This window comes from Malaclemys terrapin, chromosome 21 (assembly GCF_027887155.1).
Source record: "Malaclemys terrapin pileata isolate rMalTer1 chromosome 21, rMalTer1.hap1, whole genome shotgun sequence".
Classification (NCBI taxonomy): domain Eukaryota; kingdom Metazoa; phylum Chordata; order Testudines; family Emydidae; genus Malaclemys; species Malaclemys terrapin.
Genome location: NC_071525.1, coordinates 2792416 through 2932493, shown reverse-complemented (window position 1 = coordinate 2932493; position 140078 = coordinate 2792416). Strand labels below are relative to the sequence as shown.

The 140078-nt window shown below is 50.5% G+C and overlaps 6 protein-coding genes across 7 annotated transcripts; 1 reads left to right on the top strand and 5 right to left on the bottom strand.

Annotated features, from left to right (window-relative positions):
• Positions 1 to 184: 184 nt before the first annotated feature.
• NHLH1 (nescient helix-loop-helix 1) lies at positions 185 to 1298 on the bottom strand. Its single transcript, XM_054010750.1, has one exon. It carries the CDS (start codon positions 1178 to 1180, stop codon positions 770 to 772), a length of 411 nt encoding a protein of 136 aa, XP_053866725.1. The 5' UTR covers positions 1181 to 1298; the 3' UTR covers positions 185 to 769.
• Positions 1299 to 21635: 20337 nt separating this feature from the next.
• NCSTN (nicastrin) lies at positions 21636 to 46813 on the bottom strand. 2 transcript variants are annotated; one of them, XM_054010726.1, is made up of 17 exons: positions 46691 to 46813; positions 44473 to 44577; positions 42544 to 42667; positions 41507 to 41625; positions 40212 to 40357; positions 38967 to 39117; positions 37926 to 38035; positions 36233 to 36385; positions 34074 to 34178; positions 33745 to 33822; positions 32623 to 32792; positions 30458 to 30560; positions 30110 to 30205; positions 28956 to 29043; positions 28665 to 28819; positions 27583 to 27795; positions 21636 to 25119 (listed from the first exon to the last, which is right to left on the bottom strand). In XM_054010726.1, the coding sequence occupies exons 1-17, from the start codon at positions 46788 to 46790 to the stop codon at positions 24997 to 24999; spliced, it is 2139 nt and encodes a 712-aa protein (XP_053866701.1). In that variant the 5' UTR covers positions 46791 to 46813; the 3' UTR covers positions 21636 to 24996. The 2 variants fall into 2 exon arrangements, with proteins under 2 accessions (XP_053866701.1, XP_053866702.1); XM_054010727.1 differs by having other exon boundaries at positions 37926 to 38032.
• Positions 46814 to 46959: 146 nt separating this feature from the next.
• On the top strand, positions 46960 to 81534 carry COPA (COPI coat complex subunit alpha). The gene is made up of 33 exons (XM_054010722.1): positions 46960 to 47053; positions 48734 to 48847; positions 49478 to 49551; positions 49929 to 50009; positions 50812 to 50888; positions 52418 to 52527; positions 57340 to 57449; positions 58302 to 58401; positions 59065 to 59200; positions 61170 to 61252; positions 62752 to 62902; positions 63443 to 63509; positions 63933 to 64008; positions 66277 to 66359; positions 67461 to 67600; positions 68853 to 68938; positions 69217 to 69355; positions 70124 to 70286; positions 70386 to 70532; positions 71408 to 71597; positions 71867 to 71962; positions 72845 to 72933; positions 73172 to 73295; positions 75089 to 75178; positions 75275 to 75384; positions 76057 to 76134; positions 76378 to 76446; positions 76954 to 77090; positions 77821 to 78007; positions 78100 to 78210; positions 78605 to 78766; positions 79109 to 79303; positions 80782 to 81534. The coding sequence occupies exons 1-33, from the start codon at positions 47014 to 47016 to the stop codon at positions 80839 to 80841; spliced, it is 3675 nt and encodes a 1224-aa protein (XP_053866697.1). The 5' UTR covers positions 46960 to 47013; the 3' UTR covers positions 80842 to 81534.
• A 3007-nt stretch (positions 81535 to 84541) lies between these two features.
• S100A11 (S100 calcium binding protein A11) lies at positions 84542 to 88543 on the bottom strand. The gene is made up of 3 exons (XM_054010751.1): positions 88429 to 88543; positions 85397 to 85552; positions 84542 to 84860 (listed from the first exon to the last, which is right to left on the bottom strand). Exons 1-3 carry the CDS (start codon positions 88429 to 88431, stop codon positions 84687 to 84689), a joined length of 333 nt encoding a protein of 110 aa, XP_053866726.1. The 5' UTR covers positions 88432 to 88543; the 3' UTR covers positions 84542 to 84686.
• A 5647-nt stretch (positions 88544 to 94190) lies between these two features.
• On the bottom strand, positions 94191 to 112606 carry LOC128827303 (trichohyalin-like). Its single transcript, XM_054011163.1, has 7 exons — positions 112524 to 112606; positions 108379 to 108538; positions 101302 to 106416; positions 100728 to 100850; positions 99603 to 99719; positions 98658 to 98780; positions 94191 to 98547 (listed from the first exon to the last, which is right to left on the bottom strand). The coding sequence occupies exons 2-7, from the start codon at positions 108514 to 108516 to the stop codon at positions 95008 to 95010; spliced, it is 9156 nt and encodes a 3051-aa protein (XP_053867138.1). The 5' UTR covers positions 108517 to 108538; positions 112524 to 112606; the 3' UTR covers positions 94191 to 95007.
• An 8214-nt stretch (positions 112607 to 120820) lies between these two features.
• LOC128827039 (uncharacterized) lies at positions 120821 to 125177 on the bottom strand. Its single transcript, XM_054010732.1, has 3 exons — positions 125038 to 125177; positions 123950 to 124109; positions 120821 to 122607 (listed from the first exon to the last, which is right to left on the bottom strand). The coding sequence occupies exons 2-3, from the start codon at positions 124085 to 124087 to the stop codon at positions 121501 to 121503; spliced, it is 1245 nt and encodes a 414-aa protein (XP_053866707.1). The 5' UTR covers positions 124088 to 124109; positions 125038 to 125177; the 3' UTR covers positions 120821 to 121500.
• Positions 125178 to 140078: the final 14901 nt, after the last annotated feature.

Here is a 140078-nt window from a genome sequence, read left to right as displayed (position 1 = left end):
GTGGCTCAGACTCCAGCAAGTTGTCAGGTAGGATATATGATAAACGCATGGACAAACAGACAGACAGAGATGGGCTTGGTGGCTCACATGTCTGGCAGGATCTGTAGAGAAATACGGACAGACAGATGGACAATCGTTGGCTCAGACATCCAGATAGGAGATGCAGCAGACAGATGGACAGACGGACGTGTGCTCGGTGGCTCAGACGTCCAGCATGTGGTTCAGGTCAGAGATGTAGCAGACAGATGGACAGACGGACATGGGCTCGATGGCTCAAAAGTCCAGCACGTGGTTCAGGTAGGAGATGTAGCAGTCAGATGGACAGACGGACGTGGGCTCGGTGGCTCAGATGTCCAGCACGTGGTTCAGGTAGGAGATGTAGCAGACAGATGGACAGACGGCCGTGGGCTCGGTGGTTCAGACATCCAGCATGTGGTTCAGGGAGGAGATGTAGCAGACAGAAGGACAGACGGCCGTGGGCTTGGTGGCTCAGATATCCAGCACGTGGTTCAGGTAGGAGATGTAGCAGATAGACGGACAGACGAACGCGGGCTCGGTGGCTCAGATGTCCAGCACATGGTTCAGGTAGGAGATATAGCAGACAGATGGACAGATGGGTGTGGGCTCGGTGGCTCGGACATCCAGCACGTGGTTCAGGTAGGAGATGTAGCAGACAGACGGACAGACGGACATGGGCTCGGTGGCTCAGACGTCCAGCACGTGGTTCAGGTAGGAGATGTAGCAGACAGACGGACGTGGGCTCGGTGGCTCAGACGTCCAGCACGTGGTTCAGGTAGGAGATGTAGCAGATGGCCAGCCTGAGGATCTCGATCTTGGAGAGCTTCTTGTCAGGGGGAAGGGTGGGCAGCAGCTTGCGCAGCTCGGCGAAGGCCATGTTGAAAGCCTCGACGCGGATGCGCTCCCGCGTGGCGTGGGCTGTCCGGTACTTAGCCGTGGCACGCCGCCGCCGCCGCCGCTCCTCTCGGCTCAGGTGCTGCAGGTCCTTTTTCAGAGCCTCGCCCGGCTCCGCTAGCCGGGACTGGGCACACAAGCTGATGCCGCCGGCCTCCTCCACTCCAGCCCCACGGCCACCGCCCCCACCACAGTCGCTAAAAACTGACTCTGTCTCTGAGTGAGACGGGGGCACGTCGATTTCCGTCTGGTCTGAATTGAGCATCATCTTTTCAAAGGATGGATGGATAGATAGACTGATGGGTGTGTATCGGGATAGATAGATAGATAAATAGATAGATAGATAGATAGAATGAATTCCAAAATAAAATTACACTGCTTCTAATATTTTGTTCTCTGGTTCACATCATCATCATTAAAAAAAAAAAAAAATCCTTCCAAGGAAATTTCAAAGCTGATTACTCTCTCCAGGGAATGAGTCACACAATCAACAATCTTCCAAATAAATCATTTAAATAAATTTCCAATAAATATATAAATTAAATAAATAAATCTCTCCTCTCTGTGCGCGTGTAGATTGCTGGGTCTGCCTTCGGCACGCTTTGCGACGTGGTTTGCCTTCTTCAGATGTCAGTCTCTGCAATTGCCTCCAAAGTGCTCTAGAAAACAGAAACAAAGGAGTTCTCACTAACTTTCTGCTCCCACTTAACAAACAGACAGAAAGACAGAAAGAAAGAGAGTTTATTTCATCTGTCCCTTTAGGACAAGCAAACAGTTCCAGTTACAAGCCAGCAAACCACCCTGTCCCCGTGCAGAGAACGGACGCAGCTCGACCCATGCATGGCTGCCAGCAATGTGGGCAGTGGGCAGGGACTCAGGGGTTGCAGCAGTCCGTGGCTGCAGGGAAAGGCCCAGAGGGGAGAGCCTGTGGAGAGGCTGTGGGACTAGATGGAAGCCGTTTCTCCTGGCTCTCTGGAGAGATGACAGGTGGTGGATTGGAGTGAGGGGGGGAAAAGACAGACTGCGGGGTTGGGGGGGCTTATTGTATATTAAATGAGCCCGTATGTCATGGATTCTGGCACCCCAGACATATGGAACCCAACACAGCTGCTTTGCTTGACGTGTCCAAATGGAAGTTGGCTCCCTGCTCCCCCCGGGACTCCACATGCAGGCCAGGAACACTGGCTCTCCATCTCCCCTCCCTCCGCTGCCTTCACAGCCCCGCTCTGCAGAGCCCATGTCACACAGAGATGCTTCCAAAGCAGGGACTGTGGGTCTGGGGAAAGGGCAGGCCGGGCCTGAGCTACCCCTCCCAACCAGGCTGGGACAGAACCAGGCAAGGGGCAGAGCCAAATGGGAAAGGGAAACAAAGTTTGGAGTGAGTGGAATGAAGAGGGGTTAGAAAGAAAGATCTCAGTGCTAGAGAGAGCTGTTACTGCTAGCAGACTGTAAACTGGATAGATAGACAGATAGCTAGCTACAGGGGGTGGTTGGAGATAGATAGATAGATAGATAGATAGATAGATAGATAGATAGATAGATAGATAGATAGATAATGTGTATAAAATATTATTCTTGTATAACATCTTTTGCACATGGCGAGATGCTTTTGAATTCTAACAAGCCATATGATTATAAGAAACTGAAACAGAATGGCGGAATGAACAGAATGGATAAACAGAGGCAATGAAATGAAAGAAATATTCTGAGTCGGACTTTAAAAGACTGACATGTACAAACACAGTCTCATGAATGTGTAGAAACGCACCCAGAGAAGGACATATGCAAACTCAGAGAGGGAAACTCACAGGCATATACACTCAAATTTGTACACACAAAAATAGCCTCCGAAATTCACACACAGATAAATTAACGCACACAAAACCCACACACATATGTACACAGTAATTCACCCACACGCTCACATACACACACAGAGTCACACACATGAAAAACAGACACAGAATGCGAACACACACACAAATTCATACACACAAAACCACACACATATACACACACAATAATTCGTCCACACACATGCACACACACACACAGAAATAAATATACACAGCCAAACTCACACAAATGTACACAGAGACGTACACAGAGACACAAACACACACTTACATTGCAATATGGGGAAACACCTGTCAAATATGTTCCCTAGAAATCTTGTACCAAATAAAATAAAAATCCAGAAAGCCAATTATTTCACTCACATGGCACATTTTAATTAAAAACAAATTAAAAGTTATTCTAGCGAAGGTCGAGGGTTCGGGGAGCAAAGATGGAGCTGTTTTTGGGTGGAACTGCTTTTCGGGCACTGCTTGTAGCTGGATCCAATGCCCCCTTGTCCCTCAAAGATCTGAGCTTTGCACCCTGAAGTGGTGTGTGTGAGGGGGGGGAGGAATTGGGGGACCTTGGTCTGGGGGGAAGGAGCACACAGAACCCCTGCAATGGCGGGGGATTGGGGAGAGTTGCTGGGACTCCCTAGAATAGAGAGGGACGGGAGGGGGACACCCAGAGAGTTTGTGGGGTCGGGTGGAGGGAACCAGTGAGCCCCGGGGCTGTGCAATGAGCTACAAAGTGTGCGACCCACTAGTAACTTACCCTCCTTGTGGCAAGGTCCAGAGACACCAGTTCAGGTGTCAATCAAGAAGGCCCCGATCCAGCCGAGCGCTTAGGCATGTGTTTAAATTCTCTAAGTGTGTCTGTCTCCCGTCACCAGTGTGCGCTGTGTCTGTCTAATGTAATGTTTTCTCTTCCATTTCCCTACCCCGCCTCGTCTCTCTCTCTCTCCATTGCTCTCTCATTCCTGTTTTCTCAAGGATGTTCCCCGATCTCCCACTTCTAAGCCCGAGAGGGGAGACCAGGCCCCCTCTCTCCCCACTTGGTCTTGGGAGCAGCGTGCTGGGAGAGCGAACAATAGTGAGGGAAAGTCTGCGTGCCGCGGGGGCAGCCGGGAGCTGCTTTTCTTTCCCGAGCGCTTGGGCACACATGGAGCGAGACATGGTCCCTGCCCCAAAGAGTTCACAATCCTGGCTCACAATTACTGTCCATGGAGAGCTGCAGCATCACCAAGCCATGGGAACAGGTAGTGCTTACATCCCTGGACCGCGCTTAGAAGGAGGTGGCTCTTCACGCTTCTGCCTCAGGCAAGGGCTGCGTTCCTTGCAGCCAGGTCTCTGCAGCCCCTGAGAGCTGCTGCCTGGCTTTGGTGGACTCACACTGGATTTGCACCCATAACACTTGTCTGTCAAACCTACGGCTCTTTCTAACCATGCCCCACACTCCCCGGGACCGTAGACTTTGATGCCCTGGGACTGCCCCACTGCTCGCTTAGCCCAGTTTGACACCAGCATCACTGTGCTGAAGACAACGGGCGGGATTCTCTGTCGCCCTGTGCCTTGCACCCCGTGCAAAGCGGGGGGCCCCAGCGCTCGCTCAGTGCTGGTGCGAGCGACTGCGCAAGGTGCACGGTGGTGCTGAAGTGACACCGGTGTCAAACTGGAGTGAGGCTGCAACCAAGTCTGGCTCTGTTGCTCCTGCCCAGGGGTGGACGGGTGAGGTCACAAATATGGACCAGGCAGTTCATTTGCTCTGGGGCAAGTGGGGCTTCCCCCCCGCCAGACTTTCCGTAGGTCTAGATGCTGTACTGTTTCTCCCTCCCCCCCGACTTTGCAGGATATAATATAATCACATACAACGTTCCACACGCTGACACAACTCCCTCCCCTTCCAAAATTTAATTTTTGTGACGATGTCCCTGACGCAGGCACAATCGCTTTAAACACCCAGCCCCAACCCCCTGGGAGGTGATTAATGAAAAAGGAGTGGCCAATAGGATCTGGGGTGGGGGCAGGGTACGCCACCTCCACCTCCCTGCCCCCACCCCAGAACAATCGCCAGCGACATTTCCAGGAGAACTGGCCATGCCCTCACTTGCTAGCCGTTTGCATTGAAGACGCTAGATGGAATCAAGTTGACCGGGCCAGGTTCTGAGCGGGTGTAAATTGCCCTGGGGCAGTGGAATTATGCCCAATTACACCAGCCAAAGGTCTGGCCCTTTGTTATTACAGTGAGACGACTAGCAAGACAGGCCTCTGGGTGTGAACGCCAGGCAGGGACGATGATTGATACCCCTGGGGCTCAACGCAGGAGCCTTAATCAAGTCCTGACTCACGGGACTCCCAGGCTCACTCGCATCAGTACAGGTTGCAGAATTGGGTCTAAACAGCTTCCTTTCCCAGCTGCCTGCTTGTCTGAGCTACTCCATCCTGCAAGCCCCTGATGCTTGACACCCATGACTTTCCCTCTGGGGAGATTTTCACTTCTGCCCCCCTGCAATAAATGCGAACTGAGTGTTCCGTCAATTTGGCTGGTGCAGAAGCGTGGGTTGAGAACCCCTCGCCCTGGGCAGGTGGACAGGAGCCAGCGGTCACATTCAATGGCCACTAAAATCTAAAACATAATTCTGAGCCAAAGGCCCTTTTCCCCCTTTCCTGAATTTCCCTGCGTAGCCCTTTCCCTGCCTCCAAGTGCGGTGTCCCCAAACGCAGCACATGACTGCTGGTGAGAGGCACCACGACCCTGGGCAGCCGCAGCTGTGTATCTGGACTCAGGACACCCCTCCACCCCCAGCCCAGGAGTATGGGGTGTTTGGGTCTGAGGTTTCTTTTTCAGAGCCATCACAACACCCAAAAAAACCCCTCTCAATTTGACTTCTCCAAAGTTAAGTGAGTGTGCGTATACCAAAGGTTATATCAAAAGGCTAACAGAGGGTGGGGGAAATTCTCTGTCTTGAATATTGTAATACTTCTAAATTTATATGGAATGATCTAATCTAATCTATCTATCTATATATCTATCTATCTATCCCCATACACCCCATATATCTATCTATCTATCTATCTATCTATCCCCATATACCCCATCTATCTATCTATCCCCATACACCCCCTCTATCTATCCCCATATACCCCATCTATCTATCCACATATACCCCCTCTATTTATCTATCTATCCCCATCCACCCCCTCTATCTATCTATCTATCTATCTATCTATCTATCCCCATATACCCCATCTATCTATCTATCTATCCACATCCACCCCATCTATCTATCTATCTATCTATCTATCTATCTATCTATCTATCTATCTATCTATCCCCCTCCACCCCCTCTATCTATCTATCTATCTATCTATCTATCTATCTATCTATCCCCATCCACCCCCTCTATCTATCTATCCATCTATCTATCTATCTATCTATCTATCTATCTATCTATCTATCTATCTATCACCGTAGTATGTCACCGCCTGGTACCGCAGCAATGGGTCTGATTGCAATCTATCAGTGTATCTATAATGCCCACCTCACCCCATCCCAAGCAATTGCCTTACCCCTAACCGGATGACATCCTCAATCTCTGAAGTTCCTCTGGCTTTTCTCTGCTTGCAGGACGAAGCCCGAATAATCCCAGCCCTGAGGATCCGGTTGGCTCGTTCGTTCATTGACGGGGAAGAAAGTTTCCCCCTGTGCGCTCAGAGTCCTGCACTGATGGACAGGCCCGGGGAGGGGAGGGATCCTGTCATTGGGGCCCAGACATGCGGAGGTGCAAACGGGCTGCTACACATTTATATGGACACACCTTGAACCATGCGGCCCATACACTATATATACACGCACCCAAGCTAGCATGCTGCCTCCCACTCCAGGCTTCCTATTGGCCACACCAGTGCTCCCCCTCATAAATATTAAAAGCAGCAGAGGGGATCCCATTGGCTGGGAGGGAAGTTAAAGCCCCCCTGGGAGGGGAGGGGAGGTGGGGTTGGATGTGGTCCGGCAGGGGGGAAGGAGGTAGTGGGATGGGAGGGAGAAGGAGACATCTGTTCACCATGCATATTTCATAAAGGAGAAATAGAGAGACTGGGGGGCGGGGGGGGAGTGTGACAAGGGGAGAGAGAGAGAGAAACAAACAGAGACCTCTCCTCTGCGTGGGGGTGGGACAGAGGGGACAGTGCTTGGAACAGAAACTGAATGGATAATGCTGCGTTCACAGAGACTGGCCACCCCGCAGAACCTGGGCTGACCGTTGGTGCGAAGCACAGAGCGGGCCTTTGTGCATATGTGTGCGTGTGTGTTTGTGCATATGCTTGTGTGTGTGTGCCTGAGTTTGTGTGTGTGCACGTGAGTTTGTACGTGGTTGTGTTTTTTGTGTGTCTGTGTGTGAGAGGCAGGCACGTATGTTGTGTGTGTGAGAGGCAGGTACGTATGTTGATGCCTCACACACAACTCAAAGGACCTAGCATCAGTGGAACCTTCCTTTCTACGGATTGATTTGAAAGCACCTGTATAGATTTTAAAAGTTTGATGGGATAAGAAAGCCAGCCAGCCAGCCATCCCTAACATCCAAATATCCATACGACGTGTTCACAAGCACTTTAACAACACACTAGAATATTTTTGGTGGTTAGATTAAGCCGCGTCCTCCCTGCCAGGCGGCCCGTCCCCTCCTCTTTCAGATCCCTCCTTTAAAATCTCATTTTAAATCCTTCCGACTTTGCTCTCAATACCAATAATCTCTCCACAAACTCCCTTCCCTGGACCATCTACCTAGCTAGTCCCATATCATCCATCTAATCTAATATCTATCTAGCTATCCTCATATACCCCATCTATCTATCTACATATACCCCCTCTATCTATCTATCCCCATACACCCCCTCTATCTATCTATCGATCTATCGATCTATCGATCCCCATACACCCCCTCTATCTATCTATCTATCTATCCGCATCCACCCCCTCTATCTATCTATCTATCTATCTATCCCCATACACCCCCTCTATCTATCTATCCCCATCCACCCCATCTATCTATCTATCTATCTATCTATCCGAATCCACCCCCTCTATCTATCTATCTATCCGCATCCACCCCCTCTATCTATCTATCTATCCCCATACACCCCCTCTATCTATCTATCCCCATCCACCCCATCTATCTATCTATCTATCTATCCGAATCCACCCCCTCTATCTATCTATCTATCTATCTATCTATCTATCTATCTATCCCCATACACCCCCTCTATCTATCTAACGGCTCCCCAGTTTGCTGACTGGGAAGATCCCTCTTTTCCCCATCCCATCTCTTATTTCCCCTTTTCCCCCATTAGTGTCTGGGGTTTCCTTTCTATCCCGTCCCCCTTTCCAGTCCCCACTCAGTGCACCCAGGAACTGGTTTCTCCTTGCTGCAGCGGCAGGAGGTGCCCAGGTGATGGGCACACACACCTGGGCAAGCTCCAGCCCGGGGCCCCATCTTAGCAGATGGTCTCGGAGTTTGCAGGGAGAGGAGGGGAGGGCGGGGGAGGGATCAGGTGGCGGCGAGGAGCTTGCATCACCATTGCTATGGCACTGATTAAAAAACAATATCTGCCTAATGAGCTCGTGGCAATAGCAGCATCCACCCTGAAATTAACCCACACGTAGATACATGTGTGCACATCACACACACACACACACACACACACACACCCTGTGCCCAGCTCTCTCTCTCACATACACATGCACTCACACAAACGCATCACCCCCTGTAACCATCACACACACACAAACATCACACCCATAAACATCACAGACACACGTAAGCACCACAGACGCTCAACACCACCGCACGCTACATCCATGACACACCCAGTGCTTAAGTTGGGCCAGGGCTCGCCAGGACTGAGCCCCGGCACCTCTGGGCCTGGCAGTTCAGAGCCCGGCACCGCTGGGTTTGCTGCATCTGTTATGAATGTAAAAAAATTGCTTGAACCGCAGCACCTCTTTTATTACAAATTAAGCACTGCCATCACCCCCGCAGGTCCATCACACACACACACTTCTCATGACCCACACCCACACCACATGCCCATCACACCCACCCGCACTCTCTGCCTGCTGCTGCCCGCACTCCCCTCTCCCCATGGGGTGACTGATGGGCCACATACATATTTATTTATTTCTCTCTCTGCACACTCCCTGCCCCTCCTGTTTGTGTCTCTCTTCCACCCCCAGGGGCCAGCGCCTCTCCCCCTGCCAGGATACCAGCCGGGCCCTACCTAGCTCTGCAGCTGATGGTGGGATGGTCTCTGGGCATCTTGCCCGGGCCCTGGGAGGAGGGGATGCAGGCAGCTAGTCCGGGATCTCATGCCTGCTCTGTTCTCGGCTTCCTGATAGCCCCAGCTCAGTATCTGGGTCTCTCTGCTTTGTGTTCTCTTCGGTGACTGCTTCCTCCAGGCCTTAGTCAAACGTCCTGTGTAGCCGAGACCCAGTGCCCCCCGAAATCTCACCCCCCAGAGCAGGCTGCCCAGAGGATTCAGGGGACCTGGGGCAAAGCAATTTTGGGAGCTCCTTCCATAAAAAAAAGTTGCAATACTATAGAATACTATATTCTCATGGGGGCCCCTGCAGGGCCCTGGGCCCGGGGCCTGGGGCAAATTGCCCCACTTGCGCCCCCCCGGGCGGCCCTGCCCCAGAGCAAGGCCCCTGGGCTACCTAGTCACACTGCACTGCGTTGTCAGCCACGCAGCCCTTCGCTTCTCTCCGAACTTCCAGCCAGGGCTGGAAATCCCCGGGGAGGGTGTCAGATAATGGGGGTGGGGGGAGTGTCAGCCGATAATTATTTAATGACAGCGGCTGCTGAGATCTAAGAAGTTAAAGCTCTCTAGAACCGTTAAAAGACAAATTGTCAACATCACATCTCAAAAGATACAAAGGCAGCCGCCTCAGAGGAGACCCTCCTAAGTTCTCAGGCAGTGTTTTTCTTACTTTGCCTCGCTGTAAATCTCAACCAGTATCGAGGGAAATATTTTCCCGTCGGTTCGGGCGTGCAGTGAAATCAACGTTCACTGACATTCTCCGGTCAAAATCGGAGCCTTCCACGCCTGCTCATGCGCCACTCTGCCCCAGGGCAGTGCCAGATCACCGCTCCCATGGGCTGCCGGCTCGTTCAGTGCCAGTGAGCTGGGTGAGTTTGGTGCTGGGGTTTGTCACAGGGCAGCGGGCCCCTGGGAGTAGAACTGGGCCCATCCCGTCTGGAGCCGAACTGGTGAATCCAAGGCAGCCAGTCAAAGGGGCTGGCTACACTTTGGCCTGTAGGCTGCTAGTGGCCAGGGAGGGGGAATTGATTGGGACAGGCTGTTCCTGGGGGGTGTGGGGTGGGAAGCCCCAGTGGTGGGTCCTCCTGGAGCAAACGGCCAGGTGCCCAGGGGCCTAGCCCAGAGAGCTGGTCAGAACTGGGAAGCGGCCAGATGCCCTTCAGAGGCCTGGAGCTGAAACCAGAAAGTTAGGATTGGGTTAAAAGACGGTGTTGCTGTTGGTTGACTTGCTTCTTTAAGAAAATAAAGCTCCTTGCAAGAGATGGGGTGTGGCCACATGTATTTTGGAGCTGGGGAGAAGCTCCATACGGGGTTTAAGCAGTGGCCTGGGACTCCGGAGATCTGTGTTCAGTCCTTAGCTCTGCCCCAGACTGACTCCCTGTGTGAGGCTGAGCAAGCCACATCCTCATTCCGTGCCTCAGTTTCCCCATCGGTAGAATGGGGATAAGAACCCTTCCTATGTTTGCCTTGCCTATAGATTGTAAGCGCTTCAGGGTACAGACTGTTTCACCAGCTGCGCCGCGCCTGCCACAATGGGGGTAGGGCCGGTAAGCGCTACTATAATACAACGAGCAATTGTTTTCCAAACTTAAGATACCCTCTAGATAAAGTCCTTGGTTCAAGAGGAACTCGGCTTAGAGTGTCAGGGCTGAGTGCTACAAACCCACCAGCCTGTGAGGCAGGGGCTTCCCCAGGATCAGGCCCTAGCTGTGACAGGGGAATGAGACGGGGTCGCTAAGGGGGCACAGGGAAGGTGTTAAGTGTCTGAAGTAGAAGGCTGGGGCTTGTTTCTAGGCTGGGTAAGGACTGGAGTCAGCTCCCAAGGGAGGCTGTGGGGTCCCCGGCCCCAGAGGTTTTTAAGAACAGGTAGGACAGACTCTGGTCTAGGGCCTGCCTCTCGAGGTCCCTTCCTGCCCGACGTTGCTGGGATTGTACGGAACAGCTGCGCCGGGCCCAGCTCATGCGGAACGGTTTAGGCTCCCCCGTGCGCGGGTGCTCACGCCGGATTCAAAATGAAGAACAACCGGGAAGGGAAAGAGAAGGCGCCCAACCTTCTATCAAAACTCAGACGAGGCCAGGCTTGGGCCCCGGGCAGCTGAAGATCTACAGAGCTCCCTGCTCCTAACGCTGAGTTTGCTTCACTGGCAACGTTTCCAAGAGGGTGAAACCCTCCGAGACCCTCGGAGATCTGCCCACCTCGACTGGCGGACACGGAGACGGGGATCAGCTGCAAAGAAGGAGCCGCTGAGGTCGACTGTGGTACCACAAGCTAAGCGTGCTACCCTGGACACCCCTGGGGCTGTGTGGGAGGGGGGCACAGGGAGGCAGGAAAGAGACTAGAAGAGGCAGCATTTGGCAGGAGATGAGGCGACATATTGTACAAACCCACTGGGGACCCAAACTGGCTCGTGCTTGTCAGGGAGAGCAGACGGCTTTAACCCTTCAGGTGCTGGAGCGGATGCAAGCCTGACTTTCGAAGCTTTTTACGCTGAGACGCTGGAAGCCTAAATCGTTGCCTGGAGGCCTCAACAGAGATCAGGGCCCCCGTTGGGCCGGGCGCCGCCTAGAGACAGAGTAAGAGACAGTCCCTGCCACAAAGGGCTCACCCGCTATACAAGCAAGAAAGACAGACAGATGGTGGGGGATAGGCAGGATTATTATCCCCGTTTTACACAAGGGGAAACTGAGGCACAGAGCGATGCAGACACTTGCCCAAGGTCCCCCAGTGGCAGAGCTCCCAAGTCCTGCTCCGGTGCTTTAAACACTAGCCCATCCTTCCTCTCTGGAGGCCCTCGCTTTTGTTTGCGGGTGTTTATGGTGCCGGCAAGTTAGCTCCTGCCCATGTAGGGGTTAGGGCCCCTTTAAGGCCCCTTGTCTTGTAGCACCATGGGCACTGGATGACAAGGGGGCGATGGTACTTGGTTAGCCCAGTGAGGACCACACGGCAGGGATGCGGTGCTTGGTTCTCACATTTCCTTACGCCAGGCGAATCCTCTCCTGTCTGGTGTCTCTGACACACACCCCTTGTCAGGCACCGGTGCATTGCAGTCTTCCTGGAGCAACTATCCCATAGTTGCTTAGTGCAACTGGCACAGCTGCTGTGGCTGGTGCAAGGGGCTGTACAGACCTTGCTAGCAATGCTGCGGTGATCTGCCTGCGCTTTGGAGCACGAGGGCTGCTAGCCCCAACCTTAGCTCCTAGGGGGAGAGAGAATCGAGCCCTGAAGCAACCAATCACCCAGGCTGCAGGCAGTGGAAAAGCAACAGGCCTGCCTGTGAATTCACAGCCTTGGGGCTGGATTCACATCCATGACACTGCTCCGAGATCCATGCAGTTACAGCTGGGGTGGGTTTGCTCTGCCCCTTCCCAGCTCCTCTCCCCCATCACCTTCTTCATCCTACCAGCTGCCTCTCCCTGATTCTGCTCTCGGAGTGACCTGACCTCAGCGGGCTTACACCGGCACCGCTGATCAGAATCCAGCCCGACCTCTCGTTCATAGTGCCCGGAGTCTAATTGCTGCTTTCTCCTTCTCCCTTTCACCCTCAAATCTAGTCTGCGGGGTGTGACTGGGTGGTAAAAGCCCAAGGGCCTAGGGTGAGAACCTCTTTCTCTTTGTCTGGCCCTAGATCCTGCAGAGGTGCATGTGTGTTAACCTCTTTGTGTGCTTATGAGAGTTTGTGTGTTAGTGTCTCCAGGTGTGTCGGTCTGTGTGTGTTTGCAGATGCATGTGTTTGTGCACCAGTGGTTTTGGGGGGTTGTGCAATTGCGTGTGTGTGTGTGTGTGTGTATGTACGTGTATGACACACAAATATTTGTGTGGGACAGTTGTGTAGAGGTCTGTGCACACACAGATTTAGGGTGTATGTGCGCGCAGGTTCAGGGGTGTTTACACAGGTGTGTGCCCAGCTCCTGACAGAAGGTCTCTGCTGTGCACGGCTCTCTCCATGCCCTGGGCACACTCGCCTGGCTGGTGACAGAAGGTCTCGGCTCCCGTCACCCCTCTCCCCTCCTTGCCTTTGTCTCCCTGGCTTTTATGGAGTGCAGGTTTTGTGAGCGGCCGGTGACAGACGGCCCCGGTACTCGATAACCAGACAATCTGTCACTGCCGCCGCTGACAGCTTTCCCAAGGAGAAGTCTCCTTTCATCCACCCCGGCTCCCCTTGTCCCCACTTGTCCCCTTCCCCACGTGCTCCCTGGCTTTGTTCCCCCCCCCCAAAAAACCAAATAGCGACAGAAGCTCCTGATCATAATATCGCTCTAATCGAGTCTGTCATAATCGGATCCAATCTAATTACGTTTAGATCCCTCTCTTCTCCTGACTCTCGCTATTGCCCGTCCATCTGTCCCTCTCTCCCGTTCCAGTCTTTGTGTCCACGCATCTGTTATCTGCAGGCCTCTCTCCCTCCCCACCGTGTCCTCGCGCCCCAGCCCCCGTCGCAGCGTGGCTGCCCCGGCCCCTTCCTCCAGCGGGTCCCTCTCCAATCCATCTCTCTTAGAGGCCTCTCCATCAATCCATTTAGCTGCAGCTCCCCGCTTCGCTTTGCCCATCTGCTTCTCCCTTTCTGACGGCTCTGGAGGTGGCACTGCCGTGTTGTTTGCAAGTCTATCTTGATTAGCCCCAGCCACCTCGCTGTTTAAAGCTGCGCTGGCAGGGACGGGGAGAGATCACCTGCATGGCACAGAGCCGTGTGCCCTACGCAACATCCTTCCTCGGGGCTGCACAGCCTAGGCCCCTCTGCTGCCCTGCACCTCACCTCCTCATTAACACCAGTGCGCAGTGGGTGTGAAATGCCACCGTTGGGATCGGGCAGTGCCTTGCACCCACTTTGTGCGGGTGTGAATGACGGCATGAGGCAGAGGGCAATGGAGAATCGGGCTGCAGGGGGTACGCCCATGGAGGTGGGGTAGGATGGATCCAATTTGAAACAGTACATGTCAGGAAGTATCAATGTCTCCCTTCTTCCTAAACCCGGATGGGGAAAATATTCCATCGTTAATAGAGTCCTGATACTATTTTTAGATAGATAGAAGAGTATTAGAATAGACAGAAAGGAGTGTATGGGGATAGACTGGTGTGTATGGAGATAAATAGACAGAAAGGGGTGTAGGGTGATAGATAAAAGGGGGTGTATGAGGACAGATAGACAGCTGTGTATGGGGATAGAGAGAGAGTGCAAAATGACACACACCACCATGATCTGGATTTTGTCACATTTTGCACCCACTTTGCATAGCTGTGGCCGCTGACACAAGGTGTGGGGGCGCTGGAAAACTGGGCCCTTCGTTTTCAGACACTCCAAGGTTTGGGGGGAAAGGGGGGGAGAGGCAGGTCAGAGCTAGGGTTTGGTTTGGATGTTGGGGCCAGTTGTGGGGTTCTGACACCTTCCTGCGAAGCAGCTAGCGCTGGCCAGTGTCAGAGACGGGCTCTGCTGGGCTAGACGGAGCAGGGACCTGATCCAGTCTGGCAGTGCCTAGGTTCCTATTTGTAACGTTCAGAGCCGGATTTCCAACACATGGTGGGAGTTAGATGCAGGCTGGGTGCCAGCCAATGTACTTTGAATCCTGCGATATTCACCCTTTAGCTCCACTGCATCACCTCGCTCCATTCGATCTCACTAGCTCCTTGATGGCTAACACAGAGGATCAGAGCATGGGAGCAGGCCCAGATTTCTAAAGGTATTTAGGGGACGCTGTGCTCAGCGTCGCAACGCCTAACTGATTTAGGAGCCTAAATTTCATTTTTCAAGAGGGATTTAGGCACTTCACCGTTCAAATCCTATTGACAGCTGATGGGATTAGACTCCCAAATGGCTAGATCTGTTTTGAAAATGAGATCATGTTGTTATGATGTTATGACACTGAGCGCAGCGACGGAAATACCTTTAAAATCTGGCCCGAGTGCGCCAGGAATGAATGGGGTCTAGTGGTTAGAACAGAGGACCTGGGAGTCAGGACTCCTGGGTTCTGTGTCCAGCTCTCCCAGGGACTCATTGCAGGACTTGGACTGGCCAGTTAGTCTCTCTGTGCCTCAGTTTCCCTCAGCTGTAAAAAGGGGATGACAACGCGTACCTACCTCTATCAGTCTAGTTTCCTTGTCCCCATAGTACCCGAGCATCGCGGGGGGGGGGGTGGGGCAGGGCAGGTGGCTGTGAAATGCAGTCGGTCCATGTCTGTGAAGCGCTTTGAGCGCCTCGCCCGAAAGGCACATGGGATGTGCAAACTTCTGATCAATACAGTAAAAGATAAGAGCAAACCGGGTCAGGTTTGTATTTTTTCTAGCTGTTTCTTTTCTCTTGATTTCTGCGCATCGCCCGGGTCCAGGTTTATTTCCTGTATCTGAGCAGGTCTCAACCCGTCACTAGCACTTATTATCCAGAACACAGCTGCAGCTATGGGCCCCCTTGCGCAGGGTCCTGCACGTACACAATCCCTGCCCCACAGACCTTACCACCTACAGAGACAAAGGCAGAATTATTATCCCCTTGAACAGAGAAGGAATCAAGACTTAGGAAGACTAAGGCCCAGATTCTCAAAGGTATTTAGGTGCCTAAGTGACTTGCCCAGGGTCACACAGGAAATCAGTAGCAGAGCTCGGAATTGAACGCCGATCCCCAGGCCAGTGCTTTAGCTACCAGACCAGCCTTCCTCATCAGAAGGACGCCTGGGGACGCGTGACAGTCCCAAGTCCATCTGTGGGGGATCTAACGCAGGCTACCTGCAAACGCTGTTTGCCAAATGGCAGACGTTAGATTCCAGCATTAGAACTACAAGGCAGCAGCGTCCCTGCAGATCCATACGCCAGGGAGGGAGTTTGGGCGCAATGCATGCTGTGGGCAGGGTGCATGTGGGACGCTGAGCAGAAGAAATGGGAACACCTGGGGGGGGAACATTGCCAAGTCCTGTCATGAGGCAATGGTCTAACATGCACCAGGCTCCAGCCCTGGCTTGAATAATACCCTGGTAGCTGGTAAAGTATGTCACCCGTTTCTCAAGCTAGCAGATTTTCCAGTCCTCTGTCAAAGGGCTGTGAGAATAATTAGGGGGACGGCCAGACACTGAAGTCATTTCATGCCTGTGAAGTGTTTGTAAATGCGCGATGCTCTTGTCATCACTTGCTAAGCTCATGGCCTGGGCTGGGGGAATCAAATAAGTTGCACTGACTCCAGTACACACAGGCAGCATGGGCTGTGTTCAGCCCTGCTGCTAGGGTACAATCGCTCCATAATAAAGCCATTGCGCTGAACGGCTGCAGTGTTCCACCCCAGAGGAGGCTGCATTAACCAGGGACGATGCTCTGAACAAAGCTGGGGCCTTGGAAAGATTTCTGCTGGTTTTAGGTCTCTGTTTTTACAAAAATCAGAGGACACAGATCCTCAGCTGGTTTCAATGAAGCTTACACCAACTGTGTCTCTCCCAAAGATGGAGAAAGACCTAGGGGCCTTCAGAGGTGGCCGTGGGTTAGTTCTTGTCTGGTCCAGGAAGGATGGCTTGGCAGTTAGAGCGCCTGCCTGGGAGCTGGGTTTAATTCCCTGCTCTGCAACAGACTTCCTGTGGGACTCTGGGCAAATCACATACACCCCCCTCCTGAAAGGTGGGTAACTAGTTTCTGCGCCTCAGTTTCCCCCCCTGTAAAGCAGGGCTGGTAGCAGTGCCCTGCCTCGCTGGGATGCTAACTCCATTAAAGCTTGGGGTGCTCTGGGTAACAGGGGACAGGGAGGTTCCTTAGACAGATGCTGGCAAGAGCCTTGCACTGATATATCCTCAAGCGTTTCACCGAACATATGAGTAGCTCTAAACCACCTCCCCAGCCCCCTGGCATTGCTCATCTTTGCTGCCCATTCTCTCCCCGCCTCGCCCTCCCCAGAGCAGGGCGCCTTGGAAATCCAGCTCCAAATTCCACAGCTTGGTCTCGTCTTCATTTTAGCGGCTTTTAAAATTTAATAAGCTAATAACGTAGAGGCACCAGTTTTGATCCCCCACCCCCATCTGCCTAAAGTGCTTCCTCATCCCAGCAGCCAAAACAGGCCTGGCTTTGTTCTGGGCATTCATTAACTTCCCCGCCTCTTCATATTCTCGGAGCCAGAAGTTCCAGGGTCTGGGAGGCCCGGGCAGCTAGGAAGATGCACATTTCCTATTGGATTCCTCTCGCCTCTTGATTGTCTCTCCCTCCCGCCTCCGGGCACCAGGGCAGCTGCAAACCCCCCTCTCCAAACTCAGCCCCACCCCTCTGCCTCCAGGGATGTAGCGGAGGTCAGAGGTCGAGACAGTCAGTGGTATCTTTTTGTGCCGAAGCCCCTCGCAGAGTCAGAAGGGAAAAGGAAATGAACGAGTGGGGGGGCCTGGCAGAGCCGGGGGTCCTCCCGGGGCGTCACACATGGCTAGAGCCAACAATGCTCCATGGTAGGGCCTGCAACCGCCAGCTGTCCCCTTAGCTGTCTTTCTCCCAGGCCCCCCAGCCCAATGATCGCAACCCGGGACTGCTTGTCGGACCCCGAAACGGTGGCTCTGGTGCGGGGGAGGAGTGGCCTCTGGAGCGCCACCCGCTCTTTGCAGCAGGCAGCTAGGGTCGCCCAAGCAGAGGGCCCCCTCGAAGGAGGGCATGCAGGGGAGTGAGGTGAGGTGGGGCTCCTGTGGGTGGGGAGTCTGTCAAGTTGTCCCTTTAACCCAGCTCTTGCCAGAGGCGATGCAACCTGAACTCCCTCTTGCTCCAGTGGAGGACGCGTGAGGAGAAGGTGGGGCAGACGGGCACACTAGGAGTGGGGAGAACTTGCCCTGGGGCAGCAGAGCAGGAGGACGAGTGGGCAAGTAGCTAAAGCACAGAGGGTGGGGATTGGGGATTCAGGACACCTGGGTTCTAGCCCCAGCACGGCCAGTGGTGAACTTGGCCAAGGGAGGGAGATGGGCTTGGCCAGGGGATGGTGCTTTATAGCCGGTGAGAGGGATGTACGGTAGCTGGAAGGGGCAGCTACTGAATTACTGCCCACAGTCTCTGCTATGCTTGTCCCAGAGGGGACAGTGGTTCTCAAACCTTTGTACTGGTGACCCCTTTCACAGCGCAAGCCTTTGAGTGCAACCCCCCTTGTAAATCCAAAACACTTTTAAATATATTTAACACCATTATAAATGCAGGAGGCAAAGTGGGATTTGGGGAGAAGGCTGACAGCTCATGACCCTCCATGCAATAACCTCGCGACCCCCTGAGGGGTTCGAACCCCTGCCACTTGGGGTATCATCAACCACAACCCATACTCAATGGGGAGCCCCATCCTGAAATCAGCCCCTCTTCTGGCCTTCAAACCCCCCAACCTCGCCAAGCTCCTCATCAGAAGCAAGCAACCCACAGACCAGGACACACCAACCCAAAGCCCCTGCTAGAACAACAGATGCAAAACCTGCAGGCATATCGCCACTGCTGCAATGATCCACACACCTTTCAAGATCCCCTGTCTGACACTTGCCTATCAGAACCTGTGGGGTACCTCAGCCAGTGCACTAAATGCCCCACCTACCCCTATGGCGCTGACACCAGACAATCACCCCGCTCTCCAATGAACTCACAGGAAAATGATAAAAGAGAAACACACGCTTCGCAAGCGATCACTCTGAGTCTGACCTCTCAGTCCTCATCCTCAGAGGAAACCTGGACAAGCCTGGGAGCTTAAATTCATAACTCTGGTAGACACCAAAATTCATGGACTGAACAGAGACCCTGGATTTATGGCTTATTACAACCATCTGTTACCCACTAACCCCTCTTCTTGTCCAATGATTGCAGGGGTGTTAACGGGCCACTCTACGCTGACAGTCCCCTACAATATGTGCTAACTATTTATGCTAAACACCTTGCATTTAGTGGTGACGCTGGGAGTACCTTTTTCAGAGTAGCAGCCGTGTTAGTTTGTATCCGCAAAAAGAACAGGAGTACTTGTGGCACCTTAGAGACTAACAAATTTATTAGCGCATAAGCTTTCGTGGGCTACAGCATCCGAAGAAGTGGGCTGTAGCCCACGAAAGCTTATGCTCTAATAAATTTGTTAGTCTCTAAGGTGCCACAAGTACTCCTGTTCTTTTTGGGAGTACCTTTGCCAGCCCTGCAGAAGAGCAGCGTGTGGCTCAAAAGCTGGTCTCTCTCCCCACCAGAAGTTGGTCCAATAAAAGATGTGACCTCCCCAACCTCCTCTCTCTAATATCCTGGGACTGACTCGGCTACAACTACACTCTCGGGTCAGCAGTGAGACCCACCCACTCATCATAGGGTGGGGGTAATGGACACGTGGGGGGCCACGCATGGAAGGAACAATCAAGCTACTAGTAGAGGGCAGGGAGGGGAACGCATCTCATACCCGACACCTTCAACCAAGTTCTCAGCAGAGACAATGCAGCTTGGACTGCCCTCCCTTTCCCCAGAGGCAGGGCAGAGGCTGGGAGCCTGCCCTCCTCCAGCTCTGCCTACCCCTCTCCCGGGTCCTCGGGCCAGTAACTAAAGAACTGGGCATGAAGCAGTAGGCCCTCCCCAGAAGAGGCACATTGCAAACAGCAGCACTGTGCACAGACAACCTCCCACCCCAGGGAGCAGCTGCCCCAACGCCCTCAGGCGCCACTAGCCTGTTTATTTTAAACAGCATCTCAGCAACACTTGCCGTAAGTTGCATCATTTCTATTGCCCCCGGCAAAGGGCGGTAAGGGTGGTTCGAAACCAAACCCAGAGCCTGGCATTCCCCCGCTCCCTTCTTTTTGCCACCTTTGCATATCATATAGGCATATTTGCACTGGAGTGTGATGTAAAAACCTTTGGATTTTACGATACCCACTCTGAAAGCTGTACGTTTTAAAATGATCAAAGGAAATACTTTTGCACCCAGCGGAAAGTTAGCCTGTGGCACTCCGTGACACACGACACCGAGAGCTTAGGTAGACTTCAAAAGAGGACTGGACCTTAGTATTGATTGCAAGAACACGCAGAGTTAAACCAGGCTTTGTTTTGCTAAGAGTTGTGAGAAGGAGAGAAATCTTCTGGGCATAAACCAACCTCTAACTAATGGGCAGTAATGGGGTCAGGATGGATCATTGCCTGAGGGCAAGTTATCTCATCACTGTGGGGTTCTTGCACCTTCTTCTGAAGCAGCTGGCGCTGGCCACTATCAGAAACAGGGTCCTGGACTAAGTGGACCCACTGGTCTGAACCAGTCTGGCACTTTCTCTGCTCCTGTTCTTTAGAGGAAGCATCAGCCAGTGGTTAGGGTGAAAGCTTGGGGTTCAGGAGACCTCAGTTCAATTCCCTCTGCCACAGACTCCGTGCGACCTTGGGCAAGTCACTTGATCTCTCTCTCTCTCTGTGCCTCAATTTCTGCAGCTGTACAATAGGGATAAAAGCCCTGCCCTGCCTCCCAGGAGGTTGTGAGGATAAATACATTAAAGATTGTGAAATGCACAGACACTCCAGTGATGGGATCTGTGTAAGCACCAAATCGGGAGATGTTCTTAGGGACAGCTGAGCATTCCTGGCCCAAACCTAGATGGACTGAGCCCCCCACGCAGATAACATAGTCAAAGCTCCACTTTGTGCCTCGCTCAGCTAGGCAGTCACAGCTGGGGAACTAAACTGTGACCAGACAGAACACTCAGCCACTTCAGATCAGGCGAGGCATTGCCACAGAGCCCGCTGCAGAGAAGTTATTTACTTTCCATGTGCTTTGCATAATTTCCCTTGCCACCTTTCCTAATTATCAAAGCAAACTGGCTCGGAACAAGGGAATTCTCCAGCACGCCTCATCTTCCTGCAGAGAAGGCAAGGCTGGATGCGTGGTGCCAGCTAATGTGAACGCAGCCGGCTGTAGCATAAGATCAAGCAGAAATAGAAACTAGATCATGTCCTGAAAAGATCGACACAAAACAGGGGCAGGGAACAGTAGGAAGGGGTGTGGTCCCACGGTTAAAGCAGAGGACTGGGATTCAGGACTCCTGAGTTCTAGCCCCAGCTCTGCCACTGGTGGACCCAGGCAAGTCTTTTCACCACTCCGTGCCTCAGTTTCCCCATCTGGAAATTTGGGAGTGTGCTGCACCCACCTGATGCATTTTGATCATAAACTCTTTGGGGAGGGACTGCCTTTGCGTTGTGTGCATACATCCGGCACAAGGACTGTGCTACCACACTACCCATATTAAACAATCCAGTCATTCATATTTCTAGCTACTCATATGGCCCTCATTATTGTAGACTCCGATAATCTCATTCATTAATGGACTTTATCCTGCCAACACCTTTCCCCAGGGTCAGGCACAAAGTGAGTAGCAGAGCCGACAACTGAAACTAGGTCTCCTGCGTCCCTACCCACTAAACCCTCCTTTGCACCCCTGATGCGCATCTCCTTTGTAAAGAGCTTTGAAGTCGACTGCTGATAAGAAATAGGTATTATTATCTAGGCACTGGGACATCCCTAAATGAAAGAATCTATAGAAGTGCATGAAAAACAGAAGTGCTGACTAGTTTGTCTTCTGGATTTCTGCATTATTTTCTCCAGCATGAGGCACAAGAAGATTTTTACCTTTTACTCCAAACAAATCACCTCTAACTTCAATGCTTTTATGTTTATTGCAAAGGCTAAGAGGAAATCAAAGTCAATGGCAAAAAAAAAAATCAAATTATTTTCTACATCCATGTACAGAATAAGCCTGGCGGTCAGGTACCGGGAAGGCATTTATTCACCACTGCTTATTAGCATTAGGAACGCTCTAATTAATGTGTATAATCGCCGGAATGATGGAGAAGTGTATCAGGGGAGTTATAAACTTTTCCATCCCTGCAGCTGAGGACTGCTGCAGCTAAAGCAGGATGGGCAGTGGACGCTGGCGACAGAAGCCAGAGCCCCGACCAAGATGCAGCCCTGACAACAGAGCAGCCACTGTGATTTATAAAAGCAGCTAGCAGACCAGCCAGGGGAACGAAAGGGGACTGAGCTGGGTAGTTTCAAAGTGAGGACTCGGCCTCCTCTGGAGACATCTGAAGTCTAAATGAATGCAGGGAGGGGACGGCTTGGGAATAGGAGAATGAGCTTTTCCAGTGCTAGGTCACGGCTATGAATCCACATGGAGCACGTAACAGCTGAAAGCCATTGGGTAGCTGCAGGACAGCAGTTCCGTCTGCTCCCAGTAAGATGAGTCTTTGTGCCAAAACCCACAACTGGCATGGAGCCCAGGGTTTACATGTCAGGGGTGAGGCCAAAGGACTTTCACCCCCCTTCCACTCCATGACTATGAGTGACGAGGGTTTGCCCCGTGTTGGTCATGGGTAAAGATAGGATTGCATTGGTCACGGCTGGCAAGCCAGCACCTTTCCCCAGTGCTAGCTCCATTTTAATCACAAATCCTTTGCCTTCTTTAGTACAGTTCCTGCCAGGATCTCAAAGCAGTTTATAAATGGAAATGAATCAAGTCTCACCACACTCCTATGCAACAGGACAACATCCCTTCCTGCTTGCAGATGGGGAAACTGAGGCACGGGGGAAGTGACTCACTCAGGGAACAGAAACCTGGGGCTACTGCCGCCTCATGTCCTATCACCTGTTAGATCTCACTGCCCTCCCAGAAGTCCCGACTCCTCAATCCTGTTTCGCTTAAAAAGAAGAGAGGCACAAGAGCGAACTGAGTCATTCGCTGACTACAGCAGGACAGGGAAACGTTCCGAGGGCTAGTTCCTTGCTTTCACCCTTTTGATTAGGCGAGGCTGCTGGCAACCAGGGTTATTGAGAGACTAAAAAATCCCAAACCCAGAGCAAATTTTGGGCTGTCAGTCAAGTGACTTTTGGTGTGTTCCAGCATTGGCAGCAGCGTGGAAAATTTGTCTTTGCTGCTCCGCTTTCTAGCCTGGCCCCTTGCTTCTCCTTTCCCTTTGTCAGCCCGTGATAGGAGGGTTGCTTATTGCACTGTCCACAGGGAGACCTATTGGCCATCTATGGAGTGGCGTAGGCACAGACAACAGAGGCAGCTGTTTGTTAGCCTCGCCAGCGATCAGCTTCAGAACAAAAAGCTTGGAGTGGAGAACAGGGAGAAGGTTTATTTCTCTCTTCATAGAGGAATAAATACCGAGGGGGGAGGGAGAGAAAAATCAGTCAAGCAGCCTTCTGAAAACAGCATGAGCATTAAATCTGCATGTGGAAGGGACAAAACAACAACTTTAAAATACGGCTGAAGCTCTGACGATAGCAACGTGATTTTTGATTAAGTGTAACAATAATTCCATCCTGGCCTTAAGTAGAACCATTCATCCATAAATCTTACAGCATTTTGTAGAGGAGAGCAAGTATCATATATTGAATGCAACCCCCTCTTTTAGGAAATTGTGAGCTCATATCTTTGAGTTCCCCTTCACCTAAACAGCTTCATTTGCAGAAATATTCTATCGAGGGCAATTCCAGGCAGATTGGTTTAGTTCTGACAGAGTTGGGGTGGGTTAGAAGTTAGGTAGATGAAGGGTGTCAAAATCGGTTACCATGCAAAGGTAGTTTTTCAGCCTAAACTGGGACATGAAGCTTTTCTCCATCATTACTAGGAGCAACGAGAAGAACATGAGCAAAGGAACAGTCCGTCTTGGAGTCTCAGGAACGGTGTCCTGACAGCAAGACGTATTAGTGAGTGGAGCAGTTTCCCTAAGGGAAGCAGTGGAAATCCATAGCACGCATCACTTCAAGACTCAACTGGAGAACAGACGGAGTAACTAACCCTTCAGGAGGCTGACTAGGATGTTTGGGTTGGAACTGACCAGCTCCACTTTCTTTGATTTGTTCCTTTACACAAATCTCAGCTGTTCACTTGGGATATCAACATCACTTTCTTGTCCTTAAATCACGGATACTGAAGGACGGGAGGAATTTTTGATACAAAAAGTTAATCCAGAGCCATTGGTCCCTTCTGACCTTAGAGTCTATGAGTTGCTATCACTAAATGCTCAATCCTGCAAGGTGCTGAGGTCAGTGCTCATTATTAATCAGGTTTATTTTGTGATCGTGCCTAGGGGCTAATCAAGATTGGGGGCCCATTGTGTTAGGCGCCGTATAAACAGAGTAGCAGACGATCCCAGCCCCTGAAAGGCTGACATTCTAAAAAGACAAGGGAAATGACTCCCAGCCCAATCTCCGGACATAGCTCTCTCCTCCTTCGGCCTATTATAAAAGGAGAGAAAAGCTTTGTTGTGAGGAAAGTAAATATCTGACAAGTTCCATTTCTCCCAAGAGCAACAGACATGGCAACATCCAGTGGACTACATTCCCCAGAGTTCCTTGGTCCTATAAGCAGCAGCAGTGGAGAAAGGCAGTGGGAGCAGATTAGTTTGTAAGTAGTGATTTTTTTTTTTTTAATTAAGCCAAGCTATTTATATATGTACAACCCGGCTGCCTCCCAAGTATTGCACTATTAAAAAAAGGAGATCATCTGACATCTAATTATTTGTTCAACACACCTTCCCTTGTCCGCACTGTAATTTACATAGATTCACAGCAGCTGTCAGACAATTCTTCAGCTAATCCAGATAAAAGAGGTACAACCAGGGCTCAGAGAGCAAAGAAATCTGCCATCCATGTATGTCCCAGAGAGGCCCTTCCTTCATGTGCTTCACACCCACCCCCATTCTGGAAACATATCCATGGTAGTTGGGAGGTGGTAGCATCCAGTATTGACCCTCTTCAGAGTTGCCCAAAAGGGAGGACAAAGATTCAAGGCCTTGGAAATTTTAAAGCAACATGATCTCTTTAGAATTTAGTCAACACAGTTTTTGGGGGGGGAGTTTCTTCTGTTTCTGGGTTCAGTTTCTTGGGCTCACCCTTGGATAGCGATCCACCCGTGTCCCTATCAAAGCAGAGACATTCCAGTGTCAGCCAAGCAGTTTTAGTCAGAACAGTTGTAATCCAAGTGCTGGGGTTCCTGAACCCATGGGAAGCACTCAATAAGCCACGGCCCCACCGTCCCCAGGGCTGCTGAAAAGCACGTGCGCTTTGGCGTTGATGAAGTAGGTTGCGAGGAGAGAGAGGATCAGAATGGCGATGCCCACGACCAGTGTGATTATCTAGGTGGGGACAAGAAAGGAAACATGTAATGGTGTGGTTACAAAGACAGAATGACGGACTCACTTTGTAAAGGTTCCTGGATGCTGAAGCATCTCAGCAGAGACTCAGTATTGTATTGTGGTGACTCCTAGGGGCCTCAATCAAGGATCCGGACTCCATTGTGCTAGGTGGTAAAGAGTGGGTCTCCATCCAAGGAGCTTAGAGTCTAAAACCAGAGTAACAAAGGAATTGCCAGACTGGACCAGATCCATGTTCCATCCAGCTTTTTGTACTCCCAGCATTATGCTTCAGAGAAAGGGAGAACAGACCTTGCATTAGGTAGATGTAGGATTAAACTGCTCCCCACATTAGTTTTTCTTCTAATTCCTAATAGTTAGAGATTGGTTTAAGCTCCAAGCATGAGGTTTTAATAGCTCTTCCAAAATGTATATTTGCATTAACTATTTTATCCTCAGACACGTCCAATCCCCCTTTGAATCTTGGCCTCAACTACATCCAGTGGCAGAGAGTTCCACGGGCTAAGTGTTGTGTGGGTGGAAAAAATTCATTTCTTGATTCTGAATCTGATGTATTTTCATTTCATTGAATGTCCCTTTATTCTTGAACCATCAGACAGGAAAAGCAGAAGCTCCCTGTCCACCTTATCTTTACAATTTGTTATTTATACACTTTGATCATCTCCTTTCTTATTTGATGCCTTTTTAAGAAAGCAGAGAAATTAACTGGTCAGTTTATTAGTTCTTTATTTCAACGGATAAATACACACGACTGAGCATCAATCCTTTGCCCTTGCAGATCTTATTATCCATGCCTAAGGTCCCATAATGGGCTGCTCTTCCTAGACAAACACCTACCAGTGGCAAAGCCAGAGTGACTGCACCTGATTCTCCTTTAAACCAAGGCCCCTTTATACTGTCACAGGGTCATAAAGGAGCCTTCGTGTAACTGAGAAGCCAGCTTGTTAGCGACTCACGAGCTCTGCATGTCTTGTGCTGGATATTTAAGGGCTGAGACATGGCAGGCAGGGAGTTACACTTGCCTGGGGTGGCGTTAAGAGGCACAACACAGACCGAGTAACCACCCGCTGAGTGAGTAACAACCCAAGCAGCCCAGCAACTGCCCCAACATGCATGCCCAGCCCCTGGGTGACTTATTGCTGTAACACACATGACGATGAGAGTCAGATCTGTACATTCACAGGGTTCAGAGACAGGGGTATGACATCACTAACAGCCAGCCAGAGAGCTCCAAAGTAGGCCCACAGTTCAAAAGCCATCTCAAAATTAACCCTTATTTGGCTGGCAGCTAAACATCAATGCAGCCATTGGAAGGGTGCTGAAAGAATTTTGTTGACCTTACTAAAAACCTGGATCAATCCTGTAAAAGAAACTGAGACAAGCTGTGATTCTCTGCTTTTAAATAAAAGATCTGATAATGTATTGATTTGTATTTGATCCCTGGATTTTCTTATAAAGGCACCTGAGCCATGGCTGGCTATCGTACTGCGCAAAATCAAAATAAATTCCATTTCAGAAATACACCAAACACATTAAGGTTGCAAAATCAAGCACTCGAAAGACAGGTTGAATTCTGGCTTTTCCTTTTTTTTTGCTCACGCATGATACCACCTTTACTTATATGATCACATGTAATTAAGGTGGAGTTAATGGTGACATTTAAATTGTCACTATTAGGATTCAAAGTTAACATCCCACTAGGATGTCTCAGCTCCCCCCGGCCAGCCCCCCAAGGCTATCTACAGATCCAAGCAACGGCACTTCATTCACACTTGGTTCATGTTTGGAAGGCTTTCCTTCACCAGAAGGGCTAGAACTTTTGTTTCTAAAAGGAAGAAGAGCTCATGCAGCACAATTCCAAAAGGGCAAAACTTCTGAGCAATCAGAGCCCTGATTATACACGTTTTGGCAAGACAAATGGTTAATGTACAGAATATTCTTAAATTTATACAGGGCCCTGTCATCCCAGAGGATCCCAAAGCATTTTACATGCATAATCCAACACACAATATACAGGACGCACCTTCAGTTTAAGTTGGGAGGGAGCTCAGAGCAGTTTAAGAGCATGAATCATCATTATGCAGCTGTTTAGGGGAAAAACTGAAGACTAACACGGTGTCTAGCTAAACTACAAAGGGGAACTGAATGGAATTATCCTTGCTGGAATTTTGCTAGAAGACTACAGTTAAAGCCTTCAGTCTTGCAAAGTGTCCCAAGTTCTTTAGTCACCAAAAATGGTCAAAACCCCTCACTCCATATTAGGCTATTGGTTCAGAAATGACTTGGGGGGGAGGGGGGGAAGCATCTATTGCATCACTGATGCCACTTTCTGTGACACCCTGGATTTCTGTAGAGGGTCGCCTAAGAGTTGACCAAGCCCAACCCTGATTAGCTGGTGAGATCTGATAGGAGAATAGCACAAGGTGTCATAAAACACCAACTCACCTCTAGCTCCTTGCTGGCTACGAGAAATATGCGGGCGCGGATATCCTTCCAGCGGCTCTCTGTCCACGTGGAGTATTCTGTGGAGCCCCACTGCTTCAGCTCGAAGGCAGGGGAGGCGGCCTTGGTTAGATGGACAGTTGACTGGACACAGAAGGGAACTCGCGACGTTGAGTTTGGGTCCCTGGAACCCTGCACCCATGTATAAACGTACATCTGCAAAGAGAATGCCGGGGAGTGAGACCCAACAGGGCACTGGCAAAGAACCATCAGAACCTTTTTTCTGGAACCCCACTTGCTCTCCGGGATCATAATAGGATTGTACTGACTGTATGAGGTTCACTTCACCCATTGCTGAAAAGCGTCTCTCTCTGAGGTGGAGCGTGGGTTGTTTAACTACACATAACAGTGTACAACAGCTGAGGACTGGGAATGAGTCCTGTGTCCAGCTGAAACTGCAGGGGAATTTATGTTGGCAGAACGTAATTCACAAGTTGGAGTTTATCCAGGATCTCAGGGCTAATGCCCCATCTCTTGTCGAAGGCATCATGGGATCTTTGATACCCAGGAGTGGCCAAGGTCTCAGTTTTACGAGTCTCTGTAGAAGCTTGAGAGATTGACTGGCCAAAGAATGAAAGACCCTGACACCAGGACTGGGTAGAGGCCCATGGGTGGTGGATGTTTGCACTGCCAATGCCTGTGCTGTACGTGCTGCAGGTGGTGAGATCAGACTCAATTACAGGGTATGTCAGAATGGCATCATTCACGGGCAGTCTACTGGACACTCAAAGCGCCATCAGACTGATGCATCTGTGATCCAAGTTGCCATCCCAGCTGTACTCACTTTAAAGGAGCACTCCCTTCTGAAGCGTCTCCCGCCTCAGGCACTAGGATGCCTCTATGAGGGAGGAGGACTTTCCTCATCTCTCCCATGTCTCGTTCAGGACAGAAGGAAATTTTTCCATCCAGCTTTCTTCAGAGAGGCGAAAGTGAGACCAATTCATCGCAGGGACGTCAGTGGAGTTCACTAGCCCAGCATTTCTGTTCCTATCCCCCACCCTCGTTGTACTCAGATGGCAACTTACTTCCTTCTCGGGGTTGGGTGTTTTTTCAGGGTTCTGGCACTCCTCCTTGGTGAAATTGACAACCGTGCCTGTGAGATTGGCCAGAACGTACTGCACTAGCTGGGTGGTGTTCACCAGTGTGGTAACCGCAATGTAGTGCTGGGGAAGTTCATCGCCTGGGAGAGTCAGAGAAAACAAGATTGGCAGGGAGAAAGCCAGATGCCAAAGAGGCTACCACAGAACTTTAGAAAGTTCCCAGGTGACATATTAAGGTCTAAGCTAGCTCTGAATTCTTCCCCAGACCATGCTTACCCAAGAGTCCTTTCAGGTCCTGTTTAATGATGGACTGGAACCAGGAGTTGTTAGTTTTAATCAGAAACCCATAGAGCATTCTGGAGACCTGAAAGTGAGATGGAAATGGGTTCATCCACATTCAACTTTACAAGACGAATCAGGAAGTACATCAGCATAAGGCTTCAGCTGGAGTACCGTGTCCCGTTCTGGGCACCACACTTTGGAAAAGATGTGGACAAATTAGAGAAAGGCCAGAGGAAAACAACAAAAATGATAAAAGGTCTAGAAAACATCACCTATGAGGGAAGGGTGAAAACACTGGGTTTGTTTAGTTTGGAGAAGAGAAGACTGAGGGGGATTGGTCCTGCTTTGAGCAGGGGGTTGGACGAGATGACTCCTGAGGTCCCTTCCAACCTGGATATTCTATGATAACCGTGTTCAAGTACATAAAAGGTGGTTATAAAAAGGAAAGCAATAAATTGTTCTCCTTAACCACTGAGGACAGGACAAGAAGCAGTGGGCTTAAATTGCAGCAAGGTAGATTTAGCTTTGACATTAAGAAAACTTCTTAACTGTCAGGGTAGTTAAGACTGGAACAAATTACCTAGGGAGGTTGTGGAATCTCTGTCACTGGGGGGGAGGGGAAGAGTTGTTTAAGAACAGGTTAGACAAACACTTGTCAGGGACGGTCTAGATAATACTCAGGTGTGGAAACGTGATATAATGGCTGAAGCACAAGGCTGGGAGCCAGGCTACCTGGGTTCCATTTGCAGTTCTGGGAGGGTGGATGATCTAGTACCTAAAGTGAAGGGCTGGGAGTTGAGAGTCCTGGGTTCCGTCCCCAGCTTTGCCACCAACTGCTTGCATGACCCATCTGTGCATCAGTTCCCCCCATTCCACCCACCCCCAACTCTACAAAACAAGGATAAATATTGCTCGGTTTTGCTGAGGGCTTGTGTAGCTCAATGTCTAAGACACTGGGATCTGATGGGAGGCACGAGAGAAGGGTAAAGTGTTAGTCATTCAGCTATGGTGGAGAAAGGGAGAGGGAGGCAGGCACCCAGGGAGACAGACAGGCCAGCATGCTGTGTAAACACACATAAACAGAGACAGAAGGGAAATACGTGAGAGCTCAGCATGGATGCCAGGGACTGGATCCCATCTGCTCGTACCATTCTTGGATCCGCCTGAATAGCAGAGGTGTTGCCGGTTCCCCCCGCAAGCTGGTAGAGAGCACGGGCGACCACTGTGGCTACTTCTGCCAGGGACTGCAAGGAAAGAGGGCTCTGTGTTAATCAAGACAGGCAGGCCCAGAACAACAGGGAAGGAGAGCCAGCCAGTCCCCACACATCCATCAAAGCATTTATAGCACATTCATATCTAAGCGCCTAATGCCACCAGCCCAGTCGAAAGCACCCCAGCAATGGGAAGAGAACTCAGCACCCAGATCCCCGCCACCCCCCCCCCCCCCGTCTCCACCCCCCTGTGAGCAATGGACAGAAACAATGTTTTGCAGAAACCTTAGCTGTGTCAGTGACATAGTCCAGGGTCTCCTCGGGGCTAAGCCCCTTAGGGTATTTCATCAGGATGTTCTCTGCTGTGTCATACATGCTCTGGTAATATCTGAAAGAGGAAGGGAAACAGGATTGGGGAAGGGGGCGGAAAGAGATCACAGGGCATGGAATTCAATTCAGTCCATGCCTGAAGCAGACATTGGGAGTGGTCCCCAGGGAGTGAAGTCGCAGCTTTGCCAGAGCGCTGGCCTCCCACGCACTCCTTAAACCATTTAATGAGGCTTTATAATTATCTTTGGGCCTTGCACCACTTCTCCCATCTGAGGATCTCAACGCAACTGACGAGCAGTGATTAAACCTCAGTTGGGTAGGCGTTACCCCATCCGTTACGCGGATGGAGAAACTGAGGCACAGAGCAGGGAAACGATACACGAGGCCACAAGCCAGCGGTGAAGGTGGGAACAGAATCTAGAAGTGCCGATTCCTAGTTCCTGTCTCCAACCGGACCTATTGACTCTCCTGCACTGACAGGTCCGAGAGATTCCAAGTTAACTTTGTGACAGCCTTGCATCAAGACATCTGCAGCAGCAGCGGCACACAGCTGAATCGAGGACTGGGCGAAAAGCCCAGCACAATGGTCTGTGCTTCCAGGTTGGATGGGAACACTGAAAGCAATTTCCCAAGAGCGAAGAAGAGTTGGAAGGACGAGATGCACTACCCTCGTCTCCAAAATTCTCCAGCGCGCCCAGAGCTGTGCTGCTCGGGAGTTTGGAAGGTGGCTGCTTCCCCTGGCTGTCTGCAGAGACAGCGTGACGGATCAGAGAAGGGAGTGGGGATGAGGGGAGAGAGGCAATCTGGAATGACGGGATGGGTAAGAGCGACAAGCAATTCCCTTCCCACTCCCAACCCCTTCACTTTCCAACGCCCCCCGGGAGAGGATGCTCATGGAACGTGCCACGAGGGGGTCAGGTGGGGTAAATGGAAGAGCCTCTTCCATTGCCTGGGGCCCCTGCCACCGCAAATAGAAAGATATATTAAAAAAACAGCAGCTTCTGGAAGAGCAGATGAGGCTCAGGCACGCTCAGCTGCCATTTGCTCACCTCTGGCTCCCAGCCAGCTGCGGGGAACGTTTTCTGTACAAAACTGGATTTTTTTCGCTTGTCAGGATAATTATGTTGCGCCTGTTCAATTACATGTCACATGGTTGCTCCCCCCACTCCCCTCTGTCCTCCATCCACCTCACTGCTTGTATGGGAGGCAGCGCACCCCCAAGCTGGGATGTTCTGGGAGGCTGAGCTGCCCTCTGCTGGCTACCACTGGAAATGGAGTCTATGTCCCCTTGCGAGCTGGGCACCTCCCGGAAACAGTTTTGCATGGTGTTTGCTAAGCTTTGATAGTGCCCCCAACCCCAAACGCTGGAGACAGAGGCTCCTGCCACATGGGGGCAGATGCTGGCTGTGGTGAGAGTGCACACACCTGGGTTTCTTTACCACGGACTGCAGAGGGAGTCAGGGGTGTATTTGGGTTTCTATTAGAAAATGCAATGCACCCCGGGAATCCTTACATTACAAAGGAGGGTGCCAGGCTGCATCCACTGGACTGGGGCTAGGAATCCTGCCTCTACCATTCTGGGTAAGTCACTTTGGCTACCATCATGAGACCTGGTGCCCAAGGGTGCTGAAAGTCAAACCACGTTGTCTACAATTCGCTGGTTTCTAGACACTGGAGAATTTCTGCCCTAATCTGTGTCTCAAACTGCCCCTCCTCTAGCTCATCATGTCAAATTCAGCACTGTCTTGGGATCCAAAGTCCCAGCTGTTTGGGGCTACTTTGACATGAGGGAGGGAGAGGAAGAGACCAAGTCCAATTCCTAGCAAACAGGTGTCCTCATGACAACGACCCCCTTTCTTGTCAGTTTCAGCACAGAGGCTAAAGAGCAAACCGGCCTGAAGTTCCCCCTTGTACCTGGTCCAGGTTTTGGCACATGGGTGCTGTGATGTGGGGGTAGCTGCTGGGGCTAGCAGCCTTCAGGGTTGTTAAGCAACACAGAGATTTTATTTTGCTACTAGAGTTTAAACACCAGACAGGAAGACAGTCCCATTCCAGGTGAAACCACCTGCTCTCCACACCCCCCCTCATAGACACAACGGCGATAGCATTGCTCCCCATACCTGTTCTGGAAGGAAGTGCGATGATCAGCCAGGACCACCCCAGGGATCTGCTTGGCCCTCAGAAAGCGCTGGAAGGAAGAAGGCGGGAGAGGCTGAGACTGACTAACTTCCTGTAGAGTCACATTCGCACCCATGCTGCTGTTGATCAGAGCTTCCACCAGTGTTTTAACCTGAAAAGGGAGAGAGAGAGGAGTCAGGAATGCTCTACTGCTTCCATCACGCTCAGTGTTTGGTCACGGCTACCACGAATGGCCTGGAGCTGAACCGCTTTGGCTGGGATCATGTCAGTTCTCATGCTAAGCAGGGTCAGGACAGGGTAGTACTTGGAGGGGAGACCGTCACAAACCCAAGTGCTGCAGAAGCAGCAATAATTCAGCAGAGGGTTCTTCTTGCTGGGTCAGTGATGCTGGGGAGCGCAGTGGTACACGAGGATGAGTCTAAGTAGAGAGATGGAGCAAGGTCCTGACCTCTCGTGATTGTTAAAGATCTCATGGCACTTTCTGCTAGTCAAGGCAGTGGTCCTATAATTTGACTACACTGTGAAATTTCATTCTGTTTCCTTAAATTCCCTCATGGTATCAGCTGGACACCGAATTTTTCACTATGCCATGAGCTACTGTGTAGCTTTGTTGTGCTGCTCATTCCACCCCAGAGCTGGTTGCATATCTGGGTCAGAAAAGTTAGCAAGGCCCAGCGGGTTCCTCTGGGATGAAAGCTGCTGTTAAAGAGGCTATGGAGAGTGACTCAGAACTAGGAGACCCCCTGCCCCCCCCGCACCCCTCCACCTCTGATACTAGCAACAGGTCATCAGGTGGTCAGCAAAATCAATGGAAGGAGTCAGACATGCTTATGCCAGTGCCATGCCCTCCTCAAACCACAGTGGGGTGAGGATCTGGCCCTTTGCCCAGCAATGGGACCTGCTGTCAGCGGAGAAATGCAGCTGCCGAGAAGCCTCTCTGTTCTGCTAGAGCTGTGCTCTGGGATTTTCCCCTGCAGGGTGTAAGCGGCTTTCCCTTTCCCTGGCTTGTACACCACATCTAGGCATCTCCATGCAGCTGGAAACACAGAGAGCAGGCACAGGGACTCAGATTGTCCTCTGTGCAGAAGGGAGAGTTTCATTACCTGTGGCTGAATAGATTCATTCCTCTGAGAGACAGGGTCTGTGTGCACCCAAAGAACAGAGGAGTTCCGTAAAGCCACCTGCAAGAGAACGAGCCACTTGTCAACACATGCTGCTGACCCATCTGGATTTTACAATGCTTGCCTTATTTAGAGCTTGGTGCAGAGGGAAATCGCTGAAAACTCCCCCCAGAGAGACAAGATATACCGTGGGAGCTACAGTGACCACCCCATGGGTGGTCATAAACTGATCAAAGGGGAGGAACGAGGGCTGGCTGGGGAAAACCCAACTGAATGGTCACCAAGAGATCGGCAGAAAACTTGTCCCGCACCTGACTCAGCTCCAGGAAGGAATGAATGTTGTCCAGGCGGATGGGAAACTTGTCCATTTGCATGTCATATACCATTCGCGAGCTGCCAATGTAATCAAAGGTCTCCTGTGACGGAACAAGTTCATGCATGAACCATAGGCATTTGGATAGTTAATGAGCTCAATCCTAAGCAGTGTTTGAGAGGGGGATGTGGAGAAGGAGAATCTGGAATTAACTCCTCCCCTCATGTCTTTCTAAAAATTCTGCCGTCTGGTGGCATTCCAAACCCCCCTCCTCCAAATAAAAATGCTCTTGTTGTCTCTTCGTGAGTCAGGGATACAGGCCCTGATGGCAGGGATGGGCCTACAGCAATATCTAGAGATTGGCTAATGAATTCCACCAAACCCGAGGAAATCTCCATCCCCATCCCTGTTTCTAGGTGAGGACTGCAGGACACTGTGATCCAGCAGCGGCAGAAAGCAGCACAAACTCCACCTCTCTGTAACGTGTGTGAACAGGCTCTATGGGCCCAGACTGACAAGGGTATTTAGGCACCTCAAGCTGCATATAGGCGTCTTGAGCCCACAGAGAGCCATGGGAGGTGGCTGCCTAACCGGCTTAGCTACTTATGCAAATCCCACCAGTCTCCTTTCTGCACCTTTTGGTGCCTAAAAGCCTTTGAAAAGGCTTCTCTACCCATGGAGTTACTGCTGATGAACTAGCCCAGATTCATTCCCCATGCGGGCGCTCTTATTCCAAAATCAGGGGTAACTCCATGTGTCAAGAAGCCCTAACTCTGGCTCCATATGCCTCATGCTCCATTACAGTTAATGGGAGATACATGGGCGCAAAGCCTGGACAGTCTCTGCACATCACTGTAGTATCTGAATGCCACCTCCCGCCTGGATCCGACAGGCCTGCAATGGCTAGGGACAAACCAACGAGTTAGATGTCCTTATTTTCCACTGTTTTGCTCCTCTGAATCACAACGTTTACACTAGTTATTAACCTCAGCTACTATCATCATACCATCTCCCGTGAGACTCTGAATACAAGAGCGTGGGCAGAAATCAGGTTAGGGGATTTCGACTTCTTTCCACCCTCTGGGATGGGGAGGGGGCTGCAACAGGAAATCAAGGGATCCTGCCATCTCATAAGGGGAATGTGCAAGACAGAGATGAGCACCCACTGTAAGAGGCAGAAGGTGTTCTGGGGGTGTCTATAGGTAAAGGCATTCCTACTATGTCTCCAGGGAATGGCAGGAAAAGTCAGGCTGCCACTAGACAACCCTTCCCCAAAGCTCCTGTACAGTGGAACCTGACAACTCTCCCCACCTCCTCTACATGGTACACACAGACTGCCCAATCCACCACTCCAAGTGCAACTCTTAGGGAAGAACTGACTACAGATGCCCAAGCTGGGGGTGTCACATGGCCACTCCACGGGACCGTGGGTGCTAGCTTTGCAGAGTTACACAAGGGAGGCCATCCATCGCCGCAGATGCCTGGAGGGGAACATCAGCTGCTAACCATCACTCTCCTTCCCTCCCCCAAGAGCTTACCCTGGCTTAACATAGCTGCCAGTGCCAACTCTTGGAAATCAGCTGCACTGCAGACAGCACATATATTTTTAATCTTGTCTCACCTGGTTTCATTGGAAGATTTACACTGGCAAAGCTGTGACTTATCCTGATGGCAGGGTACAGGTCTAAAGAAGCCTGGAAGGTCCGGGTGAGAAATTAGGGATGCAAGAGACCCGTTCATTCATTGGATCCATCACCATGTCAGGATAAGCTACAAGTGCATCGGCTTAAGGGAACATGAAGAACCACGGCACCCAGGCTCTAGGTTTGCAAAGAAACTATTTTGCACCAGGATGAAGAGAGAGAGGCTCTTTTGCTCCCTCAACTAATTGCAACAGTTTAGAGGTGATGCCCCTAGAAAGTGCAGGCCCCACTTGTTAGTGGCTTTTGTGCAGTTCCCTCAACAGGAACTCCATAGTCTCTGTGCTCTTTGTGGGATAGGGCTTGGTGTTGGAGGAGGGATCTCGTGGCTCGGCACAAGGCAGGTGTAGATGCATAGAGGTCTACCAGCATCTGTGGAAGCTGCTGTCGAAAGGGCAGAGTGGATGAGGAGCTGATTACTAGCCCAAGACAAGCTAGGAGGGGATGAAGATCTTACCCCTTGGAAGAAGGTGAACATGATGTTCCTTGGTAGTTTCTGAACATCTGGCACTTTATGGAGGGCTTCAGCAGCCGCCAAGTGGGTCACGAAGGAGGCGACGGCGCTCTCTGCCCCTGGGGCTACGTTCCAGAAGAATGAATGGCTGTCAATCTGTGAGCACAAGTGGGAGAAGTGAACAACTCATGCACACATGGAGAGACACTAATACAGGGTCACTGGTGGACTGAAGAACGGGCAAACCCGACTGGATAAGACACAGCCAGAATCTTCACCCCCAAACTGAATCCACCCTTGAAACACAAAAGCAACTTGCTCTGCCAGTGAATCTTAACATACTGCTCCCATAGCTATACCAGTCCCGGAGCCTCACGCGCAGCTGTGCCAATGCATCCCAGTCCTAGCCTGCAGCACATACTTGTATTCCAGGCCTGGATCTCTTGTAAGCAGTACACGCCAACTGTGAGGTGCTATTAATGGTTCAACTGATGTTCACTATAGGCTAGACTGTGGCCATTAAACCTGATGACCCAGCGAGTTCTGCTCTCTCATCTGCAGGGGTGGAAAAACAGGGTATGCACCAGCTGTATGGCGGTCCAGCGGCTAAGGCATCAGATTGGGAGCAAGGAGATCTAGGTTCTACTCCCAGCTCTGTCACTGACTCACTGCAAAACCCTGGACACATCACCTATATGACTCGGCCACCCTCCGTCCATCATCTGTCAGAATGGGCTAATCATATTCATCGCATCTTAGTAAAGTGCTTTGAGGTCAATGGATGAAAACCATCATAGGAGTGCCAGGTATTCACTAATCTGGGCTCCCCCATCATTCAGTTATGAAGATCCATATAACAATATCCACTCTTTTAAGAACAGAGAGTTGATTGGTTTTTTGGACATCACTGTATAACTTGATGGTGATTAGATTTGAGTGTATCCTTCATGGGGAGAAAATCCTGGGTACTAAAGGGCTCTTTAATTTAGCAGCAAAAGGCAGAACAAGATCCAACAGCTGGATGCTAAAGCCAGACAAATTACAATTAGAAATAAGGCTCAGATTTAACAGCAAGGGTGATTAACCACTGGAACAAACGACCAAGGAAGTGGTGGGTTCTTCATCTTCAAATCCAGACTGGATGCCTTTCTGGAAGATATTCTTTAGCTAAGCAAGTTATTGGCCTCAAGCCAGGGGAAATGGGTGAAATTTAATGGCCTGTCTTATACAGGAGACCAGAGTAGATGATCTGGTGGTACCTTCTGGCCTTAGACTCTATGAATCGATGAGTCAGAAGGCCTGGAATACACTAGACCCTTGAATCTCAAAGCATTTTGGAAACAATTCAGCCTTCACAAGAGGTGGGTACATTTATCATCATTTTATGAGAGGAAAACAGAGTGAGTAGCTTGCCCAGAATCATGCAGCAAGTCAGAGGCAGATCCAGAAATAAAACCCAGGAGTCCCAATGTTCTCAGCCCCTACATTAACCAGGAGATACCGCTGGCACCTGAATAATGGCTCCTACCTGCAGAATGATATCAACCATGTCTAGTCAGCAAGATTTAAGGCAGGAGATCTTGATTACAAGCAGGAGAACTTGATGCATATACGATGGGCAGTCCATAAAGGCACAACTCCCCTAGAAAACCTTCCCTTGCACCCCAGCCCAGAAAAATTAGGTACGACCACCTACTCGAGTAGCAACAATGATGACTTCATCCATAGGGTCTATTTTGCTGGAGGTATTGATGGGTTTCAGCGTGCTCCACACATTATAATCGGACAGAGCGTCGCAGACTTCTTCTAGGAAGCAGAAATAATATGGTTCAAGAGCAGGAACTCTGACAGTAATAAAGAACAAGGAGCTGAAGCTATTCTTTGGCCAGTTTGGGAGGTTCAGAGCTCACCAACTGATCCAACAGCACCAGGGCCCCTTCTAGTGATCAGAGGTGAAATCCTGATCCTACTGAAATCAATGACAAAATTCCCATGGATTTCATTTTGACCCCAATGTCACCCTGTGCATTCACTGCTCCTCTACCATTTCGTCTATTCACCCCACCATCCCCAAAATAAGTCAATCCAAGTAATATACTTAGCAGGCGTTAGGTCCCATCTCACCCCTTATCTCCCTTTCTCAGGGATGTCCTGTGCTGTAGACTACTGACCTCTGGACTCCAGGGTGTCTCACTGCTTTAACTGTAAACTATTTACATTACAGCGAGGAAACTGGTATCACAAAAGCATTTGATTAAGGAAATTAACTGTACGTTGTTCTTGTGTTTTGCATATTTAAGTCTCAATAGTCTGGCAGGTTCTTGGGTTGTGCACTGGGATGGAGGCCAGTGCCATCACTCCAAACCCATAGCCAAGAAGGAATTTGAGAGACCTTAGTTCAACAGAACCACTTTCCTCAACCAAGGGCCAAACGGGTTATTTGCTAGGACTACATGTCCTGTAAATAAAGACTCAGACTACAGCAACAGTCACCTTTAGCACAGAGGCGTGGTCTGTGGTGACTGCAGGTCCCAGCAGGCATTACTTTGGCTTGAATGCTGCCTTCATTACAGAACCTGTGTGAACACAGACCACTCCACCATGTTCAAGGTCAGAGTGGTGCCGGGCTGTATTGTATAAAGCTATGGGTTGTGTTTCCTCTTTCTAATGCACACACCATGTCCCACTTGAATTCCCATCACCAGTCCCCACCCCACCCTGCTAGGAGTGCACTCACCTGGGTTGAGGCTGAAGGCGGTCTGGAGGGAGCTCCGTCTCATGCAGGTAACCGTGTTGGTGACAGCATGCATGTGGGCGAAAAGCTGCATGGCACACAAAGGATACTCTGGGACGGAGCCATTCTGCGGGAGGTTATGGTCTTGGTAGCACTGAGACAGAAATATAAATAAATACTTATACAGCAGAATGGTCTAGCAGATAGGACATAGAATTGGGACTCAGGAGACCTGGGTTTTAGTCCCAGTTCTGTAACTGACTAGCTGTGAGATCTTGGGCAAGTCATTTCACTTCCCCTATCTGTGCCTGCTTCCCCCTCCCACCCTTTGTCTATCTTGTCTATTTAGACTGTAAGCTCCTTGGGGCAGGGACTGCCTTTTGCTGTATGTACAGTGCCTAGCACAATGGGGCCCTGGTCTCAGGGAGGGCGCACAGGTGGGTAAGTAGCAGACCCCTACTCTGCCCTTTACAGATGGGTACACAAGCACAGAATAGATATTAAACCAAGATTCCCCTATCAGATGAAGACTCTTAACTGGTTCCAAATTTTAACCTTACATACAAACAGCCTGTTTCCCCCAACCCACCTGCAAAATTTTACTAATTTAGGAAGCTGGCAACTCAGATGAGCATAAGTTAGTGTGGAAGAAAGTATTTCCCTACCAAAGTGGCACAGCTAGACTCCCCTCTGCAGGTGTTAAGGCAGGGGTGGGCAAACTACGGCCCAGGGGCCACATCCGGCCCTTCAGACATTTTAATCCGGCACTTGAGCTCCCATCGAGAAGCAGGGTCCAGGGCTTGCCCCACTCTGCGCGGCTCCCCAAAGCAGCCGCGTGTCCCCCCTCCGGCTCCTATGCAGCCCCTGCCCCAAGCACCGCCCCCGCAGCCCAGCCAATGGGAGCTGCAGGGGTGGTGCCTGCGGACAGGACAGCACGCAGAGCTGCCTGGCTGCAAAGGAGCAGGGAGATGCCATTGCTTCCAGGAGCTGCTTGAGATAATCACCACCCGGAGTCTGCACTGCTGATCCCCTCCCCTAGCCCTGATCCCCCTCCTGCCCTCGGTACCAGCCCAGAGTACCCTCCTGCACCTCCAACCCCTCATCCCCAGCCCCACCCAAGAGCCTTCACCCCCTCCCGCACCCCAATACCCAATTTGGTGAGCATTCATGGCCCGCCATACAATTTCCATACCCAGATGTGGCCCTCGGGCCAAAAAGTTTGCCCACCCCTGTGTTAAGGTATAGTACCTGCTTAATAACTTGAGTCTCGTTGGCATCTTCAAGTAGAAAGATGGGGAAATTGAAATCCTCGTAAGCAAGGCCATTCCCGAGAGGATTCCACACAGTCCAGTTGCAGTGAGCATACTGAGGGCCATAATTATTGGAATAGACACCTGCGGGCATGGAGAAACAGGCAGGTCAAATCATTGAGGGAACAGCGCAGACTGTTGGAAAGGCAGGACCCGCTGAGCAAACTGCAGCAGGAACAGAGAGACCACCACCACAGGCTAAGAAACCAACCACGAAATGAACAGAGAGATGGATTCAGTTGCCACATGTGGGGAAAACAGAAGAGACAGAGCACTGCCAGGTGAAGAGAATGAGAGAGAGGCACATGCAAAGCCATCATGTGCCAAGAGGTTGGCAGAAGCACATAACAAGCATTTATCACATGCTGAGAGAGTGGAAGATGCATACAGAGAAACATTGTACTTTGAAAGAGAGAGAGACACACCATTTTCTGAGATCCATCATGTGCTGGAAGCACCTCGAAGCATTTACAAAGCGCCCGTCACTGTAACACCTACATGCTGTGTGAACAGCATGAAGGTGATGATATGACAAATGCCAACATACCAAACTCACCTTCTGTGTTTCTACAGCACCTTTCATTGCAAAGCATCCCAAAATGCTGTACAATCTATACATAATATAGCAATCACTTCACCCACCACCAATCTGCAGCCACCTCTGAGGTGGAACACAGCACTGGGTTAGCAGCACGCAGCAGTGGGTTAGGGAAGACAGTGAATAATCATTGAAGTGAATACCCAAATGAGCCTGCAGGGGGAACACAGGGAGGTAGAATGAAGTTCAGAGGGCTGGAATTTGGCCAGGACACTGGGATAAAAAGTGCAATACTATAAAGAGAGCCACAAGACCTTTTAATGACCATAGGTCGTCAGAATGAGTTTCATCCCTCATCTGAAAGAGGAACTGCAGAGAGACCAGGTCAGTCTGCGTGACACAAGGAAGAAACCCCTTAGTGAATCACTAGCATAACTTTCTAGAGCATCTCAGCTGTTCCTTTGAAGGTTTCCCATTTACATACTGACCCCATCCCAACCCTTGTGAAATCTGACAAGATTCCAGCACAAACTGGTTAAACCCACAGAATGTTAATGAGCCTAAATGATAAAGCAATAATTCACACAGAATCCCACAGCAAGTGTAAAGCCACAGGTTGTCAGTTTTTTGCAAAACACTTCCTACTCTGATCACACCCCGTCCTGAGCCAAACTAAGAGTTTAATATTTCCTTACCAAACCCATCATTTGGGCATTTTAAGCCAGGGGAGAATCCTTGTGCGGGGCTGGGTTTGGAGATGGCCACAGCCAGCCCAGAAATTCGTGAGGATCCCTTCAGCTGCAGCATCAGCTTCCTGGAACAAAGAGAATGTGGATGAAACGGCCCCCCCAAATTCCCTGGCAATCTTACCACAAGGAAAGATTTAGGCCAGGGGGTCTCAAACTTTATTGCACCGTGACCCCCTTCTGACAAAAAAAAAATTACTACATGACCCCAGGAGGGGGACCGAAGCCTGAGCCTGCCCGAGCCCCCCACCCCAAGGGCTTCAGCCCCAGGTGGGGGGCCTGTAGCCTGAGTCCCAGCACCCAGCGCTGACACCCTCAGACTTCGGCCCCGGGCAGTGGGACTCGGGTTCTGGCTTCGACCCCAGGTCCCAGCAAGTCTAATGCCAGCCCTGGTGCCCCCGTTAAAATAGGGTCATGACCCACTTTGGGGTCCCAACCCACAGCTGGAGAACCACTGATTTAGGCCAAGCAGCAGTAAAAGTATCACAAACCAAAAACCATTCCATAAGCTGTACCACACCCTTGTGAGAGAGTTATTTGCTGGGGAACCAGACAGTCATTAGCAGAGCCAGGAGAGAACCCAGGAATCCTGCTCCAACTGCTAAGCCATCTATTGAGACGCTGGCCGGGGCAGGTACCAGTGTGCAGGAAGAACACTCATTCTAGTTTTCCAATTTACTTTTCTAAAAGTAGGCACCAGGGTCTGGTTTTCAGTGGTGTTCAGCACCCACAGCCTACGAAGGGTGCTTCAGAGGCACAGCACTGCCAAAAACCAGGGCTTTGAGGACCAATTCCCAGGGACCCATCTCCAGCGAATTCAGAATTCCAGATTTGGCTGCTCAAACGCACACAGGTGCTTGTCCCGAGGGCCCAAATGGCAAATGTGGCCACTGGATTTAGGGCCTCTGTGTTTGCAATTTCGGCTCACGCTGCTTTGGCAGAGAAGAGGCGATTAAGAATGGTTAAAATTCACCATAGCTCCTTACCTGGTGAAAAGCTCCCCCTCTAGCAGTACCATGTAGGGGGGATGAGGTCCATCAGTAAGCACCCATTTCAGGTCCTGCTCCTTCTCCACCACATGGATTACCCCTGTGTCTCCACTCATGGAGGCTGCAGAGAGAAAGACAGAATTCTCCATGGTTCACCAAAATCCATTTCCCTCAAAGCTGTCCACTTCACTTTGCACTTCAGTGAAAGAAAGATCAACATATGGGATTAGAGGGAAGAAGCAACTGACTTGCACAGTTCAGCTAAGAGATGACCAACGACCAAAAAAACCGCAGACATCTTTTAGATGAATGAGGCTGAAAGAGGAGTTTAAGAGATAATCATACTAATCATCTGCCCTTTTAAAGCAGATTTTATCTAAAGATTTTGAAGTACTTTAGGTACATCAATGAATTAAACATCACCTGCCTCTTGGGGGAAGAGGGAGGATGTTGAGTATGAACCTTCCTGTATACAGGGGAAATGAGGCACAGAGATGAAAAGTACGAGGGGGAACAGGAGAAGTCAGCCACCAGCAAGCGGGGAATGTCCAGAAGAGAAGGAAAGAAGGGAACATATCAGCTGAGAGTACATCTGGGGAAGCACGTGCAGTGAGACAGGAGGGGTCCTACCAGCAGAAAAGCCATGTGCAGGACAGATCGGGGCAGGAATCAAACCACAATCAAAAGAAAACAAGGTGCTTAACATTTTCCAAAAGCACGTATTGGAAAAGCACAGGAGCCCTAAATCCATTAGAGACAGCTAAAGATACACAGATGTGATCACATTTCCTGGTCAGTAATTGCTGTAGTTGTCACCGGAGTATTATGGGATTGGGAAAGGAGGTGCCCGTAAAACAATCTGTATTAAGAGGTGGCTCACACCACTATATGAGAAAGTTGGAGCACCAGCTAGGGGAGATGGCCACGTACAGTTAGTTGTTCTGCCCTTTAACTGCTGCTGACCTGGTCCACATGGGAGCGTGGTTCACGCTGAGGACACATGATGAGACTCAACCACAAATGAACAAAATGCTGACTCACAAGAAACCCTTTCTGCACAGCACCAATAGCAGCAGAGGAACTCTATTAGATCAGTGCTCCTTCTCAGTCATCCCAGCAACCCACAAACCTCGGTAGTACAACAAACCCACAAAACTAAAACCACAGCCCATGGAGAGTTTGAAAAGAATACTCTAGACAGAGGAAAGCACGTGAAGGGGAGGATGCCCAACTGATTACACACACCCTGGAACCAATTCGATAGGAACAAAAGACATGTGACTGACCAGTGGCATGTTAGGCATGTCGCCTTACCGAAGCAACTACACATGCTGTGGTTTATCAGTAACTATGCAAAAAACAAGAAAACTGACACAAAACTACATTACAGAAAACAATACAAAGAAATTTCACAATGAGAGGCCTGTGTTATAGAGGGACAGGTCAGTGCACAAGGCTCCTTGGTTTTGGGAGGATACTAAGGAAACTTTTGAGCCCTGGTGAAATCTAACTATTTAAATAAGAGGAAATCTCCTACTATCATCTCATGGATATTAAGCTAATTACATATGAATGTGATAGGACTTGGCACCAAGAGAGATCAAAGCAATTTTGGGCAGTGTTGCCAACTCTCACCATTTTATTGCAAGCCTTGATTTCATGATTTTAAGCCAATCTCAGGATTTCTGAAGTGCCTTGTGTTGGGAATACCAGGAAGCAGTGAAGTGATAGCACCTCTCATATGGCCCTAGTGCAATCACACCTGGAGCATACAGCTTTCATTTTTTGGCACTACATTACTAGAAAGACATTGACAAACTAAAAATAGTTCAGGAAGAAGCCACAAAAATGAGTGTTCTCTCAGTAGGTGAAAGAGAGGTGATTGCCTCTTCCACTTAAAGTAAAATAACCATTTACAATACTTACACTGACAGCCTATTTGATGAGTGGCATTCAAAAGACGAACACACGGGGCAGTCTTGTTTAAGGGGATATAGATTTTCCTCTCTACAGAATTGCCCCAACAGAAACCTGAAGAGAAAGAAACAAAATTCAGGATAAATAAGAGGTCACACCCACTTGGTTCTGTAACAAGAACAAATTCAATTTCAGCTAGGTCTTGTTGCCTTCTGAATGAAAAATAAAGGTACCCAACTCAGGTAATTCCTAGACTCTCTGCTAAATGCCAACTGAATAATTCACTTCCCAGTAAATTCCCTTGCAGTTTTAACTGAAGTATTCTTCATTTCCTTTCACTCCCACTGCTGTATAGTGTTGATACGTGCTGTTTAAAAGCTATCACGTACCTAACCTGCAGAGGCCGCTTTTCAGCCGTGGGTGGAGCTCTGTGAAGTTTGGATGAAAGATGCTATATGCAACATGAACCAATTTAGAAACACAGCAGAATAAAGAAGCCAGTTCTCAGTTCTGTTGTCCAACAATCATTACAAAGGCACACCAGAATACCCATATCTCTGAACCAACAGTTATAATGAGGGTGAATTGATCTTAGCGGTCCATACACTGGATCTGGAGCCAGGAACGTGAGGGTTCTAATCCCAGCTCAGACACACACTCAGTAAGAGACCTCGTGCAAGGCCACATCACTTCTGTGTGCCTCGGTCTCCCTATCTGAAAAACATGTGTAATAGTAACCTTTCTGACAGGGGTGCTGTGAGGATCAATGTTTGCATAACATTTTCGAAGATACTAAGTGCTAAGTAAGGACTGTGATTTTTATTAGAGCAACAACAATCCTTAGCTCTTATGTAGCACTTTCCAAAGGTCAGTATCATTATCCCCATTTCCTGATGGGGAAACTGAGGTGAGAGGGGCTAAGTGACCTGCTCCAGGCCACCCACAGGCAAGGGCAGACCTGGAAATAGAATCCGGTCTCCTGAGTCCCAGTCTAGTAAGCTCACAAAGCATCTCAACACATCTATGTGGCTTTGTTATTTACTCAAACTTTTACCTGGGTATTCCTAATTCTGGGTAAGTGACAGAACTGATGATCAGCTTCACTTTGGATACATAAATGGTGTATTGTCTTGACAAATTGCACAAACGTTATAGATTTGGTAATAATGCCACACATAAGCATAAGATACCCTATTTCATTATGTTCTACTTACTGCCGTATTTCAGAATGAAATTTCATATGAAATGTGCTATTAAAAAAACCCAATGTATCCCCAATTAAACGATATGCAAATTAGGATTATTTCCACAACTCTGGAAGCTATCCTCTCCAAATAAAATCAATTGACTTTAACGTGCACACTAAGCGAATGCAGCGAGGTAGAAGACAGCGTGTGGAACGAACGAGGATATCTGATGGAAGCTCCCACAGTCGCGGTTCGTTTTACCCAAACGAAAAGCCAGCCACAAAACACTAGTGTGGGTTCAGCCTCGTCGTCCCAGCACACCGCTCAGCAATGCCCATCACCACACACTGGGTGCCCACCCCCCACCGTTTAACACCGTGCCTTGGGGAGCTCTCAGCGGGTGGGAAGAAATCCCAGCACAACTAAGCTGAGCAGCAACAAATTCCCAGCCTGCCAGGACCCCAGGACAGGGGCATCACCAGCCTGCTGCTGACTTGACCTTCTCCTATCAAGAGAGAAACTTGTTTATCTGGAGTCCTTCCTTCTACAGACGCTGTCTGCCCCCCGCCAAACCCCCCACCCCTGCTCAGACCCTGCTCCAGGCTTGAGCGTCTCAAGCCTCAACAGAGACGCCACCAACCCCTAAGGGCTGTATCAACCCTCCACTCCTCTGCCCCCCCCCCCCACAGCTCCCGGGGGAGGGACCCGCCTGCGCCCCCCCGCATAGCCCCAGGGGGAGGGACCCCCACCGCCGCCCCCCCATAGCCCCAGGGGGAGGGACCCCCACCGCCGCCCCCCCCCATAGCCCCAGGGGGAGGGACCCGCCTGCGCCACCCCCCATAGCCCCCCCATAGCCCCAGGGGGAGAGACCCCCACCGCCCCAGGGGGAGGGGCCCCCACCGCCGCCCCCCCATAGCCCCAGGGGGAGGGGCCCCCACCGCCGCCCCCCATAGCCCCAGGGGGAGGGACCCCCACCGCCCCCCCCATAGCCCCAGGGGGAGGGGCCCCTCCCCTCCTGCCCTCGGGGGAGCGAGTCTCACCGCAGCCCAGCACGCAGAAGAGGAGCCCCCGGAACAGGGTCTCCGCCCCCCGGCCGCCTCGCTCCCCGGCTCCCATTCTCCAGCCGGCCCCGGCCGCCATCTTCTCCGCAGCTTCCGCTTCCTCCTCGGGGCCCGCTGGGGCGCGGGGCGGGCCCGGTCCCTCTGCGCCTGCGCGCGCGCGCGCACCCGGAAGCGCCTCTCTGGCCTGCGGAGGCCTCCCGCTCTATGGTCCCGGGCGGGTGGGGGCGGAAGCGGAAGTGGGTGCGTGGCGGTTCCGGGGCCGACGTGGAGGCTCGGGGCTGAGGGTCGGAGCCGGGGGCGCGATGCTGACTAAGTTCGAGACCAAGTCGGCCCGGGTGAAAGGTACCGTGACCCCCCCCCGCCGACCCCCCCAGATCCGCTCTCACCGCCCCTCCCCCATCTGCCCCCCCACGGTCCAGGCTTGACCCCCCCCGCCCCCCCAGATCCGCTCTCACCGCCCCTCCCCCATCTGCCCCCCCACGGTCCAGGCTTGACCCCCCCCCACAGTCCCCCAGACCCGCTCTCACCGCCCCTCCCCCATCTGCCCCCCCCCACGGTCCAGGCTTGACCCCCCCACAGCCTCCCAGATCCGCTCTCACCGCCCCTCCCCCATCTGACCCCCCCCCACGGTCCAGGCTTGACCCCCCCCACAGCCCCCCAGATCCGCTCTCACCGCCCCTCCCCCATCTGCCCCCCCCCACGGTCCAGGCTTGACCCCCCCCCACAGCCCCCCAGATCCGCTCTCACCGCCCCTCCCCCATCTGTCCCCCCCCCCACGGTCCAGGCTTGACCCCCCCGCCCCCCATCTCCATTCCTGCCCCAGGCCGCAGCCTTTGCCCCCCCCAAACCCCTCATCTGCCCTCCCGCCCCGGGCTCACCCCTGGCACCTCCCCCTCCGCCTGACCCAGTGTCTAAACCGGGGCTATGGGGCTGTAGACGCTGGGCCCCCCAGTAAATAACCCCCCCCCCCGTATTGCGTTGGGCAGAGCCCCCCTTTAAATGCCGGCCTAGTTATTCTGCGAGTTTGCTAGAGATGCCCGGCATTTATGGCTGTGGTCATAAAGTGTTCATTATAATCTCCCCCCCACACACACACCCCGCAGCTGATGGTCAAATAAAAAAAGTTGTCCTGCTGTTGTCAGTTTATTAATCCGCGTTTAGACGCTACCAAACATTTTTTTAAAAAGCCGTTCATTGTGTCTGAGTGTAAAGCAGGGTGCACTGCCCTTGGGGACTTTGGCTAAGGTTGGAAAGTGGCTAGTAGTTTTGTGCCTTGTATGGTGCCAAGTAGCAGGGGGTCGCCGTGTTAGTCTGTATCCACAAAAACAATGAGGAGTCTGGTGGCACCTTAAAGACTTCAGATGCAACTGAAGAAGTGGGTTTTTTACCCACGAAAGCTTATGCCCAAATAAATCTGTTAGTCTTTAAGGTGCCTGTGACACAGTAGGGAGCGGGGCAGATTTGACCTGGGAATGTTGCAGGGAAGTTGCATTGGGGATGGAGGACTTCCCTTGAAGAAAGCTACCTGAGCCAGGAGGGGGGTGGGAGAGGTGACACCTTCTGCCCGGGAGACTGAACAAAGGAGAGGAGGAGCTGGGGGGAGGGGGAAGAGAGGAGCTGCGGGAGGAGTTTTGGGTTTGGGCTGGGTGGTGCAATGCAGGGAACCCCAAGCTGGGGTCTAAGCTCCCTAAACCCCCCAGAAGGACTTGATTGAGGGGTTCTGGTTGTACCTACACGCTCTGCTTGGGACTGTGTTTCTGTCATCTAATAAACCTTCTGTTTTACTGGCTGGCTGAGAGTCATGGTGAATCTCAGGAAGAGAGGGGTGCAGGGCCCTGACTCCCCCACACTCCGTGACAATGCCACAGGATGACTCCTAGTAGTTTTGGGTATCCAACTTCCGGCACCTTAAAAAGGCCTTCTTTTTGGGAAATGCTGACCTCGTTCACTTCCTCCATGTCGTCAGAGATTGAATGTAACTGAAAACTTGACCACTATGCCTCTCTGCGTCTCTGTCCTTAGGGCTCAGCTTTCACCCGAAGCGACCCTGGATCCTAACGAGTTTGCACAATGGAGTGATCCAGCTGTGGGATTACCGGATGTGCACCCTTATTGACAAATTTGATGAGCATGATGGTGAGTAAGTTTGGAGTCTGAAAGAATCGAATGCAGAAGGCTTGTTGCCAGGGCTTTGGAGCGGAGCCTGGAGCTGGAGCGTGGAGCAGCTCTGGAGTAGTGGAGCTGCAGGTTTTTGCCTGGAGCTGGAGTGGAGCCGGAGCACAGCTCCAAAACCCTGCTTGTTGCAGAAAATGGCGCATCCTTGAGAGGAGGAAGGATGGGCTTTTGGTTGAAGCACTGGATTAAGCTGCAGGAGGTCTGGCTTCAGGTCCTAATGGTGCCACAGACTCCATGTGTGATCATGAGCAAACTGCTTACTTCTTGAACGTTCTTTTCCAGCTGTAAAATAGGGAAAATACTTCACAGCGCTGTTATGATGCTAACTTCGTTATTGTGTAAGAGGTGTCGGATGTTATGGTGCTGTAGCTCTATAACCACACAGAAGAGAACTTCTTTGCATTGGCCTGGGGGGGAATGCTGTCTCAGAAAGTTGTATTTGACCTCGGAGTATCATGTTGAGACAATTTATCAGATTAAAATGGAGTATGACGTGATAGAATTGTTCTGCTCTGAATGGAATGGCCTGTTCTGGCTGTCAGTTTGGCTCCATATACAGATATTAGCTGTCTCCCTGTGTTTCACCTGCAGGACCAGTCCGAGGTATTGATTTCCACAAACAGCAGCCACTCTTTGTCTCTGGAGGTGATGACTACAAAATAAAGGTAGATCAACTCTTCCTTCCACCTTCCATCCTCTCAAAAAGTGATGGTGGGCAAAGGAAGATGGGAAATTTGACAAAGATGTGTAAGGAATGTGTGTTAATTTAGTTTTCTGTGGAGGGTGAGGAAACGGTGAGCAGATAGAGATGAAAAAGGGAAGTGTAGAATTCAGGGTTTTGCTCTTTCTGAGGGCGGTCGGAGTAATTAAATGCAGCCTACAATTTCTGTTGAATCTGTTGCTGGCTTCACCCAGAACTGTAATGTAAAATGGGAGAGACCAGCCTGGGGATGAGTAAAAACCTCATGTGCTAAATGAGATGGCAGAAGAGAGCTGGGCAGAGTTTGGCAGGTCCCTCTCACTGGCTTTCTGTCTCATACAGGTCTGGAATTACAAGCTGCGCCGTTGTCTTTTCACGCTGCTCGGGCACCTGGATTACATTCGCACCACCTTCTTCCACCACGTGAGTCTCCCCGCTGTGTAACTTCACTGATATGCACCTCACTGCATTGCTTTGTAGGAATCTCTGTGGCTTCCCTGAGCAGGACTCTTTCCTGCAGACATACAGTGCACAAAATGGGCTGGGTGCCATACAAACATAGGAACGCCTGATTTCTGCCCCAAAGATCATTGCTGGGGACAGTTGGTACCTCCAATTGTAGAGCTCACTGGAAGCTTCTTTTCTCCCTCCATTGGCATTTGGAGCACAGATGGGGATATGCGCCTCGTTCTTTGTGCTGGCTAACTTCTCGCTCTTGCTGTCTGAAATCGTCCAAGTGATACTTACCCAGAATAATTAGAATAAGAGCAGCAGCAACATGCACAACCACACTTCAGGCCTCTGGTGAGGAAGATGCTAGTACACATCTTGACACCCTCAGGAAAAAAGCCTTTGAAGGCAGTTTCCTTTCTCCTCTGAGAGTGATGGGTTATGATCTTGTCCCTGGTAATCCCCTCTGTTGCCCATCTATGCTGAAGCTCTGTATGTGTGCAAAGCGAGGTGTGGCAGAGCCCTGCAGAACACTTGCTGAAATAATCAGTGCTGTATCGAGTGCTCTATATAGGATCAATTTTACCATCACTTTCTCCTTTTTGTTTATGTGGGAAATGATTCTAGAGTAGAGCTGTAATTCTTGCCTGGGACATCTAACCCAATGAACTAGAAATCCTATAGTTATCTCCGGCTGTGTTGCAAACCATTTGGAGGGAAACGTGAGGGTGGAGACTGTTGTTTCAGATATTAATTATTAAATGTTTTTTTTTAGGAATACCCCTGGATCCTGAGTGCTTCTGATGATCAGACGATCCGGGTTTGGAACTGGCAGTCCAGAACCTGTGTTTGGTAAAAACAACTGGTGCTATAGAAATAATAACTGGGGAGACACAAGTTTTCTTGAATCTTAGAAATGAACAGAGGGTCAAAATATTCTGAACTCTGTGTCTTTCAATAAAACATTTTGTTGAAATTTCAAAGAAAAAAATTAAAAATTCTTTTCCCAACAATTTTAGAAAAAAAAATATTTTTTTATTAAACTGGCTCTAGAAATGAGGTAGGAATAACTTCTGAAGTCCCTCTAGTTCATTCTTCTTGCCAGCACGGAGTTATGTCCTCCACTGTAGTTGTCAATTGTGAAATAACCCTAGCAAGAGAGTTTTCCTCCATTCCTTCCTTAGAGAGATCTCTAGCAAATGGTGTTTAAAGTGCTTTTTTTAAAAAGCTTAGGTGTCTCTGTTCCCTCTTTATCTGCCTCATTTCAGGAGCTGGCCTATTTTTAAGTAGCATTCCCACGTAAACAAAAGTTAGTTTAGAGTTAAAAGTGCTAGATTGCGGCGCCACGCATGCAAAATCTGAGATAAACCAGAAGAGAAGAATGAGGGGGGATTTGATAGCAGCCTTCAACTACCTGAAGGGGGGTTCCAAAGAGGATGGAGCTCGGCTGTTCTCAGTGGTGGCAGATGACAGAACAAGGAGCAATGGTCTCAAGTTGCAGTGGGGGAGGTCCAGGTTGGATATCAGGAAAAACTATTTCACTAGGAGGGTGGTGAAACACTGGAATGCGTTACCTAGGGAGGTGATGGAGTCTCCTTCCTTGGAGGTTTTTAAGGCCCTGCTTGACAAAGCCCTGGCTGGGATGATTTAGCTGGGAATTGGTCCTGCTTTGAGCAGGGGGTTGGACTAGATGACCTCTTGAGGTCCCTTCCAACTCTGATATTCTATGATTCTAAGTCCTTCAGTATCCCATGAAAACTCCACTCAAGAGTTTCTCTTAAGAGACGCCTCCTTTTCCCTACCCTCGTCTCGAATAACCAACAGGCACCTTTGAACTTTGGTTGTGCTTACTGCTTATGTGTTCCAAGAATGAACGTAGGGTTGGTGTGGCTTTCATAAATTGCATTATACCGCGTTTTGTGTCGGAGGTATGTGGGCTGTGTGTAGTGGAAGGGATGAGTTTGACAAAAGGATTTGAGGAGGGTTTTTGAAATGGCTTCGCTGCTCATTTTCTTCCTTTTGTTGGTTCACTTTGGTGGGCTGTGCAATCTGGCAAACTAAACTATCTTCAAAAGATTTTTATGTGGGAATTTTCCAGGTTTTTTAGTAACTGTATATCGGTGTTGATAGTTATTGACATCAGTATAGATTATCCCTTGTATGCCCCTCTATGAAGTGATGTTTCCTATTTATTCCTCCCTCTCTGCCCTGGTGAGTTGCCTTCCTTCTCCATACTCCCCAGTATGCTCCTCTCACGGCTTTTCTCCCTACCAACCTCCCCAACTTCCCTACTAGATTCAGCTTTGAAATGTTGGTACAGATCAGACTGTGCATTGCTGCCTCCTTGATTGAAATGGTGTCTTCTCTCCTCTTTCTTGCAGCGTGCTGACAGGACACAATCACTATGTGATGTGCTCCCAGTTCCATCCGTCTGAGGACCTGGTGGTGTCGGCCAGCTTGGATCAGACTGTGCGCGTTTGGGATATTTCTGGTGAGCTGCCCAAGTCGAGGGGGTATCCAGCAACGAAGCCCAGTTCAAAACTGCAGTCGCTGAAAGCAAAGTGGGGAAAGAACTAGCCAGTTTAGATCCGGGGAGGAAAAAAGGCAGCTGGTTAGTCTGAGCCACCCACAAAGAAAAGCCATCAGAGCACAACAGTTGTCTCCACTGATGGTGATTTATAGCCCTCCGTCTCTCTTGGATGTCCCAGTCGGATTCTCTAGGCCGTGTGGGAGATGAGTACTGCTACTGAGGAAGGGACACAGCACTGTCACTAGATCGGCTTTGCCTTTGTCATCAGGAAAGAGAAGCTGCAGGCTCAGTGACAGGGTTCTATGGGACACCTTCATCCCTTGGGAACCATTGTTCTCAGAGTCAGCAATGTCCCGGAGATAAAGTGCTGAATCATTCTCTCTCGGACAGCCCTGAAAAGGCGTCTGTGTTGACTAAGGAGCAGAGCTGATTTTTTGCTGTCCCAGCTGGTGTTAAACAGCAAATGGAAGAAGAGATCATTAAGTACCGTGGCTGCTAGTCCACCGATGTCCCTGTCACAAAGATGGAGTGTGGTCTAGAGACAAGAGTAGGGAACTGGAAGTCAAGACTTCTGGTTACTATCCCCGATTCTGCTGCTGACATACCGTGGTCTGCACCTACAATTATACCTGTCCTGCAGGGGGTATTGGGAGGGTTAATTAATGACTGTAAAACACCTCACAGTCCCCTAAGGAAAGGCTACGCTACATACAGAAGTTGAAGCGAATGCTAGAGATGCAGATAAGTGACGAAGGGAGGGTCTGGTCCAGGAACAGCACCAGCAGTGTTACTGCATTGTAAGATGTTCTAGAACTCGAGTTGTGGCCCTGTACCCCACCTGCCACTTTCACCATTGCAGTTTTGACTGGGTGAGTTGCTCTGTTTTGTAGTACACGCTCAGACATGACCAGCTGTGTCAACAATGGGAGCAGGGGACAGGCTCTTCGAATATTTAAAACCTGCCCCTCCTCTCTATTGCCAGCACGGGGAGCTTAACATCCATTCTGCCTGTAACCTCACTGCTGCATTCAACCCACACGCGCTCTCAGCAGAGTTCCTATAGCCAAATGGATTTGGAGCGGGTACAGTTTTTTCCAGCTGATCTGTGATGAGGGGGTTGTAGAGATTCTGCTATAGATGCTGAATTATTGATTCAGTTGCCACTACATTTAAACATCACCGGGCTAAAATGCTAGTGGGAGAACAAACTGAGGGTGGGTGGGATTTTTGCAAGGTCACCCCTAATCTGAGTTCTGTCCTTGGTAGCTTGGCTCTAGCACAAAAGCCTTTGTTGCATTCGGGCTGCTGTCAGTTGTGGAGATGCACGTGCATCTTACAAATTAAGGGTCCAGCCTGGGTTGATAGTGACTTAAAAACCAATCCTGAGTGATGCTGAGTACCTGCAACGCCAGGTTCTCAGCACCTCTAGGGATGTTAGTTGTTTGATGATTTAAGTGAAATGAGTTGGTTGGTCTTGTTTCCTCTCCTAGTGGCAAATTGTCCAGAGACCTAATCACTGCACAGTTTTCACCCTTCTTAGCAGTCTCAGGAGAGAGGCCATGGAGACTGAACTCTCTCACCCCAGGGCAGTGTGGGGGAAGCATTGCTTCTTGTTACCCATGATGTATTTATTGTGTGGATAGAGGCCTTCTGTCTCCATGGCTGTCAGTTTAGCATCTTTCTCCAACACAGATTGAAAAGTTAAAAATTGAAGGGTCCTTGTTCTGCTGATCTCCTGAGAGCGAGTGCCAATGTAGCCAGCGTTAGCTGGCTCTGGTTGCTGTATCAAAATGCATGAAAAGCTGTGACATCATAACGCAATTGCCATGTGCTGTGGAGTGACGTCTCTTGCTTGTGACACTAACATTGACCCCAGAGTTTACAAAATAACTTCCTGTCTGTTCTGCCTCCCTGTTACCATTAACCCTGATGGAAGAGTCTTCTCATTAACCTGCACGGGAGGGTGCTTTTTTTTTGTCCTGTAAAATAAAACAGCTTCTCTTTAACCTGTCTTTTGCATCTCAAGAGCTAATGTCTGTCGCTTCCCTGGAATCTTCTTGTGCTTTCGGGGCTTTGTTCAGTAGCGCTGGGTGATTAGTTTCCAAGCAGGGAGAGAGCCTGAGCGGTTTGGCTGGTAATCCAGCATCCTGCCATTGAGGAGATCTGGAACACAGGTTGTTGGGGGCTGGGAACATCAGAGGTGATGCTAAGAGTCCCAGAAGGGGGCGCTGTGGGGCAGACTAGTGAGTGTGTAGTGACAGCTGACAGACACCGTCCCATCACCCCCAGTACTGCACTATCTCAACCACAGGGCTAATGCTGTGAGTGCTGATGGTTTATAAGGGGAGGAAGGCTCATGAGACCCGAATGAAGAGGTTGGTCAAAACCCAAGAACCCTTCCTTGGTTTCTCCCTTGGGTAGGTGGCAGCCCCTTGATGTGCAGCCTTGATTGGGAGAGTGGAGGAGATCGCAGCCTAGATGCCCCAGGCCCTTGCAGCTAACACGGTCCATAGTTTGCGCTTCCAGCTGGCTACAATGCCTCTGTGTGGCTCTGGCCATTGCATTCTGGAAAGGGGATCCTAGAAACCTCCGGATGCTGCAGGAACTTCCTCTTCCTTCCCCCTTCTCCCACAAGCTGTCAGGATCTCTAGATCTCGTTCCTGAACTGCCAGTGACGCCTCCTAACATCTGCTCTTTTATTTGAATGCTCTTGGGCTTGCTGAGCGCAGGCGCCTTCCCCACGCTCTTCCGTAACAGCTGTCCTCGGAATGTCTAATCTCTATCACGCTGCTCCCAGCCCCTCGTCTCTCCGTCGCCCCCTCCCCAGAGCAGCACAGGGAGCTGGTCCATTCTGTAAGTGTCCTGCCTTCCCTCTGGATTTGTGCAGTCAGCCCAGACATTTTTCACCTGTCGTTTCAGTCCGTTCCACTGGCCCGTCGAAGGCTCAAGTATCTGTTCTTCTAAGATTCCTCTGTTTCCACTTTCCACCGTTTCTCTGAATTATGCCTCGATCACCCTCCTTCTCTGGGTCTGGCTCCCTGTTGTCATTTGGACCATCTGTGTGTGCATCTGAGATTCAATGTGTGTAACATTCACACCAACTCATGATTCACTGTTTAACTTGTCACTCTCATTAGACAAACCTTACAGATCTTGTCAAAGGGGCACTGTTAAGATCCCCTTATCTTAAATCTCCCCTATGTTACTAACACCTGAGAAGATCAAAAGTGAGAATTTAAAAAAAAAAAAAGACTTGTCAAACCCATTGTTGTCGGATCCTCTCTTGCACTTCACCCACCTTGGCCAATGACACTGCCAACTCGGTCAGTTTCACTTTGTTCCTAGTCAGTTTCAGGTTCTGGCTCCCACAGTCAAGTATTTTTTGTTTAAAAGTCTGTTATAAAGTTTTGTTTGTAACTCCTTTGTTTAAAAGCCTCAAGCCTTTTTTCTCCTAAGCTGAGGCTTTCATATGGCAATGCACATTCCAATTTCTCCCTGGGGCGAGTATTTCAATTTCTGGTGAAGGAGCAGTTAATGTGGTTCTGTTTTATTTGGCAGACTGTATAAATGGAAAGTGGTGTGGTTATGCCACTGCACAGCACAGAGTACTGTGAGTTTTATATATACAGGTGGTTGTTTCTAAGGTGCCACTGTAATTGTCACTGCAAAGATTTAGAAATACACTGATTCCCTTCAGGAACTGGAGGAAAGTTATACACCCCATTCCCAACCCTCAGACTAAGGCCAATTACAGGAACCAGTCTAAAGTCCACTCTGTTTCCGAGAGTGTACTGCTAGGGCCATGTCTGTTTGGTTCTTCGACAAAAATTTACCAGGCGAGTTCAACTTTGAGTCATGCCCTTAAAGTGTCTCAGCCTGATCTCTGGCAGAAACAGACAGCGTCCTGTCTGCAACCCCCCACAAGTTGAAGGTTCTGTCAGCCTGGGTTTAGCATGTCGTGGTGGATTATTTTAAAGCTATCTAGAATCTAGGGGATATTCCCTCATCAGAATGTCCCCATTTTAAGGTGGGGTTGATCGAATATTGGGAGTGAATTTATTGGAGTGTGTTCAGTAACAGCACTCGGAGAAGTTGCCAAAGCATTCTGACCTGACATTTGGAGATACCAAACTTCCACTGAAGACTTGTTAGAGTTGTGGGTTGTCACCACTTCCTTAGAATATCAAGCTATCGCTCTTTACCTATGTCCTCCAGATGAGCTGTATTTCTCCCCAATCCCTGGTGCCTTGGAGAATTTGCAGATCCCCATGTCACCTTAAAGACTACTCAAGAGGCCGTAGTTTCCATATATCAGTTGAAACTGACTCAGGTGTCCACACAAATGGTCCAAGTAAACCAGCAACAACTGACAGCGAGAGCACCTATGAAACTGGCATAGATGAGAGCTCCCTAAAGGTGCAAGCTCAAATTGGGAATTAAATACTGTATTGAGAGAGAAAGGAATCAGCGTGACAGTGTCCCTCCAATGCAGCAGCTCTGCTTATCAATCCCAGGAGCTGAGAAATGGCTGCTTGTTGGGAGCATTTTATTGCCAAGTTTGAGCTTTGTGCACCTGGTCTGAGCTTGTTCTTTTGGGGAAAGAGGAAGGGAATCCTTGATATTTCTCTCACCTTTCCTCTTTTTCAAAATTCCTCCTTCTCTCCACCTGTGAACGGCGCAGGAGGGCGCTGACTTACATGTCTCTGAGTTAGTACACTGTCTGGTAACCTCGTGTTTGCTTCCTCCACTCCTGCTTCTCCTTCCCTCTCGAAGGCCTAAGGAAGAAGAATCTGTCTCCTGGAGCTGTGGAGTCGGATGTCAGGGGAATTACTGGGGTGGATTTGTTCGGGACGACAGATGCGGTGGTGAAACATGTTCTTGAGGTACTGTGTGTGTGTTTGTTTGTGTGTGTGTGTGTGTGTGTGTGTGTGTATAGCTCATGCAGCTCTATTTAAGATAGCCCCTGTTGTACAAATGATCCTATAACAGGTTTGAGAAACAGAGGGAGAAGGAAGCCAAGAGACTTGATACGGCCCTATGAATTCATGTGTTCCTTTGGGGATAAGGAATGCCTTATTCTAAAGAACTTAAAATCTAAAAGGTAGAGTCAATGGTCCTCCATGATTGGGGACCCCAGACTCTTCTGCGGTACAAATGGCGACGATGTTATCAGATCCATTGCGGGTTTTTACCAAGGAGAGCAATTCTGAACGGAATAGGAAGCCAGTCGAGTTGCATGAAGATGGGATAATGAGATTCCATTGTTGCGACTGGGCCACATCTGTCCTAGCAGATGTTGCCGTAATTGATCACCGTTGCAGCCCCATTGGGGGAAGTGATAGGAGTGGTGGTGGTGTGCTTGGCGCTTGTGTGTCTCTTCCTCTGTGTCATCTCACTACCCCTCAAGGGTAGATAGGACTCAGGTGGCTTTACCAGTGTGTTCTCTTCCGCTTCCACCATTGCTGGCACGGGTGGGGAAGTCTATCTGCAGAGTTTACTAGTACAGATGCAGTCTTGGTCTGTGAGCATCTCATAGGAGCATCATGGCACATCCATGAAGTTCAGTCCACCAGAATGAAGACCACAGGAGCTAGCTGCAGACCCTCACGAGTCATTCTGAAGTCTGCAGCTTGTATCCGATTTGCTGGAGCAGTTTTTCTGGCTGCTCCATCTCTGTGTGCTGACCCCTTGGAGCCCCAAGCTTGGTGTGAGACCCCCTTTCTCCCATCCCACAGGGACACGATCGTGGGGTGAACTGGGCTGCCTTCCACCCCACCATGCCTCTCATCGTGTCTGGGGCTGATGATCGGCAGGTGAAGATCTGGAGGATGAATGGTAAGAAGCAGCCCCAAAAGGAACCTCTTTGGGAGAGGAGAAAGGGAACAGGCTGGGGAGAGTGCGGTGGGAGCCGGGTTTATTTATAAACGTGCCTGTGATGTGAACCTGAGTATGAATGTGTACGCTTGAAAAGTGCTTGAAACAGGCCCAAAGAGAGCACTGGCATCTGCACTGGAGGAACAACTTGGGGAAAGCCCAACTCTCCAGCCAACCCTTACAAGGCTCCCCTGTAGCTCATCTACCCTCAAGCAAAGAGATGAGCCTAGCTTTGTGCCGTGAGGTCTGTCAAACTCAGTCTGAGGGACCAATAAAGGATCTCATGCCATTGCCCAAGGTCCTTCTTCAAGAAGGGAGCACTCGCATGCCCACATCTGGGGACTGTCAGCAGAGTTGCCTCAGCTGATTTTTCCTATCTGAGAGATTCGGATGTAACTAAAGTTTAGCAACTTTTGGGTGTTTTAGTTTACGTATCGGTCAGTTGTGCTGCTTCAGTTGCAGTACAGGTCAGAAGCTACGGTAGAGGGATGGGGCTGGAGAAAAGGCATAAGTCAGAGAAGGATCTGGAACCCAGCAGCCTGGTGTCCATTTGAGATCACTGCTCATAGCCCAGGAACAACACGAGCTTTTAATTCTGACTCATTTTCTTCCACTGCTGGTTAGAATCAAAGGCCTGGGAGGTGGACACCTGCCGTGGACACTACAACAATGTCTCCTGCGCTGTCTTTCACCCACGGCAGGAGCTAATCCTTAGCAATTCAGAAGATAAGAGCATCCGTGTCTGGGATATGTCTAAGCGGTGAGTGCTCTGCCACCGGCCAGGCTTCTGACTGGCCTGTGAAGTGTCCTCGTTTTGTAGTAAAACCCCCGAAACCAAATGCAGTCTTTAAACATCAGTTGCTGTGGTTTGCAAAGAACTTTTCCCTGTGAGGCCGCTGTTAAGTATCAGGAGGAAAGCTAGGGTTGTAACTGATTGGAAACAGTCGTGAGAGGAGCCAGCTTGTTTAGCGACCTCTCTGACGGAAACAATTTGAATGTAGGCCGTGTATTTATTGGTTTCATATTTAGATGAGTATCACTCTCTTGAGAGAGAGAGAGAGACCGAGTGGGCCAAAGCCGCGGGTTTATATGTACAATGGGCACACTTAAAAAGTTAATTCTGGTTTTAGAGCTGTTACCAACTAAGCGATATTCCCTGTGTTTAAAATAGGGACTGCTGTTGGAAGCAGACATACCTCTAAAACCGGAGTGGCCTTCTTGGGGTGCTATATCTGTGGTCAGTGAATCTTAATAATCACTTGGACAAAAGTTGGTCCTTGACTTGGCTCGTTTACCCTGAAACCTTGACTCCGGTCAAACACCCTAAAGAGGCTTTAGTGTAAATGAGAATCAGGCCCCATGTCTATGTCTCATGTACCCAGTGTGTCAGTGGTAGAGGTGAGAATGGAACCTGCCAGTCCTGATTCCCCACTCCCTGGTATAATCCCTAGAACATCCTCCCTTCCTGAGCAAGGCCTAGAACTCAGAAGTCCCAACACTTAGTCTCCTGCTCCAACTACTGGACACTACTGCCTCCCTGTAACATTGCTGGGGACACCCAGAGCTGAGCACCATTGTTCCCTCTTGCTGAGGCAGACAGATAGCTTTGCTAGAGATTAGACTATGTCAGGTCCCTGCCACACCAGTCTGTCTTCCTCACCAGCAAACTCAAGGCTCTCCCGGCCCAAACCTTGCCTAGCAGGTAACAATCCGTGAATTCCAGCCTCCGAGCTCTTCAGAGATGTTTCTCTGCAGTTCACGGCACCTGTCACTGAATAATCACAGAAGAGATTAAGTTTGCTGCTCTGTTAAAGAGTGAGTACATTACATCTTATTAATTGAACTGGATGAAATATACCTTTCCCTTCAAACACTGCACTGAGCTGGCTTATAGTGAAACTAAAGCAAGTTCATTACCAGAAGAACATGGATTAAGTGATGCCAAGTGAAAGGGATAAAGGCAGAGATGCTTACAAGCAAGTAAAAGTGAAAACATTCATCTAAAAGATTAAAACTTTAACGTAGCAAGATACAGTCTTTGTACAGGATGGTTTCTCTCACCTCCAGTTGTCTTTTCAGCTTTTTACTGTCCGGCGTGACCAGAACCCATCACAGAGAGCCAGTTGCTTGGTTTGTTTGTCCCTTAGGGTGAAGGATAAAGATAGAGGGTTTTTTCTGTTCCTTTACTCCCGAGGGATGTCTTTGTCTTGCAAGTCAGGAAGGCATCCTGGGGATTGTCCCCTGTCTCTCTCTGGGATTCAGGAGCAATGTTAATTCTCTGTCTCTCAAATTCAGACTCAGAATAACCCCTGCTGGTTTAGCTCAATGGCTTTGTTTATTGCTAATATGTAAAGTGAGGTAAACCCACATTCCTTTGTCTAGGACCGACCTGTTTACCACTTTTCCCTGGGCTAGCCTCTTGGTCTTAAACATGTTCTAGTAACATCATCCAGAGGGAATTCATAACTTCACATGTACCGTTAACACATGCATTTTGCAATATTAATGACTAGCATGTTAATAGGTTTCAGATGCTACCTCACAAGGCATTGTTTGTACACATATTGCTGCTGTAGTGTGTAGGGTGTGAATACAGGGCTGCCTAGGCTCACGCTCCCCCAGGGAGTGCCACGTACATTCTGGACCTTTAGGCTCCAAGTCTTCATTTTACAAACTGGTGTTTACTCCAAGGCTTCTGCTTCATTTTGTTTCTCGTTTCCCCCACCCAGCACGGGCGTCCAGACCTTCCGCCGAGATCACGATCGCTTTTGGGTGTTGGCTGCTCACCCCAACCTCAACCTCTTTGCTGCAGGTAAAAGGAATCCTTCCAGGTTCTGGCAGGTGGGGATGAGGGGAAGGGGTTATGGGGTCCGTTGGCACATATCAGAGCCCTGTTCATGGACTAGATGCTCTTTTATATGTTCTGGTTTACCCTACAGAGAACAGGAAGGGCTAAAATGCTTCTGATTGATATTCCCATAGTGCAGTGGTTCTCAACCTGTGGCCCAATCAGCATACAGCTGCAGCCCATGTGACATCCTCAGAGCCATACAGGTAGTATACACATTGTGTGGATGCAGCTCACACAGCACAGAGAGAGCTGCATATGTGGCCCACAATGTTAAATAGTTGAGAACCACTGCCATGGTGTCTAGGTGCCCCAGTCATGGAGCAGGACCCCAGGGTGCACAGAGCAAAGTGTTGTGCACAGAGCAAAGACAGTCCCTGCCCCAAAGAGCTTCCAGTGTGAGACAGGAGTCGACAAGTGGGTACAGACAGATGGGGGAGTACATGGAAATAATACTGGATGGCATGACAGGCAGTGGGCTCAGAAACCAGCGGATTAACCAACGTTTTTTATAGGTGCCAGGTAAAGGGGAGTTTTAAGGGGGGGGTTGAAGGTGTGTAATGACGGAGTTTTGCAGGTGTTTACAGTGAGCTCCTCTCCAGCGTGAGGGTGGACACGAGAGAGAGAGCACGAAGGTGCGTGTTTGAAAACCTAACACGTGGGTGATGGAGGCTGGCAGCATGAGCTGATCGGAGGCAGGAGTCAACATTTCAATAGCATATGAGAGATAGTCAGATTGGGGATAGGCCATGAAGGGCCTCCAAAGCAAAGACGTGTAGCTTATGTTCGCAGTAGAGAAGGGGGAGCCAGCAGAGGGCTGTGGAGAGAGGGGTGACGGGGTCAAAGCGAGGGGCTGGGGAAATGATCTTTGCAGCGACATTCTGAATGGATGTAAGCGGGGATATGAGTCTAGTCAGAAACCAAGTTAGAAGTTCCTCAGGGTGGAGCTTGTCTCCTACTCTGAGTGTGTTTAGCCCTTAGAGGAATGGGGCCCTGATCCCTTATTTACTGAGCCCTCTAAGAGACTACTGTAATACAAATAAAATTCACCAGTCTTACCAGGCCCTGACTCTTATAGCCACAGGAGATGAAGTCACCTAAACCCCTCTGTCTGGGATCCCGTGTTGGAGGCATTCCCTGTGCTGAATAGTGCACAGGGAGGAGGCCGGGGGCCTGACTTGACTGGTTAATTTAAAGGAAGGAAGATGGGGCCGACCCTTTCTTCAAATAGGGGAGCTGCTAATGGGGTAGGGAATGGAATTCACCCTTTCCATCAAGGCGAGTGACTGTTGAATGCAGTCGTGCAGAGTGTGCGTTCAGCCCCTCTGAATTCCCGTGGGAATACTCTGGCCCTATCCAGAGTATCCCCTCTGTTATGGAGACAGAAAGGAAAGGCAGCTAGCCCCTACCCTGTCTGGATTGAATCGTGACAGCCAGCATGACTCCTGTCTTTCCTTTCCCAGGCCACGACGGCGGCATGATTGTGTTCAAGCTGGAGCGTGAGCGGCCTGCCTATGCGGTGCACGGGAACATGCTGTATTATGTGAAGGACCGTTTCCTGCGCCAGCTCGATTTCAACAGCTCCAAAGACGTTGCTGTCATGCAGCTGAGAAGGTGAGGGGGCCCGTGTGCTGGGAGAGTCCTGGCACTCAGATAAACGCCGCTGCCCTGAGCTCCCAGTTAATCCATTGCAGATACACAAGCTGCACTGTCTTCCTCCTTCCCCTCAGGTTGATTTCAAACTGATTGTTCAGTCGAATGCCAACATGACCTTTGATACAGAGCTTGGGGAGTAGATAACAGGCTATAGAGCCTTGGACTTCTAGGCTGTTCCAAAATGATCGTGGCCATTCGGTGACCTCTGTGACGAGAGTGGTGGGTCTCAGTGGAGTTCCTTGTGGGGCGTCCTTCACGTAAATCACTGTCACCATTAATGCTAATTGTCTCTGTTGTCTGCAGAGGCCAAGGACTGAGAACTGTGCCATGTGTGTTGGGGGGCTGGGAAACGGGCAGGAAGTGACTTGTCTTGGACCCGTCTGGCATCTGTGCTATCCCAGGAAGATGCATTCTGGGACATCAGCAGCAAACGAAGCACCATCCTACAGGGGTGTGAGCCGTTGTTCACTTTCTCCTCTCTTTGTGTCTCTTCTTCAGTGGTTCCAAGTTCCCAGTGTTCAACATGTCGTACAACCCAGCTGAGAATGCTGTCCTGCTCTGCACGGTAAGCCAGTCCTGGAAGGGAAGCTGCCCCACATTTGCTCTGCGCTGTGTAAGAGAAACGTCTCTGGACAGGCCGGGGGTGTGAATGAGGTCTTCAGGGTTTGGTTAGAACTAACACTAGTTAGCCTCCGTCTTACAGAACAGTCCCATCACTGGGAACATGAGCAGGGTGTGCTGCCAGACTGGAGACCGGTTTGTGTGGAGTTTTCCAGCTAAGGATCTCCTCACCATCTCCCATAAACACAAAAGGGTGCCCATCATCTTGGTATCCAGGTGTCCTGAACAACATTCAAGGGAGATGACTTCTTCCCACTATTATTTGCAACTAAATTCTCTCTGTAGAGGGAAGCGTGAGTAGACGGCGTGTGTATATAAATAATATATATTTATTTGTATGTGAGTATATTTCTTTTTCCCTCTATAGAGAGCCAGTAACCTGGAGAACAGCACCTATGACCTGTACACCATCCCTAAGGACGCAGACTCCCAGAACCCCGATGGTAGGTGTTCAATGTGTTGCATTTTTCTTTGTTAGTCTCCCTTTCTTCAGTCCTGCCCCCACCTCCTCTGTCCCATTGTAAAAAAGCTTCTGTTCTCCAAGTCTTCGTTGCACTCTCTCCCTGCGTTTCCTGTAGCCCATGCAGCGTGCGTCATTTGGCAGGCCTTCCTGCTTGCTAGATCATGTGGTACATTGACTTGAAAAATTCATGTTCATCCCAAACTTTACAGCTGCAAATATATATTTTATAATTCAATTATTAGGACCTTTCCATTTTCCCTTTCGACACAGCAGGCAGCTTCCCTGCCTTGTCAGTGGAGATGGATTTCACCCAGATACTTTGTGTTCAAAGTGGGTTTATACTCTGAGAAGCGGCTGTAAAAGTGACACTGCTGGGGCCCAATATTCATATTCTTGCTCTGCAAATTCCAGATCAGATTTGCTCAATTTAAAAGTCAAAACATGATTCATTTTTTTTCTTCCACTTGGGATCTGAAACTCCAGCTGGATTCTTCCTGCCTCTGTCGTCACGGCAGTAAAGATTCTAGGATGAGTACTTAGCTGGCAATGTTGGGGGTGATGTATGAGGCAGACTAGAATCCAGCTCACTCATTAGTAACTTTACTGGTTTATGCAGGTCTAATGGAGAGAACTGTATCTGGCACGAAAGTCAGCTGGTATATCTCAGAGATGGGAAGCAAAGAGGGGCCTTTTTTAGTCCCTTAATATATATTAACTATATTGAACAGTACAGATGGTACTTCACATATTTCGGTTGAAAGTTTCAAAAGTGACTAGTGGGTTTGGGCATGTGATGTTGAGACCCCTTTAAAGAGCTTGATTTTTCAGAGGGCAAATGCTCAGTGCTTTCTGAAAACGAAGCCCTTTTAAAGGTGTCTCCACTTGGGCACCCAAAATCTCCCTCATCACTTTTGAAAAATTGGCCTTTGATTTTAAAAAACCCCAAAGCACGTATACGCAATGTAACATTCCATCCTGGGGTAAATATCCTTCATACCATACTGCTCTTGTGTCCTGGAACCCCGCCCAGAGATACCTCCGCACTGCACCATCAATATTGATCTTAGCACCCTCAGCTTGCTCCCCTGGGAAAGCCCCGGAGAAAAGCCCAGTCAATAAATCTGGGCTTTTGGGCCAAGGAAGAAAATGAACAGCCACTGAGGAGATCAATATACAACCTTCTATTGTAAAGAAAATATGTAGGGTAATAGGAATGTTTCAAGCACTTTCTATCTGAGCATCTATGTACAATCAACATTAATGAGGGAAGTTTCTCAGATGTGAACCAATCAGAGAGGCCAGTAATAATCTGGCTTTAACGATGCGTAAACTCAGGGAAAGCCATATGACCGTCGTTCACACAGGAAAGACCCTGTCTGGACATAGAATCCAGGTCTCCAGCCTTGTGTTCCTAACTACAAGAACTTACAGTGTGGAGTACGTGAGACTTGATTCCCTTTTCCCCTCATTGGGGCACTGACCTGTCTCAAGCATGATTGGTAAGGTCTCATTGACGCTTGTGACTGTCTGGATCTCCGATATCTTTAGCGCATCTCCTTTAACACACAACTGTCATGAGTAGTGGTGGTGGTGACGAGGAAAGAGTCCGGGAGCTAAAGAGTGGGACAATCACTTTGTTTTACTGTAACTGCAGCAGGTCTCTCCCAGGGTTATCTATTCCCCTGCCCCTTAGCACACATCATCTGTATTACTGCTGCAGAAGCCTGCAGCGGGTCCTGCGGTACAGTTCTCTCCCTGCCCGTGTGACACACACTGCACTGTGTTCATATGAGCATTTTAAAACCAAGGGAGCAGCTGCACGCTAGGGAAAGTGCATTCGTTCGCCTCCAGCTCGTTATGCTGGGTAGCCCCGGCAGGGGGGCTTACATTGAAGCCGGGACCCTCGCTGCTCTCAGTTTGTTTGGCCAGTGAGGCTCTGCTCGTTAGTTTGATGGAAGGCGCTGTCACCCAGGATGGCCTGCTTCTCCGCCAGGCAGTAGCGTTGGCTGTGCAGGCAGCCACTCGTCTTGTGCCTTGGCTAGCGAGAAGGGCTGGCGCTGGCCATGCTGAGATCTGAAAGGGTGGTGGGGGAGGAAATGAATCTCGTGAATAGCCTCAGGTTAAATTTGAGTTAGTGGGAAGCAGCTGATCCAACCCAGCCAAGATGGAATCAAACAAGACTGACTAACGTGTTGCCATACGAGCCTGCCAGAGGTTTTATTCGCTGCCTGTGTTTTGCTCTTCCCAGCCCCGGAAGGGAAGCGTTCCTCTGGGCTGACAGCTGTGTGGGTAGCTCGCAACCGCTTTGCAGTCCTGGATCGCATGCATTCGGTAAGGGCCACGCTCATCAGGGTCGTCTTTTTAACTGTGTTTTGTGATGTGAAAGTGTGTGCGCACGGAGGGGGAGACACACAAACGGCTAATCGGATTGTTGTCGGTTCGAGTGTATTGGTGGGGCGCTGTCGGGAAGATCTGGTTCTGAAGTTAGGTAAAAAGGAAGCTTAATATAGAAATGAAATTTAAACTAATGAAAACCGTTTTCATGCTTTCTTTTTTTTTAATGTTCACCAACACCAGCTAGCCATGGTGAAAAATACTTATGCTGCCATGCACACCTCTTGCAGTTGAAATAAAATAGTTGTATACTGTTTAGTTTCTGTTGTATTTAGTTGTATCATTGTCAGGCTGCTTTTGGTGAGTAGCTGTTGGAAGCTTGCTACATCTCTTAGTTTTGTTCTTCCTTCCTTCCTGGCTTCGGTCTCTGATTTCTTTCCTTGGATTGGCCTCTTCAGTGTCTACTGCTTCCTCTCTTCCTCCAACCCTTTAGTTCTGTTTCTTTCCCTACTCTGAGCTCTCTACTTTTTCCCCACTGTATCTTTCCACCCATCTCACGCACAGTGCTTGGAAATCTTACCAGAAGGTTGAACTTCACTAGTCAAAAAGATACGGAGGGTGTGGTGTTTTCTCCCTCCCCCTGATACGGCACAGTGAGAACAGAAAAAAACAGCTCCTCTCCACCCTGTCAAAGCAGAGGTTGGGTAGGATCCCTACCAGCATATAGACCATTGAGCATGCTTTGTGGGCTCCATTTTTCATTGGGCCTCTAGCTACTAAGTGTCGATACATTTGAACGCTTCCTTTCCCCATGCAACAAACAAACCCCTTTGCTGTTGTAAGGAAGAAGGATCTCCCTTTCTTCCCCTGCTCCCACTCCAGACCCTCCTGGCTTTTACTAGGGGATGAGAAATCTCCCCCGGCCCTCTTCCCGACTTCTGATGTAAGTGCTCGACAGCTCTTCCCCAAATATTCTCTTTTAAAACAGTGAAGAGAGCAATTTGGTGTTGAGACTTGATTTTCCCTGTGGAAGGGAAATCTTTTGGTTCTTCCTATCTAACTCTCTCTTGATTTTCCCCCTCCCCGCATGCATGACAGATCCTAATCAAGAACTTGAAGAATGAGATCACCAAGAAAGTGCAGGTCCCGAACTGTGATGAGATTTTCTATGCTGGCACTGGGAACCTGTTACTCAGGGATGCAGACTCAATCACCCTCTTTGATGTGCAACAGAAACGGTAAGGTCCCACCTGCTGGGAGAGATTTCATGTTGAAATCCTGCCAACGTGTGCCTTTTGGGGACAGGCCATGGCTATTAATACGCTACGAAACCTAGCGTCAGCTGCAAGCTGTGTCAGATTGATCCAAATCCCAGCTAATAGCTGTTATGAGGAGCAAAGTATAAAAGTAGCCATGGTGCAATTTATTCCGCAGGCATTGTCGTCTTTCGCAGGGGAAAATGGGCATGGTCCCCCTTGTCCATCACTACAACTACAGAATCCTAGAGACTGGCAAAGGAAAGACTCATTGGTGTAGGTCAGGGCCCTGACTCTCTGTTGCCTTGTGACATCATTTACACAAGTTCAACGTGAGTGTGAAATGCTCCCACCTCAGAATGTGATAGCACTTTGCACTGATCATGCATCTGGCCAAATCCCTAATCCAGTGCAGGATTGGTCACTACAGTATATTTGTCAGCACTGCTGCGTCTGGTTCAGCTTTTAAAGGGCCCTGCTGATATACAAACTATGCCTTTTAAACATCCTTAAAAAGAAGAACAGGAGGACTTGTGGCACCTTAGAGACTAACAAATTTATTTAATGCTCTAATAAATTTGTTAGTCTCTAAGGTGCCACAAGTACTCCTGTTCTTCTTTTTGCGGATACAGACTAACACGGCTGCTACTCTGAAACTTAAACATCCTTGTATGCTACCAGTGACTTTAGAATCTCAGATTAATAATACTGAAGCATTTACAAATAGATTTACTTTGCATTTCACTCAATGTTGTGCATTGAAACTAGCCTGGTTCGTTTCACTTCCTGGTTCTCGTACGCTGCCCCAAGACCGGTGCCTCTGGGTTTCTAGCACGGCGAGAAGGCTTGCAGCAAGTGGTATTGAAACAAAAGTTGCAAGGGAAACTCTTTCCTGTGGTCTGTAAAATCTGCCTCTGAAAATAAAACCTGAATTTTGGGCTTAAAGTAAGTTGTCACTTTACATATCTCAGCCTGTGTTCCTTTCGGGAGACTTCTCCCGGCTGGGACAGGCCCCTTCACACTAGTCTGGCACTGTACGTTTCATTTAGGGCACTTTCATGCCACTTTATGGTGCCAGAATGATGTAAAGGGGCCTTAGGGTATCTGAGAATCAAGCCCCAGAGTTCTTGGGAGTGGGAGTCAGTGGAGATCACAAAGCTCTCTTAGTTGGTGAGGAATACGGTGACCGTCTCCCTGAAAGAGGCCCGTATAGTAATCCTGTCTCCCCCTGCAGAACCCAGGCTACCGTGAAGATCTCCAAGGTGAAGTATGTCATCTGGTCAGCTGACATGTCCCATGTGGCTCTGTTGGCTAAGCATGGTAAGGGACCTTCTTCCTACTTATACCCACTGAGGGTTTTCAGCAGCTCGGCCTGCTCTGAGCTGTGTGCTCTTTAGTACACAAGCCACACTCCGGGACCTAGTGCGCTGTAGCAGTGCCCATGCGGGAGGTTAGGGCACGGCCAGCTGGTGCGCTGTAGATTCACACCCTGCTTTGCCGTGCAGTAATTTGCTGTCTAGACAAGCCCTCTGAGGCAGACATAGTGAGCAGGAATTCTGTAACCCTTACGGTTTTCTGGACTTCTTCCTCCTCTCCAGCCATCATGATCTGCAACAGGAAGCTGGAGTCCCTGTGTAACATCCATGAGAATATCCGCGTCAAGAGTGGCGCCTGGGATGAGAGCGGTGTCTTCATCTACACCACCAGCAACCACATCAAATACGCCGTCACCACAGGGTGAGTCTGTCACTTGCAGGGCTCAAGAGTCAAGGGGGTGTGTCTTGAAATCACGCTCTGTCCTTGGCGCAGCCCCCTTGCCAAATGTGGCTGGGCTTGGTTCGATATTGGGTTGCGCCTCAGCTGCTGGGTTTGGGTATGTGAGCCTTCTGCTCTGCACCTCCTGCTGTCAGGAACAACCCCCTGGGACCCTCCCTCTGTAGCAACATCCTCCTCTCTGTTCTTCCCTGCAACTCCCCCGGGTGGGTGCATCTCCCTCTCTCAACACCACAGCTAAAAGCCTCTCCTCGCTCTTCCCCTCTTGTGTTTTCGTGCGGGTGGAGTTCATTGAAGCCACTGTGCAAAATTAAGTTGCCTTGATCATATCAGCTCCCATCCTAGCAGGTGGAACTATCAAATAAAGACTGGCTCACTGCTAGTTTGGGAGAACCTAAATAGCTTTTCAGGCTGAACAGGAATTTGCTCTGTATTTTCTCTTCCCAACACTGGATTCAAAGTCAGTTCTGCAATCCGTAGGGTGAGGCAGTCCTGCAGCCTCGCCTTTGAGTGCAGCTGTACCTTTTCATTTCTTTCTTGTTGACACCGGCCTTGTGGAGGCCTGTTCCCTAGACTGGGGCTTGCTGTTATAACCCACGCTAGTGGCGAGGCCATATACAGAGGTATGTGAGTCTGTAAGTTCTCCCAAGCTAATAGACCTGGTCGGAGAGGCGCATGATGTTAGAATGGGTCACGCTATGTAACATACAAATACGTCGTCTCCTGGTTTAGGGATCATGGAATCATCCGTACTCTGGACCTGCCTATTTATGTCACCCGCGTGAAGGGGAACAACGTGTACTGTCTAGACAGGGAATGCCGACCCAGAGTCCTCACCATCGACCCCACGGAGTTCAAGTTCAAGCTGGCGCTGATCAACAGGAAGTATGATGAGGTGAGGGGCCAGGGCCTGGCATCTTTCCACGACCTGGTGCCATAGGATAATGCCTGCCACCTGGCATTCAATTCCTCTGCCTGGCTGCCTCCCTTCTAGGTGTTGCACATGGTGAGGAACGCCAAGCTGGTGGGCCAGTCCATCATCGCCTACCTGCAGAAGAAGGGCTACCCCGAGGTGGCGCTGCATTTCGTAAAGGACGAGAAGACCCGGTTCAGCCTGGCACTGGAGTGCGGCAATATCGAGGTGAGAGGCCAGCCTGCGCTGGGGCAGGGAAGGGGATATCCGCACGGGTACCTCCCTCTGTAATGCTGCCTGTGCAGGTGACCGGTTGTATGGTGTGGTCTCGGGGAAAGGCTCATCTGCATTCTGGATAACGTGTGGTAGTCCAGGCACAGCCTCTGAAATTCTACACTGAGGCCTCTGCTGGCCCTCATCATGAAGACTTGGATTTCAGCCCCCAGGGTCTGCAGCTCCCTGCGAGCGATGGCCCAGCTTAATCTGAACAGAAGGTTGCTTGGGAGCAGTGCGTGATGGGCCCTGTCGTTTCCCCAGGCTGCACCTCTGTACTAAAGAGGAATGTTAGAAATCCATTTAATGTGAATTAACTGAAGGTCCCCGCTCTTGGGCACAAGGTTTGGTGGGCCTGTGGATCCGCAGTGAACTTAGCTAGACCAGGGTGCGATTGGAGGCACAGACCATATGGACAACCTGAAGAGGAACCAAAATCAGATTGCAACTTGTTTGGAGCTGTGGTTGAGAGTGATGGTAAAGTCCACATGTGGGGAGTGGGCCAGGACAGAGATGTGTCTGCTTTATTTCCTTACAATGCAGCTGGATCAGAGCTGTAGGGAGCAACTGTCTGTCACAGGTATCTGAGAGTCTCACAGAGTCTGTCTATAAAGTATCCTTATAACACCCTTGTGAGGCAGGGCAGTGCTGTTATCCCCATTGTACAGATGGGAACTGAGGCACAGAGAGACTTGCCCAAGGTCACACGGAACATCTTAGGTGGAGCAGGGAGTTGATCCCGGGTCTCCAGAGTCCCAGGCCAGCATCTGCCTGACCATCCTTCCATCCCTGCTCTCACATCTGTGCCCGTGTCTGCCGCGTTCTGTTAGATCGCCCTGGAGGCAGCCAAGGCTCTGGATGACAAGAATTGCTGGGAGAAGCTGGGGGAGGTGGCCTTGCTGCAGGGAAACCATCAGATCGTGGAGATGTGCTACCAGCGCACCAAGAACTTCGACAGGCTCTCCTTCCTGTACCTCATCACGGGCAACCTGGAGAAGCTCCGCAAGATGATGAAGATAGGTGAGTCCCGGGACGGGGGTTAGAATGTCAGCCCCTCGAGGCAGCAGCAGTCTTTTTGTTGTGTTTGTACAGCACCTAGCACAGTGGGATCCCGGTCCGTGACTCGGGGGTTCCTAGATGTTGTTGCAATACAAATAAAGAATAATAATAAGAATTAATTAATAATGGCGCCAAGTGACACCCTGAGAGAGGGGAGAAGGGGCAGCTCGTAGAGGAGGCTGAGAACTGCAGAGGGGTGGTGACTGTTTCTATCTCGTCCTCTGGTTTAGCTGAGATCCGTAAAGACATGAGTGGCCACTATCAGAACGCCCTGTACCTTGGAGATGTGGCAGAGAGGGTGAGGATCCTGAAGAACTGCGGGCAGAGTGAGTATTGCAGCGCCAGCATCTTATGCCGCTGCCCTGTGGGTTGGGGGACAGCAGGAAAGATCCAATAAATGTCAATTCCTGCATCTTTGCTTTGCCTCCCACTTAAGTGTCCAGAACCACAGCTAAAGGGGGGCCAGGAAGAGGTTTGGCTGCTGCATCGCGGCTGGGTGTGACCCCACTGTATGGCTGTTCATTTGGGATCCTTGGATCGCAACACTTTCCCCATCTGCTATTCAGCCAAGTTCCTCAAAGCACTTTCCAAATGTTAACCCTCACAGTGCCCCCTGGAGGCAGCTCAGCATTATGGCCCTCACTTTTCAGACACAAACTGAGGCACAGAATCGGGATGTGCATTATCTAAAGCCTCACAACAATTAGTGACAGAGCTACCAATAGTCCTGGGACTCCTGGTCACCTGCTTTGACCACTAGAAAACAGTCCATCCTTCTTCCTTGACCCCACAACCTCCTCCTGTGATGCCTGTGGGAGTTGATGGGCCTCTGTATATGCAGCCAATCTTACTTTCATCTCAGCAAGGCCTAGAGACCTGGTATAGGAAGTCCCCTGTCCTTCCAAGCAGTTCATGTGTATGGCATATGGAGTATCTGACACATTTTGAGTGTCTTGTGTGACTCACGATTTCACAGAGGGCACAGAATCTGTGACTATGCCCCCAAACTGTCATCTTTTAAAGATGTTTTCCTTGAAATTGACTAAACTTGCTTGTAAAATTCATTCTGTGCAAACTCCGTGAAATTCAATACTTTACATTTACACTGTCATGACATTTCTTTAAAAAAATATTTTAAAAACTGATGATTTACGCAGGGCCCTACAGATGATGTATCCCTCTGCCCTATGTGTTATGTGTCTTTTCAGAGTCCCTGGCCTATCTCACAGCTGCAACCCATGGCTTGGATGAAGAAGCCGAGAGTCTGAAGGAGACGTTTGACCCAGAAAAGGAAACGGTTAGTTGATCAGCTGTTGCTTCCTGCCTGGTCACAGGCTCCACCCGGAAGAGGAGAGGATCGCAGTGGGAGTTAGCACTGGGGCTGATGAGGTCGAGGCTTTAGTTGACACCCACCCTGAAGGAAGGAGCCCCTTCTCCAGCCAGGGCTGAGACCAGCACCTTGCATTACACGGAGGGGAGGCTAAGCCGAGGGTTTTCTTTCCATGGTCTGTAGTTCTGGATCTCTCTCTTTTCAGATACCAGACATTGACCCCAATGCAAAGCTGCTCCAGCCCCCTGCCGCCATCATGCCTCTGGACACTAACTGGCCGTTGCTCACTGTCTCCAAGGGATTCTTTGAAGGAACAATTGCTAGCAAAGGTAGCGTTGCGTACTTGGGAACGGTTGTATTCATATAGATGGAATGGGCCCAAATAGTCCAAGGTGTGAACAGGACACAGTCACTGTCCAATATTAAATGGGGTTAAACAAGGTCTGGGGTTTGCTATACAGACCTCAGCCTGCGTAGTGCCATGGCAGGCACGTTATTAAACATTCTTGTAACTTTGTATTAAAGATTCGGAAAAGAGTTAAAGCCTTGGAAATGACCAGGATTAAGCGAGGCTTTCATTTGAACATTCCTTGTTCCCTTTCCCCTTAGCTGGAGAGAGGTTTTAGAAAGAAATCCCATTTGACAGTCGCTGAGATGGTGTTAAAGGTGGTAATAACTGTCCTTTTGGGGAAAAGAGAAGTTAGTTGAGATGGGCTGGAGTTGTCATTGTTGCTGCGGTTAAAGTCTGGTTCTGGTTCCTAAAAGACAGGACAAGAATGCACACACGAGGGGAGAGAAAAGAATAGCAAAGAGAGAAAATGCAGCATCTGTCTCTAGTATTGACGTGGACTTGCAACCTCACTGCTGGAAAAACACAGAAACAGCACATGGTCTTATTAGTCACTCTGAGATCTAGCAAATGTCTATCCGCATGGGGCTGTTTACGGTTGCTGTTATCTGCTTCTCTGGGCACAAGCTTACAACAGTGCTGCAAAATATGCAGTCTTGGCCGGCTAAGCCAGATTCTTATCAGACAGAAGGAAAAAGGAGAGAGATGGGAAAGAGAAGAAATAAGGTAGGGAAGGGTAGGGAAAGGATGTATTTGTGGAGGGGAAGAGAAAGTTTCCCATCCCAGGTGGTCTTTGGGATTTAGAGGGTGGCAGTGTCATCGGGCTCGCTCTCTGGCCTGGTCTGGTCAAGACGTCTCTCAGGATTAGCACAGAGAAGGTCCGGGTCCCTCCTTCCCCTTCTCTCATCTGTCAGTCAGCCAGCACTGTGGTAGCAGCTTTCCTCCCAGAGCCTTTTTTTGTCAGGACCCCAAAAGGGAGCAGTGGTGGAATAGCCTGTCCCTTCATATTTTGTCCACCCTTTAGACCTCGTTTCCAACGCATCTATTTTGATTCATTGATTTCCGGTCTCACGCTGTTCTTGTTTACCAGGCGTGATCCCAACACAGTCCAGGCCTTTTTAGTTTGGCCTGCTTCAGTCAGTCAGTCAGTCAGTCTGGCTATTGCACCGTTTCCCATCAACACTTGCTGTGATAGGTTATTGTGACATCTTACGAATTTTCACTCACTCTCATCATCGGGGTAAATTTGCAGGCCCAATTAATCGCAGCAGAACCGACTCTAATTGTGCTGGGCTAGGCATGCTGTAATTCCCTCTCGGGACTCCAGCAGCCCAGCTGTTAAACCTCCAGCTTCTCACGGGCTTCTGGTGCAGGCTGGTACCCCGTTAAAGATGACATTTAAACCATTCCCAGGAAATCCCCTGGATGCAATTCACCTATGCTTCAAATGTCTTTGGCCTTTAATGTGGCTCAGATCTGTGACAATAGGAGCTGGGCTGTGATGGGCCAGCGTAATGCCTGTTCTTCCTAATACACTTCTACCCTGATATAACACGACCCGGTATAACATGACTTCGGATATAACGCAGTAAAGCAGTGCTCCGGGGGGGCTGGGCTGGGCACTCCGGCGGATCAAAGCAAGTTCGATATAACGCGGTTTCACCTATAACGCGGTAAGATTTTTTGGCTCCCGAGGACAGCGTTCTATCGGGGTAGAGGTGTATCTGGCCCTCTTGAAGGGAGATGAATGAGTGATCCTGTCCCTTTCCCTAGGCAAAGGAGGGGCGTTGGCTGCTGATATTGATATTGACACGGTTGGCACCGAAGGCTGGGGAGAGGATGCTGAGTTGCAGCTGGATGAAGGTGAGAACACATGAGCAGCCCTTAATGCTGGGGAGTGTGGGGGGGTCTCTCTTCTCTCCAGCAAAGTTCTGACTGGGGTTCTGTTGCAACGTGCAGATGGCTTTGTGGATGCCGGGGAAGGCTTTGGAGACGAAACCCTTGGTAAAGGACAGGAGGAAGGAGGCGGATGGGAAGTTGAAGAGGATTTGGACCTTCCCCCTGAACTGGTAGGGAGCTGGGGGATCAGGAGGAATTGGGAGCCTTAAGTAGCCGAGTTGCAGTGGCCCTTAAGAAAGAGGGATGGGTGCCGGGAAAGCCAGGAGAAGAATCGGAGGCCACACGAACATGATCTGGGTGGGATGTTTCTGCTGAAGTGATCAGCAGTGAAAGGGTTAGTGTCAACAGTTAAATTGTCGTCATTGGCTCTGAAACCCAATGTCTCATTGTGATGTATGGGACAGTTCACACTCTTGAGCTACTCTATCAGGCTGTGTGTAGCATCACCACATGGCTTCACACTTTGTTCACACTTGTTTCTCCTCCCCCTGCCCTTTTCTCCATCCCCCTCCCCCCCGGAATCCATCTGTTTTAGGTGAAAGTCAAGATTCGGTGGCACTGGGTTCTGGTGATTGTGTCCTGATGGCTGTTTGGCCTATGAAATGTGTGGAGGGGTGTCAGACTAGCCCGTGCCCCAGCTGTCCCCTTCTTGGCAGTTTCAGCCGAGGCCAAAGATTGAATGGGCCACGGAGGCTAACCTCCCCTCTCTCCATTTAGAAGTGACTCTTGAGGTTAAGGCTGAAGCACATTGGCAGGGCAGCCCAGGGGTGATCTTTCACCGTGCGGTGTCAGTCACCAGCACGGCATTGACAAGCTAATCAGTGCCCCGTTTGCTCCCCTAGGATGTCCCTGCTGGCCCGGCAGGAGGAGCTGAGGATGGATTCTTTGTGCCACCCACCAAGGGCACCAGCCCAGCTCAGGTAACGGGACAAACCCGCCGTGCCTCACTCTGAAACCTTCTCCCTCGGGTACCTGCCTTTCCTGGTCTGGTCCCTCCTGCTCACCTTCCTGCCCTGGTTAATTATCAGCATCAGGAACTGGTGGTGCCTTGTTGGGAGAAGTGGCTGGAGCCCTGCTGCTGGGGTTGAATGGGACGTGAGCATTGGACAGGCGTGACCCCCCCCAGCAGTCCCTCTTGTAATGTATTTCCTCCTCTCCCTTAGGTCTGGTGTAACAATTCCCAACTGCCTGTTGATCACATCCTGGGGGGTTCCTTTGAGACAGCCATGCGGGTAAGTTACGCTGGAGAGTCCCAGAGATCCCCTTTCCCCCTCCTGTTTGTGACCTCTTCCAGCGAGGGGTAGTTGGGCAGAGGCAGATTATGCAGCAGTCTCATGCCCCATGCTGTTCAGTTTGAAGGACCGAGTTAGAGGTCCCTTCTCGGGGTGAGATGTTAATGGGGAGATGTGGCCAAATCCCTCCCCAGTGCTCTGGGGGCTCCATCCCACTGCCTTCCAGTGGCTGCCTGGCAATACTGGATTAACCTCACTAAGGAATTGGAGAGTTTCTCCGCTAAAGCTCAGGGTGCCTGGGTTCTCTTTCAGTCTCTGTCGCAGACTCACTGTGTCTGCTTGGACAAGTCACTTCTCCCTGTGCTTCAGGTTCCCCAGGTACAAAGGAGAAGTTCGAATAGGCTGGGGGGCTAATGTCTGCGCAGGATGAGATCCCAGTCTAGGCTGTGGGCGGGGTTGGAGCAGTAACCAGCCAATAAGTGTGGTGCTTCCCTTCTTTCTCTTCAGCTCCTCCACGACCAGGTGGGAGTGACTACTTTTGGCCCCTACAAGCAGCTGTTCCTGCAAACCTATGCCCGGGGCCGAACCACCTACCAAGCACTTCCCTGCCTCCCCGCCATGTATGGATATCCACATCGTAACTGGTGAGCAACGGGGCGGAATCCGGCCTCTCCCTTCAGGCCTCTCTGCCATTTCCCCTGACTCTTCCCTGGATGCTGCTGGTTGGAGGGATGGTGGTTATAGTTACCTGCAGGTTAGCTCCCGATGTGCAAGTCACGTTCAAACACAACAGTCCCTGCCTGGTGTCGCCTTCCCTTTCCCCTGACGTAAACAAGCAAATGTTGAATCGTTTTTTAAACGGCTCAGTGTTAATGGCTCTTGAGTGGATCTGGGACCGGCCCCTCTGTTGATAGCACAAGTTCTAGGGAGAATTCCATCCCGCAGCAGTTTTCTGATGACCGGAAGGACTTTGTCACCTGGCTCCCCTTGTTAGAGCTTAAACAGGTGAGGCAGATGGGGTTAGCGCTCCCCTACCGCCTGCTGCTGGTTTCTTCTGGACGAGCTTTGAGCATTTGGAAGTACATCCTCTGTAGGGGTAGCTGAGGCATTATGGGATAGCAACCCAGATTTTCCCAGCATGCACCAGTCAGGCAGCCGGGGAGGCTTGGCGACCCCCTCCGTGGTTGCCACACCACTGTGATGGCCAAGGAGCTGCAGTGTGGACCTAGTTCAGCTGGGCCAATGTGTCACTGACTGGTTGTAGTGCAGATGGCCCATCAGGTTAACCTTGCCCCCCGCATCCCCTCCGGGGTCCAGCTGGCCTCCTGGTTCCCAGTTTCTCACTGAAGCTCCCGCCCCTTCCCGCACCTCCAGGAAGGACGCTGGGTTGAAGAATGCCCTCCCGGTCGTCGGCCTGAAGCTCAACGACCTGATCCAGCGCCTGCAAGTCTGCTACCAGCTCACCACGGCTGGCAAGTTCGAGGAGGCGGTGGAGAAGTTCCGCGCCATCCTGCTGAGCGTGCCGCTGCTGGTGGTGGATAACAAGCAGGAGATCGCCGAGGTGAGGGGCACCTCTCTTCCCGGTTCCCATTCCCCTCCCTCTCAGGAGCCGTGGGCGAATGGTGCCTGACTCTCTCTCTCTCCTTGTCACAGGCCCAGCAGCTGATCGCCATCTGCCGAGAGTACATCGTGGGGCTGTCGATGGAGATCGAGAGGAAGAAGCTCCCCAAAGAGACCCTGGAGCAGCAGAAACGCACCTGTGAGGTATGCACTCCAGTTATCATGGCTAGGCTCTGGGAGAGAATGGGCTAGTGGTGATAGGAGACTAGGAATCCTCAATTCAATGCCCAGTCCCTCTCGCAGATTCCCCCGGTGGCCTGGGGCGAGTCACCGGGCCTCAGTTTCCCTATCTGTGAAGCAGGCCTTATACTAACCCGCCTCCCATACCATCAACAGCACTGATTGTCAGCCTGAGGCCGGCTTGTCCCTCTGCAGCTCCACCCCACTGGGTTTGTCCTGCTTCCTCTAGCAGCCAGACTGCATTGTGCTAGGGCGGGGTCTCCTCCCAAGATGCAACTCTATCTTTGCTCCACGAGGTAATTGGCAAACGCTGCCCCCTAGTGATGGTGTTCTCTCTCCCCGGCTTCCCCCAACGCAGATGGCAGCCTACTTCACCCACTCCAACCTGCAGCCCGTCCACATGATCCTTGTGCTGCGCACCGCCCTCAATCTCTTCTTTAAGCTCAAAAACTTCAAGACAGCCGCCACCTTCGCTCGCCGGCTGCTGGAGCTGGGCCCCAAGCCCGAAGTGTCACAGCAGGTAAGTGTGCAGGGCACAGTGAGGGGGGACTGGGGTGCTCAGGTCCCTTCACTCCCCATGGGACCAGGCTGAGCAGGGCAAAGGTGGGCAGGGGAGGCCATGCAGTGGGAAGCAGTGAGCTTGGGGTTGGGGCAGTGTCTCAGCTGGGGCGGTGGATGTATGTCTTAGGCAGGCAGGCTGTGCGTGGAGGGAAGGATGTTTCCCTGCCCTGAAGGCTGCGTGGGGTTTCCTGGTGCGTAAAGCAGAGAGATGTGGTCAGGTTGGAGCCGTTCTGTATTCCAAAGCTCTCGCGTGCGTGCACCGCAGCTGGCTCTCCATTCGTGCTTCCCCTTCCCTCCTTAGACACGCAAGATCCTGTCCGCCTGCGAGAAGAACCCCACCGACACCTACCAGCTCAACTACGACATGCACAACCCCTTCGACATCTGCGCCGCCTCCTACCGGCCCATCTACCGCGGCAAGCCGGTGGAGAAGTGCCCGCTCAGCGGCGCCTGCTACTGCCCCGAGTTCCGGGGACAGATCTGCCGAGTCACCACGGTAAGGGCACCGCTTGTGGTGGCAGCTCCTCCTCCCCCACCTCTGGTCCTTGACTCCCCCTGACGAATTCTCCCTGCCTAATGCTCTCTGTAAATGTTTCCCTGGAGTCTCGGCAGGAGGGTGACTCAGGCTAGGTCTACACTGTGGGGGTGTGGACCTAAGATACACTACGCAAATAGCGTAGCTGAAGTCTGCATATCTTAGGTGGATTTACCTGGCCGGGAGGACGGCGGTGAGTCGACCGCTGCCACTCCCCTGTCGACTCCGCTTCCGCCTCTCGCCGCGGTGGAGTTCCGGAGTCGACTGCAGAGCGATCGGGGATTGATTTAATCGCGTCTAGTGTAGACGCGATTAAATCGATCCCCGATAGATCAATCACTACCCGCCGATCCAGCGCATAGTGTAGCCATGCCCTCATAAGCAGGAGGGAACATCAGTGGTTCAGGCCTCGGGGTTGAAATACCAAGAATCCCTGGAACCCCAGGTTCTTATCCTAACAGGTTCAACTCAGCCCTTCATCCTTCCCAGGCCGGGTGGATCTGAGCTGAGTGGGGCTTGGTGAGACCTTTATCACCCAGCTCCGGTTTGCTCTGCAAGGGTTGTAATGACTGCCTGGCACTTGAAGAGCTGGTGTTTGCCCTGGGGTCTGTCCCAAACATGCCATCCCCCTTGTACTCCATGCTGCCCCCTCCCCCCCCCACGTTGGAGTTGTGCAGTGTGGGGAAGTTAGGGAACCGCTGACAGCTCCTTGGGGATGAGGACTGTGCGGGGTGGCTGGTGCTGCAATGAAATCCCCTCGCTAACAGGCCGCATGGGTTACCCTGAGCTGAGTGTGTGTGTCCCCTGATTAGGAGGCAAAGCCCTGCAGTGTGTCCCTGCCACTCGCAGTCGGGGCTCCTTCAGATCAGGGACAGACACAGGATGGGCTGAGCTTGGTCTAGGGGCGCCATAGGAGCATGTGACCACAAGTGCCTGGAGCTGCTGGTGGGAGAGCGCCCGTTTGTCTCTGGGGAGTGACTTGAGCAGCCCAAAGTGTGCATGCGCCTGCCTCAGCTATCATCTTTCTTTTCGTTGCGAGACCTTTCAGAATAGCAGCGGCAGCAGCACGTCCTACAAATCAAAGCACCACTGGGTCGGGTCTTTCTCGAGCCCTGCGGGTTGCTCTAGATGGAGCCTCCTGCTCAGTTCTTCATTTTAAAACGCTGCTGGTTGCCGCTGTTGTCCGGGGGCAGGCCAGGAGAACTGTGCCAGCAGTTCTCTGTAATGCACATAGGGCTGGATCCTGGTCCCGTTGATGCCGTGTGGACTAGGATTGTGGGCTCTAGGAGGGGGCTGGGTGGCACAGCTGCATGTGGTTGAGATGAGGTTCTCAAGCTGTCTCCGTCCATCCCAGCACAGTCAGTCCCTGCAGTGTGTCCTGGTAGAAGCTATCTGGGCCGGGAACCCCAACCATTAACCGCCTCCCTTTTATTCTCCAGGTGACAGAGATCGGCAAAGACGTCATTGGGCTGCGAATCAGCCCACTCCAGTTCCGCTAAGGCCCTGCCCCAGGCTGGGGAGGCGGGAACTTCCCACTTCCCTCTGGCTAGACCTTCAGTCCTGCGACCCTGAAACCGTCCTCTTGCTTCTGCTTCTCCTTTCCTTCGTTCCAGCTCTTAATTGAACCGCTGCCCCGGGATCCTTTGCACCATTGCTGTGAAGTGTGCAATCTGTGAGATCTGCTCTTCCCTCCCACGCCACAGTTGGCAAGTCCTGGTGAGACTCCCGCCCCCTCCCCTGAGCGCAACAAGTAATAACATGGGATCCTGTCATGAGGTGCAGTCCATGTGACATTCACCCCCTGTTAACTGGAGGCAGCGTCGCCCTCATCCGAAGAGAACGTTCCCTCTGCCCAAGAGCCTTTGTTGTGACCAGAGACAGATGCACCATATGGACACACACACACCCCACCTCCCCTCTCCAGTCACAGATCCCATCCCTCCTGGACAGGGATGCAGAACCGGGGCTCTGAGAACCCAGCTTGGCTTCAAGTTCAGCATGGCCCTGGGGAGAAGCGAGAGTTTGTCCTACGGGCAGTCGAGTCCTGATCCAAGGAGGCTCATGGGCTTTGGGTTCGTTCCCGGACGGGAGCGCGGAAGTGGCTTGGAATCCCAGCGCTTTGTTTGATTTTTGTCCTTAGCAGCTTTTCCCAACGTTGTCTCCTTTTCATGTTAATAAAGTGAATGAACCGAGCGGCCCCCCCCTTTCACTGGTTCAGCTGTTCTGACAGAGCCTACAATGGGCTGGTTGTTCCAGCTTCCTTTGTGGAGTGATGTAAGCAGGTGGGGCTGCACTTCTCTTTACTACGGCGTGCTGCGTCCGTGGGCTTTAAAGGGACAGTCACGCTCATAAAGCATTGAGGCTTTGCTTTAGAGAGAGCAGAACTCCTGATTCACTGGGACATACGGAAGATTTTCCCATAAGAAATGGCCCCTTCCCTAGGCCTAGTTGCTTCTGGTGTTTGCCGTGAACAGGGTCTAATGACCTGGAGGGACGGGGTAGGGAATACGGCTCAGTGACGGCCTTGCAGCTTGAAGGTCAAGAGGGGAAAGCATCTGTGAAGGGCTGAGTTGGGTTTATTTAATGTGTGGGGAATGAGGCATGGAAAACTTGAGGTTCTAGGTCTGCCAGAAGTTCTGGGCTTGACCCTCTGTGCTGTGCAGGCGCTCCCATGGTCAGAATGGTGCCTTTCCCGTTTTGTTTTTAATATAGATTTTGGGTGTGTCTACACATGAAAATTAATCCAGACTAAGGGAGAGTGAATTCAAAGCAGATTATTCCTGATGAACTCCAGGTGTGGGTGCTCTTGTTCCAGAACGTATCAGGAATGGCTATTTTGGAATAACTCCCTTTAAGGCCAGAAAGGGAGTGTTAGGATAATCTAATGTGACCACTAACCATACTTGCATCTCTTCAGAGACAGCCGCTGCTCCCTACCCCAGCCACTGGTGGCCTTGAGAGAGGATGGGCAAAGCCCTGTATGGCATATCCTCCCCCACCTGCTCTAAATCTGTGTGCGCTAGTTCTAGTGATTGAGCTCCTTGAGTCTATCTACTTAGTTTAACGAAGAGAAGGTGAAGGAGTGACATGATCACAAGCTAGAAGTACCCTCGGGGAGCAACTGTTTAATAGACGGGCTCTTCGGTCTAGAGACAAAGGTCTAACATGAGCCAATGGCTGGAAGTGGAAGCTAGACAAATTCAGACTGGAAATAAGGCGTAAATTATTAAGTGTGAGTAATTAACCAGTGGAACAATTTACCAAGGGTGGTGGCGGAGTCACCATTACTGATTTTTAAATCAGGGTTGGATGTTTTTCTAAAAGATCTGCCCTAGGCATTATTTTGGGGGGGAAGTTCTCTGGCCTGTGGTCACACTTCGGCGATCACAGTGATCGCCTCTGGCCTCAGAATATCTGACGTCAGCGTGGCCTTGTTCCCAAAACCAAGCTGCGAAATGGGCCCGTACACAGGTGTGGAGCGGGTTGAGTTTCCAGATTCTGAGCTGTTGTAACCTCTGTTCAGGACCGTTTGAACAGGAAGTGTAAGATTGCTAATGACACTGAAGCCTGGAATATTTCTAGCAGTGGGGGGAGAGTCTCACCCAGGACAATCCCAGCTGATGCTATGCACATTTCCATGTGCTCGAGGCCACCTGGCCCCGAGTTTGTGACTTTACAGCTACGGCTAGCAGCGGGAGGGAGAGGGGGGATCTCCATGCTGCTGTGGGACTTTCTCCCCTCTTTCTCTAATCACAGGCATTTCCCTCGCCTGAGAAGGCCCCGTATTGTTCAGACCCTCAGCTTTTCTCCCCTTTTAGGGTCCCTCCTTTAAGTTCTCCCAGCTCAGGCCTGGAGACAGCCCAAATTTCAGTGTTGCTGATCTGATTTACAGCACCACCAGGGGGCGCTTCACTGATCCAATCTCAAGAGTTTAACAACTATCCCTTATGAAGAACAGGAGTACTTGTGGCACCTTAGAGACTAATGAATTTATTAGAGCATAAGCTTTCGTGGACTACAGCCCACTACTTCGAGCTCTATATGCATCCGAAGAAGTGGGCTGTAGTCCACGAAAGCTTATGCTCTAATAAATGTGTTAGTCTCTAAGGTGCCACAAGTACTCCTGTTCTTTTTGCAGATACAGACTAACACGGCTGCTACTCTGAAACCTGTCCCTTATGAGTAGGCAAGTTATGTCCCCAACTCCTTTGCAACCCTAATGTTAGTTTCCTGACCCTGTAGCTGCTGTGTTTTGCACAGATCTATCTTACCCTTTAACATTACATATTTGCCCTTGTGACCTACCCAGCCGGTTCCAGCTAGAGGACAGAAGCAAGGAGAGGAGGCCCCAGTTTACGACCCTGTTTACCTGGAGAGAAGACAATGGCCAGAGGCGGGCCCTGGAGCCAGGGATCTCAGATGCCCAGCTGGGAAGCAGGGGGGCTCTGGGCTGGAGAGGGGGAGCAGGCAGAGCCCACCTGGAGGCAGAGAGACTGGGATGTGCTGGGCTGAGGGAGGCCAGGCCTGAGGCCCTGAGAGTTTCCTGTGCTGTGTTCAACTCTCAATAAATCCTCCTGTTTTATGCTGGCTGAGAGTCAGTCCGGTCTAGAGAACAGGGTTGCATCAACCCCTTTGGGGGTGGAGGCCCCAGGGGTCCCGAGCGAGTGGACTTCCTGAGGGGGCCCAAGGTGAGAGACAGATGTGCTAAGGCTCAGAGAGGTGCAGCTCCAGGAGTTGGAGGGGCCTGACCCCGGAAGAGAGTGGACCCCCAAGAAGGGCTGTCTCACTGAAAGGGGCACCCCACATGGTGCCAAGAGTGGACATGGTCTGTGAGTCCGTGACAGCCCTCCCCCCAGACCTGCCCATTCCTTTGTTTAAAGAAGTCCCACGCAGTGATCATAAAATCCATAAAATAATTCTCAGAATTTGGATTTTTATGGTGCTCATTCATCTATAGAGCTCACAGCACTTGACAAATAGTGGATAATTAGCATTATCCCCCTGCTTTACAGGTGGGGAAACTGAGGCAGAGAGGGGCGACATCCCATCCCAAAGAGCAGTGACACAGCAGGGAGAAGACCCAGGAGTTCTGGCTCCCAGTTTGGTGCTCAAACTACTGGAGCTATGCTGGTCCCTCACCATGCCCCCTTTCCCCACCTCCACCCAACTTTTTGAGATTTAAAAAAAACTACTGAGTAGGAATTTTTATACCATTCTTTTACTGATACAAAAGCAAGGAGAGCCCCTCAACACACACACACATGCTGGGGGCAGGTCTGCAGCTGACCGTTGCACAGGGTGCATCGGGAATGTTTGCTGGGCTGTAGGTGTGGGTTGGGTGGGGTCACAGTTTCTTGGTCGGGTGGTGGCCGGGGGGAGCCTGCACGCACAGTGCAACATGGCAAGCCTGCGCGATGCCCCCAATTAGGTTCAGGAACTCCTGGAAGTCCAGCTGCCCGTCACAATTCAAGTCGAGCTTCTTCATCATCCGGTCCAGGACTCCTGGGTCCTTCTGGTTCTGTGGAAGGCCAAAGAGGGTTTTTACCATTATCCCTGCTTGCAGTTACGAGGAGACCCATATTGTCATATCTAGGCACCCTTCATTGAATTGTGGATCGAGATCCTACAACAAAATAGAGGGGGCGGACTCCCCAACCCCCTACAGCCAGCGATGACGGTCCCCTGCACAGGTCAGTACCAGGGAGGTTAATTGCCAGAGGGAGTCCGAGCCTAGACAGCTGCATTTTGTATCCTGATCTGGTGGCAGAGAGTTCCAAAGGCCATGGCTCTTTCCTCCGCCCTCACCCCGTGGGCTCTGCCTGGGCGAGTGACAGCTGGAGACATGCTGTAATGGGGGAAAGGAAGCTGCACTTGGGGAAGGCACCAAAGGACAGCTGGTTTCCAAGCCACGTCCGCAGGCAAGAACCCCTTTTCCCGCCCACCCGTGTCCCCGCCAGCGACTCAGCAGAGCTGCTGGGTTGTAACAGTGGCAGTAGCTGGAATCCCTCCCACCCACCCCCCGGGCTGGGTGTCCCACAGGAGGGTGCGGCTCACCTTTGTGAAGGAAGCCAGCTCGGCGTTCATGAAACTGAGGAACTCCTTCTTGGAGAGCGTGCAGTTGTCGCCTTCGCGCCCGGCGTAGCGCTGGAAGACGGCCAGCAGGGACTCGATGCAGCGCTCCGTTTCCGTCGGGGATGAGGGGAACTTCGACTGCAGCGACGAAAACGCATCACTGATGAGACCCACACGCACACACACTCCCAGCAGCAAACGCCTGGCGCTACCAGCGAGTCACCCCCACCCCGCACAAACCCCTCCTGGCTCTGGGGCTTGCTTTGAATGCCGCCTTTAGGGGGAGCACTGAAATGGGAGGGGAGTCCAGGGGTTAGTCAAGGACAGAGCCAGGATGCCTGAGTTCTGATCCCACTTCCGGTAGTGTGGTCTAGTGGTTAAAGCAGGAGCCTGGGAGTCAGGACTCCTGGCTTCTTCCCCAAGCTCTGGGCAGGGACTATGGTCTAGGGGTTAGAACAGGGGAGAGGCAATCTGGACTTCTGGCGTCTAGTCCCTGGGCCCCGAGGGAGTGCGGGGTCTGAGGTTAGGATTAAGGGCTGCTGCTCAGGCCCTATTGGCTACAGCGTTCTTATTTCCCCAGGCCGTCTGGTGCAATCCCTTCCCCGGCGCTCGGTTCCTAGGCCCTTCCTGCTCCCTCCGAGACGGCTGTTGCAAGAGAGACCACAGCTGCCAGCTGGGAACTGCCATGTTGCCTTGCAAGGCAGGAGGAGCTGGGTGTGTCTGCACTGAGGTTGTGCAAGAGAGATTCTTCAGAATAGACAGTGGCTGGTTTTTTCACCGCCCTCGTTAATATCAATTGGCTTCGGCTACCAATCACGGGGAGGGGGGGGGAGAGAAAAATGCATTCCCCCCCCCCTCCGGTTGTTTGTCATGGGAGACATTCTGAGGGAAGAGAGAAAGGGGAATAGGGTGGGATCCTGCAGCGATCTCCTCCCTGCTCCCAACAATGGGGACAGAGGATACCTGTGAGACGGACAGTAGGAGGGTGAAAGGCAGGACTGGCTGGCTTGAGGGGGGAGGACGGTGAGTGGGTGATGGGGCCTCTCCCCTCAAGGGGGCACTGCTTCCTACCTCGGCCCAGGCCAGCGGGCAGGACGGCTGGTTCGGGAGATCAGCCTTTCCTCTTGTAAGAGATGCTGATTCTAGCCTGGCCCCAGAGCAGAGGCCTGGGCTGAGGAATGGGGCCTTTCCCAGCGAGGGGACGCTGGTTCTAATCCAGCCCTAGCTCAGGGAGGAATGGCTGGCTCAGGAGGGCACGGGGAATGGGATTTAGGGGATTCACTTCCAATCCAGCCCCAGGGCCGGGGGCTCAGAGAATAGCAGCTCTTTCCTCTAAGGCACCAGTTCCAGTCGGACTTCGGTTATGGGTGGGCAAACCGGGGCCCTGAGGAGACGACGCCTCCTGCCTCTAGGGAATGCATGGGCTGTGCAGCCTGCCCTCCCCTCATGGGCCTGGCTGGGGGCCCTCCAGAGCAGGGCTGGCCCCCCTTGCAGGAGGCTGCCTCTGCGGGAAGGGGCCGCGCTGCGCCAGCACCGCTCCTGTATGGGGCAAAGGAGGGAGTGGCACTGCCTGCCCCCTTCTGGCCTCGCCCAGGGCTCGGTCACTGCCAGCCCCTCTCGGGCAGTTCTGCCTCCAGTCTCTCTGGCGCAGGGTTGGTGCTGCTCCCCCAGCAAGCAGAGGCGAGAGGCCGGGAAGATGAAAAGGCAGCTGGGTGACTCAGGGACAGGAAAGCACTGAGCAGGGCCTGAGTTATGTGGGAGGAACCAAGGAAAGGGGAGGGGGGTAACTGGCCCCCTCACCCATAGTTTCCTCTGGGGAATCACTGGCCCTGTCCTCCCTGCTGCTGAATTTAGCCTTTTTTGGTTGTGTGGGATAGGAAAAGAGTTCCGCCCCTGCTTCCTTAACCCCAGACCCGGCTGCGTAATATCCTCCTGTGTGGGGCCAGCTCTGCCCAGAGCCCATGGGGAGCTGGGGCCCCAGGGCAGGGGCTGGCCCCCAGTGCTGTGGGGACGGGAGCAGCTGAAACACGCTGTGCGTGGGCTGGAGAGCTGAGGAGGGGAAGAGAGAGAGCTGGGTAGAGGGGTGCGTCTGGGGAGGGACAGAGAGAGGCAGGCGGGAGGGGAAGAGAGTGAGATCATAGGCACGGATCCGCTCCTCCTCCCAACGGGCCTGCCCAGAGAAGTCTGGAGCCCTGATCCATCATGTTAGCTGGGGCCCCACCCAGAGGTGCTGCACCCTCTGGCTGGATGTGGTTTCCATCACATACAGAGTTTGCAGTTTGGTTCCATGGCTCTCAGCACCCCCACACATTGTCCCTGCCCCCACCCTCTCCCCTTTCACCCCTTCCAAGCCTTTGGGGGGGGGGTCTGAGCTCAGCACCCCACCCCCTCTCCCCTTTCACCTCTTCCAGGCCTTTGGGGGGGGGGTGTCTGAGCTCAGCACCCCACCCCCTCTCCCGTTTCACCCCTTCCAGGCCTTTGGGGGGGGTCTGAGCTCAGCACCCCACCCCCTCTCCCCTTTCACCCCTTCCAGGCCTTTGGGGGGGGGGTGTCTGAGCTCAGCACCCCACCCCCTCTCCCCTTTCACCCCTTCCAGGCCTTTGGGGGGGGGGTGTCTGAGCTCAGTACCCCACCCCCTTTCCCCTTTCACCCCTTCCAGGCCTTTGGGAGGGGGGGTCTGAGCTCAGCACCCCACCTCCTCTCCCCTTTCACCCCTTCCAGGCCTTTGGGGGGGGGTGTCTGAGCTCAGGTCCCCCCCCCTTGCCAGTCCTGTGTGCATCTAACATGCTAAAAAGTCCAGGGGCGCTTCTGTCCCGAGCTCCCCTGGGGTCTGCCCCCCCCCCACTCCCGAGCCCCCCCCCCGCTCTTCCCAGGGAGGATTTCTAACTCGGCCGGGGGCTGCTCCCCCCTGCCTGGGCGGAAAACTCCGCCGTTGTTTTCCCAGCAAGTCCTGCTGCCTGGTCCCCGTGCTGGGGCCGGGCCGAGCCCCCCACCCCTGGGGGCCCCCCACTCACCATGGCTGCAGCGGAGAGAAGCGGAGCGGAGCGCAGCGCAGCGAGGAACAGACTCTGGGGCGCTCTCGGAGCCTCGCCCAGCCCCGGCCACCGCCCTCGGCAGCCCGGCTGGCCCGGCCCCTCTGCCCTGGTTGGGCGAAGGCTCCGCCCGGCTAACGGCGGATCCGGACTTGCCAGGTTGGTTGGGTGGAGCGGAGCAAACACCCCACCTCGGGCTGCGGGCGCCCGGCCAGGAATGTGCTTTGGGCTGAATCTTTCCCCTGGGCTGTTTGCTGCCCCCCCTCCCCTCCTTCCTCTAGTTCTTTTCTTTCTTTCTACTTATTTTCCTCTTTCTTTCCCTCCTGATTTTCTCTTTCCTCCGAGTTTTCCCTTCTCCGCTGCAGAGACGCGGGGGGAGGGGGACCCTTTGCTAAGCTGCTGAAGGGGTGGGTGCCTCTCTTTGCCCATAGGGCTGTGGAAATACCATAAACAGCCCCATAGCCCTTGGGGCCCAGATCCTCAAAGGTGTTTTGGCTTCAAACTCCCGTGAATTTCAACCCACAGAAGTATTTAGGCTCCTAACTCCCATGAACTTGAATCCACAAAGGTATTTAGGCTCCTAACTGCCATGAATTTCAATCCACAGAAGTATTTAGGCTCCTAACTCCCATGAACTTGAATCCACAAAGGTATTTAGGCTCCTAACTGCCATGAATTTCAATCCACGGAAGAATTTAGGCTCCTAACTCCCATGAACTTGAATCCACAAAGGTATTTAGGCTCCTAACTGCCATGAATTGTAATGGGAGTTGGGAGCCTGAATACCTCTGTGGATCTGGGCCTTAGGGTACATCCAGACTACCCGCCGGATCGGCGGGTAGCGATTGATCTATTGGGGATCGATATAGCGTGTCTAGACGTGATATATCAATCCCCGAACGCGCTCCCGTCGACTCCGGAACTCCACCCAGGGCGAGCGGCGGTAGCGGAGTCGACGGGGGAGCCGCGGCCGTCAATCCCGCGCCGTGAGGACAGGAGGTGAGTCGAAATAAGATACGTCGACTTCAGCTACGCGATTCCCGTAGCTGAAGTTGCGTATCTTACATCGACACTCCCTCCGCCCCCAATGTAGACCAGCCCTAAGTCTCCATGCTGCATGTTGAGGGCACTTGGACATTCAGGGCATCAGCAGGGCTAGAATCCAGACCCTCCAGTTCCAAAAGCCCAGACCTCCCTCTATGTTAGCTGCAGGGGACTCCCCCTCAGCCGTAGGCAGTGTAAGGCTTCTGACACACAGATGAGCAATAGAGCTTCTAAGCAGCAGAAGGCAGTGATTGCACATGCCCCAGTTCATGACACTACTTACCTGAGTCTCGGAAGAGTTAATGAGACAGTGCAATATAATATTTGCTAAGGCCTACCTGGGCTTCTGCAAGGGGAACGGGAAGAAAGTCCTCTAGTGCAGAGGGGGCTGTTCCCTGTAGTAGAGCTGTATCTGACTGATGACACCCTGGGACCGTGACATAAACAAATGCATCACCTGTAACTTCAGTGGGGTGGCCTGGGTGTAACTGCTGTCAGGACGTGGTCTGATGTGTAGGATTTATTATAACTGTAGCACCCACAAGTCACGGCTGAAAACTGGGCACTGCACAGACAGCCCAGGCCACAAAGAGCTTCCAGCCTAAAGAGACATAGGGTGGGAGGGGAAACTGAGGCACACAGCTGGCAATGAGTTGGCCCAAGGTCACACAGCAGGTCAGTGGAAGAAGGGGCATTACAGCTGTAATTCAGTTGTCCTGAATTATAATTCACTACCTGAGCTGCTACACCATGGTGCCTCCTGTATAAGTCCTGCTGACCCCATTTCTAGCCAGGGTGGGGGGCAGAGCTTAACATAAGAGCATGAGAACCATACTGGGTCAGACCAATGGTCCATATGGTCCAGATTCAGATAGTGACAGTGGCCAATGCCAGGTGATTCAAAGGGAACGAACAGAACAGGGCAATTATCAAGTGATCCATCCCCTGTCAGTCAGAGGCTTAGGGACACTCAGAGCATGGGGTTGCATTCCTGACCACCATGGCTAATAGCCATTGATGGCCCTAGACACCAGGAACTTATCTAGTTCTTTTTTTGAACTCAGTGATACTTGTAGCCTTCACAACATCCTCTGGCAATGAGTTCCACAGGTCGACTGCGTGTTGTGTGAAGAAGCATTTCCTGTTGTTTATTTTAAATCTGAGGTCAGAGTTGGCACCAGTGCTGGTGCTGTGGTGCTCAGTCTTCTCTCTCGCTGGCTTCCAGAAATGGCCTCGCTGCCCTGACTTGGATTATGGGATTTATACCTGCTCCGCAAGCTGCCTCTGCCCGTGCCAGCTCTCCAGCCGCTCCCTGTCCTTGGCACGGAGCTGCTGGCTCATCTCGCTGACTCCACATGCCAGCGTCTCACCTGCCAACTTCTCTTTCCCCTGTTTAACTCACTCAGGGGGGAACTAATTCACCCCTGTGCAGAGGACCCAGCACGAGGCCCATACACCATTTATCGCCCTCACAGCAGGGCGTAGGAGAGGTCTGGTCTCTCTGCACAAGGGTGAATTTCTGCCCGAACGAGGTCCACTTCTCCTAGCCCTGCAGAAGCTTTAAACAGGCTTCCTGTATCGCTTGCTCAAGGGTTCTTGCAAGACTGTACCCCGGCCGTGCCACCGGAACAGTTCCAGCCACTGCTTTTCAGGGATTGCCCAAACTACTGCTACCTGCAGCTGAGTCCGTCTCTGTCGCTTCCTAGCAATCCATCAATCTGCCCCCCGTGATGTTTCTCAGATGGGGCCAAACCAAGCTGGGAGAGGGCAGATCAGGGAGTTTCTGCTCGCGGGCCTGATTCTCCACTCTCTTATCCCAGTGTCAATCAGCTGTAATTCCCCTGAAGTCAGCGGGGCCACAAGCGTCTCTGCTGGTGTAATGGAACCATGCCTGCCGGGTTACATCAGCAGAGGATCTGTCCCAGTGGAGTTTCCATTCGTGTCAATGAGAGGAGAATCTGGCCCATTGACTTGGCTGCAGTGAAAACTACCCCAGCCAGTGTGGGTTTAGTTTCCTGGTTCACTGAGCAAACCCAAGAGAAACTCAGATCACCGTGGACAGCTAAGCAGTTCTAGCCCGAGCGGAAGTCTGTCTGAAAATGGTAAGTGCTGTTGTCCAAGTCACTGGTTCAAATGCAGCGATGCTAAATCTGATTTCCCAGCCCGTGATCGGTAAATGTCCGAGCAAGAAACTTTATCAGAAACACATTTTATTTGCATCCAGGCAGCTTCTGCACGGTGCGGCAGCTTGTACGTCTGCATTCCTGCACCCTACAAATCAACGTGGAGGTTTTGATTTCTTTAAACGCAGCGTCTGGATATTCAGAGCCAGGTTTTCCAGATTGCTCAACTCCCAGTTAGGCAGCAGAACAAAGGAGCTGCTTTTGAGAAGTATTTGGCACTCATTGAGAGCAAGGTGGGTGTGTGGGTGGAAGGGAGGGTCTGCCATTGTTCTCCATGAGAGCTGTTAGCTGCATATTTCTCTGGAAAATCTGGCCCTAAAACTAGACCCAAAGCAGAGCGGGATGAAAATGTTGCACAATTTTTTTTTGTGATGCAAAATAGCTTTGTAACTAAATGGAAATTTCCATGGGTAGGGGCGGGGCGGGGAGGGTGTTTTAATCGAATATTGGGGAAATTTTTCCATTTCCCAAAGTGTCTGGTTTCATCGATTTTGGAGAGAAAATTCCCCGCATCTCCATTTTCATCAAATTTGTGGGGGGAAATTTCTCCCCCAAAATCTCTTTTTTTCCCATCAAATTTTGCCAAAAAACTGGAACCTGAAAAATTCTCTGAAAAATGTCAGTGTGTATGAAAACTGGGTGGAAAGCCATGTTCTTTGCAGGAGGTTTTCAAAACCACTCGCCCTTGGGCTCCCAACTCACGTAGGCAGTTTTGAAAATTCCAATTTTGTGTCCCACCTAAAGGCAAAACCAGGGCTAGCTGGGTTTGGACATTTCTTTTTTCTTTGCTACAAGATGAAATCCCAAGGCAGGAGAGATTCAGGTCAAGGTCTTATCTGAAATACCAGATTTTGAAGGGGATGCTTTACAAATGGTTCTGTGTTTGGTCAGTGTACTGTGTATGAGGATGTTTCCGGACAGGCCATCTGTGTGGACATATGTTTATCATCAAGATACACAACCGTCATATTATATGTAACAACATCATCACTTAGTGCATCCCACAGCACGTCAGTATCAGGCAGGAACCTGATAACCCAAGGTTTGTCCCACTGGATCAGAACACTGCTCCACCACATCCCGTATCCTGCTTCTGGCAGGACCAGTACCTGATACTTTAGAGGAATCATAGAACTGGAAGGGACCTCGAGAGGTCATCTAGTCCAGTCCCCTGCACTCAAGGCAGCACTAAGTATTATTTAGACCATCCCTGACAGGTGTTTGTCCAACCTTCTCTTAAAAATCCCCAATGATGGAGATTCTGCAACCTCCCTAGGCAATTTATTCCAGTGCTTAACAATCCTGACAGGAAGTTTTTCCTAATGTCCAACCTAAACCGCCCTTGCTGCAATTTAAGCCCATTGCTTCTTGTCCTGTCCTCAGAGGTTCAGAAGAACAATTTTTCTCCCTCCTTCTTGTATCAACCTTTTATTTACTTGAAAACTGTTATCATGTCCCCTCAGTCTTCTCTTCTCCAGACTAAACAAACCCAATTTTTTCAATCTTCCCTCATAGGTCATGTTTTCTAGACCTTTAATAAATTTTGTTGCTCTTTTCTGGACTTGCTCCGATTTGTCCACATCTTTCCTGAAATGTGGCGCCCAGAACTGGACACAATACTCCAGCTGAGGCCTAATCAGCATGGAGTGGAGTGGAAGAATGACTTCTTGTGTCTTGCTTACAACACTCCTGCTAATACATCCCAGAATGACGTTAGCTTTTTTTGCAACCGCGTTACACTGTTGACTCATATATTTAGCTTGTGATCCGCTATGACCTCCAGATCCCTTTCCTCAGTACTACTTCCTAGGTAGTCATTTCCCATTTTGTACATGTGCATTTGAATGTTCCTTCCTAAGTGGAGTACTTGGCATTTGTCCTTATTGAATTTCATCCTATTTACTTCAGACCATTTCTCCAGTTTGTCCAGATCATTTTGAATTTTAATCCTATCCTCCAAAGCACTTGCAACCCCTCCACCCTTGGTGGGTGGGTGCCCGTGCGATACATGGGTGGGTGAGCTAGGAGTCCTACATGCCAGGGGGGGTAGCCAAGTCACACCCTGAAGTGTGAGATTTGATCATTCCAGATCCATTGTTCCTACCGTGATTTTTTCTGAATGCAGGGAGAGATGGCGGGGCGGGGGACAGGTTCGGATTTGAAAACCCAGATCAAGTTTCAGACAAACTCACAAAGGCAGAAAGAACAGGAGTACTTGTGGCACCTTAGAGACTAACAAATTCGGTGATCCGTCCTTGCCTCTTCCGTCATGTTGTTAAGTCACAGCCCCATCTGCTGGCTGAATGGATCATTTCCATCATAAGTTCACACACACACACACACACACACACACACACACACACACACACACACACACACACTATTGTGGTGGCACCAACAGAGTCCTGGGGGGGGCTGCTCTTAAATGATACGTGTGAGCTTCGATGGAGTGACAAAACCTTCCCCTGTGCATTGTCCTTTGGGGCAACAAGAAACAAGGTCCAAAGACAAAGCCAGTGAACTCAGTTGTCATTTATTGTGACTTTTCATGCAATACAACCATGTGAAAAAGAGACCCCTCTAGATACCCCAGTGCTACTCATCTGCCTCAAGGCTTGCGGGAGAGTGAAGCCGAGGTTTCGCTCAGCCAGTGATTGTGCATTTTCCCAACTGAAATGGTCTCCAATCTCCTACAGGACCCAGCAAGTTAGATGGAAAGATACATACAGGTTTTTGTGTTGCATGACAGCAGTTAACAAACAGGTTAGTCAGACACAGGACCACAGCGATGAGTGCAGCATAAGCACACTGACAGATAAACACAAAGACCCAATAGATCCAATAAATACATAGACCACATAGGGAGGTAGATATGATATAGACACAATGGACAAATGTATGGAAAGATAGACAGATGACAGGTGTGTTTGTAGAGAGAGAGATACATAGAGTGGACACCTAGAGACAGTAGTTAGGTAGTTATGCTCGAGTAGATACAGTAGAAAGGTGGCTAGTAAGAGCCTGGACTACTCTTTATTCTAGCCATTGGGGCACCAAACTCACTCACTTTTGTTTCTCAGCCTGTGAAGCCCAAGACCTCTGTGAAACCAAGTGGGGATTTCACCCAAGGGCAAAGCACCCCCTAGCCCCTTGTATTGGACACATTTGTGCCAGTACTTGCTAACATGCTCACATGCACCTGAGTCTATAAGGAATCCCGAAAAGACTAGAAGAAAGGTGTAGGGATGAGGTGTTGGAAGCTTCGCCGGAAAGGCTGATGGACAGAAGCCCACACGTTCCACTGGAGAAAGTGGGCGCCACCGCATTTTCCACACTATGGGTATTCCTGGTGCGGTGGTGCTAGGTAAAGCTGCTTCTCCACCGTCTGCTCCAGCAGATAGACATAGAGTGGATTGCAAGGCAGCGAGGCCTTGATTTCATCCGGATCTGTCTCACCCAGCTCCTCCTCTGCGTTTGCAGGCTGAGGATGGCTCTGGCTCCATTCACCTTCTTCCGGTTCCTCTCCCAGCCGTGGCAGAGGCTCCCTGGCCTGATGGCTGCTCCTCTCACGCTCTTCTTGAGGGTCCCTTGACCCATGGCGGCTCCCGTCGCCCTGTTGAGGTTCAATGTCTGGTTGGAGGTGGCTCGCTTCTCCCCCTTGTGGCGGCTGATGGCGGCTCCCTTCCGTTCGTGGTTCCGGGCCACGTGGCTGTTCCTGGCTCTCCACCTCTTCTAGCGGCTGAGACTCCGGTGTCTGCCTGAGGACCCCATCGCCCTCCTTCTGTTCTGGTTCACAGAGCTGAGGCTGGCTGCCGTCATCCTCCCTAGGTTCAGATTCACTTGTCTTCTGGGGGTTGCCCTCATCCCCGGGTGCTGCGCTCTCCCTGGGCTGAAGCTGGCTTCCCTCATCTCCAGTGGGTGGAGGCCCATGTGTTGCAGGGCATCTCCTGGAATCATGTGTTGATTCAGGATCATGCGGCTCACGCAGGGTCCCCTCGTTCTCTACAGGCTCACTAGACGGAGGCAAATTCCCCTCCTCATGTGGTGGCTCAGGTGTCGGTGACTGAATGCTGCACCTCTCACCTTCTCTAGGTTCAGGCTCACGTGGCTGTCGGAGGCTCCCCTCATCCTCTCTAGGTTCAGGCTCACGTGGCTGTTGGTGCCTCCTCTCATCCTCTCTAGGTTCAGGCTCACGTGGCCGTTGGCGCCTCCTCTCATCCTCTCTCGGTTCTGGCTCACGTGGCTGTCGGCAGCTCCTCTCATCCTCTCTTGGTTCAGGTTCACGTGGTTGTCGATGGCTCCCCTCATCCTCTCTAGGTTCAGGCTCACGTGGCTGTCGGCGGCTCCTCTCTTCCTCTGTAGGTTCAGGCTCACGTGGCTGTCGGCGGCTCCTCTCATCCTCTCTAACTTCAGGCTCATGTGGCTGACGGTGGCTCCGCTCATCCTCTCTTGGTTCAGGCTCACGTGGCTGTCGGCAGCTCCTCTCTTCGTCTTTTATTTCAGGTATATGTGGCTGACGGTGGCTCCTCTCATCCTCTCTTGGCTCAGGCTCACGTGGCTGTCGGCAGCTCCTCTCTTCGTCTTTTATTTCAGGTATATGTGGCTGTCGGCGGCTCCTCTCATCCTCTCTTGGTTCAGGCTCACGTGGCTGTCGGCAGCTCCTCTCTTCGTCTTTTATTTCAGGTACATGTGGCTGACGGTGGCTCCTCTCATCCTCTCTAGGTTCAGGCTCACGTGGCTGTTGGCGGCTCCTGTCATCCTCTCTACGTTCAGGCTCACGTGGCTGTTGGCGGCTCCTCTCATGCTCTCTTGGTTCAGGCTCACGTGGCTGACGGCGGCTCCTCTCATTCTCTTTAGGTTCAGGCTCACGTGGCTGACGGCGGCTCCTGTCATCCTCTCTTGGTTCAGGCTCACGTGGCTGTCGGTGGCTCCTGTCATCCTCTCTAGCTTCAGGCTCACGTGGCTGACGGCGGGTCCTCTCATCCTCTCTATGTTGAGGCTCACGTGGCTGCTGGCGACTTCTCTTTTCCTCTCTTGGTTCAGGCTCACATGGTTCACGGCGGATCCTTTCTCCTTTTCTAGCTTCAGGTTCACATGACTGATGGCGACTCCACCCATCCCCTCTTATTTCAGGCTCACGTGGCTGTCGGCGGCTCCTGTCATCCTCTCTTGGTTCAGGCTCACGTGGCTGTCGGCAGGTCCTCTCATCCTCTCTAGGTTCAGGCTCACGTGGCTGACAGCGGCTCCTCTCACCCTCTCTTGGTTCAGGCTCACGTGGCTGTCGGCGGCTCCTCTCTTCCTTTCTAGGTTCAGGCTCACGTGGCTGTCGGCGGCTCCTGTCATCCTCTCTAGGTTCAGGCTCACGTGGCTGTCGGCGGCTCCTCTCTTCCTCTTTTATTTCAGGCTCATGTGGCTGTCGGCAGCTCCCCTCATCCTCTCTAGGTTCAGGCTCACGTGGCTGTCGGCGGCTCCTCTCATCCTCTCTAGGTTCAGGCTCACGTGGCTGTCGGCGGCTCCTCTCTTCCTCTCTAGGTTCAGGCTCACGTGGCTGTCGGCGGCTCCTCTCTTCCTCTCTAGGTTCAGGCTCACGTGGCTGTCGGTGGCTCCTGTCATCCTCTCTAGGTTCAGGCTCACGTGGCTGTCGGCGGCTCCTGTCATCCTCTCTAGGTTCAGGCTCACGTGGCTGTCGGCAGCTCCTCTCTTCCTCTTTTATTTCAGGCTCACGTGGCTGTCGGCGGCTCCTCTCTTCGTCTTTTATTTCAGGTACATGTGGCTGACGGTGGCTCCTCTCATCCTCTCTAGGTTCAGGCTCACGTGGCTGTTGGCGGCTCCTGTCATCCTCTCTACGTTCAGGCTCACGTGGCTGTTGGCGGCTCCTCTCATGCTCTCTTGGTTCAGGCTCACGTGGCTGTCGGCAGCTCCTCTCTTCGTCTTTTATTTCAGGTATATGTGGCTGTCGGCGGCTCCTCTCATCCTCTCTTGGTTCAGGCTCACGTGGCTGTCGGCAGCTCCTCTCTTCGTCTTTTATTTCAGGTACATGTGGCTGACGGTGGCTCCTCTCATCCTCTCTAGGTTCAGGCTCACGTGGCTGTTGGCGGCTCCTGTCATCCTCTCTACGTTCAGGCTCACGTGGCTGTTGGCGGCTCCTCTCATGCTCTCTTGGTTCAGGCTCACGTGGCTGACGGCGGCTCCTGTCATCCTCTCTTGGTTCAGGCTCACGTGGCTGACGGCGGCTCCTGTCATCCTCTCTTGGGTCAGGCTCACGTGGCTGTCGGTGGCTCCTGTCATCCTCTCTAGCTTCAGGCTCACGTGGCTGACGGCGGGTCCTCTCATCCTCTCTATGTTGAGGCTCACGTGGCTGCTGGCGACTTCTCTTTTCCTCCCTTGGTTCAGGCTCACATGGTTCACGGCGGCTCCTTTCTCCTTTTCTAGCTTCAGGTTCACATGACTGATGGCGACTCCACCCATCCCCTCTTATTTCAGGCTCACGTGGCTGTCGGCGGCTCCTGTCATCCTCTCTTGGTTCAGGCTCACGTGGCTGTCGGCAGGTCCTCTCATCCTCTCTTGGTTCAGGCTCACGTGGCTGACAGCGGCTCCTCTCACCCTCTCTTGGTTCAGGCTCACGTGGCTGTCGGCGGCTCCTCTCTTCATCTCTAGGTTCAGGCTCACGTGGCTGTCGGCGGCTCCTGTCATCCTCTCTAGGTTCAGGCTCACGTGGCTGTCGGCGGCTCCTCTCTTCCTCTTTTATTTCAGGCTCATGTGGCTGTCGGCAGCTCCCCTCATCCTCTCTAGGTTCAGGCTCACGTGGCTGTCGGCGGCTCCTCTCATCCTCTCTAGGTTCAGGCTCACGTGGCTGTTGGCGGCTCCTCTCTTCCTCTCTAGGTTCAGGCTCACGTGGCTGTCGGCGGCTCCTCTCTTCCTCTCTAGGTTCAGGCTCACGTGGCTGTCGGCGGCTCCTGTCATCCTCTCTAGGTTCAGGCTCACGTGGCTGTCGGCGGGTCCTCTCATCCTCTCTATGTTGAGGCTCACGTGGCTGCTGGCGACTTCTCTTTTCCTCTCTTGGTTCAGGCTCACATGGTTCACGGCGGCTCCTTTCTCCTTTTCTAGCTTCAGGTTCACATGACTGATGGCGACTCCACCCATCCCCTCTTATTTCAGGCTCACGTGGCTGTCGGCGGCTCCTGTCATCCTCTCTTGGTTCAGGCTCACGTGGCTGTCGGCAGGTCCTCTCATCCTCTCTTGGTTCAGGCTCACGTGGCTGACAGCGGCTCCTCTCACCCTCTCTTGGTTCAGGCTCACGTGGCTGTCGGCGGCTCCTCTCTTCCTCTCTAGGTTCAGGCTCACGTGGCTCTCGGCGGCTCCTCTCATCCTCTCTAGGTTCAGGCTCACGTGGCTCTCGGCGGCTCCTCTCTTCCTCTCTATGTTCAGGCTCACGTGGCTGTCGGCGGCTCCTGTCATCCTCTCTAGGTTCAGGTTCACGTGGCTGTCGGCGGTTCCTCTCTTCCTCTCTAGGTTCAGGCTCACGTGGCGGACGGCGGCTCCTCTCATCCTCTCTAGGTTCAGGCTCACGTGACTGTCGGTGGCTCCTCTCATCCTCTCTAGGTTCAGGCTCACGTGGCTGTCGGCGGCTCCTCTCATCCTCTCTAGGTTCAGGCTCACGTGGCTGTCGGTGGCTCCTCTCTTCCTCTCTAGGTTCAGGCTCACGTGGCTGTCGGCGGCTCCTCTCTTCCTCTCTAGGTTCAGGCTCACGTGGCTGTCGGCGGCTCCTCTCTTCCTCTCTAGGTTCAGGCTCACGTGGCTGTCGGCGGCTCCTCTCTTCCTCTTTTATTTCAGGCTCACGTGGCTGACGGTGGCTCCTCTCTTCCTCTGTAGGTTCAGGCTCACGTGGCTGTCGGCGGCTCCTTTCATCCTCTCTAGGTTCAGGCTCACGTGGCTGTCGGCGACCTCTGTCATCCTCTCTAGGTTCAGGCTCACGTGGCTGTCGGCGACCTCTGTCATCCTCTCTAGGTTCAGGCTCACATGGCTGTCGGCGACCCCTGTCATCCTCTTTAGGTTCAGGCTCACGTGGCTGTCGGCGGCTCCTCTCATCCTCTCTAGGTTCAGGCTCACGTGGCTGTCGGCGGCTCCTCTCTTCCTCTCTAGGTTCAGGCTCACGTGGCTGTCGGCAGCTCCTCTCTTCCTCTTTTATTTCAGGCTCATGTGGCTGACGGCGGCTCCTCTCTTCCTCTCTAGGTTCAAGCTCACGTGGCTGTCGGTGGCTCCTCTCTTCCTCTCTAGGTTCAGGCTCACGTGGCTGTCGGCGGCTCCTCTCTTCCTCTCTAGGTTCAGGCTCACGTGGCTGTCGGCGGCTCCTCTCATCCTCTCTTGGTTCAGGCTCACGTGGCTGACGGCAGCTCCTCTCATCCTCTCTAGGTTCAGGCTCACGTGGCTGACGGCGGCTCCTCTCATCCTCTCTTGGTTCAGGCTCACGTGGCTGTCGGCAGCTCCTCTCTTCGTCTTTTATTTCAGGTACATGTGGCTGACGGTGGCTCCTCTCATCCTCTCTAGGTTCAGGCTCACGTGGCTGTTGGCGGCTCCTGTCATCCTCTCTACGTTCAGGCTCACGTGGCTGTTGGCGGCTCCTCTCATGCTCTCTTGGTTCAGGCTCACGTGGCTGTCGGCAGCTCCTCTCTTCGTCTTTTATTTCAGGTATATGTGGCTGTCGGCGGCTCCTCTCATCCTCTCTTGGTTCAGGCTCACGTGGCTGTCGGCAGCTCCTCTCTTCGTCTTTTATTTCAGGTACATGTGGCTGACGGTGGCTCCTCTCATCCTCTCTAGGTTCAGGCTCACGTGGCTGTTGGCGGCTCCTGTCATCCTCTCTACGTTCAGGCTCACGTGGCTGTTGGCGGCTCCTCTCATGCTCTCTTGGTTCAGGCTCACGTGGCTGACGGCGGCTCCTGTCATCCTCTCTTGGTTCAGGCTCACGTGGCTGACGGCGGCTCCTGTCATCCTCTCTTGGTTCAGGCTCACGTGGCTGTCGGTGGCTCCTGTCATCCTCTCTAGCTTCAGGCTCACGTGGCTGACGGCGGGTCCTCTCATCCTCTCTATGTTGAGGCTCACGTGGCTGCTGGCGACTTCTCTTTTCCTCCCTTGGTTCAGGCTCACATGGTTCACGGCGGCTCCTTTCTCCTTTTCTAGCTTCAGGTTCACATGACTGATGGCGACTCCACCCATCCCCTCTTATTTCAGGCTCACGTGGCTGTCGGCGGCTCCTGTCATCCTCTCTTGGTTCAGGCTCACGTGGCTGTCGGCAGGTCCTCTCATCCTCTCTTGGTTCAGGCTCACGTGGCTGACAGCGGCTCCTCTCACCCTCTCTTGGTTCAGGCTCACGTGGCTGTCGGCGGCTCCTCTCTTCATCTCTAGGTTCAGGCTCACGTGGCTGTCGGCGGCTCCTGTCATCCTCTCTAGGTTCAGGCTCACGTGGCTGTCGGCGGCTCCTCTCTTCCTCTTTTATTTCAGGCTCATGTGGCTGTCGGCAGCTCCCCTCATCCTCTCTAGGTTCAGGCTCACGTGGCTGTCGGCGGCTCCTCTCATCCTCTCTAGGTTCAGGCTCACGTGGCTGTTGGCGGCTCCTCTCTTCCTCTCTAGGTTCAGGCTCACGTGGCTGTCGGCGGCTCCTCTCTTCCTCTCTAGGTTCAGGCTCACGTGGCTGTCGGCGGCTCCTGTCATCCTCTCTAGGTTCAGGCTCACGTGGCTGTCGGCGGGTCCTCTCATCCTCTCTATGTTGAGGCTCACGTGGCTGCTGGCGACTTCTCTTTTCCTCTCTTGGTTCAGGCTCACATGGTTCACGGCGGCTCCTTTCTCCTTTTCTAGCTTCAGGTTCACATGACTGATGGCGACTCCACCCATCCCCTCTTATTTCAGGCTCACGTGGCTGTCGGCGGCTCCTGTCATCCTCTCTTGGTTCAGGCTCACGTGGCTGTCGGCAGGTCCTCTCATCCTCTCTTGGTTCAGGCTCACGTGGCTGACAGCGGCTCCTCTCACCCTCTCTTGGTTCAGGCTCACGTGGCTGTCGGCGGCTCCTCTCTTCCTCTCTAGGTTCAGGCTCACGTGGCTCTCGGCGGCTCCTCTCATCCTCTCTAGGTTCAGGCTCACGTGGCTCTCGGCGGCTCCTCTCTTCCTCTCTATGTTCAGGCTCACGTGGCTGTCGGCGGCTCCTGTCATCCTCTCTAGGTTCAGGTTCACGTGGCTGTCGGCGGTTCCTCTCTTCCTCTCTAGGTTCAGGCTCACGTGGCGGACGGCGGCTCCTCTCATCCTCTCTAGGTTCAGGCTCACGTGACTGTCGGTGGCTCCTCTCATCCTCTCTAGGTTCAGGCTCACGTGGCTGTCGGCGGCTCCTCTCATCCTCTCTAGGTTCAGGCTCACGTGGCTGTCGGTGGCTCCTCTCTTCCTCTCTAGGTTCAGGCTCACGTGGCTGTCGGCGGCTCCTCTCTTCCTCTCTAGGTTCAGGCTCACGTGGCTGTCGGCGGCTCCTCTCTTCCTCTCTAGGTTCAGGCTCACGTGGCTGTCGGCGGCTCCTCTCTTCCTCTTTTATTTCAGGCTCACGTGGCTGACGGTGGCTCCTCTCTTCCTCTGTAGGTTCAGGCTCACGTGGCTGTCGGCGGCTCCTTTCATCCTCTCTAGGTTCAGGCTCACGTGGCTGTCGGCGACCTCTGTCATCCTCTCTAGGTTCAGGCTCACGTGGCTGTCGGCGACCTCTGTCATCCTCTCTAGGTTCAGGCTCACATGGCTGTCGGCGACCCCTGTCATCCTCTTTAGGTTCAGGCTCACGTGGCTGTCGGCGGCTCCTCTCATCCTCTCTAGGTTCAGGCTCACGTGGCTGTCGGCGGCTCCTCTCTTCCTCTCTAGGTTCAGGCTCACGTGGCTGTCGGCAGCTCCTCTCTTCCTCTTTTATTTCAGGCTCATGTGGCTGACGGCGGCTCCTCTCTTCCTCTCTAGGTTCAAGCTCACGTGGCTGTCGGTGGCTCCTCTCTTCCTCTCTAGGTTCAGGCTCACGTGGCTGTCGGCGGCTCCTCTCTTCCTCTCTAGGTTCAGGCTCACGTGGCTGTCGGCGGCTCCTCTCATCCTCTCTTGGTTCAGGCTCACGTGGCTGACGGCAGCTCCTCTCATCCTCTCTAGGTTCAGGCTCACGTGGCTGACGGCGGCTCCTCTCATCCTCTCTAGGTTCAGGCTCACGTGGCTGTCGGCGGCTCCTCTCATCCTCTCTAGGTTCAGGCTCACGTGGCTGTTGGCGGCTCCTCACTTCCTCTCTAGGTTCAGGCTCACGTGGCTGTCGGCGGCTCCTCTCTTCCTCTCTAGGTTCAGGCTCACGTGGCTGTCGGCGCCTCCCCTCATCCTCTTTTGGGGCAGGCTCACGTGGCTGACGGCGGCTCCCCTCATCCTCTCTTGGTTCAGGCTCACGTGGCTGTCGGCGGCTCCTCTCTTCCTCTCTAGGTTCAGGCTCACGTGGCTGTCGGCGGCTCCTCTCTTCCTCTCTAGGTTCAGGCTCACGTGGCTGTCGGCGGCTCCTCTCTTCCTCTCTAGGTTCAGGCTCACGTGGCTGTCGGCGCCTCCCCTCATCCTCTTTTGGGGCAGGCTCACGTGGCTGACGGCGGCTCCCCTCATCCTCTCTTGGTTCAGGCTCACGTGGCTGTCGGCGGCTCCTCTCTTCCTCTCTAGGTTCAGGCTCACGTGGCTGTCGGCGGCTCCTCTCTTCCTCTCTAGGTTCAGGCTCACGTGGCTGTCGGCGCCTCCCCTCATCCTCTTTTGGGGCAGGCTCACGTGGCTGACGGCGGCTCCCCTCATCCTCTCTTGGTTCAGGCTCACGTGGCTGTCGGCGGCTCCTCTCTTCCTCTCTAGGTTCAGGCTCACGTGGCTGTCGGCGGCTCCTCTCATCCTCTCTAGGTTCAGGCTCACGTGGCTGTCGGCGACTCCTCTCTTCCTCTCTAGGTTCAGGCTCACGTGGCTGTCGGCGGCTCCTCTCTTCCTCTCTAGGTTCAGGCTCACGTGGCTGACGGCGGCTCCTCTCTTCCTCTCTAGGTTCAGGCTCACGTGGCTGTCGGCGCCTCCCCTCATCCTCTTTTGGGGCAGGCTCACGTGGCTGACGGCGGCTCCCCTCATCCTCTCTTGGTTCAGGCTCACGTGGCTGTCGGCGGCTCCTCTCTTCCTCTCTAGGTTCAGGCTCACGTGGCTGTCGGCGGCTCCTCTCATCCTCTCTAGGTTCAGGCTCACGTGGCTGTCGGCGACTCCTCTCTTCCTCTCTAGGTTCAGGCTCACGTGGCTGTCGGCGGCTCCTCTCTTCCTCTCTAGGTTCAGGCTCACGTGGCTGTCGGCGGCTCCTCTCTTCCTCTCTAGGTTCAGGCTCACGTGGCTGTCGGCGGCTCCTCTCATCCTCTCTTGGTTCAGGCTCACGTGGCTGACGGCGGCTCCTCTCATCCTCTCTAGGTTCAGGCTCACGTGGCTGTTGGCGGCTCCTCTCATCCTCTCTAGGTTCAGGCTCACGTGGCTGTCGGCAGCTCCTCTCTTCCTCTCTAGGTTCAGGCTCACGTGGCTGTCGGCGCCTCCCCTCATCCTCTTTTGGGGCAGGCTCACGTGGCTGACGGCGGCTCCCCTCATCCTCTCTTGGTTCAGGCTCACGTGGCTGTCGGCGGCTCCTCTCTTCCTCTCTAGGTTTAGGCTCACGTGGCTGTCGGCGGCTCCTCTCATCCTCTCTAGGTTCAGGCTCACGTGGCTGTCGGGGACTCCTCTCTTCCTCTCTAGGTTCAGGCTCACGTGGCTGTCGGCGGCTCCTCTCTTCCTCTCTAGGTTCAGGCTCACGTGGCTGTCGGCGGCTCCTCTCTTCCTCTCTAGGTTCAGGCTCACGTGGCTGTCGGCGGCTCCTCTCTTCCTCTCTAGGTTCAGGCTCACGTGGCTGTCGGCGGCTCCTCTCTTCCTCTCTATGTTCAGGCTCACGTGGCTGTCGGCAGCTCCTCTCTTCCTCTTTTATTTCAGGCTCATGTGGCTGTCGGCGGCTCCTGTCATCCTCTCTAGGTTCAGGCTCACGTGGCTGTCGGCGACCCCTGTCATCCTCTCTAGGTTCAGGCTCACGTGGCTGTCGGCGGCTCCTCTCTTCCTCTCTAGGTTCAGGCTCACGTGGCTGTCGACGGCTCCTGTCATCCTCTCTAGGTTCAGGCTCACGTGGCTGTCGGCAGCTCCTCTCTTCCTCTTTTATTTCAGGCTCACGTGGCTGACGGCGGCTCCTGTCATCCTCTCTAGGTTCAGGCTCATGTGGCTGTCGGCGGCTCCTGTCATCCTCTCTTGGTTCAGGCTCACGTGGCTGTCGGCGGCTCCTCTCATCCTCTCTAGGTTCAGGCTCACGTGGCTGTCGGCGGCTGCTCTCTTCCTCTCTAGGTTCAGGCTCACGTGGCTGTCGGCAGCTCCTCTCTTCCTGTTTTATTTCAGGCTCACGTGGCTGACGGCGGCTCCTGTCATCCTCTCTTGGTTCAGGCTCACGTGGCTGTCGGCGGCTCCTGTCATCCTCTCTTGGTTCAGGCTCACGTGGCTGTCGGCGGCTCCTGTCATCCTCTCGTGGTTCAGGCTCACGTGGCTGTCGGCGGCTCCTCTCATCCTCTCTAGGTTCAGGCTCACGTGGCTGATAGCGGCTCCTCTCTTCCTCCTCATGTTCAGGCTCATGTGGGTGACATCGGCTCCTCTCTTCCTCTCTAGTTTCAGGCTCACGTGTCTGATAGCGGCTCCTCTCTTCCTCCTCGTGTTCAGGCTCACGTGTCTGATAGCGGCTCCTCTCTTCCTCCTCGTGTTCAGGCTCACGTGTCTGATAGCGGCTCCTCTCTTCCTCTCTTGTATCAGGGTCATATATTTCATAGCAGCTCCGCTCATCCCTTCGTGGTTCAGGCTGTTGTTGCTGATAGCGGCTTCTCTCTTCCTCTCTTGTTTCAGGCGCATGTGCTCCATAGTGGCTCCTCTCATCCCCTTGGGGCTGAGGTTCACGTGGGCGAGAGCGGTTCCTCTCATCCCTTCCTGGTTCAGGCTGACGTGGCAGACGATGGCTCCTCTCTTCCTTTCTGGCTTCTGGCTCACATGTTTCATAGCGACTCCTCTCAGATTCTCTGGGCCAATAGCGACTTTTCTCATCCTGTCGTGATTGGGGTTCAAGGCATCTCCTCTCACGACTTTGTGGCTCAGGTTCATATGGCTGATGGGAACTCCTCTCATCCTCTCGTCGCTCACGTTCATGTGGGTGACGTCGGCTCCTGTCTACCTCCCTTGTTTCAAGGTCACGTCTCTCGTAGCGGCTCCTCTCATCCCCTCGTGGTTCAGGTTCACGTGACCGATGGTGGCTTCTCTCATTCTCTCTATGTTCAGATCTTTGTATTCCGTACCAACTCCTCTCATCCCGTCGTAGTTCAGGCCCACGTGGCTGACGGCGGCTTCGTTCAGTCTCTCTAGTTTCAGGCTCCCATGTTTCGTAATATCCTTTCTCCGTCCCTGGTGGTTTAGGCTGATCGCGACTCCCCTCAGCCCTTCCTGCTTCCGGCTCCTGGCACCGCTCCCCACTCAGTCCCGTCTCTGTTCTTTGCGGGAGATGTTGTTTTGGCTGCAGGTACCAGTAACAAACCTTCGCCACTCTAAATACCAGAAGCAGGAATTCATTGAAATCTTCAACCCCGTCGCCATCATGATCCAGAAGTTGCAGTACTGTCTCTATGGTGTGAGCATCATAGGGGTTCTGCAGGAAAACCAAACCCAGGGGAAACTGTATTAATCTTGCTGGCCCTTCCCAGTTACACATGCAAAGGCAGATGTGGTTCAATCCTCCCTTTATCCACCTCCCGACGGCTTTTCCCTTCTGTTCAGCAGCTCCCTCATGCCAATCCTCTGTGCTCCACCCTGCGGGTCATTCCCTGGAGGGCAGCTCATCGGCTGGCTGGTTCCCTTCCCTTTGAGAGACACCACATCCTCTCCTGGAGCTTATTGTCCTCCACCTGTCCTTGATGAAGAATCCCACCTCAACTCCACTTCTTTCCTCTGCTTGTCTCCTTAACTCCTTCCCATCCCTGGAACACTCCTTCCCATAGTCCATCCCCCAGCCATAGACGCCGACTCCGTGGGTGCTCTGGGGCTGGAGCACCCACAGGGAAAAAATGGTGGGTGCTGAGCACCCACCGGCAGCCCCCCTGTCAGAACTTCTCTCTCCCCAGCAACTCCCACCCACCGCAATCAGCTGTTTTGTAGGGTGCAGGAGGCTTTTGGGGGGAGGGGAGAGGAGCGAGGACATGGCGTGCTCGGGGGAGGGGGCAGAACAGGGCAGGAAGAGGCGGGGTGGGTTGGGGCCTTGGGGAAGGGATGGAGCGGGGGTGGGGCCTCGGGCGGAGCCGGGGGTCAAGCAACCCCTGGCACTTTGGAAAGTCGGCACCTGTGCTTCCAGCCTCCTTCAGTATTTGTGTTCAGTGTTCATCCAGCCCCGGATAGCCCCTGTTCAGCCTTTGTATGAATCCACAACATGTGGATTCATTTCTCCCTTCCAGACTGAATCTCTCACGGACTAAGAGTCGCAGGATACATTTTTCGCTGGGTGGGGGCTTGAGCCGGCTTTGTGTTGTATTGTTGAAAAGGAAGGCCCTAGATTCTGAACCCGGCCCTTGTTGCTGCCAACTCGGACTGGCCGAAGGGTTACAGACATATATGACGTTTCAGATTGGAATTGAGAATCCAGTTGGTATGACGACTTGACTTACAAAGCTGTGTGGGCAAGGTCTATGTTCAAGGACAATCATGCCACGTAGCTTAGCAGTAAAGCTGGTGGGTAAATTTTCAACAATTTTTTTGGGGGGGGTTGGAAAAATGCCTCTATGTCAAAATCTTTTCACAGAAACACGTCAGTTTGGGTGAAATTTTTTGCTGGAGGGTTTCTTGGGTCCAGGATGGAATTTCTGTTCAAACCTGAAAGAGCGACCCACCCTGGAATAGCCAATGAATATAAGGTTAGGGTTCATTCCTGGAACCACGAAGACCCACGTCCCTGTTCTGAGTCCTGTAGAATAGGGATTTGAACCTGGGTGTCCTACGGCTATTAGAGCAGATGGTCTCTCTCACTTAGTTTTTCAATTTTTTTTGGACAGGTCTTGGTTTTGTTCCGCACGGGAATGGAAACAGATGTTGAAACGTCAGCATTTTTCAAGAAACAGAAATGTTGTTTTCCGGCCACACAAGGATGAAAGTGTGATGCCGGCTGGGGAAGTAAAACAGGTCAGTCTTCAAAACAGCTTTTGTGGGTTCAACTTGCCCCTGCAAATGGCCTCTTGGTGCTTGTTCCCCCTCTTGCCCCTTGTTTGTATCTGCCTTTATGTAATTACGGGTGCAAGTTGCTAGATTTGCACCCTCAAATCAGTTGCAGGAGCAAACAAATGCAGATGCATGTTTTTACATGTGCATTTTTCCCTGCAAAAGGGAGCTGCCCCCCTTTGAAAAGATGACCCAGAGAATGGAATTGTCCTTGGTATTGCTGAGTTTCCACCATAACCCCCATACGACCCGCCCCGGACGAGAGCCGTCCCGTTCTGTTGCCGTACTGCTTGCCACAATCGGTACCACAGCAGAAAGAACCATCTGCAGCTGCCGTCCCCTGTCTCTGAAGCAACAAGTTCTGTACTCAACCCACATCCAGGCTCCCCTTTCTGGCCGTGCTCACCACTGTGATGTCAGCAAACCCCCTCTGGATGAACCTTTTCACCTCTCTCTTGCTGATGGTGGAGCAGTCCTCGTCTTTCTTCCCAGGTTTGTAGAAGACGCTGATGAGGGTGGAGATGCTGTCCAGGAGCTGAGGCATCTTTCTGTAGATTCAAGCAAGCCTGAAAGGAAAGATCAGCGCTAAGCCTAGGATACATTTTCCCTGGGTGGGCCTTCCTCTGAGCATGGACGGATAGGAAGACTTCCCAGTGACTTCAGCGGGTTTTGGACCAGGCCCACAATGCGCAGTTAAGGGGCACTATTCTCCCAGTGTAACCTGTGGGATATGACCAGATCTCCTTGACTTCAGAGGCACCTGGTTTGTGAATACACAACGCAGGCATTTAAACGCCAACAGTTGCTAGCAGGGACAGGAGGAGACATCTGAAAGCGTCAGTCTCTTCTGATCGCTGACATATTGGTCACACTTTAACCCGGCAAGGGTGCATTTGTGGAGAGCTTACAGAGCGTTAATAAATGATTAAGTATTACAAGACTTGAGCAGTAGGTGTTACAGGGCGTTGGAGATGCTTATAAGCCATGGTTGTAGCCAATCCACTAACCTGTTGGAGTTTATAATAATCTACAGCAATCGATTGACCATTTATGGAAACATCAAGTCATCCTGTAGTCACAGATTCGTAGATTTTAAGGTCAGAAGGAACCATTGGCTCATCTGGTCTGATTTTCATCCAGTTGCTCCTTTGTTGAACCCAATCACTTGTGTTTTATCCCTTTGTAAACTCTCTCTGTACATGGACCCTTCACGTAATGTGTGACAAGCGTGTTTCTAGTGCAAATGCAGGACCGGCTCCAGGGCTTTTGCCGCCCCAAGCGGCGGGGAAAAGAAAAAAAAAAAAGCCGCGATCGCAATTGCGATCGATGGCACTCCGGCGGCAGCTCCACCGCGCCGCTTTCTTCTTCGGTGGGAATTCGGTAGCAGGTGCTTCCCTGCCAGAGGGATCGGCCGCTGAATTGCCGCCGAACAGCCTGACGTGCCGCCCCTTCCCCTTGGCCGCCCCAAGCACCTGCTTGCTCCGCTGGTGCGTGGAGCCGGCCTTGTGCAAATGAACCTATCGGGGGGTTGGTTCCCATGAAACGGGACAGGATCCTGAGGGTACGTCTTCACTGCAATTAAACACCTGCAGCTGCCTGGCTGTGGGGCTGTAGCCCTGTAGCCATTCGGGCTTGGGTTGGGGCTGAGCCCTGGGACCCCGTGAAGGGGAAGAGTCCCAGACCCGGGGCTCCAGCCCAAGCCTGAAAGTCTGCAATTTTTCAGCCCCGCAAGCTCCAGTCAGCTGACCCAGGCCAGCCGCAGGTGTTCCGTTGCAGTGTAGACATACCCGTAGTTACTAAACATGAACAGCAACGAGATTGAGAACAGTGCTTTGCTAGCACTCTGCCTCCGAGGATCCCAACACGCTGCACTTCGCCAGGAGGAAGCGAAGTATTATCAGGGTGTGGGAGACTCGGCGCTTTCCATTTGCAGGGCTTCTGGGGGCAGAAGACTTCTCCACCCTGGTGGGGTTTCTGCTGCTGCTGCTGCAGCTCTGAGCCGTCCAGAAAACGCCACCCAAAATGACTGTGCCGAGTTAGTTTTCACCCAAATTTGGCTCGGGCTTGGATTTGTAAGAAAACCTGGCCCCAAACCATTCATTGCTAAAGCCGAACACAGCTCTGAAGAGTATCCCCATTGTCAGGAGGGGGAAACTGAGGGACCGAGCAGGGAAGACTTGCCCAAGGACGCGCACCAAGTCAATAGCACAGCTGGGAATAGAACCAAAGAGCCCTGGCTATAACCACCTCGCTGCAAAGTCTAGCTTTCTGGTAAGCTTATGCATATTCTGTCTCAGTCTCTAATTGAAATCGTCATCTCTTTTGCTTGGAGCAATTCGCATGGAATTGACTGGCTGCCCTGTTTATTTTAAATTTTCTGACGTGGCGAGAGAGTGAGAGACAGAGGGTGCTGGAGGGGAAATGGGAGGAGGGAACGGGAAAGGGACGTCTGGAGGGGAGAATGCAGAGGGGGCTATTGAACTAACAAGACTCTGTAGGATTTTTTTTTTTATTCTTGGAGACTGATCCAAAGCCCATTGAAATCAACAGACTTCCTCTGACTTCAGTGGGTGTTGGGCCAGGCCTGGGGAACGCTACTTCTAAAAGAAAAAGAGAGACGTACATCTGAGCACCGCAGCTTAAGGGCACCCTGACTGGGTAGAAAGAACAGGAGGACTTGTGGCACCTTAGAGACTAACAAATTAATTTGAGCATAAGACTTCGTGGGCTAAAACCCACTTCATCAGATGCATAGAATGGAACATATTCTATGCATCCGAAGAAGTGGGCTGTAGCCCACGAAAGCTGATGCTCAAATAAATGTGTTAGTCTCTAAGGTGCCACAAGTCCTCCTGTTCTTTTTGCGGATACAGACTAACACGGCTGCTACTCTGAAACCTAACTGGGTAGGTGAGAGCCACAGTGATGGGGGAAAACAGAGTGAAGGCAGAAGTAGCTTCAGCTAGGGCAAGAAATCCAGATCTTCCCAGGAAGAGCTGACATACCATGTCTCTGGGCAAACTCATTTTGATATGTGTTGAGCCCAGCAGGCAGAAAGATTTGGGGTCTGGATAATTTTATAGGGGCAGAAGGGTCTTTTCCCACCGCACTGTTCATACCTTACTGCACAGTAACAACAATGATATTCTGTACTTAAACAGCCCTTTGCATCAGAGAACCGCCAAGCATTTTACAGAGGTGGATCAATATAGTTATCCCCATTTTACAGATGGGAAAAGGAAGGCACAGAGAAGGGAAGTGACTTTCTCCAGGAGTGAACCAATAACAGAGCTGGGGCTAGAATGCAGGAGTCCCAAGTCCAACCACTGCTTCATACTCTGCTCCATGCTGATCACTAGAAATGTCACCTTAGACACACACACACACACACACACACACACACACACACACACACACACACTATGGTCCAAATTCTGCTCTATGTGACACCAACATAAATCTGGAGTAACTTAGTTGTGAATGAGAGCAGAAGCCACACCAAAAAGATGCCCAGAAATCTGTACATCTCCCTCAGAGGATAGTATCTTCAAAATGCTGCTGGTATCGCAGCTTGCACGTAGATTAGCAATCACAGAAATGTCAGGTCAGAAGGGACTTCAAGAGATCATCTAGTCCAGCTCCCTGCGCTGAGGCAGGGCCAAGTAAACCTAGACCGTCCCTGACAGGAGTTTGTTTAACTTGTTCTTAAAAACCTCCGATGACGGGGATTCCACAACCTCCCAAGAACTTGTTCCAGTGCTTAATTATCCTTATCGTTAGAAAGCTTTTCCCTAACATCTAACATAAATCTCTCTTGCAGATTAAGCCCATTACTTCTTGCCCTGTCCGCAGTGGACATGGAGAACAAATGAGCCCGTCCTCTTTAGAACTAACATTTTACATCTTTTAAAACTGTTATCAGGTCTCCCCCTCAGTCTTCTCTTCTCTGGATTAAACATGCCCAGTTCTTTCAACCTCTCCTTGTAGGTCATGTTTTCTTAACTTCTTACCATTGTTGCTGCTCTCCTCTGGTGTCTTTCCAATTTGTCCACATTTTTCTTAAAGAGCAGTGCCCAAAATAGACACAAGACTCCAGCTGAGACCTCACCAGTGCCGAGTAGAAAGGGACAATGATCTCCCGTGTCTTACCTACAACACTCCTGCTAACACATCCCAGAATGGATGGATGGTCTAGATAATACTTAGACCTGCCATGAGTGCAGGGGACTGGACTAGATGACCTCTTGAGGTCCCTTCCAGTCCAATGATTCTATGATTCTGTGGCTTCGCCTTTTTCACAACAGCATTGCTTTGTTGACTCATGTTCAATTTGTGATCTATTAGACCCCCCATGGCCTTTTCTGCAGTGCCTGAAAAATCTGCAAATCTCTGTCAAACAAATCAACCAGCCTTTCACTAGAGGTCTAGAGGCTCCCAGACAACACGCTGCAAATTATCCCGCAAGACTGGCAATATCCCCCAGACATAATCCCATCCCCATAACAGTCGCTCTCTGTGCAAGTAACGAGATGGTTGTAAATTCCAACTTACCCAACTCGCTAACGGGAACACTTGAGGTTCAGTGAAGCCGTTGGGAGAACACTGAGGAGCTGAGTTCTTTTATAGGGTTCCTAATTGTGCTAAAGAAAGGAGGTGCCTTCTCTGTAGAGAGCCCTGATTCATCTTTAGTCAAGCCCGGCTGCACCTTTATGTCCTCAGATAGGTTGTTTGACTCATTATCCCCTTCACCTATCATTTTAGCCCAGAAATAGCAGCTATGTGACAATTCTAGTGCCGGTGGGTCCCACCTAATCTGAATTGCAAGGTCATTTTCCAGGAGGGCTGTATTTTACATTTTTTTAGAATGAAGAATGCATTTCAAGCAGCCAAACTTGGTAGGCGAGGATTGGTGGAACAAAGGGATTTTCGGTATAATGTTACCAAGGCAGAAAAGGCAGCCGTTCCTAACACAGGATGAAATTCTGCTCCACATTGCAAGGGTGGGGGGGGGGGGGTGAAATAAGGATCGACGTTGATGGAGTTAGTTGAGATCAGAACCGGGACTGTAATAGAACTGTTTGTCTACGGCGTGGGCCTGATATTGCAAAAACGGCAGAGATTGGTGCTTACTCACATGGGTCTTGCTCCACTGCAGTCAGAGGTGTGACTGCAGCCAATGCAGATGTCCCCACGCTAGCTTTAATCTAACTAGTGCAGTAGCAGTGAAGCACCGTCCCATGGGTTTCAGCGTGGGCTCAGGACCCGGGGGACTTACTTTGGCAGCTAACCCGTGCTGAAGTTCGTGCTGGCATGGCTTGACTGCTATTGGTGCCCTAGCTCGGATGTAGGTCTATGAATGTTGCAATCAAACCTCCAACTCCAGTGTAGACATATCCAAGTGCCCATAGCATCTAGGCGCTGGAGTCAATGGACTTTGGATTTGGCCTTCCGATACTAAGGGATGAGCACAATACTTGGCCCTATAGATACACAAAACAGCAAGTACTACTCTTGGTAGTAAGTGTTTGCAGAATGAGGTCCTAATTCATTAGACATTATGGGCTAAATTCTCTGCCGGTATAAACTGACACGGCTCAATGGATCTGTGCGAGTTTACACCGGTAGAGATGTTGGCCCAAGTACTTGAACTCAGAGGGTCATTTCCTGCTCTATTTCTCACCTGAACAGTTCCATTGAAACCCAAAGAGTGTAACTGAGAGATTTCAGCCCTGAGTTTATTTTTTAGAAGCGTCAAACCCATGTAATATAATAAGGCTTCTCCTCTCCCTTACCCTAGTGCAAACTAGAGGTAACTCTACCAAAGTCACCGAAGTTACAGCAGGGTGAATCTAGGAGACATGAGATCAGAAACAGGGCCCGTTCGGACGAGGTGAATAGCAGATTTCTCAGTTCACTGGCCATTCTGAAAAAAAATATATTTTGGGTTGAACCAAAACCAATTTTTATTTAGAAGTTTTTAGTGAACCAAAAAGTAAAAAAACCCCCCATAGTTCTGAGTCACACAAAACAGTTCAAAATGAAATGTTTAAATGTTTGCATGAAATTAAATGTTTAAATGACAAAAACCTGAAAGAAATTTGGAAAGGAAAAGTTGTTTTGAATAAACCCCCCGAACATTCAGATTTGTTCTGTTGGTTTTTTTCCTACCAGAACAATATGTTGAAAGTGACAAGAATTTGCAAAATATTTCAGTGTTGCCAATTCTACATTTTTTGCCAAAAAAAGTTTTGGACAAAATATTTCGCCTGGCTCTAGGGCCTGTGTGTCATCCTTCTTTATTCCTGTTTCTAGTCAAGCACCATATTTTCTCAATTATTTAGTAGGGCAGCACCCTCTTCGTAGAAGTTGTCTGGCTGCAATCGATTTAAGATGATCGTCTTTTGCTTTTGTTTCTGAGTCTGTAACATAGTGAAAGGCATTTGGGTGTATGGGGATCACTGAAGTATTTGGAAAATCATCTATAACAATCAAAACCAGTAATGATCCTAAAACTCTGGCTGACATTTACAACAATGGGATCAGACATATGATTGTGTTAATTTCATTTGTGCCCAGAGTTTGAAGACTGGTGCTTTAGAAACCATAACAAACTATTTTGATCTAATTTTTCTTCCTCTATCTGCAATATCTAGCATGCCCATCACCTTGGTATATAACCACCTTTAATGACCTTTAGTCATATACTAGTGATCAAAGGGTATGAGCTCTGTCTCTCACCAACAGAAGTTGGTCCTATAAAACATATTACTTTGCCCACCTTGTCTCTCTAATATAAGAAGTGACAGATTTAAAAATGTGAAGAAATAAAATCTATCAGTTCCACATCTCAATTAACAGGTACCATTATCTGTGTTCGATTTTCATTAGTAGAGAGGAAAAAAGTAGATTAAATTAATTAACAGCATCAGAAAATACCATCCTAATATTGAGGAATGGATGATTGAATCCAGGGCTAAGATGAACTTCAAAATCCATGAGAAGAGTTTTAAAAACTCATTATGGAAGCAATAAAATAGAGGGAAATCTTCACTAAAGATTCCACCTCCAGCAACCTACCATTTGTATTAAGTAACCACTTTAATGTGTCCTTATTAGAGCTAGTATTTGGTGCAAAAAGTGCAAAGAAAATGAAAGTATTGGTATTTTTCATACAACTTTTCAGGTTTTTGTTGAAAAAAGAAAAAAGAAAACCAAACAAGAACCACAAAAACAAAATGGTTTTTGGTTGTTGAAAATCAATCCCTCCCCCACCCCAGTTTTGGGTTGTTTTTTTTTTAAAAACCCTGACAAATTTTCACAAAAATAAAATTTTGTTAGAAAATGTCCATTTAGTCCATTTTTTCCCAATTTAACTTTCATCCATATGCTACTTTCAGTTTAATTTTGTTTGATCTTTAATTTAACAAAAAATACTCCTCAGCAAGGTGAGTGATTTATGCTTGATCCTCGGCTGCTAGTTTAAGGCAGATTTTTCTGTGATTATTTTTGGATTCTTTTGAAATTTTTACATTAGAACAACAAGAATAGACCAGACTAGAATAGGGCCCAAATCTGTGTCTTTGTTCACCCCTGAACTCCTTTGGAAGTCAGTGAGAATTTGGCATTCGCTAGCCATGTCCATAATATCGTCATAACCAGGATCTCTCTGCTTTGAGAGGAAGCGCAGGGTCTAGGAGCCAGGACTCCTCAGTTCCATTTCTAGCTCTGTCACTAATTTGATTTGTGACCTGGGCGAGTCCTGGAGTTGGCTCCCCTCTGAGATAATACTGAATAATTGAATGTTCTGAGGCTTAAGAAATTAGTGTTTGTAAAGCCCTTGGAGATATTCAGGTACATAAATGTGAAGGGTTATTATTTATGATTCTCCATTTTTAACCTGTCTTTTAAGATAAAATTATACAGGTGCAAATTATACCCCACCCGTAGGGTAATGATACCCTTGAAGAACAGTAATTTTATGGTAGATTGGTGTTGTTATTAAAATGAGAATATTATAGAGGAGTCGGAGCACGTAGATTCAGTCTTGCATAACAGAGTTTATAATCCCACCTATAGGAGGGCAAAAGAATACAGCCAACCAAGTCCTGTTAGGGTGACCAGTCCCACCTTGCATTGCAACCCTCTGAAAGACATGATTTGTTTAATGCATAGTGAAATAATCTTTCTTTCTTACCAAGTTCAGGGCAGTCACCACAGTATAAGGATAATTCTCAGCGCTGTGTCGTTACAGTGTACAGAACTTTACCTTTTCAAGACTGCGCTACATAAGTTAGCTCATTAACCCTTGCAAACGCCTTTTGAATGGCAGCATCATTATCCATCATTTGCAGGTGGGGAATTAAGGCACGGCGCGGTTCAGGTGGATATTTTCAGAATCGGCCACTGATTTTGGCTGGCCTCAGTTTTGGAGTGCTCGACTCGAGATGCAAGAGGCTAGATTTTCAGGAGAGCACCCTGCCTTGGGTGAAAATCTGACCCAAGCTGTCTCAAGTTGGGCACCCAACAGTGAGACATCCAAAATTAAAGGTGACATTTGGAAGTCTGGTTGCAAGTGCCTTGCCTCTGAGAGTCAGTATTTAGTTTAGTTGGGGTTAGAGCTCAGAACCTCCTGGGTAACTAGGCTATCTTGCTTCTCTGTTACAGCATAGCGGCCTGTTGCTGTCAACTCTGATGAACTCTGGAAGAACTCACTGGATTAGCAAGTAGTCAACAGATTTCAAAGATGTATTCTCTGCTCTTCGCTCTCAGCCGGTTGCTCACAGCGAGATCTCTCAGGAGCTGAAAGCACCTTGGGGGAAAATTTTAAAAGCAGCAAAATGACTAAGGAGCCTGCATCCCATTTTCAAAAGTGACTTAGGGACAGATTTGCAAAGCTATTTGGATGCCTGAAGATGCAGATAGGCACTGAAGAGTATTTTCAAAAGTGCCTAAGCAGGTTAGGCACCTAATTCCCACTGAAATCACACACCTTTGAAAATACCCCTTGGGACCTAAAGGCCAGATTCTCAAAGGTATTTTGGTGCTTCAGAATACTTCTAAGTCATGTCAGTGCCTTTGGAAAGGTTACCCCTTGCTGTGCTGGAATGGCCACCTGCCTTTATCTAGAGATGCTTCTGCCTCTTTTGAGGGATCTGGTATTGGGGATCTGACAGGGGCTACAGAAAAGAAGAAGGAGAAGTTTCATCAGATGGAGTTTTGATATTTAAGGGTGAGATTGTTTCTGGTTTTGCCCTGGTGCAAAGGACCAAATAATCCCTCGGCTTGGTTGAGTAGTTGCCGAGGGCCAGATACAATCTTGACTCTTTCGCTTCTAGTCTGCAAGGAGCAGGGCTGTCTAGCTCTGACAACAGCACTGGATATCCCAGACTGGATAGCAGCGCCCTCCACCCCCTGCCCCCCAATTCTGCGCAAGTCAGTGAACCAAGGTCAGGTTGGGTGAATACACACTACTGCACGTCAAAGGGGATCACATCTGCCACTCTGCCATGCATCCCATCATGGCTGCTGGTGTCTCTACAGCTGAGTCATTCAGAATTCCTCCGGTGACTGTTTCTGGGGTGGAGCACAGCCACACCCGTCCCCTCAGTGTGGGCTCCAGTTGTTCAAGCTGCAGTGGAACACTTACATTTGTTTTGCAAAGTTTTATGACACTGTCGAAACAGCTGGATGTGATCAGGGACACCGGAGATGAAGGATTATTTGTCATTCATTATAGGGCAGAATAAAGAGGCAGGTTATTTCACAGGGTGCTAAATCAGGGGAAATCCAGGCCCTGCACTGGGTGTTTCTCTTTCCGCGCCGTCCAGGCTCACACGATCATGTTCTCATTTTAAAAATATGACCCAAATATAACACTTTGGATGGCTAAGGCGTCATTATTAGGACTAAGGGCTGTAATTAGTAAAGATGAGGGAAGAGGCTAATTCAGCTGTATACAGGACATTCTGACTCAACCGACTTCTACTTACATGCTTTGCTCACAACATAGAAAACCCAGAATATTTTTCTGTCCGACTCAGGGTTTATTTACAACTTTTCTGCATTTTCACATGCAACGACCCTGGCAAAGAATGATGGATGTCTGAACTGCGGGCTAATTGTGTTTTTATTTTGTTCCTGCTGGCATTCATGTTCTGACCTTCCCCATGTTAACCACTGTGGTCATTTCACAGCTTGTCCCGTCATTAAATCCAATCACCACTGGGTGGCATGTGTGTATTGTGCAATTTTGTGATCGATGCTAGATCACTTTGTATAACTCTAGGACCGAATCATACAGGAGATTGTTTCATTCAAATCCACCTGACCAATAAAAGGCTTGCCAGGGAGGAAAGGTATTTGTAAATTTATTTTTGTGAAACCTACTTAAGGGATCACCCAAGATACTGACAAAGATCTGTTCCTTGGAGGAGGTGGAATAGACTTGTGTCTGATACGCCTGGGGATGCTTTGGACTGGTCCCTTAAGACAGGAGGTATCTAACAAGGAGGGGTCGCTTGCACAAGAGACACTGTCTTTGTTATTTCGATATAACAATAGGAGTGCAGAGTGGTCCAAAGACACAGAAGTCAAGCTACTTTGTCCATTTATACTGTAACTGGGGAGGTGTTTGTCAGCCTGTTTTGGGTTTGATAGGGGACTGGTGATGGGCAAAACCCCTGGAAAATGTCTCAGTGTCTCACAGAGCAAGGAGACAACAAGGTGACCCAAAGCACTGAAAAGACAGAGAACACGTGAGGAGCAAGTGTCACAGTGAATGTGGGGGGTTCTGGTTCTGAAATAAGCATTCCTTGCCCCAGCTCCAGGCTCAAATAAATCACGCAAAGTGAAGCTCAGTGGTTTGACCATTGGCCTGCTAAACCAGGGTTGTGAGTTCAATCCTTGAGGGGGCCATTCGGAGATGTAGTTAGGGATTGGTCTTGCTTTGAGCAGGAGGTTGGACTAGATGATCTTCTGAGGTCCCTTCCATCCCTGATATTCTACATTCACTCTTGTGTGACATGGTGCCTGGGTCTTGTATGTGCCCCTGGCCTAGGGGTCAGTTTTACCTAACGACTCCATCACGTGTGGACTCCCTACTCAGACCCTACGCCACCAGCACTCCCAGCTATCTCCGTGACACCACAGATTTCCTGAGAAAACTACAATGCATTGGTGACCTCCCAGAAAACACCATCCTAGCCCCCATGGAAGTATACATGAGGAGCAAGGCACCATTATACTGCACACTGGGCTGTTGCATTCAGTTTTATTGCCTCACTTACATATACAACTGAGGGAAAGGGGAGGGTGAAAGTATCTATCCAGAATATTCATCAGCTACCCGCAGCATGCAAACAGTCCAGCGCAGCAGTGCAAAGCTAAGGGCCAGAGAGGAGCGAGAAGCCATCATTTAGACAAGACATTAGAAATTATAAATGAGAGCCATTGTGTTACTGGATAAAATTCATCCCTGTGCGTCCTTTAAATGTGACTGCGTCCACCTTGATGTCAATGTGATTGACTTCAAAGGGGCCAGGATTTCACTCTCAGGGCTTAAGCGGAACGTAAGTGGTGTACACACTTTGTGCTCACGCTCTGCCCGGGGTGACTATCGTCCTAACAGGAGCCCAGCAGACATGGAAGGAACCTCGAGTTATATTGGGTGTCAAAAGTCAGAGGGTCAAAAATGTGTAGCAGCAAACCCCAGTGTGGCACTGACTAGACCAGGTTTTCCTGTCACTTGCCCTGGCATAAGTGAGAGCTGACTCCAGTCCCCGTAAAATCTGTGTGAGTGAGAGGAGAACCAGGCCCACTAGATCCCAAGCAGTGGAGGGTTAGCAGCATATTGTACAGACCGGTTCATGCAATCTCAGCCTCACGTCCAAGCGCAGCACCCAGCTAAGTGTCACAGTGAATGTGGGGGGTTCTGGTTCTGATCCGGAGATGCAAATGGACAGAACCATGTGGTAGATACTGCAGAAGGAATTGATGCTGCCCGGACATAAATTTCACTTCAGAAATAATCATTCCTTGCCCCAGCTCCAGGCTCAAATAAATCATGCAAAGTGAAATTCACTCCTGTGCGACATAAATGGTGTCTGGGTCTTGTATGTGCCCCTGGCCTAGGGGTCAGTTTTACCTAACGACTCCATCATTATCCCATAGAAGAACCCATTCGCAAAGCAAACTGAGAGCCAGATTCTGAGCTGGGTTAAATCAGCAGAGCATCATTCAAGTCAGGCATCAACTGAGGGTCTGGGCTAATATCAGCTTGGGCCTTGCCAGATAAAGTGCTCTCAGGTTCCCATGTTTCGCTTTCCTGACCTTGACAAACCACCACTGTGCTTTCAAAATTCTCCTTGCCCAATTTCCTGCTCTCTACTTGAGCAAAATTCTCCCCGACTTGAGTTTTGCTTCATTAAAGAAAATTTCTATTTCCTGCCTCAGACGCTCGTCCCCGACTATCGCAGCTCATCGCTTTCAAGAGCCAGGATGAGACAGAAGGCGTAACTCCCTGGGCTTGACAACCGAGGGAATGGTAAATAACGAAGAGGAGCGGTCACTGATTCAGAGCAATTTGGAACGCTTAGTAAACTGGTTGCAAGCAAACAACATGCATGTTAAAATGGCTAAATGTCCATGTATATATCTAGGAACAAAGGCTGCTGGCCATACTTACAGGGTGGGGGAGTCTATCACGGGAAGCAGTGACTCTGAAAAAGATTGGGGGGTTCAGTATTTGGCACTGGTGCAAGCACAGCTGGGATCCTGTGTCCAGTTCTGGTGTCCACAGTTCAAGAAGGATGTTGATAAATTGGAGAGGGTTCAGAGAAGAGCCATGAGAGTGACAGACTCAAGGAGCTCAATTTATTTAGCTTAACAAAGAGAAGGTCAAGGGGTGATTTGGTCGCACTCTACAAGTACCGACATGGGGAACAAATACTTAATAAAGGGCTCTTCAGTCTAACAGAGGGAGGTCTAACACGATCCAATGGCTGGAATTCAAAAGCGAGATAAATTGAGTCTGAAAATAAGATGTACCGGTACATTTGGAACAGTGAGAGTAATTAACCGTTAGAACAATCGACCAAGGTTTGTAGTGGATTCTCCATCGCTGGCAGTTTTTAAATCAAGATGGGATGTTTTTGTAAAAGATCTGCTTGGGGGATTCTTTTGGGGGCGTTCTCTGACCCGCGTTACACAGGGATTCAGCCTAGTTGTTCACAATGGTCCCGTCTGGCTTTGGAATCTCTATGCATCTATGAAAGCATCTGCTCCCCCCCCCGTCAAATCCAATCCTAATACATTAGGGGACAAGCCTGGGTGCTACACCGGCTGAGAGCTTGTCCCCTAATGTATTTTATAGACAGTAGCAGGAAAGCATTGCAAGAGAGGTTTGGAGCCATAGCAAAGAGGCTGTGAGGAGGAAGACCATGCCCCGGTCACCAGAAGTAAGTGCGCACTAGGGTTACTTGGATTTGTATTGCATTTTCTGCCTCAGTTACACAAGGAGCCATTTTGGCCCTTACTTCTTTGGTGGCCACCAGTGAGGGAAGGGTCGTGGTTTCTGAGAGTGCCAGGAGTACAGGCACTGAGAGGATTTAGAGGCTTGTCCTGCAGCAGGTTCTGTGGGGTCCTGAGCACCTTGGTTTCGCTGCTGTGTCGGTGGAAGTTGTGTCTCGCTGTGGCTCAGGTCCTGCTCTGGTGTCTGGGGCTCTGGGTCCTGACGGGGGCTTAGGTCCTGCTCTGGTGTCTGGGGCTCTGGACCCCGACAGGGGCTTGGTTCCTGCTCTGGTATCTGGGGCTCAGGGGCCTGATGGGGACTCGAGTCCTGCTCTGGTATCTCGGGTTCTGGACCCTGACAGGGGCTTGGGTCCTGCTCCGGTATCTCGGGCTCAGGGGTGTGACGGGAACTCGAGTCCTGCTCTGGTGTTTGAGGCTCGGGGGCCTGATGGAGGCTCGGGTCCTGCTCCGGTATCTGGGGCTCCGGGGCATGACAGGGACTTGGGTCCTGCCCCTGTTTCTGGGGCTCTGGGGCCTGATGGGGACTTGGGTCCCGCTCTGGTGTCTGGGGTTCCAGCACTTGATGGGGGCTTGGGTTCCGCTCTGGCGTTTGAGGCTCCGGGGCCTGATGGGGACTTGGGTCCCGCTCTGGTATTTGGGCCTCTGGGGCCTGACAGGGAATCGAATCCTGCTCTGGTATCTGGGGCTCCAGGGCCTGATGGGGACTCGAATCCTGCTCTGGTGTCTGGGGCTCTGGGGCCTGACGGGGACTCGAATCCTGCTCTGGTATCTGGGCCTCCGGGGCCTGAAAGGGAATCGAATCCTGCTCTGGTATCTGGAGCTCCGGGGCCTGATGGGGACTCGAATCCTGCTCTGGTGTCGGAGGCTCAGGGGCCTGACGTGGGCTCGGGTCCCGCTCTGGTGTCGGAGGCTCCTTTGTGCGCTCCCCACAGTTTGCTTCTCCCTGGGACGCTGAGCTTCCACCGTGGCCTGGTCGCTGACCCTGGCTTACTTCCCCGTACCAAGCCTTGGCCACTTGGAAGACCAGGACGAGAAACCCATTGAAGTCAAGTCTGCCATCACTGTCAGTGTCCAGCAGCTTGTCTATGGTCTGGAGACCCTGGGGGACCTGCAAGGAAACAAAACCCGAACCAAAGCCCATTAACCCGTCATATATCCTCCAGTTAGAAACAACAAGCCAGCTCGGCTGTAATCCCCGGGTGTGCCTACACTTATGGCGGGGTGTAGATTGCAGACACTGCCCCCGGCTAACACGGGTATAAAGATCAGTGTAGCCTGTGAGGCCTGGCGTAGGCAAGTAGAATAGAGTGTCCTACACCCCTGAACCCCCACCGCTCTCTCCACGCCCAAGCTGTGCCTCCCACCTCTACACTGCTATTTCTAGCATAGTGTCCTGCTGCCCCCCACCCCGCCGCGCTGTGGCCTTTGCCCCTGCAGTGAAAGGCACCGGCGGTGGGGACGCACTGGGGAAAGACGCTGGCAGCTCCTCGCTGCCGGAGCCTTTCGCTGCAGCGTGTAGCTACACGTGTAGTGCCTCTGCATCATCTCAGGGTGAAATGCCCCCTGTGCCGAAGGCCCAGGCCCCAGTGAAATCCTATTGTAGCCCGGAGTCAATTGAATCCTATGTGTTCCCAGCTCATTCACAGTTGTATAGAGATAAGCACGGTGTTTGGGTTTACGCCCCCCCGTGTTGCAGTTGGTATTGGTGGGATTGGTGCTGCACCCTAAGAAAGAGAGGAAGGATGACCGTCCCCAGCAGAGAGGAAGGATGGCTCGGCGGTTAGCACTTGGAAGACCTGGGCTCAGTTCCTCGCCACAGACTTCCTCTGATAACCCTGGCCAAGTTTCTTGGGTTTCCCTGTGCGCCTGTCCACACTGCCCTACAGTTTGGACCATGGAGGTGTGACCTGCCGAGGAAATCCAAGTGCTGCGCTGTACCTCCCCTGCATGGATGCTGCGGGCGCGAGCGAAAACGTTCCTAGTTCGCATTAGCGGAATCCTCGTCACACAGGAAAGGGAAATTCTGAGAGAAAAAATCCCTTCCGAAAATTCTGTTTCCGAGTGAAATTTTCAGTTTGAAATTTATGATATATTTTTTTCCTTTTTCACATTGTTTTTATGATTTGTACATTACTTCATGACGTGTCAGCAGCCGTTGTGCATAAGAAGGCGTGTCATAGCGTGTCAGGTCATCATATGTCAGAACGGTCAAAATATTTATTTTATTTTAAAATAGATTCAGGGCAGCTGCTCCTTAGCATCACAGATTGAAATGTCCCTTCTTTACCAGCTCAGTCAAACTGTTACATTATGGCACAAACCGGAGAACAGACTCTTGTGCAGTCTCTGATATCGGTTACCAAACAAGAACCCGTGCACTCATTGCAAAGACTGTCCTCCTCCTCACTCCTGAGCCTAGTAACTAGCACAGGTGTCTTGGCAGTGCTCACCACGGTCACATCAGCAAACTCCTGACGGATGAGCTGTCTCAGCTCCCCCTTGCTCAGCATGGGGCAGGCGCCATCCTTCTTTGCGAACACGTAGAAAGCATTGATAATGCCTTTGATATTGCTTAGCAGCTGAGTCATCTCCCTACATGTTCGAGTGAGCCTGGAAGACAGGAACAGACATTTTTTCCCCCCAGTGACACTAAACTCAGGTGTAATCTCAGAGCCCATGTGGATGTGCAGGATGGAAATGACAAAGTGGCTAAACAGATGGACAAATGGACAGTCAAAAAGATGGGTAGGTGGAGAGATGGATGCCTGGATGAGTAGACAAAGAGATAATGCCTAGCTGAGCGTATGGAGAGCTAGATAGATGGACAGCCCCATGGATGCATGGCTGGAGAGACAGATGGATAGATGCCTGGACTGGTGGCTGGAGAGCTAGACAGATCAATGGATGGCTGGAAAGATGGATAGATAGACAGTTGGTGAGATGGAAGGATAGTTGGAGGGATAGATGGATGGATAGACAGTTGGTGAGATGGAAGGATAGTTGGAGGGATAGACGGATAGACAGTTGGTGAGATGGATGGATAGTTGGAGGGATAGATGGAGAGATCGAGAGACTGACAGTTGGTGAGATGGAAGGATAGTTGGAGGGACAGACGGATGGATAGACAGTTGGTGAGATGGAAGGATAGTTGAAGTGATAGATGGAGAGACTGACAGTTAGTGAGATGGATGGATAGTTGGAGAGATAGATAAATAGCCCCCTTTCCTCATTTAGCTTTTTGCTTCTGACCACAGATTAAATACAGTCTAAAGTTCAGCTTAGTAAACGTGGCTAAACTGGAGGAAGAACAAAGCTGAGAATACAGCCCAGCTCTGGGGAGCCTCAGAGTATTGTAATTTCTAATTCATGGTCTGCCACAGTCACTAGTTGGAAAAAAACAAATACAGACATTCCTTTAAGACAGCTCGGCACGGATACATCCAGGAACCTATTCCTCGCTTACATTGGTCCTGGTTTACTACCACCAATAACATTCAACATCTGTAAAAATAACAAGATTCCCATTATCCAGACTTACCCGGTCCAGGAACAAGAAAAGTGCAGTAGAGTATTTTGGAGTGGAGCAGAGATCTTATATAGGGTTCTTAATCATACCCTGTGTATCTTCCAAAGGAGACACCCTCCATGTGCAATGGCCTGATTCATTTCTAACCAATTCAGCTACACCTTTCCCCCTCTGCGGCTTTATTTATCTCTTACTTCTGTTGTACTGATTTGCTGCAACAGCGACTGCAGAATATGTCCAACGCTAGCCCCACCCTGGACGCCTTGCCCAGGCATTTTACAGAAAGGCTACTTTTAATTTTTCTTTAGGTGTCACCCAGAAATGTCTCTGAATGTCTGCGGAGCAAACCTGTTTTGCAAGGATCAGCTTCTCAAAGTGATGGGCTTTAGGTGGAGAAGCAGGGGAAGAAGCCACACATAACATAAAGGAATATGCTGTAAAAGATATTCCTTAGGCCTATGTGACACTGGAGGTCAGACGAGATGATCACAAGGGTCCCTTCTGGCTTTGGAATCTACAGAATATTTGTTGATAAGCGATTGTGATATTAAAGTGACTTGAATAGTTTTTTTATGAGCGGGGTAAGCACAACTACTCTCCCCACTGCTGTAGTGCTTTCGGTCTCTGAGCGCAAAATACGACAGCATTAGTTCTTGAAAACTCTGCCTGTGGCTGTAGGTGCCTTGCTGTTAGGAACACGCAGCTGTGTGCGCACCGTGGCGGGGAAATGTTGTCAGTGATACTCCTCTGCATAAGTGTCACCACCTCCACCATCTCTTATTTGGGCTAATTTTGAACCCGCCTGAACATTGTAGATTTAAAAATTTGACGCCGACACAGTGAAGAAGGAGCAAAGAGGGGCAGAGTTAAAGACGAACACAGAACCACCCCCATCCTGGTAACGATATTCATTTGAAATTGACACGGCCCCTCTGCCCCCCAGGCACTGTTAAGAGAAGCTGAAATTTCAGGGTTACGTCCCCTACTTGCTCCCTTCTGGTTTGTGAGGTCAGGTCTTCACTGAGGGCCCACTCCTGTAACGGGTTACTCAAAGTAGCAAACACTGCTCCGGGTAGTAAGTGTTTTCAGGATCAGGCTCTTGGAGGTCGACCAATGCACCTGAGAGTGCAGGATCAGGTCCTTTGAGTGCAAGCTGTTTGGAATAGGGCCAGGCCGTTTGATGGCTGGAAAGTGCCTAAGGCACTAAATAAATGAATGACAATGTCAGTAATTAATATTACAGCCGAGCGGGAGTGGGGGTGAGAGAGAATGTCTAATGGAGAACTAAATACAATCAATACATTCCACCACATATAGGGCAGCCACTTAACATGTAGGGAAAAACATGATCCCTCATTTACAGCCCTTGCCATAACAGGCAATACGGCCTAGTGAATCAGACCCTTGCCTAAGAGAGATGAGATCTGGCTACGAAGTCCTAGCTCTGCCATTACCTAATATATAATCCTCTGTAAATCCCTTGCCTTCTGGTTCCTCTCCCATCCTTTGTCGATTTCGATTACAATCGCTTTAGGGCAGGGACTGTCTCTTGCCGGGTGTTTTTACAGCCCAATGGGCCTCTGATCTCGGGCGGTTACTTTACGGTGACGAATAATTACAACGTCAGTCAGAAGGCAGTATTGCTGTCCGAGGGCAGAATTTGGCCAGTGGTATAGAGAAGAAGAGTTCATTGTGGTTTAGCATTGGAGAAATAAGGGGATTATTTTACTATGCACTAGGGTTGATTGTGGAAGGATGCATCTTTCTGTCTTTCCCCTGCGAGCACATTATATGGTCAACCTATATTTCATGTCCCTCCCTCTACAGGTGTTTTGAGATTAGATACTCCCTCTACAGGTGTTTTGGGATTAGATACGTATGGCTAAAATACTTGTTCCAGCGTCATTGAATTATTCTGACTGTAACTGTCATGAAAACCTCACATTCAAAATTACAGTCTCCCAAGGATATCATTAGCATCAAGGTGGGGGAGTAATTAACACCCTGCGGGCAACTGGACTGATGTAGGTGTGTTCAAAACAGTGTCATTCAACTGGCTTCTTCCCATGGGGCCTGTGGAGTATTCTGTGGTTTTCCATCTTCCTTGTGCCAGGACAGTCATTCTGAGCAAGGACCGTTGATCGAATAGGTGAATTTATTGTATTGCTGTATCCGGTTCCAGACCCTAACACTGAGCTCTGACCAGCTACGAAGCAAATGTCACTGCAGGCCCTGGGTCAGAATCTCCAGCTGGATTCTCTGATGTGTTCTGTAGGCATTTATATCGTGTCCTTTAAGGTGCTGGGTTCATAGTGCTGGAGAACGAAGCCCTCTGTATAGCCCTCCGCTCAGCCTGGGTAGAGGGAGAGTCAACTTCCCGGACTACCTATGGGGGAAGAGAGCAACAGAATCAGAACTGAGGCCCATCTGTTGCAAAATACAGAGGCCTGTGCATAGGCAGGGAAACACCATTGTGGCTCCGTTATTCATGCTGCCCTGACACCAGGAGTCGTCCAACTGAAGTCAATGGGTGTCTTTGTGGAATAGGGTACTGCTGAGTGTGAAGGAGGGACTGGCCTTTTGGTAGCAGAGGGCTAACACTGTAAGTTCTTTGGGGCAGAGTCTGCCTTTATGTTCTGCACCTCGCACAGTGGGGCCCTGGTCTCTGGGTGGAGTTCCTAGGATAGCACCTAGAAACACAAATAAATAAATAATAATAATAATGTAATAAATAAACTTGGCTGCTTCAGCAGAGAACAGTGATACACGTGCTGGAAAGCAAGTTAACAGAGCCCTTTTCCCTCAGGCTCAAAGCCGGGTATCTGGAGTCCAGTGGGTTCAAGGAAACAATCATAGTCCAGGCCATAACAATAAGAGGGTTAGTGTGACTGGGTGTCTCGCCTCTGCCCCCTGCTGGACAGAATCAGAACTGCTTAACTATCCATCATAGGCCCCGTTCTGCTACCACTTTGCCAAAATGCTCCTTTAACTCAAGTACCACGGGATCGTGGCCCAGAGCCACAGATGTATTTAGGTGCCTGACTCCCACCTAAAACACTTGGTGCATCTTGGTGGCCTGTGTCTTTAGAGCAGAAGACGTTGGAGAGGCATCCCTGTCCTCTCCGGGAGACTCCAAGGGGCGGCGGGGACGTAGTGAGAACCACGAAGGCCTAGTTACCCGTGGGGTTTGTTATACTAAAACATTTGATTACTTCTGGGCCTCTCTAGCAAAGCATCCTAAGCATGCCAATGAAACAAACACTGATCAGTCGGTAAGGATTTTAAGTCTTGTACTGCACGTATTACTGAATGACAAACCCCTTTGTTTAGCATGTCTGAAGCTAACAGTGGGGTGCAAATTATAACCTCTCTTTCTGGTGCACAGTGCAGCAGGGCATAATTCAAGCGTCTGCCTGGACAGCCTTAAAGGCGGCTTTTCAAAGAGTGCCACCAGCTGGGAGTTTCGATATATAGCAGCCAGGACTTTCAGCAGCCTGGCACAATCTCGTCGAAATCAGCTAAAGGCGGAGTGACAGCTGCCGACAGTGAAAAGAAATGTTGTGCATAATAATAATGGGTAGCTCTTCCCAGCCATAGAAAGATTAATATAATCATTACAGATGGGGAAACTGAGGCACATAGCAGGGACGTGACTTAATCTCTCCATCAACAGCTCTGTTGTACTGTAGAGGCACGGAATACGCTGGATCAAGCCTCCAAGTGCCAGCGTCAGCACAGCAGCTGAAGCAAGCCCACTGTGCCGACAATGCAGACACCAAAGACAGTGGCAACGCATCTCTTCTCTGAGCTCTTCCCTGGCCGTTTGCTACCGCTCTGCCCAGGAGGAACTCCCTCTAGGAGCAAGCAGAGAATTCATTCTCAATGGACGTCAGTCTTCTGCCTTTCCACTTGGACTGTCCATACAGTTGCTACTGGCTTTTATAATGTGTCCATTCGTTCGCTGCGACCTGGACTGAGTCCTGGCAAACTTCTTACTGGGTTAAGAAGTTAAGTTTTAATAACTCCCTAAATATCTCTATTAGAAGCTGCTACAAACTAAGTGCAATTTAAAAATGTACTATTAGGCATTTGGGGGCAAGATCCTCACAGTAGGACCCCCACTTTAGGGTCCTATTTTTGAGCATCGTTGCTTTAGCCAACAAATGGCTGATTAGAGAGTTTTATTTTAAACACTACAGAAATACTTACAATTTTTAAGTACACATTTTTGTTTGAGAGGAAAAAGAAATAATAATATGTATCAATAGATATTTACAAAGGAAGGCACTGTGATTATCCCCATTTTTGAGATGGGGAAACTGAGGCACCAAGCAAGGGAAAGATTTGCCCTAGGTCAGGAAGAGAGCCAAGGATAGAATTCGTATCTCCTAGTCCAGGGTGCTATCCACTAGCCCAAATCACCTAAGGTAATTCAGCTCCAGAATCTATATTAGAAACAGCATTAGGAACAAAATGCCCCTCCAGCAACAGAAAGGGTTAAATGGTTTCAATGGGGTGGATTGAAATCACTACAGGTGTGCCTCTTAATGACTTACTAATTGGGTAGGAGGGGAACATAAAAAGGGAACACAAGATGAGCCTCAGAGGAAAATGTGGAGCAAGGGGGTGGTGTGAATGCTGAGCTCTAGGGTTCAAACCAACACTAAGTTAAACTGTCAGAGGAGCTGTATGACTGGTCATGGAGGCAAAGCCACTTTTGTTGTTAGTGGAATTATTTGATTTATGGTACTGTGTAGAATCCACAGCTGAGCTCAGGGCCCTATTCTATTTGGAGCTGCACATACCCAGAACAAGAGAGCGTCCTTGCCCTGGCTGGCATGCACCGTTTCAAATCAAGTTTATAATTTCACCGTGGGTTCTCTCAGACAGCTGTTTCTAGGAGCCAAACTTGGTGAAAACCAGCACAGGTTGTGGGGATGAGAGACACTGATAAAGCAGACTTGAAGCCCCTGTTAAATATGATACTGTTGTTGCTGGGTTGCAACAGAACTAGAAACAAGAACAAACTTTGCTGTGGAGCCTGTGTTGTCCCTGTAATTGAAACGACAGCGGGAAAACGCTGATACTTAGCAACAAAACAGCACTCAAGATCTTTGAATGGTTACTAAGATGCATAGCACTTGGTGCTGCATTCCATTTCTGTTAACCACCAACGCTTTATACAGAGCTCGAGTTTTAGGGTCAAGACCACTCCGAGCTTAGAAGGACAGACAGTATCTTATTAATGAACATTGGGATCGTGGTCTGGAGCTCAGACAGGCTTACATTTCCCCAGATTATACACCTACCCAGGCTTCTTTCCTCTGTAACATTCAAAATATTTGGCTGCGAACCTTGTCATTAAGCTGTAACGTGGGTGGTGTATAATTGGTGAGAGTGTACTGAGAAGGGAGGTAGGTTGTGACAATTTTACTGGAGTTCTTTCTAGTTAAATGCCTGGCCCACTTCTGAAGTGATTTCCAAGCTGGGAGGAGCATTCTGATGGAAAGAACTAGAGACAATAACACAGTTTTATTTTCCATAGGGTCTTTAATACACACCACATCCCTGAATATCTTACAGAAGCCAAATAGTGCATGGACAGAGAGAAATCATGAAACACACAGAGAGAAATTCAAGTGCAGGCCAAGGAGAAAATTCTTTATATATTTCAACTGGGTTTTGAAATGAGAAGGAGAATGTCGGATGCAGCTGGAGGAGAAAGCTCTGCCAACAATGAAATCGTGTGCAAAAGTTACAAAGTGGACTGAGGCCAGGGAGGGGGAGTAGAGAGAAACACACCTGAAACCCAGGAGTAAATCCATGCAGGGTTTCTAGCAAGCCAGGTAGGGGACTTTGAACTGGGTCCTGCTACGAAGGGGGAGGCCAGTCCGGTTGTCTGAGGATGGGGAGATATGGCTGAGTCTGTTGATTTGTATGAAGAGGTCAGTGCACTGGGAGAGAATTGATTTCCCTGAGACTGGAGCTTTATGTTCCAGGGGCAGGGAGGTAAACCCTGATTGGAGACCCTCACGTTGTCATGCTGAGTTCATCGATGATCATTTGTTTGTCCTGAGAGAGCGCCCAGGAAGCCCTAGTTATGGGTTGGGTGCTGTACAAATAGATCTCTCTCCCCCCAGAATGTGTCTGCAGATTAGGGCTCGTTGTGCCACCGGCACGGCTGATGTTTCTGGTTTCCTAGGGTTCCTCGGGAGAACAGGAATAAGCAACATGGATTCCAAAGGGTATTTCCTTGAGGCAAGTTTTTTACATTTGCAGTCAGCATGGGACAGATTACATACTCCAGCTACCTGGGGCAAATACGAGCTTGGGGGAAACCTGTGGGTACATATTCAGCATGGCTAGTCCATGCCATTGCTTGTTGCTGCCTGTGCCACCATGGTTATATTGCTGGTTTGAGTGCATGAGCAGGGAATCACACCCCTACCTTCCCTGGTAGACATAGTGTGTGACTTTAGATGATACACTTAGCCTCATTTTACAGAGGGAAAACTGAGGAACTGGGAGGTTAATGCACCTTTGGGGCGGTGCTGCTTGAGTGATGACACTTGTCTTGAGATCCCCAGGACAGGGAGGTGCTAGAAACGCATCATTATTGTTCTAATTTAGAAAATTGAGGGCAGGAGGGGAGCGGCTGTGTGTCTAATTTTGACATGTACACTCGTGTTTTCCCACAGTGGACGGCCTGGTTGATGGGAAAGACGAATAGGGTGGGATCAAACAGAATTGAAGCAGGTGAGACACATTTCTGGGGCACCTGGCATTGGCCACTGCTGGAAGACAGGACACTGGGCTAGATGGACCTTTGGTCTGACCCAGTATGGCCGTTCTTATGTACATTTCTCTCTGCTGTCTTTGTCACGCTGATTTGTCGCTGCCATGGATAAGTTGCTAGGTGTGGCTGGCGAAGAAGCAAGTCTGTAGCAGTGGGTTGTTTACTTAGCAAATGCTACGTAATAAATAGCAACAATTTTAAGGATGTATCTGACAGAAAAAATGGCACGATCATTTGGGCTCGCTGAGGGAAGTAGCTTGGGGTTGCAGACAAACCGGTTTCTCCGGAATACCAGCTCTGCTAAGGTTTCTTCACAATAGTGAAAATAATGGTTGTTTGCGCCTCTGAGTTGATGTGACAATAAATGCTACCGCTCAGCCAGGAACTTTAGGACCTCATTTAGACGTGGATGCTGGAGGGAAAGTGAAAACCTGGACACAGATTGTTTAAAATAGAAAATTTAAATCCAAGTATCTGACTGCAAAAGCCCTGCAGCTCCCAGGAAAGAACTCATAAGCCCATCTCTAGGGACAGGTAATACATTTGTTTTCATTTTACACGGAGGGAGTAAAATTTCCCAAAGCACATACGTCCCATTGATTTGTGCCTGTCGAGTGGCGGGGCTGCTAGGTTTTGTGTAGCCATACTACTGCTACTTGCGAATGGAGCTGCCTTTTAAGCTCATGCACTTGAGGTCCTTGGTGTGATGCAGAAGGTTCTGGATTCCAATCCATGGGGGGTTTATTACAAGTGGGTCCACAAAATGAGGGTCCAGTCCTCCAGTGGGTTGTTCCATCTGTGTATTTCTAAAGCCCCTTTTTCACAACACCTAAGCAGCGCCCTGTGTCAGAGCCTCATGAACCTTCCCTGTGTAGCCTCCTCTAGAATTCCAGGACACCTCTCCTGGTGAGTCTGCAGGAGCGGGAGGTATAAGCGGGTGGAGGAGTCAGAGGAGGGCAAGGATCAGGCCTGAATTCACTAAATATATGCAGCTTGTCCACTTATTCTGAGACGCAGGACAGAGGTGGCCTGTGCGTGAGGCTTGGCTCCAAGAACGACAGGGTTCTTAAGTCCTCCATCCATGGGGCGCGTGAAACAAGAGGGCAGACTTCTGAGACGTCTCACTCACTAGCCTTGATTGGGAAAGGGCTTCCCTTGAGCAATCCAAGGGGAGTTTAGTCTGGTGTGCTCACTTGTTCCTAAGCCTTTGCCAACAAGGGGGCCAAACGGCGCTGGTGGTGGTGGGTATGCACAGCACCTGACCTGCTATGCAATGAACTGAGACCCACTGAGATACACTTCATACAGGCCATCCACCCGCCCTCGTCTGGGAATGGCTTTCAGCCCCTGGGCTGGGATTTCATCTCATGAATGAGACTTAAGTCTCTGATCCGTGGCCTATTGTTTGGGCGTCTTGAATACAGTGGAGCTCAGAGACAAGGGGTAACAAGGGCAAGGATTATTATTACTACTAGGTGTATGACAGTAGTGCCTAGCAGCTCCAAGCATGGTGCTAGGTGCTGTACAAACACAGACCACAAAGATGGTTCAGGCCTCAAAGAACTTACAATCTATGTCATGCAGGACCCTCTTTCTTAAAGGATCATTTCAAAGCACTTCTCTATCTTTCAAGTTCTTAGACACTGTACATGGTTAGACAATACTACTTCTTTCCCTAGAGTATTTGTATTTCATTATTATTATTATTATTATTATTATTATTAATAGGCAAACACTGATTTTTTTTTTACATCCGCGCTCTACTTTATCAAGCACTGAGGATAGTGAGTGGTGATCTTACCCTCCCTCTGTTGGCTATTAGTGTATCTGCAACATCAGGGTAAAACTCTCTCAAGAAGATTCATAAACAGCAGAGGGTTTCCCACACTCTATCTCAGGACACTGGGCAATCTTGCTTTTGCTGGTGGCCCTGAAAATGTGGAATATGCTTCCCCTTAACCTTTGGGTTGATTCCTCTTTCCACTTTTAACCAACAACTAGCTGCTTTTCTGTTTCAAAGGGGTTGTTTATTACGCTTATTCAGTTTCGCAGCCTCTTTCCCACTTTTTGTGGTCCCCCCTCCAATTGGTCTGATCCCTTTGAAGTACGGAGTGTGGTTTGTGTTAGATTTTTGTTTAGCAGTTTTATTTTTATGTATCTTATAATTACTGCATCGTTCCTTCTGCATCTTTGTGGGCAAAGAAGGGAAGATAAATACATGTAGCTCGGGTATATAAGAAGTGGGGCACATTAGCACAGAGAACATAATAATTGTGTCATTATCAGGGATCACACCAATGAGAATAAAATGTTTCTTTTCATTACTTCCAGCACATCCCAGCGGGTTATTTTTAGTCCATTGCAAGCCCTGTTATTCCTGATTTGTTGGGTTAATGTTAACTAAATATGTCGACTCCTCTAGTAAATGCACTTACATTCTTTCATGTATTAATGAGCATATTGAACATAATAAGCATACTTCTCCCAGGATAACTGGACTCAGGCCAGATTCAGCAAAGCACTTAAAGCATGCTAATAATCTGGTTGCTGCTCCGTAAGGCACTTAAGCATGTGGACAAACTTATGCTTAAAGTTAAGTCTGTGCTTAAGTGCTTGGCTAAAATACGGCCTTAGCGGTTAGTAGGGATAATTTTTTTTGAGGTCTGTGTTTGAAGCCTCTTTTCAAAACGAGGGTTCTATAGATTAGTTTTGACATAAATGCTTATCTAGCTGCAAGAATGCTTAACCACATTTCATAATCAGAGGGTAAAGATGGAGAGAGACATTTCCTTCTCACCCGGACAGGAGTCTCCTCTGTTACCTTTTCTAATATTCAGGGTTAAAATGCCCCGTTCCATAGGCTTTCCCTCTGATGGGGGAGGGGGAATCACAAATGTATCTGAGGATTAGTATCCGTCTCTAGATTTGGATGGCAAAAGGGACTGGCCGTGTATCTGGCTAGCTGGAATATCCAGAGTTATACTTAATTATAAGAAAAAATGTAGAATGGGTAATAAACCTCCTGCTTCAGGATTTAAGCCAGACTAGAGAGCAGGAATGTGGGGGGAAGATTTTCCCAAATCATCTTCTGTGAGGTTTTTGCACCTTTCTCTGAAACATCTGGGTTCTTGGCCACTGTCAGCCAAAGAGTACTGGGTGAGATGGACCTGCGGTCTAATCCAGTCCGGCAGTTCTGTGTTCCTAAGAGTGTCAAATATATTTGTATGTACAATTTACTGGACAATTAACTGAAAAAAAATTAGTCCAATAACTATTCTGCAGCCACCTCTAGCTTGGGAAACTTTCCCAACGTTTTAAGATCATTGCACCACGAGGAAGTGATTTGTGACAGTCTGTCTCTCCTTCATTTCTCCCTTGCCTCTCCTATCTCCCTTGTAGCAGGATGACGTTTCAAGCTCTAAAGCAGGGCTTCCAGATGGGATACCTTTTCTGTGCACATTTTTATCAGCAGAGGCAGCTGCACATCACACACACACTATAAAGGTCATTGAACAAATGAAACGCACAATGGAGAAAAAAACCGGTAAAATTCCAACTGGGACATTGTCCTGTAGACACCAGCTTTGCCATTTGAACTTTGCTACCAGGACTCCAAGCAGCACAGATTTGCATTAGTACCCCACGAGAGTTGTAAGAAATTTTCAGCTTTGAAAATCAACATTTAGCCAAAATTCCTCTGATCAGCTTAGACCAGGTTACATTTTCCTTGATGATGAATTAAGCCGCCTTGCTGGGCTAAAACGACTGGCACTATGTGGAGTAGGGACAGGCACGCTTGGTGAGCAGCTTATGTGCTGCTTATTTTCTCTTAGCATCTCACCAGATTGCCGGGAGGCTTGCCTGATGTGTGTAAAGCGCTCTGAGACCTTGGACAAAAGGGCCCCAGGAAGGCCAGAGAAGAAGGATCATGATTAGTTCTTGCCTTCTGAAAGTTTCCGTCTCCGTGACATACTTGGGCAAACAAAGCCGACTTTGCCAGACAAGTCTGTTTCCCCACTAACTTTCCACCACCAGTGTTGAGCCCTGTAGGGAGTTAGGGCCTCACCGACGACAACATAGCCATTGTCGCATCCCACAAACATTCTGGCCATGCTTCAGGACAAATAGAAAGATGTGGCCACTGCCCCGAAGCGTTTACAATCTAATCGGACGTCTGAACACCAAGAAGCGCCTCTGCTACCAGGGAAGGGAGCAGAATCCTGGAGTACACTATAGACCTAATGGGCTTGGGAAGCGCATAGATACTAGGGCGGTGAGCACTGTAAAAACCTCTCATAGCTAGACGTTTAGACATGCCTCAGTTAGTGCGAGGCAACAAGGGAGGAGATGGGAATGAGGCGGGATTATGCGGTTACTCGGTTTCATCCCAGGCTCGTCTTGATAGTTCAGTTAAAATGGTTGAGGTTCTCCTCATGGTGATTATTGACTCACGCCTGGTGGCCATGATGGAAGTGAGCCATAAGTAAGGATTTACATGAGGAGATGGATGGAGCTTTGAGGATTGGAAGTGAGAGGAAATTGGCAGAAGGCTTGGAGGTGGCTGAGAGATAAACAGGGCCTGGTTAGAGAAGAAGGATGCAAAGGAGGTCGAGATGACATGACAAAACGCTGAAATTAATGGGAGTATTTCTGAGGACTTTACTGAGCTTTGGAGCAATCTGTAGGTTTGATATGGAGAAACCGAACCTTAAAGGCAAGGACAGGAAGTTTAAACTTAATGCGGTGGAGAAGTGGGAGTCAGTGGAGAGATTCTGGTTCTTGAACTGACCTAGTTTATTACTACTACTAGTGCATTGACAATGAACTGAGTTTCTCTAGGTGTTTGGTCACAGGACCTTAATGTTAAATATTCGAATGATCATAATGTTAAAAACTGCTCTGCAGAAGCACGGCTCTGCTGTTTCTGTGAACAAAGGCAATGTGACATAGCGTGTGAGAGCATTAGCCCAGCACCATGTAAACACCCGTATCCAAACATGGCCTGAAATGAAATCAACGACTTTACTGGGTCAGAAATGAAATCAACGACTTTATTGATGTCATCTTCATACTTCATTGCCCACACCATGAAACCACTATGCAATTGCACGGACCTGCTCAGCAGAGATTGAGGACTGGACTATTTAGGGGCTGTTCCAGGGCCAGAAGTGAATTGGCAGAACACTGGGCGCATGACTGGGCAAGACGGGTATGATGTAGGACAGGAATCAGGCGTGTTGGCAGGGCTCGCACCAGGGCCAGGAGGGAAAGGCTGCTGTGAAACAAAATGAACAAGACTGTTTTGGGGAATTGTCAGCAGCAACAGGGTGGCATTTGGAATGGTGTGAATTTTGCAGGGGTGGAAACTGATTGCACAAAGGCTTGGGAGGTAGCGTGCAAGACTGGGAGCTTGTGAAAGTAAGTGAAAGTGCAGGAATGAAAAGTACTTAGGACCATCTTGTGTTGCAAACAAGAGTAGGGGCAGATCTTTTTTTCAGAAAGCCCCAAATAAATAAACAAAAAAAACCCCTTGTGTTCTGTTCTATGCAGGCCTTGTACCACCCTCATCACTGTAGTAACTTCCAGTCGTGCATTGAGTGATGTGACTAGCATCTGTCACTTATTGTTTCTCTCATCCTCTTCCCAAGGGGAGATGTGTGTGGAGTAGCATCTAGTTTTGGTGGTAGGGTTATTTTGATGGTTTCTTTTGAATACTAATTTGGCTATGTAATGTAGGTTAGAGACGGCAAAGTCAAAGAAATGCCCCTTGCACTTGGAGCGGAAGGTGGTGTGGCTTGTACTGGTCTTTAGTCCCTGGGGGAGGTGATTCTACAGTGTCTTCATTATCTACATGTTTTAGTGTTGACTTCTTCACACCATGCACAGTCAACCTGTGGAACTCATTGCCAGGGGATATTGTAAAAGCCAAAAGTATAACTGGCTTCAAAAGAGAATTACATGAGTTCATGGAGGAGAGGTCCCTCTATGGCTGTTAGCCAAGATGGTCAGGGACTCAACCGCATGCTGTGTCTCTAAGCATCCAACTGCCAGAAACTGGGACTGGATGACAGGGGATGGGTCACTCAATAATTGCCCTGTTCTGTTTATTGCCTCTGACGCATCGGGCACTGGCCACTGTCGGAATACAGGATACTGGGCTAGATGGACCATTGGTCTGACCCTGTAGGGCCGGTCTTATGTTCTTAATGTTCTTCATGTTGACACTGCTATTGACATAGTACAGTGAACAAAACGGAGGCAGTCACTGATCCGTATTGCTTACATCCTGTCATCTGCTCCTGAGGTCAGTGGGGTTCCACATGGGGGTCCTGATCCCGTTGTTGGATTGGGTCCTGTAAGCAAGAGAGAAATGGGACACACTGGAAAATCCAGAGGGGCATATGTGTTGGTGACTTAAGTGATTATTTAAAAAAAATTCTGTACTTTTTGCAGGCCTTGAATGAGGAGAGGGGTAGCAATTTAGCCAGCTGAGAAGGGGTAGTGATCTCTCTGTCCCAGTTGCCTCTATTAAAGGATAGTGGATAGTCATTTAACTTCTTGGTGGACTTTTCTTCTCATGTAGAACTCGTGGAAGGCAAGAGAGGAATAATGTTCTGGTGGAACCTACACAGTGGAAAAACGACTCCGAATGGTAGAACAAAGTCTTCAGAACCGACATTAGGAGGGAATGCAGATGTGGAGAGATTGATTTGCTTTTAGGATTGCTAATTTTGGTTGGACGTACTGCTGAAGATTTCATCACATGATGTAATTTTTAATTCAAGATGAATCTTTAATTCCTGGAAACTCCAGGACAATCCTGGAAGGTTGGCAACCCTATTTGCTTTGGATGATTGCCTTCTACGATGAGTCATTTGGCGCTAAGGAAAACCACACAGGCCTCAGGGATGGAGTCTTTGCTGCTGTTGCTGGTTAAAGAATTCCAGACCCGGAAGGTTAATACCAATCAGGTTTGCACATTCCTGTTCCTGCAGGTTGATGCATGTTTGCGGAATTAAATACATTTGCTTTCAGTTTGACCATGGAATTAATAGCTACAACAGCCTTTCACAGCATTGCTCCCATGGTTACACATCCAGCAGGTGGATTAGCAACACACACATCCACTCTGGCCTTCTCGGACATCCTGTGGCATTGAGTTCCACAGTCTAAGTAGGTGTTGTCTTCCCTTCACTATGTCCTTTAAATCTATATTTATGGGAATTCTTATTTTTTATGACTTCTCTTATTAGAGGATGGGCACTGGGATTCCCAGCACCTTTTGAGGCCCTCTCTGGAATTGCTTGTCCATTTTCTTTTTTTGATTCTCTTTCTTTCCAATGATGTCTCATGGATTTTCATGGCTCCTGTGTCACAAGGAAGACAGATGAACAATTCTTCACCAAAGGCCTTGAGACGTGATTTTTAACAACCCAAACCTGCTCCCACCCAAGTATCCCTGAATTGCTTGTTTGTATCATTATTTTTTATAGAAACCTCCCAATTGGAGTGAAGCGCAGGGAACTATTTCTGAGCAAGTGCTGTTTGTAAGTTCTAATGTTCTCTCCTTGTAATTCACATTGGGAAAAACAAGGTAAAAAACAAACGGATTCTTTCCTTTAAAAATTAGACAATTATGCATTTCCTTAAACCTTTTCATATCCATAAAGTCCTTCTGCAGAGTCTCACGGACTTTCCCTGAAGCAGCTAGTAACGGCACCTGTTGGACATTATGTTACACCAGATGGACAGCTGGCTTGATTCACAATGGGAATTTTCATGTTCCAGTGTTCCCACTAATGTACAACATCTCCATAGAATATGTAACTCATCCTCCTATAGACGTAAGGTTGGCCTTGGGATAACTGGTTGCCCAGTACCTATTTAGAAATCGGATACTCTGAATACAGTCCACTCCTCTCCATTCTAGTAGTCTTGTGGCATACAGAATTCATGCCCGCTGACTCCTGGTGGCGTGAATTTTTGGCTTTATGATCTGACATGTCTTCACATACTAGTGTCACATCACTGTCATGTTACAACATCATGGCACCCGAAACAAATGCGGGATTCTAATACCCCACACTTCAGACTTTCGGGGTATTGGATGGAGCTGTGGAAACCAGGACTGAGATGTGCAGTTCAAGACAAATGGGTGAACGTTCCATGATTATGTGTGGCCACCACTAGACACATATGGGTGCCAATGGTCAAATTCTTCCCTGTTGTGAATCCATTTAACCTCAATTTGAGATTT

What these genes read in the sequence shown, in the direction of transcription:
- NCSTN (XM_054010726.1), bottom strand. Translation starts at nt 46,790, where the DNA reads ATGGCGGCCGGGGCCGGCTGGAGAATGGGAGCCGGGGAGCGAGGCGGC. An exon ending in CTTCTGCGTGCTGGGCTGCG is followed by an intron (nt 44,578 to 46,690) that starts GTGAGACTCGCT and finishes CTTTCTCTTCAG; the next exon opens with GTTTCTGTTGGGGCAATTCT. An exon ending in TCATCATTGTTGCTACTCGA is followed by an intron (nt 36,386 to 37,925) that starts GTAGGTGGTCGT and finishes TTGTGCTCACAG; the next exon opens with ATTGACAGCCATTCATTCTT.
- LOC128827303 (XM_054011163.1), bottom strand. Translation starts at nt 108,516, where the DNA reads ATGCCTCAGCTCCTGGACAGCATCTCCACCCTCATCAGCGTCTTCTAC. An exon ending in GAGGACCCGCCGTCAGCCAC is followed by an intron (nt 99,720 to 100,727) that starts GTGAGCCTGAAG and finishes CTGAACCTAAAG; the next exon opens with AGGATGACAGGGGTCGCCGA. An exon ending in GAGGACCCGCCGACAGCCAC is followed by an intron (nt 98,548 to 98,657) that starts GTGAGCCTGAAC and finishes GAACCTAGAGAG; the next exon opens with GAAGAGAGGAGCCGCCAACA.
- LOC128827039 (XM_054010732.1), bottom strand. Translation starts at nt 124,087, where the DNA reads ATGACTCAGCTGCTAAGCAATATCAAAGGCATTATCAATGCTTTCTAC. An exon ending in AGTTTGCTGATGTGACCGTG is followed by an intron (nt 122,608 to 123,949) that starts GTGAGCACTGCC and finishes GTTTCCTTGCAG; the next exon opens with GTCCCCCAGGGTCTCCAGAC.
- S100A11 (XM_054010751.1), bottom strand. An exon ending in AGCTGGCTTCCTTCACAAAG is followed by an intron (nt 84,861 to 85,396) that starts GTGAGCCGCACC and finishes GGCCTTCCACAG; the next exon opens with AACCAGAAGGACCCAGGAGT.
- COPA (XM_054010722.1), top strand. Translation starts at nt 47,014, where the DNA reads ATGCTGACTAAGTTCGAGACCAAGTCGGCCCGGGTGAAAG. An exon ending in AGACTCCCAGAACCCCGATG is followed by an intron (nt 64,009 to 66,276) that starts GTAGGTGTTCAA and finishes TGCTCTTCCCAG; the next exon opens with CCCCGGAAGGGAAGCGTTCC. An exon ending in AGCAGAAACGCACCTGTGAG is followed by an intron (nt 78,211 to 78,604) that starts GTATGCACTCCA and finishes CCCCCAACGCAG; the next exon opens with ATGGCAGCCTACTTCACCCA.
- NHLH1 (XM_054010750.1), bottom strand. Translation starts at nt 1,180, where the DNA reads ATGATGCTCAATTCAGACCAGACGGAAATCGACGTGCCCCCGTCTCAC.